Here is a 121,896-nt window from a genome sequence, read left to right as displayed (position 1 = left end):
AGTGATTAAATATTAACACCACCAACAAAAAACAGATGGACACCGTGTGCCTCAAGATGTGATAACCTTAAAAGGATACAATATCATCTATGCCAAGAATTTCTGGCCAAGAATGCATAATCTCAATCAACAGGAAACGTCAGATATGGAGGTTACATTCTACAAAAAATCAGTGTTATAAAAGACAAAGAAAGTGGAAATGTTCCATATTAAAAGCGGGTAAGGAACAAGACAATCAAATGCAATGCTAGACCCTAAACTGGATCTTGCACCGGAGGAAAAAAAAAAAAATGGTCGACTGACAAATTGGAATGTGGATATTAGCTTAATGTGCTGCATCAATGTAAATTTATGAAATTGTTAACTGTACTGTGTGTGCATAATGTATATGAAGCTATGTACATGGATATAGAAAAGGAAGGAAAGGGGGAGGGATGCAGGGAGGAAGGAAAGAAGGAAATGTTTTAAAATAGGTGAATCTGGGTAAAGGATAGGTGTTCTTGCATGATTTTTATATTTGCAATAATCTCCTCCTCCCCCCAGTAAAATTCAACATCAAATCAAAGGCATTCTTATCAGAAACTAAGTTTGAAATTATTGCCAAAAAAAAGTTTGTTTTTTTTTTGGTTTTGTTTGTTTTTAGAATCTAGTGGGAAAAGTAGACAACAGGGATGAGTAGAGAGCGAGTATCAGCAGAGAGATGGAAACTATGAGTCAAATGAAAATGCTAGAAATAAAAACAAAATATGAGAAATGAAGACTTACTTAAATACACTTATCACAGCTGAGGAAAACAAAATAAGCCTGAAAATAGGTCAATAGAAATTACTCAAACTGAAACAAAGAGGAAAAAAAAAAAGTGAATAAAAAAACATTAGAATCTGAGGAGGCATTGGAATCTGAACTAAACAGAAGGAAAGGACAGGACAAATTAATTAAGGGGCCTTACCATGTCCATAAGAACCCCTGATAGCACAATGGTTAAGTGCTTGGCTGCTAACTGAAAGGTCAGAGGTTCAAACCCATCAGCCATTTTGTGGGAGAAAGATGTAGCAGTCTGCTCCTGTAACGATTACAGCCTTGGAAACCCTATGGGGCAGTGTTCCTTTATCCCACAGGGTCGCTATGAGTTGGGATTGACTGGACAGCAGTGGGTTACAGGTTACTATGCCCTTTCAGCCCATTGGTGGTGCAAGTAGTTAAAGTGCTTGGCTGCTGCCTTAGGCTGGGTTCTCTAGAGAAGTAAAACCAGTAAAGTGTATAAATAGGGAGAGAGAGAGAGAGAGATTTATATCGAGGAAACGTGGTTGAAGAGACTGGAAAATCCCAAGTCCGTGAGTCTGACTGGAGGCTTCTCCTGGCTCACAGGCTGTGGAAACCAACGAACTCTAAGGTCAGCAGGCAAGACAGCAGGTAAGCTGCTCAGCTATAGTCCCAAGAACTAGAGGTCTGACAAACAGGAGCCAGCTGCAGGATCCGAGTAGAAAAAAGTCGACAAGACCTGCCAGAAAGTTCACCTATATTGGAAGCAGGCCACACATCCAAGGAAACTCCCTATCAACTGACTGGCTACTCACAGCAGATCCCATCACAAAGGTGATCACATTATATCAAATCTCATCATAGAATTGATCACATGATTATACAACTGCAAAACTACACCATAACTACCAAACCACTGAGAATCCTGGCTGTGCCAAGTTGCCAGGTCTTTGTCCTAAATAGTGTGGATGGGTTTGAGCCTTAACCATTGCCCCACTACGGCTCCTTGCATTACTTACTAAACCAAACCAAAACCAAACCTGTTGCCCTTGATTGACTCACAGCAACTGGACAGAACAGAGTACAATGGCCCCATACGGTTTCCAAGGATAGGCTGGTAGATTCACCTACAGACCTTTTAGTTAGCAGCTGAGCTCTTAACCACTGCTCCACCAAATCACCTCTCTAAACTTCCCTTTCTTCCTCTGTAAATGAGCATAGACGTACCAACCTTATAGGATGACTGCGAGTCTTCAAAAAATATAATACAGCGAAGCTCCTAGCTAAGGGTCTGGCACAGGGTAAGCAATTCATTACCTGTAGTTATAACAAGAAGAAAGACGGATGGCCACAGGAGAAAGTAAAAGTCAGCTTTTAGTAGTGAGTATTCTCTCTGTATAAAAGTAGTACTAAGGGAAATTAAATGAAAGGGTCACACTTCTAAAAAAATGGCATTTGAGAAATGATAGCCAACTGCATTTACTTTCCTCTGTATTGCACTATTACCTGACAGAGCCACTTTTGAACTGGACTGACAATATCAGAGAATCTTCCACACAGGAAGGAAAATCACTTCACAGAACAAAATAATTAGAGCAAATCAAAATAATCCCGGAGATAGATTTTATGTGGCCAGGTGTAGCGGTACTTCTTGCCACATCAGGTCTCGCTGGGCCAGAAGGGGCCAACTAGGACCAGAGCGCCCGGTCCTCACCGACCGCCCGCCCAGGGGCTGGGGTGAGCTGGACGCGACTACCGCGGGCGCTTTCGTTCAACCTTGAAGCTTTCACCGGAGGAGACTTCCCGGCAATTGTGCCGGGAGGGGCGGAGGAACAAAAGTGAAACAAAGAAAACAGGTAGAACCCCTTGGGACCAGGAAGGAGAGATGGGACTCTGGTTTGGCAGTAGCAGCTGGTACCAACTATTAGCAAATAATAGGGCTGTCTCACATGTATAAAGCACTTTATCGATAATAACAATAACTCCTGTCTATAAGACACTCGATTCGTGGTAACAATAAATAGCAATATCCCTACGCGTTGCATGCCAGCCTTCTGTCTCGGCATCCACGAAGTGCGTCTCAGCATCACCATTTGGTAAGAAGTCTGTGGCTCCGAGGGGTAAAGTTGTTTGAGCACAACACAGGGAGTCCAGACTGGACCCCGGACCTCCCAACTCCGGCGGAGCGGTAGCCACGACCTCGAGAGCCGCAGAGCCGCCTTCCCGGCTGGGGGGGACGCAGGGGCGGGGTGAGAGTGCAGGTGGCTGCGCCCCGCGAGGGGGCGGGCTGAGCCGGCAGGTCCCAGGGGTACCCGGGCCGCCCCGAGGACTTCACCCGCCCTGCGCGAGAAGCCTGCAGCGGTGCCGACAGCCCAGACGCTCCGCTGTCGGTCAGCCTCGCCGCGATCCGCCGGTCCCGCCGTCCTGCGCCTCCGCGCAGCCTGCCGCCGTCTACCCCGAGCCCGCCCCACCGCCGCGCTGCACGCCCGAGGTGCGCCCTCTGCCCTCACGGGGTCACCGGGCCCCGCCGCCATTATGCTGCCGGCCATTTACACCGTTTTGGCGGGGCTGCTGCTCCTGCCGCTGCTGGTGAACGTGTGCTGTCCGTACTTCTTCCAGGACGTGGGCTACTTCCTGCGGGTGGCCGGCGTGGCCCGGCGGGTGCGCAGCTACGGGCGGCGGCGGCCAGTGCGCACCATCCTACAGGTTTTCCTGGAGAAAGTGCGCCAGACGCCACACAAGCCTTTTCTGCTCTTCCGCGATGAGACGCTCACCTACGCGCAGGTGGACCGGCGCAGCAATCAGGTGGCACGGGCGCTGCGCGAACACCTCGGCCTGCGCCAGGGGGACTGCGTGGCGCTCTTTATGGGCAACGAGCCGGCCTACGTGTGGCTGTGGCTGGGTCTGGCCAAACTGGGCTGTCCCATGGCGTGTTTGAACTACAACATCCGCGCCAAGTCCCTGTTGCACTGCTTCCAGTGCTGCGGGGCGAAGGTGCTGCTGGCCTCGCCAGGTGAGCCCCGGGGACACGCCCTGCCCTGCACTGGGCATCAACAGCAGCATGATGTACGGAGGTCGATGAGGAACGTTCTGATCGGAACTGGGGGGGGGAGGGGGAGGGAGGGAGTGACAAAGTTTCCGTGAAACTCTCATTCATGATCTTTGTTGTTGTTGCTGTTAGGTGCTTTAAAATCGGTTCCGACTCATAGCGACTCCATGTACAACGGAACGAAACACTACCCGGTCCTGCGCCATCCTCACAATTGTCGTTATACTTGAGCCTATTGTTGCAGCTACTGTGTCAGTGCATCTCCTTGAGGGTTTTCCTTGCTGACCCTGTATCAAGCATGCTGTCCTTCTCCAAGGACTGATCCCTTCTGATAACATGTCCAAAGTACGTGAGACGAAGTCTTGCCATCCTTCCTTTTGGCTGTCTGTGGTGTATTCAATATTCTTCTTCTGTCTTCCTTATTCATTGCCCAGCTTTTGCATGCATATGGGGTGATTGAAAACACCCTGATCATTAGAACAATTGTTGAAGCTTATTCTGTGCCAGGCACTGTTAAGCACTATACATGCAGTATTGGTTTTTATTCTCATGACAGGCAGGATTTACTATCTGGCTTTTATAGATGAGGCCACTGAGGCCCAGGAGAGGAGAAGCTGCATGTCCCAAGTCACAGAGCTGGATGGAGGAGGTTAGAGGAGGGGGTGAAAGGGCTACCGACCTCCAGTCCAAACTCTTCACCAGTACTTACAGCATCACCGTTTAAAGGCAGAGGGTCTTGAGTGTAAAAGCCCGTGGATCCCAAGAGGTTGTTCTCACCTTTGCTGCTTGATTGTGTGACCTTGGGAAAATCACTTCACCTGTTCCTTGGTTGCCGCTTCTATAATAAGGTAGCCTTCACAGCTGCTTCCAGCTCTCAAGTGCAGTTAGCATCCCTGGCTTCTCACTGCAGAGAAGGTGACCCCACCTGATCCCCAAGGAGACTTTGGGAATCTGCTGCAGTGCTCCTGTGAGCTCCCAGTGCACTTCTAGTGATAGTGGGACTCCTTCAGGCCTACAGTTGCCTCCTGCCCTGCCACATTTCATCCGGGCTTGAAATGGTAACTTCTTGCTAAAGTGGTGATCCTGGCAAGGATCAATCGGAGAACCTGTTACCCACAGGCAGCTGGTTTTTCCTTCCCAGAGGGCTAGTTTTTGCACTTAAGTAAGGACCAGAGAGGTTGCCTCTTGCTCTCTTAGTAAGAGGAAGCCTAACCAGGTATGGCCTGAAAGACATGCATGATGAGATGGGGGCATAGGAAGTCAGGAAAGCTCACCTTTCTGGAATGCCTTTCTATGCCAAGCTCTGTGCTGGGTGCTTTTATTACCTTGGGAGATAATGTATCATTATCCCCCATTATACAGTTGACGAAACTGAGGCTTGAAATTCCAGCCTGGGTCTGTCCAACTCCAAAGCCCATGCTCTTTCCCTGCCTCATGCTGCCTTCCTCTACACAGATGTAGTGTTGGAGTTGGAAAAGATCAAGCATCCATCAGGTCCATGCCTTCACTTCATAGCTGGGGAAACTCAGGCAAGCTCAGCAGTTTGCCTGTAGTCACAGGAGGATGAGATGTCAGCTCACTTGTGGGAAACCAGGAAGCTTTCACACCTGTTTTATGGGACATTAAAAAAAAAAAAAAATGAAGGCTTTGTATAAAACTTTAAGAGGGGGTGAGGGAGAACAGTGTTAAAGGCAGCCAAATTATTTGATGCGGGGGTACTTCAATAAATGTGTTTTCAACTACCTAATAATTCCTGGTTGTCTGGGAAAAAAGAGAACCTCCCTACTTAGTAACTGGAAGACTCTCGTAAGCGGTTTACTTAATCTGCTGACTTCAAGAGAAATACTGGCGCAGTGACCTTTGTACCACCTCAGGAGATATTTAAATACCATTTGCCTCCATGTTTAGTGTCCCAGATGCCAGTGAGGCAGATCAGAGAGCTTGGAGTTTTATTGAAAAGGAAGCCCAGTTTTAAGTGACTGTAATACAGTTTCAAGAGTCCCTGGGTAGCACAAACAATTAACTCAGCTGCTAACCAAAAGGTTGGAGTTTTGAGTCTACCCAGAGGTACCTTGGAAGAGAGGTCTGGTGATCTACTCCAAAAAAAATCAGCCACTGAAAATTCTATGGAGCTCGGTTCTACTCTGCTGCACATGGAATTTCCACGAGTCAGAAACGGTTCCATGGCAAAAAAAACTCCATGCGTTTTTTGTTTGTTTGATTGGTTGGTTTTGAATAGAGTGTCAGTCTTTAATATAGAGTTATAATAGAGGCTGTAACAGAGTTCTGTAATATAGTCAGTCACCAGATACCTCCCTCCCCATCCAGGCAGTGGTCTTCTGCCATAGAACATTGTTTGGGTCAGTGTCCATGGAGAGTGTAATGAAATTCTGTATTCAAATCAAACCTGAACCAGACTCTCAGTGGACCCAAGGTACTCTCTGGCAGTAAACTGGCCTTTGACACAGGTCAGACCTTTGGAAACACTCAGTTTTCTCATCATTGGGATAGCGTTGTATAAACAATGCAGAATTACACTCTCACCTGAAAAGATACTGTAAAGGTGGTTGCGTGTTTAGGAAATGTGCCTATGTGTATTTTGTTGAATGGACAGATTCTTAGAATTCTTTGAAATTAGACTTGGAAGGGATCTTAGAGATTCTAATCTTATAATTCTCAAACTTTAATGAGTGTTATATTTGAATAAAAAAGTTCAGAAAAGAAACTATAATAAGCCTAAGACTCATCGGGGAAGCTTATTTTTAAAACCAGATTCCTGAGCTCCATACCCAAAAACATTGGTTCAGTAGAACTGTGCTGGGGCCCAGGATTGTATATTTTTGTAACAAGCCCACCCCCCTGCCCCACCCCCAGATGCTTTTGAAGCAGATGGCCTGAGAGCCAGGCTTTAAGAAACAACCAGTCTTGTTTCATCCAGTCATTTTATAGATGAACAAAGGTCAGAGATGTGATAGCCATTGCCGAGAGTCACGTGGCTAATTAGCAACAGAGATCTGGGACCAGAAGCCATGTGTTTTTCTCACCATCCAGGGCACCTTTTATTATATCACACCATCTGAACATTGGACATAAAGGCGAGAAACTTTAGAAACCATGGGGTGGTGACAGTTCAACGGAGCTTGATTCTGTACTTTGAATTTTAGTCTCAGGACGTGTGGGCTAGTAAGAGCTCTTGAGCTCCAACTCTGTCGGTTCTGGAGTATGTAATGGATATGTTACATGCCCTTAAGGAGCTCTGTAAATATTATTTCTCATGCCTAAGTTTTTAACAAAGTTTGAGATTATGTTCTTTATCAAGAAAATGAGCAAGAGATAGTCTGTATTCCTCTTTAAAGGCAGATCTATGTATTTTAACAAGTATTGAGCAGATAATAAGGTGGACAGCTCCTGCCAAAAATCAAGACGCTTTACCAAAACTTGTACCTAGATGACAAGTACAGAGAGTTGGGAATCCCAGAATCCCAATACAATTCTTTTCATTTTGTAGTAGTTCCCATACCTATTTGCCCAATTATAGCTTATCCTTTAATTATTTGGTGTTATTTCTTTTATTACTGTGTCAGATATTTTTATGTCTCCACATAGTGTGTCCCTATAGGGTCACTATGAGTTGGAATTGACTTGATGGCAATGAGTTTTATGGGACATAGTGTTTATAATGATCATGTTAATAGCTTCATGTGAATCTATCATTTTAACTCCCCTCATGTTAGACGTTTAAGTCGTTTCTAGTTTCTTGCTTGAAGAAAATACTACAGTGAACACCTTGTTTTGCTTTATTCTGTGAGGAAACATTTATCTGTGTGAGATAATGAGGTCAAATGTACGAATTTCTTTATGTTTTGATGTAGATACTGCTTTATTACTTTCCAAAAGTGTTTTGTCATCATGAGAAGTAAATAAGTACGTAAACCATTTAGAAATTTGCTGACACCTGCTGCATGAATTGAGGTTATAATAATAGCATGTTAGAGCCAAAGAGTCCTTCCAGAAAGCCCCACCTTCTGCTTTTGTGGATAAAGTAACTGCGGCCTGGAAAGTTGACATGATTTGTCCTGCGTCATGCAGAGAACAGCAGGGGAAGCCTGGGTCCTAGTCCTCCTAAGCCAGCGCTTTTTCCTCAGTACTGCCCTGAATCTCCTATACCCAACCAAAAAAACCAAACCCACTGCCGTCGAGTCTATTCCAACTCATAGTGACCCTTAGGACAGAGTAGGACTGCCCCACGGAGTTTCCAGGGAGCGTCTGGCAGATTTGAACTCCTGACCTCTTGGTTAGCGGCTGTAGCACTTAGCCACTGTGCCACCAGGGTTTCCGAATCTCCTGTACCACACCCTGTCTCAGTAGGTGTGTGATAACCAACGGCATGTGATTCACCTCTGTCTGCCCCAGTCTCTGTACTTCACCATCTTCGGCATGGGAGTAGGAGGCTGCAGAGAATGAATCAGCAAGAACCTTGCTTTGTTAGAGGAGGTATAAGTGCTATAGGAGCTCACAGGCATGAAACTTCACCCAGAAGGAGGGTCAGAGAGCCTTTTCTTGGCTACTACGTCTTAGCTGAAAATTTAATGACTGAAAAGTATTTAGGTGCAGAGCAAGTAGGTACCATATGCAGGAGTTCAGAGGAAATGGTATTGATTGATGCCTTTGAATTGCGGTGTTGGCGAAGAATATTGAACATACCATGAAATGCCAGAAGAATGAATAAATCCGTCTTGGAAGAAGTACAGACAGAATGCTCCTTAGAAGTGAGGACGGTGAGACTTCGACTCACTTACTTCGGTCATGTTATAAGGAAGAACCAGTCCTTGGAGAAGCATATCATGTTTGGTAAAGTAGAGGGCCAGCGAAAAAGAGGAAGACCCTCAGTGATGGATTGACAGAGTGGCTGCAACACCGGGCTCAAACAGCAACAATTGTGAGGATGGGGCAGAACTGGGCAGTGTTTCATTCTGTTGTACCTAGGGTCGCTATGAGTCAGCACCAACTTGACAGCACCTAACAGCAACACCCTTCCTGTAAGAAAGAACAGGATAAAAAAAAAAAAAAAAAATGCACAGGTAGGCAACTGCTCATTTGTGCAATAGAAATTAAAGAAAAATAAACTGAGCATGTTAACTACTGTGCCGCCAGGGCTCTTCTTCTGGAGTACAGAGATCAAAAACTCGGGGCATAAAAGGGACTTGTGAGCCTTGTTGACCTCTGACTGAGGGCAGTAGGAAGCTACTGGAGTGTTTGAAGCAGGGAGAAGCATTTCAGAAGGACCGCTCTGGGGAGTGGATTAGAGGGAAGTTGAGAAGTGGTTGCACAATCAATGCGAGAGATAATGTTGTTGTTAGGTGCCATCAAGCCAATTCCAGCTCTAAGCAACCCCATGTGCCAGAGCAGAACTGCCCCACAGGGTTTTCTGGGCTGTAATCTTTACAGAAGCAGGTGGCCAGGCCTTTCTCCTGCAGAGCCGCTGGGTGGGCTCAAACCACCAACCTTTCGGTTGGCAGCTGAGCACTTAACCATTGTGCCACTCGTGCTCCCTAAGAGATAATGGGGGCCTGAACTTGTAGGAGAGTCCTTCACTTACTCCATTTTCCAGCCCCATTCAGTGCAGTTGACTTAGAGAAGAGGATGTTGTTAGCTGCCATCATGTCTGCTCCAACTCCTGGTGACCTTATGTAAACAGAGCAAAATGTTGCCCAGTACTGCGTCATTCTCATAATCACCAGCAGGTTAAGAGTCCAGTGTTGCAGCTCTTGTGCTAATTCACAGAAGATTATAGAGAGAAATAAAGGCTTTCTTTGGGTATTTGAAATAAAAGCTGTCTTTAGGTCATACTGTTTCTGAAGCCATGAAGAGGACCCGTAGGTCAAGTTACAAAGGAGGCAGATTATCTTCACCGTAAGGCAGAATTCAGTTAGAACCCCGCAGCAGTGGTCTGAGCCCAGCATGGTTCATGCAGAGGATGAATGATTTCTGTCGGGGAAGTGTAAAGGAAATTCTTGAATGTAGATAACTTTTAAGATCCCTCCCACCTCTCCACTTTCATGATTTGTGTCTCTGCCCACAGTGGACCAACGGCCAGAGCTCTCTGGCATCACCAGCCTGTGAAAGACAAGCCCCCACCCATCCACCTCTTCCCTCCTTCGTTCTAGAACTACCCTTTGGCGGGATATTTGTCTGTGGGCTACGCCAACCCTCATAGGCATTTATGAACTGAGGTTCTCTATCACCCACGCAGTGTCAAATGGCTCTACTTTTCACCAAGCACGAAATACCTAAACATTCTAACTTTGGGAAAGTGTATATAAAAGAACATTTTAAATGCAAGCTGTCAGTGAAGAGGCTGCAGCAAATTGACAAACAAGAACTGTGTTCCAGTATAAAGTTTGATGCAGGGCTTTAAAACTTCTGAAGTTTAAATACTTTAAAATGTTTTAAACCCTGATGTATTCAGTTACTGGATTTAAAATTAAATGGATAAAATTACTTCTGTACAATTAAGGTAGTAGCAACTATATATCCAACAGTGCCTCAAGAGTGAAGTGATCTACAGGCCATCAGTAAGCTAAAGGGTTACACAGAAGAGGTAGACAGTTTAATAATGTGCTTTAATGCATTGTTTAAAAGTTTTTTAAATGATAAAATACAATTGATAGAGTTAAAACCCAAATTATCCCCACACATCAACAAATGGTGAAAACAGGACTGATCTTAAAGTGACGAGATGTGAATACAGAGCTCCGTACCAGCTTGTACAGCAAGTCGCTTAACCTCGCTGAGCCTTTCCTCATTTGCAGAAACAGGCTTATTGGGCTCTAATCACAGGGTGGTTGTGAAAATTATGTTAAACGCTGTGTGTAAAGCCACTATACAAACTGTTCTGTACAAATGAAAAATTTTTAATCTTTGATATTAGTAAGAATGAGAGGTGTAGTGGATACTGTGATGCACTGCCTAGATTCCTCCTTCAGGACTGAGCTACTCATCCCTAAACTGCTGGGAGTGTTGGAGCTGACAGCTATCAGCCGAGACCCTTTCCAGGACTTGCCCTTGACTGAAGCGAACTGCTTTGGCCAAGGTCAGGTACCACCACCCCCAATGTGCATCCAATAACTGGCTAATGCTGGGACATAAAGGCAAAGCCCACTTCCTTTAGTTAGGAACAACCCTGAAGGACCGTCTGAGCTCCAGACTTCCTGTAGGATCAGAGAACAGCTGAAGGAAGCTGCTGCCTTGACTGCATTACAGTTCAATTTGTCGCTTCATCCAATCTTGCTTCCCTTACAGCCTCACGGGTGCTGTTCTCAAGAGTACTCCTGCATGCAAATTTCATAGGAAGCCAACCTGTAACAAGTAGAATTATTTGAGCTTATATGTCTAGTTGGAATCCCTGGGTGGTACAGGTAGTTAATATGTTCAGCTGCTAACCAAAAAGTCAGTGGTTTGAGTCCACCCAGATGAGCCTCAGAAGAAAGGCCTGGTGATCTGCTTCTGAAAAGTCAGCCATTGACAACTCTCATGGGGTCACCATGAATCGGAGTTGACTCCATGACAACTGGTTTATATGTCTGGTTGGATGCCATTCTTAGGTAAGCAGACTTCACAATAAGAATTACAAAAAATTCATGTGTGAAGGAGAAAACATGTAGGCCTGGTCATGTATATAAAAGACTTAAGGAAGAAAAGACATTAAATACCAAATAAATGGCTGATTGGCAGCTTTCACGACTAGAATTTTTGTTCAGTTGTCAGTTTTCATGTCAGCATCTTTAGTTTAAAGGAAGAACGGCTGCCAAGGTGAGTTCTAATATGGTGAGCCACTGGAACCTCAAAGCCAATGCTTGGATGACAAATTCTACACCAACAGCCTGGAGGGGATGGAGGGAAACTGGGCTATGCGATGGCCTTCTCTTCCCATGAAATGACTTCTGTAAAAGAGCAGGAATCACAGACTAAATTCCTGTAGGGAACATGAATGAAGTAGAAGATGCCTGATGCTAAGTTGATTGAATTGTGGTCAAGTGTGACACCTACTTAGTTACAGTTCCCTTTGTTTTTATTATTAACCAAAACCCGTTGTCATCAAGTTGATTCCTACTCATAGTGACTGTATAGGGCAGAGTAGAGCTGCTCCATAGGGTTCCCAAGGCTGTTACCGTTAAGGAAGCAGACCGCCACACCGTTCTTCACAGAGTGGCTAGTGGGTTCCAGCTGCCAACCTTTTGGTTAGCAGCCAAGCACTTAAACATTGTGCCACCAGGGCTCCTGATTTTATTATTACTATGATTAATTTTTTTTTAATTTTAGAGCTATGACTGATACCTGAGTACATTTTCCTTTGAAATTTTACAGAAAAGGCTAAAGTCCCCTTTAATCCATCCCTTTTATCAAGTCAGCTATTGAATCCTATCAGTTCTACCTCAAAAAAAAAAATAATCTGTTGCCATCGAGTGGATTCCGACTCATAGTGACCCTATAGGACAGAGTAAAACTGCCCCATAGCGTTTCCAAGGAGCGGCTAGTGAGTTCAAACTGCCAGCCTTTTGGTTAGCAGCCGAGCTCTTCTGCCTCCCAAAAAAACCCAAAATCCAAACCCATTGCCATCGAGTTGATTCTGATTCATAACGACCTTATAGGACAGAGTAGAACCACCCCATACGGTTTCCAAGGAGTGCCTGGTGGATTTGAACTGCCAGCCTTGTGGTTAGCAGCTATAGTTCTTAACCAGGGTTTCCTCTACCTCCCAAACATCTCTTAAATACACCCACTTGTCTCCACCACTGTTACTACCCTAGTGCAGACAAGCTTCATCTACCAACTAGATATTCGTTAAACCCTCCTCACTGGTCTCCCTACCTCTGGTCTTGCTCCCTTGTATTAGTTTCCGAGGATTGCTGTAACAAAGAACTACTAACTGGATGGTTAAAACAACAGAGATTTCTTCTCAGCTCTGGAAACTAGAAATTTGAAATCAAGGTGTTGGCAGCGGAGGCTCTGGGGGAAATCTGTTCCACGCCTGTCACCTAATTCCTGGTAGTTTCCTGCAATCCTTGGCATTCTTTGGCTTATAGTGGCATTACTGCAGTCTCTGTCTTCACATGGCATTCTCCTCTGTGTGCATCCATGTCCAAATTTACCTCTTTATAAGGAAACCAGTTGTATTGGGCCACCCTAATTCAGTATAACCTCATCTTAACTCTATTTCCAAATAAGGTCAATAATCACAAGTTCCGGGTGGACATGAATTGTTCAACCCAGCACACCTATCCAATCCATTTACCTGATATAAGCCAGGCCCTCAGTGACCTGGTCCCTACCTTCTCTTAATTTTCTTCCCCTCCGATCCTGCATGCACATCAGCCAGCTTTCACTTTTTTTAGCTACTTTAGTGCCATGCTGTTTTGCCTCTGAGTCTTTGCATAAACTATTCCCTCGACCAAAAACAAACTCGGCCAGTCTCAGTTGATTCTCATCTCACCAACTCCTGTTCATATTTCAGTTTCGTTCATATTTCAGTTTAGTTCATATTGCAGTTTAGACAGTACTTCCTCTGCCTTGTCTTTGTCCCTTTCTCATGTGCTCCCCAAGCACCTCCTTCCCCTGTTGACACTTTATTTTAATCAATTTTTTGGTCTCCCCCATCCCCCATTTGATCAAGGCTATATGAATTCAGGGACAGTGTCTGTCTTGCTCTCTGTTGTATCCAGCGCCTGGAACTATGCCTTGTACATAGTGGGCACTCCTTAAGTAGGTGTTGAATAAATGTTGGAAAGAAGGAAGGGAGGGAAGAAAAGAGGGAGAGTGACAAGGAGGAAGGGAGACTTTTTAATTCTTAAGTTGTGGTAGTTATTTAATTTACCTCTGTGGTCCTTGTACAAAAGGCATACCCGTGTCATAGAAATTATTGTATTTTGCATGATATTTTTTTGAGGTTTATAATCTCCACACTATTTTAAGATCTGCACCCTTTAAATCAGCAACTATAGCCTATTCTTTTGTCTCTTCCACATTAACTAATAGAATACTTTGTGCGTATTCTTTCAACTGTAAACATATATTGAGCATTTACCTAAGGTTGGTAGTGCAAAGATGATTAAGTTATGATCCCCTAATATCAAAGATTAACTTATCTTGTAGGGGAGAAAAAGAATTGAACCATTGCCACACTGTGTAATATATATCCTGATGGAGGTATGTATGTGCAGAGTCCTATTGGATCCTAAGAAGGAAGCACCTAACTTTGTAGGGGAAGGGAAGACAACAGAAGAGAAGTGTCACCTAGGCTGATTTTTAAAGGATGAGCAGGAGTTTTCCAGATGAAAAGGGGGTGGAAGGACATTCCAAGAAGATGAAACAACCTGGAAAAATGCCATGAGACTTGAGAGTACGGGTACATTCAGGGACTTCACATAGATCAATGTGATCAGAAGAAAAGAGACGAGATAGAAGAGTCAGAGATATCATCAGAAAGGTCAGCAGGGATTAGACTGTGAAGTAGCTACTGAAGGATTTTAAACAAGGGGTAACAAGAACTCAGGCAGTAGTAAAGCTGATAAATTGGAAGTCGGGAGAGGTTAGAGGCAGTGAGATGGGACGGGAGGCTATTTTAAAAATCCAGGTAAGAGATAATGAGAGCCTGAAGCAAGGCAGTGGCAGGGGATTGGATGCTACCACTTCAGGTTTCTATAATATTGTGATAGTTAAGGTTGTGTGTCAACTTGGCTGGGCCATGATTCTCAGTGGTTTGTAAGTTATGATGTAGTTTGGCAGTCGTATGAAGATGTGATCACCTCCATGATGAGATCTGATATGATGTGATCACCTCCATGATAGGATCTGCTGTGAGTAGCCAATCAGTTAAAAGGGAGTTTCCTGGGGGTGTTGCCTGCATTCAATATAGGTGGACTTTATGGCAAGCCTTTTGCTTGCTCTGGATCCTGCAACTGGCTCTGATCATCTGACCTCCAGTTCTTGGGACTTGAGCTAGCAGCTTGACTGCCGAACTTGGTCAACAACCTCTGCAGGTTGGATCTTGAATTTGCAGCTACGTGAGTCAGCAGAAGCCTCCAGCCTGATCCACGGACTTGGGACTTTCCAACCTCTAAAGCTGTGTGAGCCATTTACTTGATATAAATACCTACCCCCCGCCATGTATATGTGTATATATATATGATTCACTGGTTTTGCTTCTCTAGAGAACCTAGCATAAGACATTTGGTACCAAGAGAAAAAAAATAGTAAGGATGAGTTTTCTAAATTGGTTCTCAATGCTTGTTAATCTTAAAGATGTTGATGACTCTGCTTCCAGTAGTAAAGCAGGCCCTGCTACTCCATGGTGTGACGTGGCAATACACACATGGCAAAGTATCATCACCAATAGATCAGGTATGTTTGGTACCTTTCTACAATTTTGTCATAATGAGAAATGTAATGAAACTGGTTGGTTGGTCCTACTTTCACTAGACAAAGTGGGGAAAGAAATAGATGAGCTCAGGGCTTCAGAGTCAAAGCTCAATTTCACAGCTTCCACTTGTGCCTTGAAAGAAAGCCTTATTTCTTGTAGTAACAGAGCTGGTATTGCCAAAAACCAAACCCAGTCTTACCATAAGAGTGGCTGAATTTACAGTGCCAATTGAATTCCCAACCTGGAGTGAGGGCCTTGTTTGGGAAGAAATGGAACCTGAAACTTGGGATGGGGACACATGGACAGATAATCAGGAAACTGAGGACACTGAGCCCCTAAATTCTGTTGAATCACTTCTGCCAGTGGAAGCAGCCCTCTCACTCCCATCTGAAGAAATTACTCCATCTTTGTCTGCTAAGCCACCCTCCCCAGTAAAGCCATTAGCCACTCCATCCCCATCTGATGAGATTAACCTGACTGTGTCTGAAGAGCCTTTGTCTGAGTCATTGCCTGGAGCATCTCCTGAGGTAGATGCCTTAAAAGACAAAGCTGAATGTTCTCAAAACACATCCCCATCACCCATTTTGGCTTCTAGACCTATAACTATACTTAAGTCCCAGCAAGCCTAAAAAGGTGAAGTACAAAGTGTGACCAAGGGATTGGTATGCTACACTCCAAAAGAATTGCTTAACTTTTTTAATATGTACAAAGAGAAACCTGGAGCATATGTGTGGGAATGGCTACTAAGGATGTGGGATAATAGTGGAAGGAACATAAAGATGGGTCAGTCTGAGTTTATTGATATGGACCCACTAAGCACAGATTCTTCATTCAGTGTTTCAGCTCAGGAGGTTAGTAAAGGATCTAATAGTTTATTTGGCTGAGTTGCTGAAGCATGGATTACATGGTGGTGGCCTACACTAAATCAAGTTGAAATAACAGACCTGCCTTGGTGTACTGTAGAAGAAGGTGTCCCTAAAGGCTTAGGAAAATTGGGATGTTAGAGTGGATTTATCAGGTTAGACCCACAGACCCCCACATAGAAGGCCAGAGGACACACCTTTTAGCACAATGGTGAAGAACAAATTTGTGAAGGGAGCCCCTTGAAAACTGCTGTGATTGCTATTTTATTTAAGTCAAGTTTGACAGTGGGGACTTCCCTGACTGAATTAAGACAGATAACTACAATGGGGCTGATTGGACCCCATGGTAGGAGGGACCAAGTGTCGGCACTCAATAAAGACAGGGTGGGTGTGGTTACCATAACGGACAGCAGAGTCTAAGCGGTAGTCAGAATAGTCTGACTCTTACGGACTTATGGTGTTCCTACTTAGCCGTGGTGTCCATGGGAGTGAAATAGATAGGAAATCTACTAAATATTAGTCTGTACAAACAGATCAATTCTAGTTCAAGTGAAAAGCAGTCTAACTGGAGTCACCAGAATAGAGACTGGCCCTTCAGTCATTACAGACCACACAACTCCTTGAATGAAGGGGAGGTTTTGATCCTCTTGAGGAAGGACTCCACTAAACTGTGGAAAACTTACATGGTTAGTCTATCTCCCAACCTTTCCCAAAGTGATCTGCAGCCTTTTACCTGAGCGACTGTTCATTGAGGAAAAGGAAATAATCAGACTTTTGGAGGATTGCTGGATACTGGCTCTGAACTGACCCTAGTTCCAATGGGACCTAAAACATCACTGTAGCACATCAGTCAGAGTGGGGGCATGTGGAGGTCAGGTTATAAATGGAGTCTTAGTTCATGTCCAGCTCACAGAAGGTCCAGTGGGTCCCCGAACCCATTCCGTAGTGATTTTCCCAAGTTCCAGAAACATAATTGGAATACATATACTCAGCAACTGGTGGAACCCCAACACTGGATCCCTGACAAGTGCAGTAAGATCTATTATGATAGGAAAACCCAAGTGGAAGCTATCAGAACTGCCCCAGCTAGGAAAATAGTAAACCCAAAGCAATACCACATTCCTGCAGGAATTGCAGAGATTACTACCATCATCAAGGGTGCAAGGGTGGTGATTTCCACTTCGTCCCCATTCAACTCACCTATTTGGCCTGTGCAGAAAACAGATGGATCTTGGAGAATGATAGTGAGTTATCGAAAACTTAACCAGGTGATGACTCCAATTGCAGCTAGATGTAGTTTTATTGCTTGAGCAAATTAATACATTTCCTGGTACCTGGTATGTAGCTATTGATCTGGCTAATGCCTTTTTCTTCATACCTGTTTTGAAGGACCACCAGAAGTGGGTTGCCTTTAGCTGATAAGGCCAGCAGTACACCTTCAGTGTCTTACCTCAGAGCTATATCAACGCTCCAGCCCTGTGTCATAATTTAGTCTGCAGGGACCATGATCACCTTTACCTTCCACAAAACTTGACACTGTTCCATTACATATTGTTGGCATTATGCTGATTGAACCTAGGAAGGAAGAAGTGTCAGTGACTCTGGACTTCTTGCTAAAACATTTGCTTGCTAAGTTGTAGGAAATTAATATGACAAAAATTTCTAGGGGGTCCAGTGGTGTGGGGCATGTCAAGATATTTCTTCTGAACTGAAGGATAAGTTATTGCATCTGGCCCCTCCCACAACTAAAAAGGAGGCACAACATCTAGTGGGCCTCTTTGGATTTTGGAGGCCACATATCCCTCACCTGGGTGTGCTACTTTGGCCTATTTATCAAGTGACTCAAAAAGCTGGTAGTTTTGAGTGCAGAGAAGCCTCTGCAACAGGTTTAGGCTGCCATGCAAGCTGCTCTGCCACTTGGGCCATGTAATCCAGGTGATCCAATGGTCCTTGAATTGGCAGTGGCAGATAGAGATGCTGTTTGGAGTGTTTGGCAGGTCCCTATTGGTGAATCACAGTGCAGACCCTTAGAATTTTGGAGCTAAAGCCCTGTCATCTTCTAGAGATAACTGTTCTCCTTTTGAGAAACAGCTTTTGGCTCATTACTGGGCCTTAGTAGAGACTGAATGCTTAACCGTGGGCCACCAAGTCACCATGTGGCCTGAGCTGCCCAATACGAACTGGTTGTTCTCTGACCATCAGAGCCAAAAAGTTGAACCTGCACAGCAGCACTCCATTAGTAAATGGGAGTGGTATATACAAGATCAGGCACAAGGAGGACCTGAAGACACAAGTAAGTTGCATGAGAAAGTGGCCCAAATGCCCATGGTCTCCACTCCTGTCATATTACCTTCCATCTCCCAGTCTTCGCCTAGTGCCTCATGGGGAGTTCCTTATGATCAGTTGACTGAGGAAGAGAAAACTTGTGCCTGCATTATATGGAGGCACCACTCAAAAGTGGACAGCGTTAGCACTATAGCCCCTTTCTGGGAACTCCCTGAAGGACAGTGGTGAAGGGAAATCCTCCCAATGGGTAGAACTTCGAGCAACGTACCTGGTTTTTCACCTTGCTTGGAAGGAGAAATGGCCATATGTGTGACTGTATACAGATTTATGGGTTGTGACCAGTGATTTGGCTGGATTGTCAGGGACGTAGAAGGACCACGATTGAAAAAATAAAGCAAGGAGGTATGGGGAGGAGGTATGTAGATAGACTTCTCTGAATGGGCCAAAGAAGTGAAGATATTTGTATTTCACATGAATTGTCACCAAAGGGTGACCTCAGCAGAGGAGGATTTTAACAATCAAGTGGATAGGGTGATTCGATTTGTGGAAATCAGTTATCCTCTTTCCCCTGTCATTCCTGTCATTGCCCAATGGGCTCATGAATAAAGTGGCCATGGTGGCAGGGGTGTAGGTCATGCATGGCCTCAGTACCATGGACTTCCACTCACCAAGGCTGAGTTGGCTACAGCTGCTGCTGAGTGCCCAGTATACCAGCATCAGAGACCATCACTGAGTCCCTGATATGGCGCCAATCCTCAAGGTGATCAGCCAGCAACCTGATGTCAGGATGATTACACTGGACTGCTTCTGTCATGGAAAGTGTAGCATTTTGTTCTACTGGGATAGACACTTACTCTGAATGTGGATTTGCCCTCCCTGAATGCAATACTTCTGCCAAAACTACCATCAGTGGACTTACAGAATGCCTTCTCCATTCTCCTGGTATCCTGAACATCATCACTTCAGATCAAAGGACTCACTTCACAGCAAATGAAGTGCAGCAATGGGCCTATGCTCATGAAATTCACTGGTCTTACCATGTTTCCCATCATCCTGAAGCAGCTGGCAATACCTTGTAAAGTGGGGGAAATGTTCTCCAGGAGGCTGTATATGTTCTAAATCAGCACCCAATATATGGTGCTGTTTCTTCCATAGGCGGGATTCATGGGTCCAGGATTCAAGCGGTAAAAATGGGAGTGGCACCACTATTACCCCTAGTGACCACTAGCAAACTTTTGCTTCCTGTTCCTGCAACACTGTGCTCTGCAGGTCAAGAGGTCTTAGTTCCAAAGGGAGGAATGCTCCCAGGTGGGAATGAAGGTTTGGATTACCCCACCAGGCAATGAAACATGACCAGCTGAGGTGCTTGCTGAGGGTAAAGGGAATACGGATTGGTTGGTGGAGAAATGGAGTTCTAAATACCAGTAATGACCACATGACCAGTTAGAAACGAGGACTATAGTTATTATGTGTGTTTCTTCCTTGTATGTGTGCATCAACTATTTTTTTTTCTTATAAAATAATAAGCTGTAAACAGAGCTAGTGCATTTTTGGTTGTACATGTGTTAGTTGTATCATGTTAGGTGCAAGTATGACTTTATAATTGTCTTTATTCAGAGATTATGTATGGTTTAAGGAGGTGTGTGCAGGTGCCAAGTTGACAAGGGGTGGACTGTGATTGTTAAGATTGTGTTTCTACTATCTTAGGTGAAGGGAAAGACAACACACAATCCAGGAGAGGTCAGCACAACTGGACTGAACCAAAAGCAAAGAAGTTTCCTGAATAAACTGAATGCTTCAAAGGCCACCATAGCATGGGTGGGGGTTTGGGGACCATGGTTTCAAGGGACATCTAAGTCAATTGGCATAATAAAATCTATTAAGAAAACATTCTGCATCCCACTTTGGAGAATGGCATCTGGGGTCTTAAACGCTAGCAAGCGGCCATCTAAGAGGCATCAATGGGTCTCAACCCACCTGGAGCAAAGGAGAATGAAGAACACCAAAGACAGAAGGTAATTATGAGCCCAAGAGACAGAAAGGGCCACATAAGCCAGAGACTACATCAGCCTGAGACCAAAAGAGCTAGATGGTGCCCGACTACAACCGATGACTGCCCTGACAGGGAACACAACAGAGAACCCGTGAGGGAGCAGGAGAGCAGTGGGATGCAGACCGCAAATTCTCGTAAAAAGACCAGACTTGGTGGTTTGACTGAGACTAGAAGGACCCTGGTGGTCATGGTCCCCAGACCTTCTGTTAGCCTAAGACAGGAACCATTCCCAAAGCCAACTCTTCAGACCTGGATTGGACTGGACAATGGGATAGAAAATGATGCTGGTGAAGAATGAGCTTTTTGGATCTAGTAGACACATGAGACTGGGCAGCTCCTGTCTGGACGGGAGATGAGAGGGCAGAGAGGGTCAGAAGCTGGCAGAATGGACAGGAAAAGGGAGAGTGGAGGGAAGGAGTGTGCTGTCTCATTAGGGGGAGAGCAGTTAGTATATAGTGGAGAGCAGTTAGTATATATAGCAAGGTGTATATAAATTTTTGTATGAAAGACTGACTTGATTTGTTAACTTTCACTTAAAGCACAATAAGAAAAAAAAAGATTTTATGTCTACTTGGCTGGGCCATGATTCTCAGTGGTTTGGCAGTTAAGCTGTGGTTTTGCAGTTAAACTGTAGTTTGGCAGTTGTATAATGATGTGATCTCTGTGATGAGATCTGATATAGTGTGATCACCCTCATGGTAGGGTCTGCTGTGCGTACGCAATCAATCGAAAGGGAGTTTCCGTGGGGGTGTGCTGTGTATCCGTGTAGGTAGACTTTGCTGCAAACTTCATGGGCTTTTGCTTGCTCTGGATCCTGCAGCTGGTTCCTTTTATCTGACCTCTGGTTTTTGGGACTTGAACTAGCAGCTTGTGTGCTGATCTTGGGATTCCTCAGCCTCCATGGTCTGAATCTTGGGTTCACCAGCCCCTGCAGCTACGAGTCAGGAGAAGACTCCAGCCTGACTCACAGACTTGGTACTTTCCAGCCTCTACAACCCCGTGAGCCATTTCCTTGGTATCAGTCTTTTTGTATACATATATATAGAGAGAGAAAGAGATGCTTCACTGGTTCTGCTTCTCCAGAGAATTCAGCTTAAGACAAGCAGTAATATTTGTTTGATAACCTTTCAGAAGTACAGGAGGGCTAGAAAGCAGCCAGTTCAGAATAGAGGAGTGGAGGAGGAAAATAGAGTTTCCTGGGGCAAAAAAAAAAAAAAAAAAGGAACCTGAATAATGTTAAGGGTTGAAAAAAGAATTGAGGCAAATAGTATATTAAAGAAAGGTAGCCAAGTTGAAACTCCACCAAAAACCAAAACTCGTTGCCGTGGCGTTGATTCCGACTCACAGCGACCCTATAGGACAGAGTAGAACTGCCTCATATGGTTTCCAAGGAGTGGCTGGTGAATTTTAATGGCTGACCCTTTGGTTAGCAGCCAAATTCTTAACCACTGCACCACTAGGCTCCGGGGTGGGGAACTGTTGAAGAAAGGAAATATGATCATAGCGTGTTATTTGGTTCTTCAGAATACTGTCAGTCCTGATTGTTGGGTTTTCAGTTTCTCAAGCCAGCCTGTAGACAAAGCTGGGAATACAGAGTTATAGTCTCAGAACAACTATTAGTCCAGAAAATGCAAAAGTAAAGTTGGAAGTAGACAGGGGGTGGCAATCAAAATTTACATGTCAAGAAGTTTATAATTTATCCACACTACCACAGGAAAAGCACTTTTGTTGTTGTTGTTAATAGAGAAAAAAAAAAGGTAGTTGCCAAAAGAAACAGCTAAAAGATTTGAAAATAGTTGCCTCTAGGTAGCAGCTGTGAGGAGCGATGGGGTAAGGGTCTGTTGATTTACATTACAAACCCTTTTGTACTTTTTATTTCTTTTTGATCATGTGCATGAGTCCTTTGGTTAATATGTTTTAAATTTTTTTAAATGCATCTATCCAGATGATATTTCTTGTCTTAATAGAGACATCATACACAAACATCTGAAAAACAAAGCATATAAGATGAATCAAGTATAGTGTCCCCAAGGTAATTCCCTGGGGTATTGAGTCACCTTCCTATTAAGAATAAGTATATTCACTTGAGTTATTACAATTCAACACCAGTAAGCTTAAAAACAGTCTTATCTCAGTTATCCATTTACTGTGCAAAAGGAAAAAATGTTTTCCATTCTCTATCCTCTAAATAACATGATACTTCTTCATGTTAGCAGAAAGGGGCCTGGGTAATCTAAGCCCATATGAAAATCCTTGACAGAAGCATTTTGGGGGTCATTGAAAAGGCATCAACTCAAAAAGCAGTATGATAAAGTGGGCCACGTATATGAGACATGATTGATTGCCTGATCTTTCTCTAATACCTTCTAGAGAATGTGTTGTACCCTCAGCTCCTGAGCGTCAGCCCGACATACCATGTAACTGTGTCCCTCCCAAGCCCACCACTTCTCCCCTGCCCACCCTCAATCATGGTCCACTAGATTAGGAATAAATACCTGACACATGTAAATAAACAAAAAAATTATTTTCATTTTATGATATAAGGACAAAAATTTCATGCAAACATTACATTTGGTTTGCATATTAACTGATCTAAATCAGTGCCTTTAAAATTTTTTGACATTCGGCCCAGAGTAAGAAATGCATTTGGGTTGACCCAGTACCCACATCCCTAAAATAAAACTTTTATAAAACAAGACACCTCTTACTATGTGTGATGTGCTGTGAAATTTTCTATTTGAATATGTTTTAGTTTTTTAAATACTGACCATTTTTAATGACTTTAACAACCCACTAATGTATTGTGACCCAGAATTTTAAAAACATTGCTCTAAATTAATCAGTCTTTTTTTTCCCTCAGACCATAGAATGTGCTTATGAAGTTTAGAGCTCATATCTGAGGTCAGCTGAAACTTCTTAATGGGACTATTTCTTACTGATGTGTAAAAAAATATTTATTATATAAAGTTGGCTTCTGTCATCTTTGTTAGTTAGCAAGTCTCCCTTCTTTTTCATTTCTTTATTCTTAAGTTTTTTGTTTTTTTTTTTTAATCACTGGTCCTGTGAGGCATATATTCAGAACAGTTAGTTACATTCTGTAGTATCTTTGAGGTGTGTACCAGCTATGTATATGTTCAGTATGTATACTTCTTGGCTCGTATCCACATATCCATTTGTTTGTGCTTTCCACAAGAAGTACAGATTTCAAACAACCGTCTGCTATGCTTGTGAAACCATCAAAACCCAATGTTCTCCAAATCTTGTAATCTTGTGATATCTTTCAAATGTAGCAAATCCCATTTTAAAAATGCCTAATTATAAGCATTGTTGTCACATCCACACATGAGAGCAAGAACTACTATGCTGAGAACAAAAAGACCGTGAAGCTTGTTGTGCTAACGGAACCCTGAAGGACTAATTCAGTTTGTTGTCTTGTTCAATTAAGAACTACAAGCGGCTGTTGAAGAGGTGCTGCCAACCCTGACAAAGGATGACGTGTCCATCTATTACGTGAGCAGAGCTTCCAACACGGACGGGATTGACTCCTTCCTGGACAAAGTGGATGAAGCGTCAGCTGAGCCTATCCCGGAGTCCTGGAGGTCTAAAGTCAGCTTTTCCACTCCCGCCTTATACATTTATACCTCCGGAACCACAGGTAAAAATAAAGGATTCTCAAATAAATGGACCAATTCTGAAGGAGTTAAATGTTGGATTCGATTTTCAAGCGCTCTCATTCTTTGGTGAAACTTGTCAGATAACTAATACTTTGGCGGATTTAGCTCTTTGCGTGTGGGTACTGATCTTATTTCATAGCATATAATCCCATTTGGGTTTCTCCAAGCTATGTGTATTTTCCACCTAGTTGGCACAGAACAGATAAATTAACCAAGAACTCCAAAAAATAAGGTAATGGATGAAATCTGACACTGAATTATTAGAATTTTTGTTAGCATTCTTGTTGGAATTTTTGTTAGAATTTTTTTAGAATGCTTATAATTTAGAGTTTCTTGTTAGAATTTTATTGCTAGAGTTGTTAGAATTTTTAAAATAATTGTTATAGTTTGACTATATTATATCCAGAGCCTATATATACAATGTATAAACGGAACACCAGAGAAGACTATAGGACAATATCTTTCTTCCCATGCACACTGACTTGGAGCTGCCTGGTACTATGGATGTGGGATGGTTCTAGTGCAAGACGTAAAATACTGTATTTCATCAAATCTGCGATGCCTTCAACTGTAAGCTGCTCCATTACTTTATGAGCCACTAAGAAAGAAAAAACACTGCCAATTAAATATCAATTTGTCCATTTTAAGACACACCCACATTTCAGAATTATTAAGTGTGAAACAGTGCACATCTTAGAATTATTGAAATTTGGTAAATGGCATTAAAAGCCTCCCAACATGGTTGGATCTGGAATAGGCAGTGTTAAGGGTAAAATGTGCCAGGCACTACACTAGGAGCTTTATTGCATGTGTTTAGACCATTCTCCCACTGCTACTTGAGATGGGTACAGTTCTTATTCTCGTTCTACAGATTCCTGGACTGATGATTACAGAGGTTCAGGAACTTTCCAAAATAAGAAGTAGAAACATCAGGATTTATCTTGGTAGGCAGACTTCACAGGTCATGCAGTTGACCACTCTGCCATAATACCTCTTAGTTCATTCATTTAGCAATTATTTATTGTCTGCCTACTCTAGGCCAGGGAAAATGTTACCAAAATATAATAATATGTGGCCTGAGGAGACAGGAAACCAACCCCAACATAATGAGTTGCCATCGAGCCAACTCTGACTTATGACAGTTCCCTGTGTGTCACAGCAGAGTTGTGCTCCACAGGGTTTTCAGTGCCTGATTTTTCAGAAGTAGATCACCAGCCCTTTCTTCCACGGTGCCTCTGGGTGGATTCGAACCTCCAACCATGGGTTAGCAGCCAAGCGCATTAATCATTTGCACCACCCAGGAACTCCAGCCCCAACATATTATTATCAATATCAGGAAATTGAATATATGAGTCTTTTATCTCTTCTGATTAAAATTTTAATTTAACATAAGCAGGTAATATATGAATGCATTTTCTTTGTAAAATAATCAAACACTGTGGGTAAGATTAAAGGTCCTTCGAGCCCTTTATCTCAACACCGGCTGACAAGTACTGTCTCCTTCACCTCCAGGCTGATCTCCCAGTTTCTAGCCCTAAGTGCAATGTAGATGTCAACTTCTTTTCATACAGTCACTTTGCTAAATGTTTTCTTTAAGTAAATTGAGGAGTTGGGGCGGGGCGGGGGGCAAGGAATGATACGTTAAAGCTGATTCCCAAACCATAAACTGTAATTTTTTTTTTGTCGAAAGTAGTTTATTGCCATGCCTACCGAATGGCAGGATGACATAAATCAAAGTGCTTCCACTACATACAGACACTGCCTTAGTATATTGGACCTTCACCCCCAGTTCTGAATGTTGTTAGGTGCCATCGAGTTGGTTCCAACTCACAGCGACCCTATGCACAACAGAATGAAACACTGCCCAGTCCTGCGCCATCCTTGCAGTCATTGTTATGCTTGAGCTCATTGTTGCAGCCACTGTGTCAGTCCCCCTCATTGAGGGTCTTCCTCTTTTCCACTGACCCTGTACTTTGCCAAGCATGATGTCCTTCTCCAGGGACTGATCCCTCCTCACAACATGTCCAAAGTATGTAAGACGCAGTCTCACTATCCTTGCTTCTAAGGAGCATTCTGGTTGCACTTCTTCCAAGACAGATTTGTTCGTTCTTTTGGCAGTCCCTGGTATATTCAATATTCTTCGCCAACACCACAATACAAAGGCGTCAGTTCTTCTTCGGTCTTCCTTGTTCATTGTCCAGCTTTCACATGCATATGATGCAATTGAAAATACCTGTGCCTGGGTCAGGCACACCTTAGTCTTCAAGGTGACATCTATGCTTTTTAACACTTTAAGGAGGTCCTTTGTAGCAGATTTACCCAATGCAATGCGTCGTTTGATTTCTTGACTGCTGCCTCCATGGCTGTTGAAAAGGGTGGTAAAATTGAAATTGGAGACTTTGATTTGTGAAATAATTGAGATAAAACGAACCCTTGGCTAGGGTGGGAATTTCTAGTCTTAATACTGAATAAACAAGTGTAGAATTTATTCATAATCTCTGGTTTGATAGTCAAATGTTAAACCCATTTTAGAAAGAAAAAGAGAATAGACCCTCCCTAATTTAATCCCATAATTCATAATTTATATTTAATTGGAAGACAATTGGGTTGATGTTTATTTTAATTTATTCCTTATCTCTAAATAAAATATTTGCTACATTACTCTTATAAAATTAATGAAAAGAACTCATTTAAGTAATTCGAGAACAAAATGTTTTCCCTGTTCTTCAAAGACAGTCATTAGAACAATGTGCTAATCTGTGGATTGGAAAATAAAATTCTACTTACCTCCTCAAGTTGTTAGGAGGATTAAATGCAATATTTGAAAATACCTTTCAAAGTGCTAAAATTCAGAGCAGGAATTCAGTAGCCATTCATTCCTTTCACTCCCTTTCTCTTCAGAGTACTGCTATAATAATCATCTGACTCAGGAGTCAGTAAACTATGGGCTGTGGGCCAAATACAGCCCTCAGCTTGATTTTGTAAATAAAGTTTAATTAGAACACAGCAATGCTCATTTACTTATGTATGTCCGTGCCTGCTTTCACACTACACCAGCAGAGTTGAATGGTTGCAAAGCCTAAAGCATTTACTGTCTGGTCCTCTACAGAAAAAAATTGCTGACCCCTGGTCTTATTGATCTGGAAGCTCCGCTCTACGATTGTCTAAACCCAGGGTGATGAATCTTCCTAAACTAAGTTTCTCTACCAGACTGTGTGTCTGTGAATGGCCAGTCTTGGCTCATTCATGACTTATCTCGTATCTTTGCAAAGGTCTCCCGAAAGCAGCAGTGATCAGTCATTACCGCATATGGTATGGAACCGGCCTTGCTGTTGCAAGTGGGATTAGGAAAGATGATGTCATCTATACAGCTCTGCCCTTGTACCACAGTGCCGCACTTATGGTTGGATTGCATGGATGTATCCTGAAAGGTAAGCTTTTTCTTTCAACAAGAACTGGAGGTCTGTACACGTGTATACATTCACATCTGCTAATAAGGAAAAGTAATATAAACTTTGGCTATCTTCCTGTATATTTATCCACATTCGTTTCTCAAGACCTAACTCAAATCCCACGTATTCCGGAATGTCTTTCTCAGCTCCTGCCCCAAGCAGAATTAATTGACACATACACCACTCCCTTAGGGCCTCATCTGAACCCCTTACTGCGTGCTGCCTTATGTTAGAGAGAATTTTGTGCCTTCCCTCCCCTAGATTGGAAGGTCCTATAGGACAAAACGATGTCTTATTCATTTTTGGGTGGCATATAGTAGGTACTCGTAACTTGTTTGTGAATATAATTCACTTTTTGATTTCTATCTTTCAAAGATGGCAAATTAAATATAGTTGGGGGGATTTTTGTAGCATTACTTTATTGAATGCCTTCTCTGTTTGTAGGTGCTACTCTTGCATTACGGACCAAATTTTCAGCCAGCCAGTTTTGGGATGATTGCAGAAAATACAATGTCACTGTCATTCAGTATATTGGTGAACTCCTTCGGTATTTATGCAGCTCACCCCAGGTAATGCTCCCCATGTTTCAATATCTTGTTGAAATGGATAAGGTGGAAATTCACTTTGGGTTATGCTAGGCTTCACCTGATTTATATGTATCAGTTTTCAGTTTAGACCAAAATTGTTTTTCTTGATAAAGTGCTTGATGCCATACCTGCCTTACAAAAATAAAAAAACTCCAAACTCACTGCCGTCAATTTGATTCTGACTCATAGCGACCCCATAGGACAGAGTAGAACTGCCCCATAGGGGTTCCAAGGAGCACCTAGTAGATTTGAACAACTGACTCTTTGGTTAGCAGACATAGCTCTTAACCGCTATGCCTCCAGGGTTTCCCACCTGCCTTATAATAGATGGTAGTTGCTGTTATTCTCAGCCTCTTTACCGATTTTCACATCTTCCCTTCTACCTTCTCTGCCTATCAAAAGCCTGTCAAAGTTTTGTTCAGGTGATACCTCATATATTAAACCTATTTGGGTCGCTCCAACAAAAGTCATTAGTCCCTTCCCCTACATCATTTTATTTATACCTCTCTGTGGCCCTTGTCCCATTGTAAGTGTTTGGTTTCATGTCTCTCATCCTTCCTGGGCTATAAAATCTTTGAGGGTAGGGACAACATCTTATCTTCTTTCTCTCTCTTTTACAAAGGCATGAAGTAAATTTTACTTAATGTTATTTAATGAATAAATATCTGTGAGGTCTTGAAACCAACCGAGTCTTTAATTAAGTTTGGATCAGATGCCTCAAGGTAACGTAGGGCCTTGTTTGCAGACATCCAGATATTTTGATGGGGTCGTTAGCATGAGCTTCTCCTTAGAGATCTGATGACCTGCCTTGGGACTAGATCAGCTTTCTCACCAGTATCAATGCTGACATTTTGGATCCGTTAATTCTTGGCTGTATGAGCTTGTCCTGTGCATTGTAGGGTGTTCAGCAGCATCCTTGGCCTCTACCCATGAGATACCAGTAGTACGCCTACCCAGTTGTGACAATCGAAATGTCTCCAGACATTGCCAAATGTCACTGCAGGCAGAATTTCCCCCAGCTGAGAACCACTGGACTAGATAATGCAGTAAACGCACCAGATCTTAATTGGTTGAATCCATCTAATCAATGTAAAAAAACAGACTCAAAAAATCACAAATTGATAAATCGGTGTTTAGAAGCACCTGTTAACGCTCACGTTGGGCATCCCTGGGTGGTACAAATGGTTAAGCATTTAGCTGCTAACCAAAAGCTTGGAGGTTCAAGTCCATTCCAAGGCACTTTAGAAGAAAGGCCTGGCAATCGACTTCTGAACCTTATGGAGCACAGTTGTACTATTGACACACGAGGGGTCGCCATGAGTTGGAATCGACTCCATGGCAACTGTTTTTTTTTTTTTTTCCAATGTTCAATTTACGGTACCAGCTGCTGTGTGGCATAGAAAGAAGTATAATATGCTTTTCCCTGGTTATCTGTCTACATGGTTCACTCACTTCATTCAGTCAGTACCTAGTTGTCACCTCATCAGAGAGGCACCTCCTACTAATTATCAAACGCATCACTCCACCCCATATTATCTGTATCATTACTGCCATTCATGGCTCTTACCACTCCTGACATTGTCTAGGTCTGTCTGTTATAGGCTGTCTCCCTCGTTAAATGAAGGCTCCATTTGAGCAGGGGCTTTTTTTCACTGCCACATCCCCAGCCCCAAGATCCGTATCTGCTGCATTGTAAGTGCTCAACAAATTTTGCTGAATGAACAAACCTCTAAATTCTTGCCTCTGAAAAATGTGTAATTAAACTGAAGGAGGTAACGTTTGTACTTGGCATATATTATTCTGATTTTTTTGGCAGACACCACAAATTCCTGACCAAGGGTCATAATTAACTGTGAGCTGGGTTGAAACCTTTTCCACAGCAATTCCTGTTGATACCATTATTGAATTTTCTTCACATTAGTGTCCCACCTGGTCCTCAAGATTGCATGCCTCTCTATTAAATCCCAGAAATCCATATGGGGCTCTTCTGTTTGGCTTTTCTTCTCTCCCTGAACGACACCCTCTTGTCAGTTAGAAATCTCCTGGGGAGTGCATGTTGTTTCTGTTAGTTCTAATGCGAGCCACCTTTGGACTTGAGGAAGACAAACATGTTTGTGTGTAGCTCTCTTCAGGGCTCACATGCTCTCTTACAGCCTCACACATTACACATCCACCTGTTCTCTTAGTGTTCTCACAGAAAAATATGGGAAAACATAGGCAAGTTCAGTGTTTTACATCTTCAAAATATTTTATGGTGTTAAAAATAAAATCTTGTGTTAATTCAAAAGAATATCACAATATTTGATTGCTCTATGATTTAATAGACAGTTTGCAAAGTGGGGCAATGTTCTCTTCCTGCAAAAGAAAACCACTTCCAGAGAATAAAGATTTCACAGAAATTCACATAACTTTTCCTCAGTGAATACAAGTTCCATGGTGATGAAGTGCTTAGTGGTTACTGAGTTAACATTAAAAAGTAACTCCTGAAATTTGACTGTTTACTCATTTGTAGTTACGAGATCTCTTGAAATTAAAATTAAGGAAGCTTACAGTCTTTTTCATTAAATCATGATGGAATGGGTTTGTTATTGAGCGTTCTCTTTGAGCTGGAAAAAAAAAGTTTAACCATGTATCTTAGTCATCTAGTGCTGCTATAACAGAAATACCACAAGTGAACGGCTTTAACAAACAGAAATTTTTTCTCTCACAGTCTAGTAGGCTAGAAGTCTGAATTCAGGGCACCAGCTCCAGGGAGGTCTTTCTCTGTCAGGTCTGGGAGAAGGTCCTTCTCATCAATCTTCCCCTGGTCTAGGAGCTTCTCAACACAGGGACTCCAGGTCCAAAGGACACACTCTGCTCCTGGCGCAGCTTTCTTGGTGGTAAGAGGTCTTCTTCTTCTCTGCTCAATTCTCTCCTTTATATCTTAAAAGAGATTGATTGAACATACAGCCTAATCCTGTAGATTGAGTCCTGTCTCATTAACATAACTGCCTCTAATCCTGCCTCATTAACATTATACAGGTAGGATTTACAACACATAGGAACTGAGATCACAGAATGGTGGACAATCACACAATACCGAGAATCATGGCCTAGCCAAGTTGACACATGTTTTGGGGGGGGACACAATTCAACCTATAACACCATACTTCAGAGTTGACTAGTAATCTGGGGTGAAAAAAAGGCCAGCAAAGCTGCAGACAAGACTAGTTTTGGGTCAAGTAACTTTAGGCTTATGAGTAAGAAAAAGACCTCTTGACATCAGAGTAAAATGTTTGTGCTTAACAAAATGTTTTTTTCATGAAGATTTGGTATAGAACTCATGGATGACTCCTAATCTAGAAGTAGATTTAAAGTCCCTGTTTGCTGTTGCTTCCCTCCACTCTTGAGTTCTGGTTTGTCTGGAGAATACTTATAAGAATTGTAAGGAATGATCAAAGTTACTTTAAAAAATCTTCAGTTAAAGGGTTTAAAAAGCAGAGAGAGCCCAGATTATATGGATTTAAAGGGAGCCTAAAGAAAGATTTATGAAAAGGACTTCCAAACAGAAGTGGATAAAAACTAGGACTGATAGTGGAAGACTCTGGGTCAATGTAATTAGGAACTTTCTATCCGTTTCTCAGCCTAGAAGAATAGGCTGTCTCTGGAGGAGCTAACACCACCACCATTCTCCAAGCACTGGATATCAGGGAAACGATTTCCACCGTACTTGAGCACCTAAAGCAAATAATACCCACTTTACAGACAGCATAGCTCATCAGCAAAATCTAGGGCCAGTGTTGGGAAAGCAGAGGCTGCTACTCTTCTCCTCCCATCTTTTTAACCGTATTCAGGATCTCCTATAGCATAGCAGAGGTCTATGGAGGGATACTCCCAGTCACCCTTAGACCAGTGGTTCAGATGTGGCTCAGTGGATTTAAGATAGTAGTTAAGAGCATGACCTTTGGAGTCAGCAGACCTGAATCCTGATGCTACCACTTGAGCAACATAGTTAACTTCTCTAAGTCTCAGTTTCCCGTCAGCCAACAGGGGAAAAATAGTACCTACCACATAGGAGGAAACCCTGGTGGTGTAGTGGTTAAGTGCTACGGCTGCTAACCAAAAAGTCGGCAGCTCGAATCTACCAGGTGCTCCTTGGAAACTCTACGAGGCAGTTCTACTCTGTCCCATAGGGTCACCATGAGTCAGAATCGACTCGATGGCAGTGGGTTTGGGTTTTGTACCATATAGGACGACTGTGAGATAATATATGTAAAGAGCACCTTGCATTTAGTAAATGTTCGACAGATGGTAGCTATTATTATTTTCAGTGCCCAACAGTGTGTAGCTCAGAATAGCTCAATATGTATTTGTTGAATGAATCAATAAAAATTCTGCCCCACATACACAAGGTAAGAAATAAAAGAAGAAATTCAAATTAGTCAGTTAAGCATGTTGATCTAAGGTGAATAGAGGTTGGATAGAGAAGCTATTGACTGAAAATCGTTTTTACAGGATTATGGTTTAACATCCCTTATCTGTGTTATCTGTCTTCATTGGTATATTTGGGCCTTAGCTTCCAGAGCACCACTTACAGTGAAAGGCCAGCTCCTTGGTCAATGCCCGTCTGGTTTATTTTGTGTGGTGTGCAGTTGACAGCTCCCATGCTGTTTGTGTGGTTGCCTAGTAAAGCAATGTAATTTAAGGAAATTATTTATTGAAACAGGATATTGCTAAAACTGCTTGTTTCTCCACTCCAATGAGCAACTGTAGTTACAACAAAGGGTCTAAAAGAAGCTTTATGCCACCTGTTGGAAATGTGACCCAGGTGAGAGGAGAAGGAGGAAGAAAAAGGAACCAGAAGAGAGTTCCAGGGACCACACACAGAGGTCATATAATATTTAGAAGGGGAAATAAGATAGCTCAGAACCCTTAAACAGCTGAATAGACTCAGCTTACCTCCCTAGAGATGTCTGCCTTCCTTGCAAAAGTCGATAACCTCTGCGGCCTCTTCCAGCTTATAATTTCTATCTTCACATGACCTTCATACACACAGAAAAGAGAAGGGAGGGCTATACAGCAGCACAGAGTGGAGCGTGACCAATTTGATCTGTGGGGCCAGGAAAGTGGGTAGGAGAGCAGAATCAAAGAAGGTTTGCCAGAGAAGGTGAATTTTCAAGGGAGCAGAGACATTTTCCAGGGAAAGAAGGGCTATGGTTAGCTGGAACATCTTGTGCCAAGCACTGGAATGAAGAACCTGGTGTATAAGAAACTGCAAACAGTGTGACAGGAAATAAAACTGATTAGCAGGCTGGGGCCAGGTGAGACTTATGCTGAGGCTTAAATGTGAAAATGGCAAAGCAGCACTGAAGAGGTGTTTGAGGAAGAGTGAGCTGGGAGACAGCTTTCCTAGAATACATAAATACAGACCTATGTGATTTCAGAGAGCACGCTTTTCCTTAATTAAAAAAAAATAATACTGACACACGCATAGTTTAAGAATCAAATAGTCCTGAAAGGCTTTTGAATGAAGAATGCTGTTGATGCCACTTATCTGTCCCTACCCGTTCTCCCAGCTTACCACCCAGAGGCTGACACTTTTAACTCTTAGAGCAGTTTCTTATCTGAACTCAGTATTTTTAAATTAAATGCTTATACTCTGTCTTAGTTATCTAGTGCTACTACAGTGGAAATACTACAAGTGGATGGCTTTAACAAACAGAAATTTATTCTCTTACAGCTCAGGAGGCTAGAAGTCCAATTTCAGGGTGCCAGTTCTGGGGGAAGGCTTTCTCCCTCTTTCGACTCTGGGGAATGTCCTTGTCATCAATTTTCCCCTCTAACAGCTTCTCAGCATAGGGACCCCGAGTCCAAAGGATGAACTCTGCTCCCAACTCTTCTTTCTAGGTGGTGGGAGGTCCCTCTCCTCTCTGCTCAACCTCACTTTTATATCTCAAAAGAGATTGACTCATGTTACAATCTAATCCTGTAGACTGAGTCCTCCCTTGTTAACATAACTGTCTCTAATCCTGCTTCATTAACATTATAGAGGTTAGGGTTTATAACACATAGGATAATCATATAAGATCACAATATGGTAGATAATCACACAATACTGGGAATCATGGCATAGCCAAGTTGACACATGTTTTGGGGGAAAACATAATTCAATCCATGACATTCCACCCTTTGCCCCCGCCGCCAAATTCATGTCCTTGCCACATGTAAAACACTTATATCCCATCATATCATCCCAAAAGTCTTATATCAACTCCTAAGTCCAGATTTCATCCAGGGGCAAAATTCCTCTTCATCTGTGAAATCTAGAATACATGTTATCTGCTTCCAAAGTACGGTGGTGGAACAGGCGTAAGGTAGGCATTTCCTTACAAATGGGAGAAATTGAAGAGAAGGAAGGGATAAGAGGCACTAGGCAAGTCAGCAGAACACGTTACATTAGCCCTCGAGGCTTGAAAATAATCCTCTGTTCACTGAGACCGTTTAGGCAATGACCCTGCCCTCCAAACTCTGGATGTTGGCCACACTTTCAGAATTCTGGGTGGAGGCCCCTCAACCCTGGGCTTCAGCTCCACATTCCAGGCCCGCTGGTACAGCAACTCTGCTCCCTCAGATTTGGGCAGCCCCATTCTTGTAGTCTGTCTGATTGACGACTCTACTCACTTGACCCCCAGCAGGCCCCATTCTTCTGCCCTTTGGACATGGCAGCCCTGCCTCCTCAGCTTTGGGCAGTGGATCTGGCCCCACCCCACTGGCACTTGTGAATGGCAGCCCCACACTCTGGAACTGACTTGCTGAAGATCTGACTTTGAAAACTAGGAGGTCGTGGCCCAACCCTTTGAGATGAGACAGCTCTGCTTCCCGTGTTCCTTGTCTCTTCAGCTTCTGCTTCCCGGTTCCTTGACCTCTAGGCCACCTTGGGCCCTTGGGCCAGCCCAGCACCTGCCTTGCTTGGGCAAGTGTTCCATAGCTCTTTAGCTCCACTGATAAGTGCCTGGAGGCACCCCACTCTGCCAGTAAACCTCGGCAAGAAGGCACTCAGCCCTCTTGCTCTGTGGGTTACAAGCCTAGCTCCACCGATAACTGCCTGGAGGCACCCCACTCCACCAGGAAGCCTCCTGCCCAAAGGCACCCAGCACTCTCACTCTGTGGGTCAGCTCTTGCGCCGTCATGTGCCAGTTTCCTGGTTCTGTTGCTGCCATTTCTCTGCTGCTGCTTCTTGCCATCTGAGCCATCTCTGATGTTACAGTTTTCCTCACTTCCTTCTGAGTCTTCACCAGAATTGTCTTTGATGTCCATAGTTCCACCAACAGTCTCTTCAAGGAAATCTAGGCTTTTACTGTTAGACACTTTAAAACTCTTCCAGCCCCTACCCATTACTCAATTCCAAAACTGCTCCCACATTTTACGTATCTGTTAGAGCAGCACCCTACTCTCAGCACCAAATTCTGTCTTAGATATGTGGTGTTGCTATTACAGAAATACCACAAGTAGATGGCTTTAATAGTTTATTCTGTCACCATTCAGGAGGCTAGAAGTCTAAATTCAGGGTACCAACTCTAGGGGAAAGCTTTCTCTGTCTGTTGGCTCTGGGGGAAGATCCTTGTCATCAATATTCCCCCAGTCTAGGAGCTTCTCAGCACAGAGACCTCAGGTCCAAAGGATCTGCTCTGCTCCCGGCTCTTCTTTCTAGGTAGCAGGAGATCCCCCTCCTGTCTGCTCCATTATTCCTTTTATATCTCAAAAGAGATTGACTCAAGATATAACCCAATCTGTAGATCGAGTCCTGCCGCATTAATATTATAGAGGTTAGGATTTACAACACGTAGGATAATCACATCAGATAACAATGTGGTGAACAACCACACAATACGTGGAATCATGGTCTAACCAAGTTGACACATATTTTTAGGGGGACACAGTTCAATACATGACATACTGCTCTCTTGATTTATCAATTTTAGACATTATTGATTTCCTATTGTGCTAGATGGAGATTAAGCTCTTTGTTTCTCTCTCCCATCTTTCCAACATCACAATTTGTGATATTTAGTGCTCGCGTTATCTTGCCCTTAATACAGCACTGGTGAGCCAAGTAATATGCTATGAACAAACTCTTGAACACAGTTTTGTTTTTCCTGGAATTAATCACTTCCCTGTTCATTTTATTAGTTTCCATAGTTTCTATTTTTAAGTCTTATCGCACCTTCCAACAGCCTCGAAGTAAAATTTTCCTCAAGGTGAAATCTATCATAGGATATAATTTCCTTTTTTTCTCTTATTTTTCCTCTTATTCTTCTGCACCAATCTGGACTAGTTGCTCTTTCGGCCCAGGGATTCCTTTGCCTTTCTTTCCTGTATCTTGTGTCTTCCTCTTGTTTTACTCTCTTATTTGGATGGAGCACTTCCTCTAGTAACTTCCTGAAGGTGGGTAAATAGGAGGTAAGTTTTCTGAGACTTTGAATTTCTGAAACTATTCTTGTTGTATACTTGATTGATAATTTGGCTGGATATAGAATTTTAGGTGGGCAATAATTTTCAGTTAGAATTTTTAAGGTACCACTCCTTTGTCTTCTAGCTCCTAGTGTTGCTGTTAGTAATTCAGGTCATTTTTATAGAATCTTGCCTTTATCCTTAGTAGTCTGAAATTTCATCATGGTGTCCCCCACCCCCCTCCATTGCATCTGGCATTCGGTGGACCCTTTCAATCTGGAAATTCAGGTCCTTCAGTCCTAGAAAGTTTTCTTGTATTATTTCTTTAATGATTTCTTCCTCTCCATTTTCTCTATTCTTTTTCCTGATTTCCAGTCAATTAGATGTTAAACCTTTTGGATGGATCCTCTAATTTCCTTATCTAGTCTCCCCACATGGCCATCACTTGATCTTTTTGTCTAACTCTCTAAAATTTCTCAGCTTGATCTTCTAACCTTTCTATGAATATTTTAAAATTTTACTCATATTTTTATTTTTCAGAAGGCCTTATTCCCTTGATTTTTTATAACACCCTATTATTGTTTCATGGCTACAATTATTTTCTCTTATATCTATGAGGATATTAATTCTAGTTTTTCAGAAGTTTTCTCCTCCATGAATTGATGCTGTTTTCATCTTTTCTTTTGATGATATTTTCTGTTAGAGGCTTTCCTCAGGTGTCTGAAGATCCCTGATGTCTGTTCATATTTAAAAGTAAGGCAACAAAAAGATGTTTTAGAGTTGTATGTGGGGAGGCCTAATTATCTGGTGAGCTGCTCTGTTGGGTGATGGCGCAGTGAGCGAAAATCTAGTTCCTATAGGAATTTTCTGGGAAAGCTTAGTCCTTCCTAAGAATGACCCTCCTCCAATCTCCTGCCTGCAAGCATAAACCTGGCTACTGGAGTTTTGGGAACTGTGCAGGCAAAGGGACCTGGGAGTCTCCCAGGTCAGTATGTAGGCATTTGCTCAATCTCTATTTTTGGTGCCTCACCCTGCCCTCCTCTGCTTTTGGGGTCCTTGAGTCCAAAGATTTTCTAGGTCTTTCAGAGAATAAACCTCCTATTTAATTCAGGGGTAGGGAGGGGAGTGGCAGGTTTGCTACTACTCACACTGACTTTAAACCAATCCTCTATTTTCAAGCCTGATACCTCACCTAACCCTTAGTTGTATTTGGCACCTCCAATCTCTCAGCCTTCATTTTGGGGCCCTGTTGTGCTACCTGTGTGATCTTGGGCAAATTATTTTAAGCTTTCCATGACTCCATGCCTTCAATTGTAATATGAGCAAATACTTTATTCCCTATCAAATTTGGGTGGAGTTCTTTTGAAACCTAAGTAACATAATACAGGCCAAGTGCCTGAAACACAGCATAAGTGAAAGTTTTCTCTTACTCTAATTACCTGGTGCACTACATTCCCCTCTGGGCACCTGACCTCTCACCCTTCATCAGTCATTAAATCTCTGTGGATTTAAGTCTCCCAGGTGTGTTTGTGTGCTACACCTTAGCTATAAATGAACAAAACCTTTGATCCTTATTAAAGAAAAAGCAGGTGACCTTTGGCCTAAAAAGCAGTTCCTTTGAGGAGTGGCTTTGGAGATGGGGAAAAACTTTTTCTCTTATGGGAAGGGAAAAACCAAGTAGTACTCTCAGCCACTGGGGGACGAAAGCTTAGGTGAGGACTTGACACCTAAGAAGGCTCCAGGATCTCCCAGTTTGTGTTCACAAATATTTTTAGCCTACGGCCTTAATCCCTTCTGCTGGTGTAATAAGATCCCTCGCTTGTGTGATGAAAACTGAGCCCAGGCTGTTGTGAGTACTGGCCCAGCTACCTGCCGCCCACAGGCGACAGTTGCACCTGTGAGGCTGTCCAGCTTCCTGCACATCGAGGACACTTGCAGCCACCTGGACCTGAAGTCCTGTCCTTGTGCAGATGTCTCAGTCATTAACTGTTGAATGGAGAAGTTGAGGATTTCCTGGTGGAGGTCATTTCGTTTACTGCAGGGATTACGCTATATGCAAAGCACAGGTTTAGGCACTGTGGATGATGTAGAGATATATTGGGCCTCAAAGGAGTTTATAATTCAGTAGGGGAGAAAGATATTCAACACTAATTAGACAAGGGAATGAGCTATGTAAGAGAATGGGAGAAGGGCTGATTGTGGGCTGCGTGTAGAATAAGTGTTTCCACATCAGAGTGCTAGTTTGGAGCTATTCACGCAGGTCTGCAAGCAGGTAAGCTTCTAGGTTGTCGTACTTTTAAGTGATAAGTATTCTTCAGGTATTCGTGATATTTTATTCTTGGAGTGACAGTGAGGTATGGCAGTGTGGGAGGTGCAGGTGGTCTCTGAAAAGCTGACAATTTTTGGTGAGGAGTATAATGTCTTATGGACAGGATTACCCTGTATTCATTATCCAAATGGGAATACTTTTGAGAGTGAAGGGAGTGTTATTAATAATCACATCAGGACAATAGGTATAAACCAGGACTGGTTCTGGCAAACGAGCCATATGGTCACCCTGCTGACAGGTACTTGGTAATTATAAAAGGGAATAGATTCAGGGATCTGTGGACCTAGGGAGCTGATTAAGAGAATAGGTTCCCACTCACTGGAATGTCTTGAACTCATGCTGGTTAAGCACTCTACTACTAGCCGAAAGGTTGGCAGTTTGAACCCATCCAGAGATACCTTGGAAGATAGCCCTGGCGATCTGCTTCCGAAAGGTCGCAGCTTTGAAAACCTTATGGAGCAGTCTACTCTAACCCACATGGAGTCACCATGAGTTGGAATCAACTTGACGTCAACTAACAACAGCAGGACACATGCAGGGTCAAAAAGTTTCTCAGGTGATACTCCTGAACACCATGGTTAAGAAACACTGGGGCCTCTGGTCTCTCTTTACACATTTCCTCCTCAGACTCTCCCGGGGGGTCAGTTTTCAGCAGTGACCAGTATCTCTCTACTTGTCCATTTAGGACTCCCAAAAGAGCTTTACCAACTAAGTGTTGATCAAAGAGCTACTTACAAATGAAACACATATATATGCTGTGTCCCTGGCCCCATAGTTCCTCCCATGTGGCAACCAATTCAAGGTTGTTTTGTTTTGTTTTTTAATTGTATTTTGTATCTCCCTTCCCCTTTTCTGAGAACTGCTGGTCTCTCACTTTGAACAATTCTTTCCAAAGAGGAGCTCATTCCAAAATTTCTTCACAGTGATTTCATAGTATAGGAAATAATGTAGAAAATGCTCTCTACAACATTTGCTCATTTAAGCAAATTGCTGTTTGTCTTGGCTTCCTAGTGCTTCTGTAACAGAAATACCCTAAGTAGGTGGCTTTAAAGAACAAAAATTTATTTTCTCACAGTTCTGGAGGCTAAAAGTCCGAAATCAGGGCCTCAGCCATATCAATTCCTTCCTTGTCTGTAGGCCCAGACATTCCTTGGTTCCTGGCAGTCCTCATGTGGCAGCTGTCTTTTCCCATGTGTGCATGTATGGAAGCTCCCAGAGTAGGACAAATGGTTCGGCACTCAACTACTGGTCAAAAAGTTGGCAGTTCCGACCCACCAAGAGGCACCTCAGAAGCCAAGCCTAGCGATCTGCTTCCAAAAGGTCAGAGCAGTGAAAACCCTATGGAGCAGCTCTACTCTAACGCACATGGGGTTCCCATGAGTCAGAATTGACTCGACAGAAATTAACAGCAACAACAGATGAAAGAAAGAATATGTGAAGAACTAAACCACTTTGGCATAAGTGTGTGTGTCTGTATTTATGCTTCTCTTTATATAATTTATATAATTCAGAAGTAATTTGGGTTAGGATCCACCCTATGCTGGTATGACTTCAACTGATTGACTACATTGTATTGGATTATGTAAGATCATTATATTACATTACATTACAATCACAGGTATATTTTGAGGGGACACACTTTAATTCATAAACTGTTGATCAAAAAATTAACATTTGATGACAAAATTAACATTTGATGTGAGAAGAGAGTCCTAGGTACCTAGTACCTTTATTCCATTCCATTCTGTTTTTTGCAAGAATGAAAGTCATAGACTAACAGAATTTGCAAGCTAAAATTGTACTTACTTATCTGTCACTCCCACCATGCTATAATCTCCTTGAGGATATAAATTGCTTTATTAACATAAAGTATCATTAACGCTAGGTTTAGACATACTTGTAGGGACGTCATAAATGTAATGGTAAAATGAAAAGCAACCTGGTCCTAGCCTCACCTTCATTGCTGACACAAGCTTTCCTTTCAGTCCTTACACTCAAAACAGCTCTTCCTTTGTGAGTTTTATTTATAGCAAAGTGTATTCTTCTCAGGCCATCTGAAGCAACTGGGAACCAGTTTCCACCCTCTCTTCCCCTTCCTATCTCCTTGGGACAGTTTTATTGTCTTGATTTGGCCTTTGACATATCTTGTGACCTCTGAGTCCATCTGTTAAATGAGGGAATGATCAAGATTCCCTCTGGGCCTTCCAGGTCCTAACATTATTGCCCTTTAACGACTTTGTAGAAAATGGTTCTCTCTCTCATTGGACTATGTCCTCAGTTTTCTTCGTTGTTGTCAAGTGAAAACACTTGCTTCGGTATAAGAGATGCTACACAGAATCCTACTGGTTATAGGTTGTATCAGGTCTTTCCTACATACCCCCTCCTTTCTGGAAATTCAAGGAAACTATTAACACATAATTCCAACTTTAGATTGGGTATGGATTAAATGTTGACATCACCTAGTTCTATCTGATTGCCTCATCTTGTCCCTTAAAAACCAAAATGGGAAAATCTGAATATTAAATTAGAGTTCTAGCTGTCAGACGACACTGCGTGTGTGTGGGAGGGAGTTGCGGGTGTTGAGTATATGTGTGGTGGGCAGGGTCAAGGTGGTGGAGTAGTCAGACACTTCCGGTTATCCCTCTTAAAACAAAGACCCAAAAAACAAGTGAAACGATTATATATATGACAGGCTAGGAGCCCTGAACATCAAAGGCAAAGTTAGGAAACCTGACCGGGGGAGGGAGAGATGGTTCAGAAGTGGCCAGGAGTTGCCAGACCTGACTTGGCAGGGCCTGGCGCCCCTCAGGCACGATCCCCTGGTACAACCGTGGTGGAGCTGGCAGTAGCGTTTGGGATGTGGTTTTCTCAGGGTGAGACAGTGAACCGCACCACCTGCTCACACCTCCGGAATCTGAGAATAACAACGCTCAAAAGATAAGTGCTTGTGTCTAATTTACTGCCACCCCAGCCCCCAAGTCAGCTTTAGTGGCAGTTGATTTCCCTGGACCTGAGATAGGTCCTGTTGCATGCCGTAAGCCATTCTCCTGGCCTTGGAGAAGAATAAATTCACAATTGGGGAAAAGATAATCTGTCAACTCCACTAAGCTGGGGAGCTCAGGACAGAAGTGGCACCTGTCCAGGCACAAACAGTCCACAGACTTTGAATGCTTTTCACCCCTCTGCGGACCTGTGTGGGCCCATGTCAGGAGCTTGGGCCCTTGTTGGCAGACTGCAATGGTGTATGTGCCTGAGATCTGACTTCAGCTGTTTCAGCTGTGCAGTGGAGAGGCGGGTTTTTGACATCTGATACTGCTCTGCTATTAAACAGGGCCCTCACCTACCCACATCAGGGCCCTGAGGACTGATGGTTCCACCCACATCACCTAGCCACCCACTACAGGGGTCCAAGGATAAGTGTTGCCTCCCAGTCCTTACAGCCAAAAGCACTGGTTGCCAGTGGTCCAACTGCAGAATCCAACCACCTGTGTGCTCTAGGGAACAGGGACATGCTCTCCTTGAAGACATTTGGGACAGTTGTCAATCCCCTGCCTTGCTCAGAGCGTGACCACCTGCTGCAACCAGATACCTGTGCCTATACCAACCACCCCTACCCCTCTAAGACTGTAGGACAGAGCCTGCACCACACACTTGGTGGCCAACTACCTGGACATCTGAGCTGAATCCACACAAGAAAAGTGAATGGACTCCTAGGCTCATATACCTGGTAGGAGCTCTAACAATCTGGTGACGGGACGTTAGAGCTTCAAAGGCACAAATAAGCTACCTCACTCAAGCAGCCTATTTGAGCATATCAAAACAAAACAAAGCAAAAAGCTAAGATACAGTAAGCAAAGATAAAATAATACAGTAATTTATAGATGGCTCGGAGACAACAGTCAATATCAAATCACATACAGAAGCAGGCCATGAGTGCTTCAACAAGCTCCCAAAACAAAGAATCAAGGAATCTTCTGGATGAAGATATTTTCCTGGAATTACCAGAGGTCGAATACAAAAGATTAATATACAGAACTCATCAAGAGATCAGGAAGGAGATCAGGCAAAATGCAGAACAAGCCAAGGAACACACAGATAAAGCAGTTGAGGAAATTAAGAAGGTTATTCAAGAGCATAATGACAAATTTAATAGGCTGAACGAATTCATAGAGAGACAGCAATCAGAAATTCAGAAGATTAACAAAATTACAGAATTAGGCAACTCAATAGAAAGAGGAGCAGAATTGAGGAAATGGAAGGTGGAATTAGTGACATTGAAGATGAAACACGCGGCACCAATATATTCAAAGAAAAATCAGATAAAAGAATTTTTAAAATGAAGAAACCCTAAGAATCATGTGGACGCTAGAGAGAGAAATAAACCTACGAATGATTGGAGTCCCAGAACAGGGAGGGAGAACAGAAAATACAGAGAGAATTGTTAAAGATTTGTTGGCAGAAAACTTCCCTGATATCATGAAAGATGAGAAGATATCTATCCAAGATGCTCATTGAACCCCACATAAGGTAGATCCCAAAAGAAAGCCACCAAGACATATTATAACCAAACTTGCCAAAACCAAAGATAAAGAGAGAATTTTAAGAGTGGCTACAGATAAATTAAGTCACCTACAAAGGAGAGTCAATAAGAATAACCTCAGACGACTCTGCAGAAACCATGCAGGCAAGAAGGCAATGGGATGACATATGTAAACCGTCGAAGGAAAAAAAATTGCCAGCCAAGAACCATATATCCAGCAAAACTGTCTCTCAAATATGAAGGTGAAATTAGGACATTTCCAGATAAACAGAAGTTTTAGGGAATTTGCAGAAACCTAACCAAAACTACAAGAATCCTGAAGGGAGTCCTCTGGTTAGAAAATCAATAACATCAAATGTGTGTGTGGCTGTCAGAAAAGGCTTGCACTAAGGTGAATTTGTATCCAAAGCAATATGGAAAAATATAAAGGTAATTATTGTTGTTATTGTTAGGCACTATCACGTCAGTTCTGACTCATAGCGACTCTATATACAACAGAATGAAACACTGCCCGGCTCCATGTCCTCTTCTGAATCCAGCTTGAACTTCTGGCAATTCTTTGTCTATGTACTGGTGCTAGCATTTTTGAATGATCTTCAGCAAAATTTTCTTGCATATGATATTAATGATATTGTTCGATGATTTCCACATTCTGTTGGATCACCTTTCTTTGGAATGGGTACAAATATGGATCTTTCCTAGTTGGTGAGCCAGGTCACTGCCTTCCAAATTTCTTGGCATTGATGAGTGAGCACTTCCAGAGCTGCATCCATTTGTTGAAACATCTCAATTGGTGTTCCCTCAATTCCTGGAGCCTTGTTTTTCTCATTTCCCTTCAGTGCAGCTTGGACTTCTTCCTTCAATACCATTGGTTCTTGATCATATGCTACCTCCTGAAATGGTTGAATGTCAACCAATTATTAATATAAGAGTACATCTGTATATTTTCAATGTGATCTCTTTCTTCTCCCCCTACCACAGAAACCAAATGATCGTGATCATAAAGTGAGGCTGGCAATGGGAAATGGCTTGCGAGCAGATGTTTGGAGAGAATTTGTCAAGCGATTTGGGGACATTCATATTTATGAGTTCTATGCTGCCACCGAAGGGAACATTGGATTTCTGAATTATACAAGAAAAGTCGGTGCTGTTGGCAGAGTAAACTACCTACAGAGAGTAAGTGCATTGAAAAATGAGAGGATTTGGTAGTATCACAGAGAAGTTTTGCTCATTCTCTGTGACGATGACTTCAGAAAGTTAGAATCCTACAATATAAAAATCCTTAATTTCTGTTAATCACAGCCCATTATGCCTTTGCTATCTGCAACTTACGTGAAGTCTTCTTGATGCCATTAATACTTGTATATAATTTTTTAAAAATTATTATGTTCCTTAAGAAGCCCTGTAGTGCAGTGGTTAAGCATTCAGCTGCTAACTGAAAGGCCAGCAGTTTGAATCCGCCAGCCACTCACAGTGGAAAGATGTGGTACTCTGCATCTGTACAGATCACATCCTTGGAAGCCCTATGGGGCAGCTCTACTCTGTCCTCTAGGGTCACTATGAGTCAGAATCGACTCAATGGCAATTGACTGGGTTTTATGTTCCTTAGGCCTCCGTTTCATCATCTGAAGGTTACTGTGCACTGTGAAATGTCACATTTCCCTTTAGTGGTCCTGCACATCAGAATCACCTGGTAGCTTTTTATATACACAGGTTCAGAGCCCTACCCCTTGAGCTTTGAATTCAGTTGTCCTAGGGTGCTGGCTTTTTTAAAAAGCTGTGTACCAGGGTTAAGAACCACTGTCCTAGACCTTCAAGAGACCTGGGATGCATCCCAGTTCCAGAATCTGGTGAACATCTATCTTCGCCTAATAATTCCATAAGGAAGAGATTTCTTATTTTTAAGCCAGTTCACATAGCAGTGTCTTCACCCTCCCACTCATTTTATGGCCTGGAATCTCTGTACAATCTGTTTGCCTTTTTAGTGTTTGCACAGTCAGTCTTCTAGATGACCAACTATTCTGCAGAATTCCAGGAATATTCAGGGAATGCTGAGACTCCATTGGCTTGAGCAGTTACTGCCATCATCATGCCTCTGGGCAGCCCATCCTGCCTGACCACACAGCAGCCAGCCCTGCCAGAGCCCCCAGGCTAACCTGCGTCTCCATGGACTGACCGGCAAAATGCAGAAGACAGTTGTCCATGTGCATAAGAGCTGTGGTTCTGGAGGTCAAATCCCAGCAGCACCTTATACTAGCTAAGTGACCTTGGACACTTGGGCCTTAGTTTCACCATCTATAAGGCAGAGGTGAAAAGAGAAAACATAGAGCCAGTGTCTGGCCCAGACCAGCCATTAATAGGGAAAAGCGTTATTGAAAGGATTGAGTAATTGTTACTTATAATGATTATTATCATTCCATTTCTTATGTTTTGGCCTGACCTCAAAACATTACTGAGTTCAAGGAGCCTCTCCAATAATGACTACCAAAGCTGAGCTACTCAGGTCCCTTCACTGTCCTCCAGACCTGCATTGTCTAATAAGGTAGCTCCTCCCTGCATGTGGCTATTTAATTTTAAATTATGTAAGTAAAATTTTAAATTAGGCTCTATTCCCATCAAGTCCCTGGGTGATACAAATGGTTAGCAAGCCTGGCTCCTAACTGAAAGATTGAAAGTTCCAAAGAGTCAGCCATTGAAAACCCTATGGAGCACAGTTCTACTCTGACACACACGGGGCCACCGTGACTCAGCATCAGTTGGTTTGGGTTATACTTGCACTGGCTACATTTCAAGTGCTCAATAGCCACATATGGCTGTTGTTAAACTGACAGGCACGTGGGAGAATACGGCTAGTGGCTACCACACCGAGCAGTGCAGACGTAAAACATTTCCATCATCACAGAAAAGCCTGTGGAGCAGACTAAGAATGGATTTTTACTCCCCAGGGGACCCACTGCTAAGAGGGTCAGCCTTTTATAGTTAATCAATGTCCAACTTGAACTAGCCCAAATCTTAGAGACTAACTAGTTTAGAAAGAGGGAGCGCAAAACCTGAGATCTCCTAGCACGCAGAGAATTTAAAATTTTCTACTTGGCCTAATAGCATGTAAAACTGAGGCATGGGATATCCATCTGCAAAAAAGTGAAACAAGACCCATACTTCACTCCATGCACAAAAACTAACTCCAAATGGATCAAAGACCTAAATATAAAATCTACAGTGGTAAAGATCATGGAAGAAAAAATAAGGACAACGCTAGGAGCCCTGATACTTGGCATAAACAGTATACAAAACATTACCAGCAATGCAGAAGAGAAACTAGATAACTGGCAGCTCCTAAAAATCAAACACCTATGCTCATCCAAAGACTTCACCAAAAGAGTAAAAAGATTACCTACAGACTGGGAAAAAGTTTTTAGCTATGACATTTCCGATCAGCACCGGATCTCTAAAATCTACGTGATACTGCAAAAACTCAACTACAAAAAGACAAACAACCCAATTAAGAGATGGGCAAAGGATATGAACAGGCACTTCACTAAAGAAGACATTCAGGCAGCAAACAGATACTTGAGGAAACGCTCACGATCATTAGCCATTAGAGAAATGCAAATTAAAGCTACAATGAGATTCCATCTCACTCCAACAAGCCTGGCATTAATCCAAAAAGCACAAAGTAATGTTGGAGAGGTTGTGGAGAGACTGGAACACTTAAACACTGCTGATGGGAATGTAAAATTTTATAACCACCTTGGAAATCGATATGGAGCTTGCTTAAAAAGCTAGAAGTAGAACTACCATACGATCCCACAATCCCACTCCTTGGAATATATCCTAGAGGAATAAGAGCCTTTACACGAACAGATATATGCACACCAATGTTCATTGCAGCACTGTTTACAATAGCAAAAAGATGGAAGCAACCAAGGTGCCCATCATTGGATGAATGGACAGATTATGGTATATTCACAGAGTGGAATATGCATCGATGAAGAACGATGATGAATCCATGAAACATTTCATAACATGGAGGAATCTGGAAGGCATTACGCTGAGTGAAATTAGTCAGTTGCAAAAGGACAAATATTGTACAAGGCCACTGTTATAAGAACTTGAGAAATAGTTTAAATACAAAAGAAAATATTCTTTGTTGGTTACAAGAGAGGGGAGGAAGGGAGGGAGAGGGGTTTTCGCTAATTAGATAGTAGATAAGAACGATTTTAGGTGAAGGGAAAAACAACACACAATACAGGAGAGGTCAGCACAACTGGATTAAACCAAAAGCAAAGAAGTCTCCTGAATAAACTGAACACTTCGAAGGCCAGCATAGGAGGGGTGGTTGTTTGGGGACCATGGTTTCAGGGGACATCTAAGTCAATTGGCATAATAAAATCTATTAAGATACCATTCTGCATCCTACTTTGGAGAGTGATGTCTGGGGTCCTAAATGCCAGCAAGCAGCCATCCAAGATGCATCAATTGGTCTCAACCCAACCGAAGCAAAGGAGAATGAAGAACACCAAAGACACAAGGTAATTATAAGCCCAAGAGACAGAAAGGGCCATATAAACCAGAAACTACATCAGCCTGAGACCAGAAGAACCGGATGGTGCCTGGCTACAACCGATGACTGCCCTGACAGGGAATACAACAGAGAACCCGTGAGGGAGCAGGAGAGCAGTGGGATGCAGACTGCAAATTCTTGTAAAAAGACCAGACTTGGTTTGACTGAGACAAGAAGGACCCTGGTGGTCATGGTCCCCAGACCTTCTGTTAGCCCAAGACAGGAACCATTCCCAAAGCCAACTCTTCAGACCGGGATTGGACTGGACAATGGGACAGAAAATGATACTGGTGAAGAGTAAGCTCCTTAGATCAAGTAGCCACATGAGACTATGTTGGCATTTCCTGTCTGGAGGGGAAATGGGAGGGCGGAGGGGATCAGAAGCTGGCCAAATGGACACGAAAAGAGAGAGTGGAGAGAAGGATTGTACTGTCTCATTACGGGGAGAGCAATTAGGAGTATATAGCAAAGTGTGTATAAATTTTTGTATGAGAGGCTGACTTAATTTGTAAACTTGCACTTAAAGCACACACACACACACACACACACAAAAAAAAAAAAAACAGGCATGGTACAGGCTGTCTGAGACTATTGCTACTATTGACCCTTAAAAAGATGAGTTACAAAGAAACTTTTGGTATAAACCAAAGCTGAGGACCTTATAAGCTGGTGCTGTGTATTAGTAGTTATTCGCTTTCTCATCCATTCATTGCCTTGTTCTATTGTTAGATTTTCTACTTTAAACAAGACCATGTTTTTATTTGTTTGATTTCTTTTTTAATTTTTAGAAAAGAAGAATATACCCCTGCAATTGATGTTGAAAGAAGCAGTAGTTACTACCCAGAACTTTTTGACATTCTTGCAAATTAACAAGTTCTATATTTGTTGGTTATGAATGCTGCTTGTTTTTTAATTATCAGCTAATATGGTTAATGAGCCCTGATGGCACAAAGGTTAAGCACTCCGCTGTGAACCAAAAGGCTGGCAGTTCAAACCCAGCAGCCTTTCTTCGGGAGAAAAGACCTGGTGATTAGTTCTTGTAAAGACTACAGTTTAGGAAGCCTTTTTTACAGGGCAGTTCTGCTCCATCCTATAAGGTTGCGATGAGTCAGAATCAACTCGACAGCACACAACAATGATTGATTAGCTTACCACATAGACTTCAATATAAATTTGAAATGGACACAGTAATCATGACTAATTATTGAATACAATTACTGTCATATTTGCATTTTTCAATAGGGAAAGTACTATACTTATTGTTTGTACTGAATTAATTAAATTTAAATTAATTATAGTATAAACTAAATATAATGGAGTTTAATAATTTTACAGTCTTGGGAATAAAATAATTACACCACTGATCCTTAAATATATTAAAGATAAAAGTGATGGACAAATTCAGCAATGGTTAATGGTGATGGTTGAACAACGTGATGCACGTAATTAATATCACTGAACTGTACATGTGAAGATTGTAGAAATGGCCAATGTTTTGATACCTATATATTTCACACAATTAAAAAATCTTTTCAGCAGAATATCAAGGAAATCTATGTATCTGTCAATCATCTATCATCTCTATCTCTCTATCATCTATCTGTACATATGTATGTAGGAAACCCTGGTGGCATTAAGTACTACAGCTGCTGACCAAAATTTCTGCAGTTTGAATATGTATGTACGTATATATGTATGTATATGAGAACATGCCCCTGGAAATAAACCAAAAAACCAAACCCACTGCCGTCGAGTCAATTCCGACTCATAGCGGCTTTATAGGACAGAGTAGAACTTCCCCGTAGATTTTCCAAGGAGCGCCTGGTGAATTCGAACCACTGACCTTTATGGTTAGCAGCCATAGCACTAAACCACCATGCCACCAGGGTTTCCCCCTGGAAATAAGTATCATATAAATATAAATGTAAATGTAAATATAAATAATAAATATAAATATAAATATGAGGCTATACAAGAGTTTAAAAACCTATTTCTTATATGCTCACTGGAAAACATGTATGAGACTATTCCTAGCAACTTTATGATAATCCCAAACTAGAAATAATCCAAATGCCCATTAACAGGAGAATAAACAAATAAATGGTAGTATATTCATAAAAAGAAAAGCTGCATGGCAATAAAAAATAACAAACCAGTGGTACACACACCAACATAAATATCACCAGCACTCTTTAGGATGATGTTTTATATCTGTACCTGGGTGGTAGTTGCATGGCCCTGGTGGTGCAGTGGTTAAGCACTTAGTTGCTAACTGAAAGGTTGGCAGTTCAAACTCACCAGCCACTCTGTGATAGAAAGAGTGGCAGTCCACTCCTGTAAATCAGAGCAGTTCTACTCTGTCCTACTGTGTTGCTATGAGTTGGAATCAACTCATTGGCAACCGATTTGGTTTTGTTTTAGATGTATGTAAAAATTCATCAAGTTGTGCACTTAAGATTGGTGTACTTTATGTACCTAGTTGTATGTATTTATATATGACAATAAAAAATGACAATTTGCACTCAAAATCATATATTTTAATTTTGATAGAAAATTATAACTTACGAGCTGATTAAATATGATGTGGAGAAAGATGAGCCTGTCCGAGATGGAAATGGATATTGCATCAAAGTTCCCAAAGGTACAGTGGACTTTTAAATTAACCTGTGCCTTTTTTTTTCTTACTGTGGCTTTTAAGGGCTAACATACCGTTGCTAAAATGAACACATGGTAAATTTATCAGAATTGGAAAAAAGAGCTTTAGTTAAAGAAATGCCAAAAGGTGTCAGTTTACCCCTACATGTAACATAATTATAATTTTAATTACAATGAACAACTTCTTGCTTTTGAGGTAAGCGTTTTGTAAAAAGGATTTTTTAATTATGCTTATAAAACTGTAATTTTAGGTGATCTTTACTTTTAAACTCAAAGTGCTCCGTGTTTTTCTAATTATGTGCATAAATAATTATTCAGTAAAAGATTAGCATTGGAAGAATTACAAACATGGGGCCGTATAGAATAATGTACCGTGTGTGTGTTTAATATGTATATGTGTTTAACGTATATGCATAGTCAATACATACATGTACGTGTGTGGAAAATGACACTTCCTGCAGCCAGCTTATTGCCAGTGGGTTGTATGGCATCTCTTTTAAGAGAAGATTGACGAAATTTGCTTACTGCCAGCACATAAAATCACAATTTATTTTCTTCTGTCTTAGGTGAAGTCGGACTCCTAGTTTGTGGCATCACAGAACTTACACCATTTAGTGGTTATGTTGGAGGAAAGACTCAGACAGAGAAAAAAAAACTGAAAGATGTCTTTAAGAAAGGAGACCTCTTTTTCAACAGTGGAGATCTCCTGGTGATTGACCATGAAAATTTCATCTACTTCCATGATAGAGTTGGAGATACTTTCCGGTTGGTTTCTCTGAATGGTTGTTGTTTGTTGTTGTTAGCTGCCATCGAGTCAGTCCCAACTCATGGGGACCCCATGCAAATGGGACAAACATTGCCCAGTCCATTGCTATCCCTATGATCAGTTGCAGATTGGACGGTCGTGATACATAGGGCTTTCACTGGCAGATCTTCAGAAGCTGATTGTCAGTCAGGGCTTTCTCCCAGTCCGCCTTAGTCTGGAAGCACCACTGAAACCCGATCACCATCACAGCAATACGTAAGCCTCCGCTGACAGACAGGTGCTGTCTACGTATGTGGTGCATTGGCTGCGAATCAAACCCAGGTCTCCTGCAAAGGAGAGCAAGGTTTCTATCCCTGGGCTCCCACTGCCCCCTTTTTCTGAATTGTTGCTGTTGTTATTTACCAGTGAGTCAGTGCCAGCTCATCGTTGACCCCGTGTGTGCAGAGTAGAGCTGCTTCGTAGGGCTTTCCAGGCTGTGACCTTTCAGAAGCAGGTCACCAAGCTTTACTTCCAAGGCAACTCTGGGTCGGTTTGAACCACCAAATTTTCAGTTAATAGTCTAGCACTTAACCATTTGCACTACTCATGGACCCCTTTTTTCTCTTAGTGAGTCAGAAATAAACACATGCTTCGTCTGGCTTAGGTTCAAAATTGAAACTGCGTTCCAGTTTGGAATTAAAATGATGTTATATAAATTATAATTATATAATTATAATGCTTCATTTTCCTGTACCTCTTTAAGGTATCAGTTCAGTCTCCTCTATTTCCGGAGAATAGGGAGTGAAATTCATGCACGGTAGCTGTGCAGTGTACAGTTAGCTTCTTTCTGGCTCAGCACCTACAAATGCAAATAAGGCAGGAACGCTGTGTCTGGTTTTTGGCATCTAAAAGCCTAGTCCATCCAACGTCTCTCGCGTACTCTCCGTTCTTAGTGGTCACTCTTACGACAGCCAGACACGCTCATGCTGTCTCCAGTCGTGGGACTTCTCTTCAGATCACATTGAGTGCAAATTGATGTGGAGCTGATCTGGTTGGAGTTGGGAGGGGTTCAGAGTCCCACCCCCTCCGCTCCCCTCCAGTCCACCCTCCACCCCCAACCAGGTGGCTTCCCACCACAGAGCTCCCAGGTCAGAACAATGACATTTGAAAGTCATTGTAATAGACCATGAAATTAATTTGCCACAACAGCACAGCCTTCCAGCCTCATGACACTTTTAATTGTTTAACTGGCTTCCTTCCAGTGTAATCTCCCTAAGGACAGGCCCTGTATCTGGCTCATTCACGCCCTCCCCCAGCTTAGTGTAGGGGCTGCACACAAAATTATCTGTTGCAGGCTGGCAGACAGGCAGGGAGGGAAGGATGGACCAAGGGAGGGAAGTTGCTTGACCGTGTAGAAGGAGCATGGAGTATAAACGAGAGCTGAGCTCCTAGCTCACGTCACCTCTGTATTATCAAGGCAGGTAAACCTTCTTGATCTCAGTACTTTTACCTATGAAATGGGGATACCTCAGTGTTTTTCCATCTCTAATATCCCATATATCATTGTTTATGCCACTTTTATGTTATTAAAAAATACTTATGGGAGATTAAAGGAATTTTTTTTTAATGTAAAATAAATTTTAACTTTTTATGAAGCAAAAACAACACCCGGCTGGATGTTAACATTATATCTTTCTGTGATTAAATCATGATTGTATTTCTCTCTTGTTAAAAATTTTTTGTTGCCACAAGACCCTGGGATTTTATTAAATAGAAGTTCACTACTTGAATTAAATAGCAACTGGTTAGTGGATGAGAAAAGTGAGCAGCATAAACACAACGAAAGAGATTTATTTCTGATTTCTGGTGCCTTCATTAGGCCAAGGCTGTATTTTAACATCAGAACATCATTCTGTGTATTATCTTCCACGTGGTGAGATTGAAATATCACATTTCATTATCTAGGTCTGTCTTTGCCCGGGAGTCCCTGGGTGGTGCAGATTGTTAAGTGCTAGACTACTAACTGAAAGGGTGGTGGTTCACACCCACCCAGAGGTGCCTCAGAAGAAAGGCCCGGTGACCTACTTCTGAAAGGTCGTAGCCATGACACCCTGTGGAGTGCAGTTCTACTTTGAAACGTGTGGGGTCACCTTGAGTTGCAGTCCACTCAGCAGCAACTGGAATGCGTTTGCCTTTTATTCTACAGTGATCTCTCTCCCATGACTAAGCTGGTGGTTTAGGGGGCCCCAGTGAGGAAGACGAGACCAGCCTCCCTGCCGGAGTCAGAAGGAATCACCTGCTCTCTGTCAGTGCATCCTAGGCGAGAAAGCAAGAGTGACCTCTGCTAACCATTGTCTTTTCTTCCAGGTGGAAAGGGGAAAATGTGGCCACCACTGAAGTTGCTGACATAGTTGGACTGGTTGATTTTGTCCAAGAAGTGAATGTTTATGGAGTGCCTGTGCCAGGTATGCACAAGTTAGGATCAATCTATGCCTAAACCAGTACAGTAACTGAAGATAATTTTAACCCCAGAGCAGAATTTGTCATTTCTTTCTCCTGCCAGCTGGAGAATAAAACAACTTTTCCAACCACCAGAGAGTAAGGAGCTTATGTCTGCTTATGTTCCATTATGAAAGCCAGGTCAGTACATCTGAACCAGGCCCTTCTTGGTGGCTCTGCTTGCCAGCAGTTCTTGGGCTCTCAGGAAAACTGAGTCTCTTCCTGACGCAGGGTCCCTGGCTACGTGTGGCACACCTTGAGAAAGGATGCATCATTCTTGACAGCTGGGTAATGGTATCTTGGCCTCTGAATCAGGAGGCACAAATAAGAGCGAGTGCAGTTTCTGGGACAAAAACTGAGAAGAGGTAATTATGCCCAGGTCCCCAATCCCAGTCCACTCCACTAAGTGTCAAAATCAAGGCTTATTCTTTTGTCACCAAGGCGTGGTCTGCATATCTGTTTCTGCCAAGGTCTGAGTTTGAGTCCTGGTTGCAGCACTCGCTAGCTATTTGACTTTAGGCAAATCACTAAAAAGAGGGAATATTGTCAAGAGCTAATTCATTTTAATTACATGAATACTAAACATATATTTATAAACTATAAACGTGAGGGTTGTCATGAGAAGAAATCACCTTATTTATAAATGCCAGAGAGGATCGGAGAAGTAGATAAGAGCTCAGGCTGCCAACCAAAAAGTCGGCAGTTCGAATCCATCAGCCACTGCTTGGAAACCCTATGGGGCAGTTTCACTCTGTCCTGTAGGGTCGCTGTGACTTGGAATCGTCTCAACAGCACACAATAACAACAACAGGGGTATTATTATTCCCCCAGAACTCAATATTTGGGGTTCTCACCTATATTACTAGTGAAAATCCAGAAGTCCCTTTTCCTGAGCTGTGACAGTTTCATATGACTTTGTGCTGACTTTAGTTTTTTTTTTTAAAGAATACTGTCTTCTCTTCTCTGTGCGACAGTGACAAGATAGATAGTGTAACAGCGTCTCGGATCACAGAGTATGAGGGGATGCCCAACAGTTCTTATGTTGGTCCAGAGGAGAATGCATGGAGACATTCAGCTGAGTTAGCACATTTCCAAGTCATGGATGCCAGTCCTTGCACCATACTGGGCCCTCGCAGGTCCCTCTCAGGCCTCCCAGGAATGTTGGATACACGTCTAAATCCTGAATTTTAGAAGGGTCACAGCACAAGAGTGTGTGTGAGTATATGAGAAGGACAGAGGCTTTGGAAAAGTGGAATGGCAGAACCTAGAGATCTAATCAGTACTCCTCAAAGTGGGGCCACGGACTGGCAGCATCACCTGGGAACTTACTAAAAATGCATTTTCTTAGGACTGCTCCAGACCTACGGAACCAGGATCTCTGGGACGGGGCCTGGAAAGCTGTTTTGACAAAGTCTCCAGTGATCCTTCTTCTTGGTCTTTCTGTTATTGATTTCTAGTTTTATAGCATTATGATCAGAGAAGATGCTTTGTATTATTTCAGTGTTTTTTAATTTATTGGGGCTTGCTTTATGGCCTAAAATATGATCTATTCTGGAGAATGATCCATGTGCTTTTGAGAAGACTGTATACTGTGCTGCTCTTGGGTGGTGGTTCTGTATATGTCTGTGAGGTCAAGGTGGCTGATGGTGTTGCTAAGATCTTCTGATTCTTCACTGAGTTTCTTTCTAGTTGCTCTGTCCATCATCAAAAGTGCTGTGTTAAAGTCCTCTACTAATATTGTAGAACTGTCTATTTCTCTTTTCATTTCTTTTAGAGTTTGTTTTCCATATTTTGGAGCTCTGTCATTGGGTGTGTAAATATTTATTATGGTTGTGTCCTCTTGATACAGTGACCCCTTTAATCATTATATAGTGCCGTTCTTTGTCTCTTATAATGGAGTTTGACATAATGTCTATTTTATCAGAGATTATTATTGACACTTCTGCTCTCTTTTGCTTACTGATTGCTTGATATATTTGCTCCATTCTTTGAATTTTTTTTTAATTTTTTTATTGTACTTTAGATGAAGGTTTACGGGACAAACTCGTTTTTCATTAAACAGTTAGTACACATATTGTTTTATGACATTGGTTAACAACCCCACGACATGTCTACACTCTCCCTTCTCAACCTTGGGTTCCCTATTACCAGCTTTCCTGTTCCCTCCTGCCTTCTAGTCCTTGCCCCTGGACTGGTGTGCCCCTTTAGTCTGGTTTTGTTTTATGTGCCTGTCCAATCTTTGGCTGAAGGGTGAACCTCAGGAGTGACTTCATTACTGAGCTGAAAGGGTGTCCAGGGGCCATACTTTCAGGGCTTCTTCAGCCTCTGTCAGGCCAGCAAGTGTGGTCTTTCTAAGTTAGGATTTTGATCTACATTTTTCTTCAGCTCTGTCCAGGATCCTCTGTTGTGGTCCTTGTCAGAGCAGTCAGTGGTGGTAGCCGGGCACCATCTATTTGTACTGGACTCAGTGTGGTGGAGGCTGTGGTTCCATTCTTTGATTTTTAACCTGTTTATGTCTTTGTGCCTAAGGCATGTCTCTTGTAGGCTACATATTGATGGGTCTTTTTTTTTTTTTCTTAATCCAACTTGCCACTCTCTGTCTCTTGATTGGTATGTTTAAGCCATTTACATTCAGTGTGATTATCGATAGGTAATCTACTGCTGCCTTTTTTTTTTTTTTTTTTTTGGTTTTAACAGTTTCTTTGTTCTGCTTAATTTTCTGTGCTGAGTACTTTCGTCTATGGATTTTCTTTTCATATCCTTCATTGTTGTTGATTTTGTGTTTACTGAGTCTTTTTGGTTTTCTTCTTTATTTTGGTGAGTAGATTTATTTATTTTCTTTGTGGTTAATCTGAAGCGTACCTTTATCTTCCTAAATTTAAAATACTCTGTCATATCCTGATATCGCCTTGACTTCCTCTCCATATGGAAGTTCTGTAGCAACACGATTTATTCCCCCTTTTGGTTTTGAAGTTGTCGTCATTCACAAATTGACATCTCTGGTTCCCTGTGTTCAGTTTTGCAGATTTATTTCACATTTGAGAATTCTTTATCTGAGTTGGTATCTGGGTGATGCTGTTGAGTGTTTTAATCTCAGGTTGTTATCTGATGTCATTGGTTTTCTGTCAGAAGCACTCCCTTTAACATTTCTTGTCAGATTGGTTTGGTTTTTAAAAAGTCTCTTAGTATCTGCTTAGAATGTCCTAGTTTCACCATCATATTTGAAAGACAGTTTCGCTGGATATATAATTTTTGGTTGGCAGTTCTTTCTTTCATGGTTTTATATGTGTCATCCCACTGTCTTCTTGCCTGCATGGTTTCTGCCAAGAAATTAGCACTTAGTCTTATTGGTACCCCTTTATAGGTGATATTTTACTTTTCACATGCTGTTCTCAGTATTTTTTCTTTGTCTTTGGTTTTGGAAAGCTTGGTGACTTTCTTTTGGGGTCTATCCTTTATGGGGTGCATTGAGCTTCTGGAATGGAAACCTTTTCATCTTTTATGGTATTAGGGATATTTTCTGTCAATAAATCTTCAAAAATTCTCTCTATGCTTCCCCCCCTTCTGAAATTTCAGTTACGTGTAAATTCTTCCTCTTTATAGTGTTCCATAGAACTCTTAGGCTTTCTTCATTTTTCCTCATTCTTTTTTTTTCTGATTGCTCCTCAGATTAGTATCAAAGGATTTATCCTCTATTTCACTGATTCTTTCTTCCACTGATCCAGTTCTACTTCTATGTCCTTCCATTGAATTATCTGATATTTTACAGTTAATCTTCTAGATTTCTAGGTGTTGTTTTTGTATGGTTTCTAATTGTCTATTTTGTTCTTGTATTGTTTTCCTGAATTCTTCTTGGGTTTTGCCTGTGTTTTCCTTGATCTCTTTGAGGATCCTATATATGTCTTTTGAATTCCTTACCAGATAATTCTATTATCATTTCTTCCTCAGGAAGTTTTTCTGCTCCTTTATTTTGCTCACTTGTTTGAGCCATCTTATCCTGTTTTTCATATGATTTATTATTGTCTTGCTGTCTCCAAGGCATGAAGATGTTATTTATTTATTTGTTATATGTTTATTTGTTTTGTCCTGATTTTTTGTTTTGTCTTGCTATATCAGGCTGGGCAGTGCAGGCATGCTCTACTGATCACTCGTTTGGTGGCACGGGAGCACTCATCACCTATCTCTGGGTAGGCAGGACAGCAATGGACAGGGTGAGCACATGTTGCTGTTCACTGGGCATGCTGGGTGGCTGAAAGTGGGCTGGTTGGGTGCATGCCACTGTCTGTCATCAGTCCAGCAGCACGAAAGCATGTGATGGCACTCATTGGGTGGGCAGGGTGACAGGTGGGGGGATGTGGCAGGCAACCGGCAGCACAAGAGCACTTGGTACTGCTCACCAAGTTGCCAGGGGAACGTGGACAGGGCAGGGTGGAAGAGAAAGGGGGGCTTGTACCATGGTCCCTGGATAGGCAGGGTGGCAGAGTTGGGAGCCATTCATGCCACTAATCACCAGGAGGACAGGCGGAGGGAGAACATGCTCCTCTGGTCACCAGGCATGGGTACCTGGGCACTTCCTGTTGGCTGCAGCCAGCAGTTGGAACCTGGCCTCGACCAAGTGTGAGGAGGGAGGGGGCTGCCCATGGTCTGGTCAGGTGGGGAACCTCCTGCTGACACTCCGTGGATCTATTACTCCATGTGTGCCACCCACCCTAATGGCCAGGGAGTGCTGCTGGTGAGTGGTCCTTTCTGAATCCTGGCTCTGTCAGGATGCCTGGAGCTCTCGCCCTCCTTCCTGTACTTTTCCTTCTTAGACCTGGTTTGTGTTCTGCTCACTTTGCTTCTCTCCAGGTATGTCTACACAGTTTCTCTCTCCTGTTGGGGATTCTATGAAGTTGCCTTCCTGTGCTCCTCACCCGGGATCGTTGCTGGCTTTGTCTCTGCCCTGCAAGGGCACCTCCACTCTGTATCTCTTCTCATTCACTGTTTTCATTCAGTTTCTTTTTCCAGTTGGTGTTTGATCTAATTCTGTGTCCTTCCATTTGATGCTTGGGGATCCAGGACTTTCATCTGTATCTGTCTTACTTGGTTTATCAGGTCTTTGCTGTAGAGGGACGGCAAGGTGTGTCTGACTAAGCCACCATCTGGAGCTATCCTTTTCTTCAGTGATTCTTAAAAACACTAAAGTCTGATTGGGGTGATGAAAATGTTCTGGAATTAGATGGTGGTGATGGTTGCACAACTTCATGAATGTAGTAAAGTTACTGAATTCTAGATTTTTAAATGGTTAAAATGATGAATTTTATATATATTTTAGCACAATTTAAAAAAAAAAAAAAAGGCGAAGTCTGAGAAACACTGAAGACCAGTGGTTCCAAAAATCTGGCCAATCATCAGAATCATCCAGGAAACTTTTTAAAGCTCAGATATAATAGGTCAGAATTTCTGGCATTTGAACTCAGAAACTGCATGTCTTTTTTTTAATTCTCAAGTCCGACAACCATCAGGGTTTGGGAAGCACTGATACAGAACCAAGAAGAGGCAGCTAATGCCCTTTAAGTGATTAGAAGTCAGCCAAGTAGAACAAGGAATAGGTGTGCTCCGTGTTGCTCCAGAGATCAGAAATAAAACCAGTGAATGGGTTGAAATAACCAGGAAGCAACTTTTAGCCTGAGAACTTTCCTGTGATGAGAGGGGCCAAAAAGAGAATGGTATCTCCTGAGGTAGGGAATGCCCCACTACCTGGGGCTTATAAAGACAGGCTGTATGTCTATCCAGGATCCTGTGAGAGTTCTTGCATCTGTATACAGCTGGAGATGAACTCTCAAGTCCCTCTCTGTGCTCCGATTCTGTGATTGTCAATGCCAAGCTTCTTGGTGTCTGGCCTCCCATCCACAAAGACCATTCTAGAAATGTGGCAGGTCTACCTAGGGTTTTCTAGGCTGTAATCTTTATGGGAGTAGATCATCAGGTCTTTTCTCCCACAGAGCTGCTGGATGGGTTCGAATCACCAACCTTTCAGTTAGCAGCTGAGCACTTACCCATTGTACCACTGGGACTCCTTTTATAACTACCTATCAGGGACTGCATCTCTGAAGAACATCTGGCCAAAGCTGATCTTTAGACCTAGCCTACAGCTGCTATAGACCAGAACCTTCCCCCCAGAGCTGAACTAGCCCCAAACCAAATTCTGGGAGTTGGGACAAAGTCTCAGACCCAGCAGGCTCATGGTCTCTCAGTCAGGTGTTGCCACTGCCAGAGCAAGAAGAAGGGAGCCAGTTGACACAAAAGATTTCTGTTGCATCAAGTTCTTGCCTTAACTCTAAATCGTTTAATAAACTATTATTTATTAAAAAAAATAAAAGGAGCTTATTGGAGACACTGGAGATTCCTGAGACAGGTGCCTATGGGACAGCTGCCAGGGACCCCTACAGGAAGAGGATCTGGTGCCCTCCCTCTTTCCCTCAGATAAGAGGCAAACCACAGGCGTGTGTATCTCCTTTCTTTTCATTTTTCCTTTTGTTTTTTTGCCTTCTTTAGAGCCATTGGTAAACATACAATCACCATGGGAAAGATTTCCAAAGCTGAGGCCCAGATGACAAAGGCTGGCTCCTTCTCCCTCTCTGATCACAGCTAAGTAGTTCAGGGTAGTGGAGCTGGACTCCCACTGGGTCTTTTGGATCAGGTATAAGATACATTAATACCTAATTATCACTGTCCTCTCAAGGAAACAACAGTAATTGTTCTAAACACCTTTCCACCTATCCTGCCTGATGGGGAAGAAAGAACAGTTATTAGGATATGTTTTCTCTGTGGAGAGCACAACCTCTTGGGACTAATGGGCATCAACATGAAGGCACAAAACAGCTCACCCTTGCATCTCGCCTTCACCTTCTCTCCCTCAGCTTCTCTGAAATGGAGGAAGGCAAAGCTATTAGGAATCTTGATTAAATAAGTCTCAAAGGCTGACATGGCAGCCTAAAGAATAGCCTGAGCTCAGTTATTCATGACGGTAGAGCAAGGACTATTTACTGGAGTCAAAAAACTTCACGTAGCCACCAGTTTGACCTGTTTCCCACTCCAGATGAAGGATGATGGTTACAAGCGCAGGATCTGGAGCCAGCCTGTTGTTGTTGTTGTGCACCATCCAGTCAATTCTGACTCACAGCAACCCTATAGGACAGAATAGGACTGCCCCATAGAGTTTCCTAGCCTATAATCTTTACAGGAGCAGATTGCTGGGTCATTCTCCTGAGGACATGCATTCAATTTCTGACCTTGCCAAGTATTCACCATGTGCCCTTGAACAAGTCTCAACATCTTTAAGCCTCAATTTCACCTGTAAAATTAAGATAACATTTGTACCTCTTCATAGGATTGTTGTTGAGGATTAAATGACATAGTCTATAAAAGACACTTAGTATGGGCCTGGCATATAATTAAAAATTCAGTCAATGTATACCTATTATTAGTAGTATATTCGCTTTAGAAAAAATTCAATATATATTTGAAATAAAAATTCCACCCATCCAAAAGCAACCGATGCCATAACATTGTGTAAGTTGAGTTCTTTGAACTAGCAAATCATCATAAATAAATAGAAAATAGCTCATTTTTTTCTCACTTTAATTCTAGGTCATGAGGGTCGAGTTGGCATGGCCTCGATCAAGATGAAGGAGAACCATGAATTTGATGGAAAGAAACTCTTCAAACACATTGCTGATTACCTGCCTACTTACGCAAGACCACGGTTTATAAGAATACAGGTGAGACCTCTTATTCAATCACCCTTCCTCTTTCAGGGCCTTATCTCTGGAAGAACAACTGCCCTCCTACCATGGTAACCACAGTAGCCACATTTTCACTTCCTTTTCCAGGCAGCTCAGAAAGAAGTGTCATGGATCAATAAGAAAGAAGAAGTAATCAGAAAATACAGCTAGCAGAAACCCAATCCTAATACCTTTCTCCCTAAAAAGACAGGCCAGTTCATTCAGCAACAGTATTCGCAAATAGCTCACTAAGTCTGTGTTTGATGAGGTGTGACAGACATCTAAAATAGAAATAGTCTGATCCTGCTACTTGTTCCCAGTTTTAAAGAATGGAGAAATCCGCTGAAGTCCTACACCTTTCTATGGTGTGAAATTTAATTGAACATCATTAGTCAGAACTACCGAAGGCTTAACTATCATCACTGGGGATATTTTTCCTCTCAAACATTAACCTTCCCACTTTCAGACTTTGAGTTTAACACTCCCACTTTCAGACTTTGAGTTTAACACCCCCACTTTCAGACTTTGAGTTTAACACCCCCACTTTCAGACTTTGAGTTTAACACCCCCACTTTCAGACTTTGAGTTTAACACCCCCACTTTCAGACTTTGAGTTTAACACCCCCACTTTCAGACTTTGAGTTTAACACTCCCACTTTCAGACTTTGTGCTCTGTGATTCTGTGTCTGAAGACTTGAGGAAAGAAGTGCGAGGAAACCAGATACTGCTGAGATTATAGGGTTATTTCTGTTGACACTCATAAAGATTCTGCATTTGCTTTGCAACTAGACGGCAGAGAGACATGAAATATCCTCAGATCATCTCCTATTAGTTGAAGGAAAAACCAGTTTTAAATCAGTGTCTGTGTGTAGGTGATCCTCACCTCCACTATTAATTAGGGTATTTCAGTAATAACACGAGCCACCCCTCCACTAGAAAATATACTCACACAAATATTTCACTGTTGGCAACCCTTCACTCCCTACAGATTTTAAAGCTTTAAAAAAAAAAAATGAAAAATGCCTCCCCAAAGAGCCCCCTAGTGGAGATTCTGAAAACAGGCTATACCAGAATCATACAAAACTTGTTTTCAGGGCTGTCAAATGAATCAGAAGGAGCCCTGGTGGCACAGTGGCTAATCACTTGGCTGATAACCAAAAGGTGAGCAGTTTGAACCCACCAGCTGCTCCATGGGAGAAAAGATCTGGGAATCTTCTCCTGTAAAGATATAGATTATAGCCTGTGGGGTGGCTCCAGGGTCGCTATGAGTTGGAATGGTCTCAACAGCACACAACAACAACAATAAATGAGCCAAAGATGCCAATGAGTTGTCATTCCCACTGCCCCACTCTTACCCCTCACCCTGTACCCTAATTGGTTTGCAAAATACTACAACCGTGTGGATTGTTGGCTGTTTTTCAGGACACCATTGAGATCACTGGAACTTTCAAACATCGCAAAGTGACCCTTGTGGAGGAAGGCTTTAACCCTGCAGTCATCAAAGATGCCTTGTATTTCTTGGATGACCAAGCAAAAATGTATGTGCCTATGACTGAGGACATTTATAACACCATAAATGATAAAACTCTAAGACTCTGAATATTCCTGAGAGAACAATTCATAATATCCCTAGAAAGAAGCTGAATGTGCCTAGTACAGCTACCTGATATAATCAAAGTTGATCGAAGATTGCCAGGTGCAATTTTTCTTAGGAAGTTATGCCTCCTGATAAAGGGAGATTTTTTAGTTTTTAGTTACATCTGAGCCTTTTTTGATTGAAAAGATTTCAAGATAATTACTGTTCAGTTTGCATCTACTGCTTGTATTTGCCCACTGAACTCATTGGACGGAGGGTGTTGTTTTTTTATATATATATATATATATATATATAATAAAATAGATGAACCCCAGCATATGAGATGGCGTGGTCTCTCGTGTTCTTTCCTGACTTTAAATGCAAACCCTGTGGCAACCCCTTGACTGTGACAGCCTTATTTGTAACTTTTCACAAGTGTCCCACTCACAGTGGTTATGGTATTCTAGATGAAAATGAGGGGAGCAGTGGATCACCAGTGGCCAGCTCAGTGGAAATTCAACTCCAGTATAAGGAGACAAACTCTCCCACCGTGAGCATCCTGGGTACCATGTGCAAACAGCATTATCCAACAGCTGATGATGCCACCTATAGTCCTTGAAGGAGCCTAAGCCTGTAGCACCAGAGTTCTATGCATGAAAAAATGTTCAGCAAGTAGTTTTTAGCTACATCAAGGGTTCAACACTCATGTGCCTTCAGGATTTCATAGAAAATGTGGATGAGAGAAGCAGGTCACAAATGAATACAGCAAACTTGGGGACAGCCACCATTCAGCTTCTGTCAGCTGATTGTTGGGGGAATACAGGTCAGGTCCCCCACGTGTCTGTCAGTTTGTCATACTGTGGGGGCTTGCGTGTTGCGGTGATGCTGGAAGCTATGCAACTGGTATTCAGATACCAGCAGGGTCACCCATGGACAGGTTTCAGCTGAGCTTCCAGACTAAGACAGACTAGGAAGAAGGACCCGACAGTCTACTTCTGAAAAGCATCAGCCAGTGAAAACCTTATGAATAGCAGTGGAACATTGTCTAATATAGTGCTGGAATATAGGTTGGAAGGCACTCAAAAGATGACTGGGGAAGAGCCTCCTCCTCAGAGTCGACCTTGATGACGTGGATGGAGTAAAGCTTTCGGGACCTTCATTTGCTGATGTGGCACAACTCAAAATGAGAAGAAACTGCTCCAAACATTCATTGATAATTGGAACCTGGAATGTACGAAGTATGAATCTAGGAAAATTGGAAATCCTTAGAAATGAAATGGAATGCATAAACATCGATATCCTAGGCATTAGTGAGCAGAAATGGACTGGTATTGGCCATTTTGAATCAGACAATCATATAGTCTACTATGCTGGGAATGACAACTCGAAGAGGAATGGTGTTGCATTCATCGTCAAAAAGAACATTTCAAGATGTATCCTGAACTACTGTGCTGTCAGTGATAGAATAATATCCATATGGCTACAAGAAAGACCAGTTAATACGACTATTATTCAAATTTACGCACCAACCACTAAGGCCAAAGATGAAGAAAGAAGATTTTTATCAGCTGCTGCAGTCTGAAATTGTTTGAACATGCAATCAAGATACATTGATAATTACTGGCGATTTTAATGCAAAAGTTGGAAAAAAGAAGAAGGATCAGTAGTTGGAAAATATGGCCTTGGTGATAGAAACAATGCCGGAGATCGAATGATAGAATTTCGCAAGACCAACGACTTTTTCATTGCAAATACCTTCTTTCACCAACATAAAAGGCAACTATACACATGGACCTCACCAGATGGAACACACAGAAATCAAATTGACTACATCTGTGGAAAGAGACCATGGAAAAGCTCAATATCATCAGTCAGAAGAAGGACAGGAGCCAAGTGTGGAACAGACCATAAATTGCTTGTATGCAAGTTCAAGCTGAAACTGAAGAAAATTAGAGCAAGTCCCCGAGAGCCAAAATATGACCTTGAGTATATCCCACCTGAATTTAGAGACCATCTGAAGGATAGATTTGACGCATTGAACACTAGTGACCAAAGACCAGACGAGTTGTGCAAGGACATCATCCAGGAAGAAAGCAAGAGGTCACTCAAAAGACAAGAAAGAAAGGACCAAGATGGATGTCAGAGGAGACTCTGAAACTTGCTCTTGAGCATCGAGCAGTTAAAGCAAAAGGAAGAATTGATGAAGTAAAAAAACTGAAGATTTCAAATGGTGTCTCGAGAAGACAAAGGAAAGTATTATAATGACGTGTGCAAAGAGCTGGAGATGGAAAACCAAAAGGGAAGAACATGCCTGGCGTTTCTCAAGCTGAAAGAACTGAAGAAAAAATTCAATCCTCAAGTTGCAATAGTGAAAGGTTCCATGGGGAAAATATTAAACGACACAGGAAGCATCAAAAGAAGATGGAAGGAATACACAGAGTCATTATACCAAAAAGAATTAGTCGATATTCAACCGTTTCAAGAGGTAGCATATGATCAGGAACCGATGGTACTGAAGGAAGACGTCCAAGCTGCTCTGAAGGCATTGGTGAAAAACAAGGCTCCAGGAATTGATGGAATATCAATTGAGATGTTTCAAAAAACAGATGCTGCGCTGGAGGTGCTCTCTCGTCTATGCCAAGAAATATGGAAGACAGCTTCCTGGCCAATGGACTGGAAGCGATCCATATTTATGCCTGTTCCCAAGAAAGGCGATCCAACCAAATGTGGAAATTATAGAACAATATCATTAATATGACACACAAGCAAAATTTTCCTAAAGATTATTCAAAAACAGCTGCAGCAATGTATCGACAGGGAACTGCCAGAAATTCAGGCCGGTTTCAGAAGAGGACGTGGAACCAGGGATATCATTGCTGATGTCAGGTGGATCCTGGCTGAAAGCAGAGATTACCAGAAGGATGTTTACCTGTGTTTTATTGACTATGCAAAGGCATTCGACTGTGTGGATCATAACAAACTATGGGTAACATTGCGAAGAATGGGAATTCCAGAACACTTAATTGTGCTCATGAGGAAGCTTTACATAAATCAAGAGGCAGTAGTTCGGACAGAACAAGGGAATACTGATTGGTTTAAAGTCAGGAAGGGTGTGCCTCAGGGTTGTATTCTTTCACCATACCTATTCAATCTGTATGCTGAACAAATAATCCGAGAAGCTGGACTGTATGAAGAAGAACGGAGCATCAGGATAGAAGGAAGACTCGTTAACAACCTGCGTTATGCAGATGACACAACCTTGCTTGCCGAAAGTGAACAGGACTTGAAGCACTTACTGATGAAGATCAAAGACCACAAGCTTCAGTATGGACTGCACCAGAACATAAAGAAAACAAAAATCCTCACAACTGGACCAATGAGCAACATCATGATAAACAGAGAAAAGTTTGAAGTTGTCAAGGGTTTCATTTTACTTGGCTCCACAATCAACAGCCGTGGAAGCAGCAGTCAAGAAATCAAAAGACGCACCGCATTGGGCAAATCTGCTGCAAAAGACCTCTTCAAAGTGTTGAAGAACAAAGATGTCACCCTGAAGACTAAGGTGCACCTGACCCAAGCCATGGTATTTTCAATTCCATCTTATGCATGTGAAAGCTGGACAATGAATAAGGAAGACCGAAGAAGGGTTGACGCCTTTGAATTGTGGTGTTGGCGAAGAATATTGAATATACCATGGACTGCCAAAAGAACGAACAAATCTGTCTTGGAAGAAGTACAACCAGAATGCTCCTTAGAGGCAAGGATGGTGAGACTGCATCTTACATACTTTGGACACGTTGTGAGGAGGGATCAGTCCCTGGAGAAGAACATCATGCTTGGCAGAGTACAGGGTCAGCGGAAAAGAGGAAGACCCTCAACTAGATGGATTGACACAGTGGCCGCAACAACGAGCTCAAACGTAACAATGATTGTAAGGATGGCTCAGGACCGGGCAGTGTTTCATTCTGTTGTGCATAGGGTCACTGTGAGTCAGAACCGACTCGAGGGCACCTAACAACAACAACAACAGGTCAGGTACTACCAGATCTTCTGATTATTCAGAAAACAAATCTAGATATTTATGTGAATCTCTCAGTGTTTTAAGTGTCAATTCTCAACATGTGTAAAGACTGCATGAAGGCTAAACAAAACACCCCAGATCTCTGGGGAGCAAACCCCAGTCCTGCGTGGCTGTGGGCAGTGCCACGCACTCCTCTGATCTGAGCTAGTTTCATGTCACAGCCATTCTTCTGCCTGCAGGAGCCTGTTCAAGGACCTGGACTCTTGGGCGTGGTGCAGGAGGGTATGAGAACTCCTGAGGCAGATCTTTCAGACAGGGCTTTTCTCCTGACACTTAGCAGCCTTCCTTCCTGTGTACAGTTCTTTTTACCTTTGCATGTGTCAGCTGCAAATAGAGTTCCCAGGAGCAGCACAGAGTCCCTGGTGGCAGCACTCAAGACATGTTCCTCACCTAGAGCTTGTCCTAGGTCACTGGACAAAGTCCACATCCAAAAAGGGTGACTCAAGTTCACCCCAGCCCTGGTGCCCGTTCTGTCTCCCTAGAAGTAGCAGAGTTTCTTTCCTGAGAGGACTTCCTCAGTTATCAGGGGCTGTGTTGACCAGTTCTCCCCAGTGTAGTCCCCCATAAGGCCCAGGAAACACATCCAGGGGTCCTCAAAAGCATATCATAAAAGAGTCACCACTCCCACCCCCAAAATGGGACTAGAATTCTTTTTAAACTCTCCTCATGCTTTCCATTGACTCCAAAAAAGAAAAAAATAATAACCAGAATCCCTGCTCCCACTCATTGTGTCCAAAAATAAACATTCTCTGAGGGCTTGATTGTCACAACACACTTGAAGATGGCCTAAGGAAAACTCTGGCATCTCTGCTGTTTTGTGAATTTGGCCAGCAATGTAGAATTACTGTTGTTTGGGGGTTAGTACTGGGAATTTGCAAAATTATATCTACCCTTACTTTATTGATCTGCAGTGAGAATTTCAACCCAAGTGACAAGATAGCACAGCCTTTGAGAGTATCCTGTTGTGCAATTGTTTTACTTGGAATCTTGGCAAAGACAGAGTGTAAGCAGTGGTTATGTTAAAGCAATGGGGTCATTCTGTGTCACAAGAGACATGTTTCCAGGTGAGGGGTCAACTCTTGCACCATGAGCTAGATCTCTAGGTGTTCCATCACTCAAAGACTGCTGAGCCCTGAGCATCTTTGACTCATGTTTTAGAACTTCCAGTTGGAAACTCAAAAACCTACATCTTCAATTCTTCCATGCTCCTCCTCCAGCCTGATGGCTGCCTCAGTCTCCGGCTTCCCTAGTCTTCTCTGATTCTGGTCAGCAACCACAGCTCCATGTGACACAGAGAGGCACCGTGGTACAAGTGTATTAGCACAATATCCTCAACTTTTGGGTGTGAAAATGTGTGAGTGTGTGCATGTGCAAACAAAATAAGCTGTCACCTGTGGCAGCTGATCAGCTTTAAAGACTGATTTCTTCTTTTAAAAGGGTCTGAAATTGTGTCCATAGAAATATCTGTACAAATCATCTTCTTTATTTGAAAGTTCAGAGGGATATTCAAAAAGTGTGAACTGGTATCTGTGGAAATCGTTCTATTTCAAATGTGCTGCTCAGAAACAGGCGATCAGTTTATAGATGGGGTGCTAAAGGCACCAAGTTAATTCAGGGACAAAACTAGAAAACTTCAGCAGCGGGAATGGGAGCCACAGAGAATCGGCATGAAAATGGATAGGTTAGCCGAGTGCAGTGACCCCTCCTAAGAAATGATGTATTAAATGTGTTGCTCGTTCATACTTCCACTCCACAACATTTAGCGGGTGCCCGCTGTGGACAAAGAGATGTGCTCAGCACTTGTGTGATGGAGTTTTCCAAGCCTCTTTCTAGGAAGTCAGCTCTCACCTCTAAGGAAAGCTGATCGACAGGCCCATAGAAGGAATGCCATAGTCCTCTCCATGTGTCTTAACTTTCCTGCAATAACTGTTCTGTCATTACAATTCGTGGGGCTGTATGAAATCTGGAGAGTCAGCCAACAAGAAAGGCAGTGTCACTCAGCATCAGCCCCGCACTATTCAAGGGGAGGTGGACTGCCTGGCCAACACAGGTCTTTAAAGAGCTGCTTGGTCGCTGACTCCCTGGAGTACACAGAGCATCATAGTATAGTAGTGATGATACCGCTCATGAATATCGTCAATTTCCCTTTGCTCGGATTTCATGTTTCCGTGAAACTGTAAATTCCACGAGAGCAGACTGTGTCTGTCTTCCTTATCATTATATCCCTAGTGCGTAGAACATACCCAACAAAACCCCTTGCTGTCAAATGGATTCCGACTCATAGCGACCGTATAGGACGGTGTAGAACTACTCTATGGGGTTTCCAAGGAGCAGCTGGTGGACTCGAACTGCTGACCTTTTGGTTAGCAGCCGCGCTCTTAACCACTGTGCCATCAGGGCTCCCCTGGAGCATAACTGCTGACCTTTTGGTTAGCAGCCGCGCTCTTAACCACTGTGCCATCAGGGCTCCCCTGGAGCATAGTAGGCAATAATTATTTGTTGCCTATTCATGAAGCAACCCTGATAACATCAGGTTCCCCCTGCAAGTTCTTCTGTAGGGAGAAAAGAAAAAAAAAAAAAAAGAGCTACATAGATGACCTGAATCTTCTGGTTCACCTAGAGCAGTGGTTGTCAGACTGTAGCAATAAGAATCACTGGAAGCCTTTTTAACACAGAGTGCTGGGTTCCATTCTCCAGAGTTGAAATTAGAGTTTGAATTTACACTTCTAACAAATTCCTGGGTGATGCTGATGCTGTTGGGTGGGCGGCAGGCAGGATGGGCAGAAGGCACATTCTGAGAACCACTGACAGAGAAAAAGCACCCTGAGTTACCATTATGTGTGCCTTACTAGTGCAGCGTGGTTCCTCGGAGCCAGATCACCTCCTAACTGCCCTTCGGATCTCAGATCTATAGTGGCTCAGAGCCCAGGCTCAAGAAAGGCCTGGCAGGAAGCAGAAAGGCAGCTTCCCTTACTTGGTCATCTTTAATCTGCAGTTGTTCTTAGAAATTCATGTTAATTAGCCACTTATACTTATTTACCAAATGGAGTCCCTGTTTCAATTTACTGTGGCAAAACCAAGAGCAATCCTAGAGGTATCTAGACAAACCTCTTTATCTGATAGAAGAAAAAACTGAGGCCCAGTTTGGGGGGGGGAGGATTGAATGACTTGTGTAAAGTCACAAAGCTAATTAAGCACCTGACTACTAGTCATAAAAGTTGGCAGTTCGAACCCACCCAGAGGCACCTCAGAAGACAGGCCTGGTGGTCTGCTTCTGAAAGGTCACAGGCTTGAAAACCCTATGGAGCAGTTTACTCTGCACACGAGGGGCCTCCATGAGTCAGAATCAACTCCAGCAAATAACAACTACCACCACCACCCATTCTGAGTAGCAAGGGACTCTAGACCAGTAGTCCCAAATGTTGCTGCAACTTAGAATCACTTGGGGAGCTTTTAAAAGTCCTGGCCATTTCCTATGCCAATTAAGTCAGAATTTCTGGGGCTGCTAGACAAGCATTGGTATCTTTTTTTAAAGACCCCCAGGTAATTCTAGTGTGCAGCAAAGTTTGGGAACCACTGGCAGAGAACAAGGGGCAACATGAAGCTTCAACCTCTTCATAAAATCAGTTTCAGAGCCACTCTCTGTAAAAGTGCCACCTGAATGGAAAGAAAGTTATTTTATAGCCTATGAACTAACCAAGGTCAAGCTGCCTGTGAGCACAGCTATTGTTCGACTACAGGGTCCGGAAGAAAAGGGAAAATGCACAAGCTCCTAAACCAGAGGGGAAATATAAATGTACTAGAGAACTCGAGAGGGGCCTGCTGCGCTGTGTGGTGTGGTGACGGCAGCATGGGCTCTGAAGATAAGGAGACCTGGGTTGGCCCACTTACCAGCTGTGTGACCGGGAGCCTCAGTTTCCTTATTTATAAACTGTAAGCCACAGTCACTGACTCATAATAGATGCTTATGAATATAAGCTCCCTGCCTTCTTCATACAGATACCCAAACTCATTTTATCACAGTTAATCCAAACACTCAGAATTCTGGAAAGCAGAATCCAGAAGGTCTATGCAGTTAGGTTCCAGGACATGCCCTGTGTCACAGATTGAATCATGTCCCCAAAAAGGTATGCTGAAGTCCTAATCCTTGGTACCTGTGAAAGTGACCTTGTTTGGACATAGGGTCTTTGAAGATGTTATTATTTAACATGAGGTCATCCTGGAGTAGGGTGGGCCTAATTCAATTGGAGTGGTATCTTTATAAAAGAGATGTGGAGAGACAGAGGGAAGACAGCCATGTGATGATGGAGTTTTACGGTCACTGCGAGACGAATTCCTGGGGATACCAGAAGGCAGAGAAAATAGGCGAGGCTCCTCCCCTAGATCATGGCCCTGCTGACCCTCTGAATTCAGACTCCCCACCTCCAGAACTATGAGACAATAAATTTCTGTTCTTATAAGCCACTGGATTTGTGGTCCTTTGATACAGCCCTAAGAAACTCTATACCCTCCATTTAGGTTAATTAATGCTTCAGGGGTTAATTAAGTCACACAAGGATATGCTCTTTTTCAGAGACAAGCACAATTTATTTGTACATTGTATTTAATGTCACAAGCTGAACCACAGAAGCTTCCTGTCAGTACACTCACTACCTTCAGCTCTTTTTCTGACCAGCCTTCTGGAACCTTCTGGACATGCTAGGTTAAACCCTTCATTTGTAGCCTATAGTGGGCTATGAATCCCCCGGAAAATCTGATAAAAATTATGAAATCTCTTCCAAGAAAAATGCACACACACATAGCACATAAATTTGGCACACAATTTTGAGGGGTTCACAGCCTCCCTGGCTCAAACCATGGCCTGCAGAGGGCAGCAGGGCAGCTGGAACCCACACTGAGAGCTGCATTCAGGGAAGCTGGGGACACTGTAGAACTTAATTAATTTTTTGAAGGCACTTTTCTTCAGCATCATCATCTCTTCTGGAAACCTGGAGAAAATTCTAACCCGGGAGGAGCCTCCATTCTTCATGGAGCCATCTGAGGGCAGGGGCTTCTGAGCACTCACGGGCACACTGTTGCAACTGAGGGAACGCACCGTCTTCTTCTTGTTCTGCACAGACAAGTAACTGAACAGGAAAGAGGATAGCTTGTGCTTGGTGACTTCGGGGGCTTCTGCTGAAAAGCAGTCATCAAGTGGGTCCAGCAGAGTTTCAAGATAGCGGCTGTCTTCCCTTCTCATAGGACTGGCTTTCCCATGTTGAGGCTGCGTGATGATCTTCCCAGCCTGGGCTGGGTCATCTCCTGTCCCACCGACAGAATGAAGGGGCATCCCACTCACCATGGCTCCAGTTTGTGGGATGAGGTTCCTAACACGAGGGCTAGGTTGAGAAGTACAGTGCTGACTGAGGATGAGGGTAGCAGCATCTCGAATGATGTTCCAGTCTCTCAGTATGTCATCCCTGGTGGTAAACTGGGATGTCACAGTGAAACGGATGATCAGCTTGTCCTGGATGGTGGCTGGGATGAGGAAGAGACGGCCAGATCTAGCAATTTCCTTTAACACACTTTCTGTGAGACAATTAGGACCCTGTTTGAAGGACAAAGAGAAGTGAAGTCTGTGTCACATCTCCTGTAAGCATCTCCAGGAGCCCAGGATTTATATTTTCAAGAAGCCCAACAACCACCAACTCTGTGACACTGAATAACATCATTCATAGGAGGCCATGGAAGATGTAATTACCTTCAGACGAAAAACCACCAGGCCAAGGTGCCTCTTGGCAGGAATTTCAAAGAAAGGGTCATTTCTGACCAAAGATTCAAAATATTTAGCCATTTCAGTACCCTGGAATTGTAAGTATAGAGAGAACTGAGATTAGTAATCAGACAAGGGGCAAACTGAGCATCAGTGTTCACACTACTCAATGGGTTTAAACCAGTGGCTTCATTGAACCATAGGGATCTGAGTGAGCTCTTCCTGTCCATCTTCTCCATTTGATTTGGCCGTCTTGGAATACCAAGATGGAAAACCTCCAATGGCTCACGATTTCTTGTCGCATCAGATCCACCTCATGAAGTTGTGTCTCAGGGCCTTCTTTTGGCTCACCCCAAAACCAGAAGGCATGCATTTTGTAATCCGGGCAATCTGACCTCAAATCCCAGCTTCAAAGCTCCTTGACTGGACACAGGGGCAAGCAAGGGCCAAAACCCACCCTGTGCTCTGTGTTCTCAGCCAGGTGCTCCAAGTGGGCTGTGCCTGCCCAGAGGAAGAGACATCTGTTTCTAAGGTACACAAAGGTGCCATATGGGCTACTGACAGCCCTGTCCCCATTCCATGTCTTCATGTTTCCCTTGTCTCTCAAACCTTTCCACATCTTGTGGCTCCAATGCCTTCCCATCTCCTTTTTCCTGACATTCCACAAAAACCATGTTTTTTACATATCACCCCACATATACTACGGAAAAGGCTTTGCTCCATATTAATTTTTCATTAAAGTTTATGCCATCTTTTAAAGTTTCCCATGTCTTTTTTTAATCTAAGATTATTATCTAAACAAGGATAAGAATTACCTTTTCTTCCTTTTTAAAAAATTTCCCTGAGCACCCAGAAGGATCTCAATAAAATAGAATAATTGCTCTCAACTGTTTTTCATACCTATTACTATATTTCTAGGGGTCCCTGGGTGGTGCAAACGGCTAACGCACTTGGCTGTTAACTGAAAGGTTAGAGGTTCAAGTCCACCCAGAGACGCCTCAAAAGAAAAGCCTGGAGAGCTACTTCTGAAAAATCAGCCATCAGCTCTACAGGGCACAGTTCTACTCGGCAGCAGAGTCAACTCACAGCAACTGTTTTCTGTTTGTTTTGTGTTTTTTGCTATATTTCAAGAAAAGGCAAGGGATTTAGCTAACGACGTCTGAGGATGATGAAATAAGATGCTACAAACTTCATTCAGAACCCCCTTCTTTCTCCGCTACATGGTCTGTTTAAACGTCTCTAATCACTGCCCCAAGAAATTTTCATTTTTAAGTCCTAAGACTCTCTCTGAGAAAGTAATTTTCTTAATGTTTTCTGGCTGTTTTATACTTTTTCAATTCATTTTCTAATTCTATCATGATTCCCCTCTTTATCTCCATCCCTCCAGGCCCATTTCCACCCACCTGCCCTGTCAACTTTGATGTTTTTCTGAGCGTATTTTCTTAAATATGCATGAGACTCATTAAGAAGACATCTTAGGTACAGGCCTAGAACCAGTCTAGCTAAGGGCAATAAAACTGACTCTTTTGAGCAACGAAAGCGATTCAGAAATCATCTTTGTTCATCCTTTCCTTTTTCTCAGAGGGGCCAAGGGAAAGTGATTTGTCCAAGACACAAGTGGCAGAATGCAGGTCGCCTGGTTGCCAAGCAGATTCTCCTCCCACCATGCTCTGCTGCGTCCCACAACACATGCTATTTGCAATAACATAGAAGCAGAGGCCGGGTAGAAGGGAAACGGAATTCAGACAGGACCTCTACCACTAAAAAAACATGGCTGCATGGGTGATGAAGGGAGTGCTACTGCCAGTGCCCTGCATCATTCTAGGTCAAAGGTCAACAAACTACAGCCCACAGGCCAAATCTGACCTGCCATCCGCTTTTGTAAATAAAGTTTTATTGGAACACAGTCATGCCGATTTGTTTACAAATCATCTATGGCCACTATTGTGCTACAACAGCAAAGCTGAGTAGTTACAGCAGAGACTATATGCCCCACAAAGCCAAAAATAGTTACTCTCTGGCCTTTTACAGAATAAGTTTGCCAGTCCTTACTGTGGATGATAGGAGATAATGGTGACAATGGCAACTCTGACAGTGATGATGGTTATGATAACAAGTGAAAATGGTTATGATAACACCTGAAGACGGTTATGATAGCAGAGGAGGTGAAGGCAAAGAAGAAGAAGCACTCATTGAGTGCTTAACTAAGAAGTAGACCTTATGCTAAGGGCTTTATATGCATTACCTCATTGAATCCTCCCCTTCAACTTTTGAGAACAGTACTATCATGTTTCTATTTTACAGATTAGGAAACCAAACACATAAATGTTAAGTAATTTGTTCAAGGTCACCAGATAGTATGGGGGGAGAACTAAAAATCCAACCCAGAGTCTGTTCTCTAAAGCACAACTCTATAACAGAGAAATATAAAACTCAGTCTTACATAAACTTCAAGAGCTCAGTATAATAGAAGGTAGCTCAGGATTGTGGGAAAAGAATTTAGAATTGGGAAGCTAGGGGCAAAGTCTCAGGCCTTTCACTCTTGAGCAGGGCAATCGCTATCTCTGAACCTTGCCTGTAAAATGGGGCTGATCATAATGACCACCCCAACCATGATTGTAAGTATCAATTTAAAGCACTATGCAATTAAGAATAATGATGATTACCGTTGCGTTTAAAGGAAAAAAAAAATAACTCCCATGAAATAACTTAGTTTTAATTCCACTCCTTACTATGGTGGGACCGTGGATACATTAGCCTCCCGAACTGTTTTGTAAGCGTGTTTGAGTAGATGACCCTATGAATGCCAAGGAAGCAGAGGCCAGGACAGATAGAATAGTCAGGAAAGTTTCTCGAAGAAGTGGAGCTTACTCCATGAACATTTGGAGAGGCAGAGGGAGAATTTTAGGAAGGGAACCACACAGGTCTTGTGCAGAGGCAGGTGAAGTATGGGGTTTGAACAGGTCATCAAGAAGCCCAAGCTAACTGGACCCTACTGAAGCTCAGGTGGTGATGATATTTTAGGTGCTATTGAGTTGATTTTAAACTCATAGAGATCCTATGTGACAGAGTAGAACTGCCCCACAAGGCTTTCTAGGCTATGATCTTTACAGGAAGAGATGGGTCTTTCTCCCACAGAGCCACTGAGTGGATTTGAACAGCCAGCCTTTCAGTTAGCAGCTGAGTGCTTAACCGTTGAGCCATCATGGCTCCTTGAAGTTAAAGTAGAGGCTGATAATCAGGCCAGTGAAAGCCAGGCCCAGGAGTGTGGGCCTAATGAGGTGGGTAATGGGAAGCTGATGGGAATTCATGCTGTGGCTAGCAAGAGGCAATGTTTGGGAAGATTAGCAAGGACAAGGACCTGCACACTGAAGATCCAGTCCTGCGTTGTAAGCAAAAGAATGTTCCTTATTACTTGTAACCTCTACCACCTCATTTGCCTCCCACTACCCTAAAGTCTTGAACTGAACTTATGGCTCCCACATCTGAGGATATAGAGAGAGCACAAATTGACTCAAGTCCATCAGTTTGCTGGGTGACAGCCCACGCATGGGTAAAAACTCAGTGAACACCTTGATGTTGGTTATAAATGTGAAATTACCAACCAACAGTAAAGCTGGCCGTGGTTACTGCTTCAAACATTTCATTTTGTTGTGTGCTTGTTTAATGAAGCAAGAATTCCTTCAAGGAAAGGTAGGAGGGGAAAGACAGGCGTAGTCATAAAGGAGAGTGCCTTTGGGCTGACCCTGACCAGGTTGTTAACTGCTGCTTCTATCAGTGGCCTGGTCTTCCACATAGGCTCGTGTAAAAGTGGAAGAAGAATACTGCTGGCTGAAGTTCTTGTATTAAGTCCCACCTCTCCCAGGAAGAGTGCAGAGCCAGGACTGTGCTTGCCTCCTTTACCTCTGTGTCCCATTCCTAGCACAATCATTTTTTTTTAATAATTTGTATTGTGCTTTAAGTGAAAGTTTACAATTCAAGTCAGTCTCTCACACAAAAACTTATGTACACCTTGCTACATACTCCCAATTGCTCTCCCCCTAATGAGACAGTCCGCTGCCTCCCTCCACTCTCTCTTTTCATGTCCATTTTGCCAGCTTCTAACCCCCTCTACCTTCTCATCTTCCCTCCAGGCAGGAGATGCCAACATAGTCTCAAATGCCCACCTGATTCGAGAAGCTCCCTCCTCACCAGCAACCCTCTCCAACCCATTGTCTAGTCCAATCCCTGTCTGAAGAGTTGGCTTTGGGAATGGTTCCTGTCCTGGGACAACAGAAGGTCTGGGGGCCATGACCACCAAGGCCCTTCTTGTCTCAGTCAGACCATTAAGTCTGGTCTTTTTATGAGAATTTGGGGTCTGCATCCCACTGCTCTCCTGCTCCCTCAGGGGTTCTCTGTTGTGTTCCCTGTCAGGGCAGTCATCAGTTGTAACTGGGCACCATCTAGTTCTTCTGGTCTCAGGCTGATGTAACATTATGTTGTTTTTTGTTGAATTGAATTAAAATAAATTGTACCAAATAAATAGGCCTTCAATAAATACTTCTTAACAAAATGCAGGGATGCTTGTTCCAGACTTGGCAGGTCTAGAGACAGGATAGACCCATGTTTCAGGCATGGCTATAATTAAAAAAAAAAGTTGCAGTCAAGTCTATTCCAGCTTACGTTGACGCCAGACCCAGAGTAGAACTGTGCTTAATAGGATTTTCAGTTAATGACTTTCAGAAGTACCTCACCAAGCATTTCTTCTGAGGCACTGGTGGGTGGACCCGAACCTCCAACCTCTGAGCTAGAAGCTGAGCACATTAACCATTTGCACTACCCAGGGATTCCGATGGCTGTAATAGTGACTAAACTTTTCAGACAGCCATGAAAATTGGGATAATTCTTAAAAACATGTGATTCTAGCCTGGCCACATACGCTACCCTTTGACTACTTTCTCTCTCTCTGTAAATCAGGCTCTCAGGCCATCAGTCCCCAGTGCTCAATGGCAACAGAAGAAATGATGAGGCACTCAGGGAGGACAGACACCAGACAGCCCTTGGTGTCACGTTCCTCTATCTAACAAAGAGAAGGCCACTTGAATAATCAAGCCCCAGGAGCCCAAGAACAGGCCCAGACACCTGAGCCATATGCTCCCTTGGGCAGGTCTGTGAAGCAGAGACCAGACTTCCACCCCATTAGAAAACAGAGCAACATGCAGACTCAGCCCCATGGTCTGCACGTTACATACGTGTCTGACGTGTGCCTGAAGGCTCTTCACACCGAAGGAGCGAATCACGAACCAGAGTTTAATAGAGCGAAACCGCCGGCTCAGAGGGATCTGCCAGTGCTGGTAACAAAGGAACACAATGCATACAGTTACAGACAAGGTGCCCTGATCCTTCATGTGCTCCTGGATATGATCAGTTGCTTGTCCAATCCTCCAGGGATGGATGGTGTCACACCATGATTCTTGAAGCTGTTGCTAAGGAGGAACCCAAGGCAAGTTACCCAAAGGCTACCCATTGTATGACCAAATCACTGAAGCGGGTGGCCAACACAGCCTTGTCAAAGAACAGGACAAGTGGGGAACAGTCTATAGCCCTGCAGCAAGGGAAGAACACTTCACTTTAAATGTTGCTTTAAACATTTTTCCCAGCCTTGAAATTCAAGGTAGGCCTGTAATTTTCACTTTAGAAGAACCTACGTTCCTTGAATAGCAGAAAATAAAGTTCTATTTTTATACCCCCTCAAAATGTAAAGTGGTTAAGAGCTCAGATGCAGGACCCTTCAGACTTGGGATTCTCCTCCAGCTCTACCACTTACTAGCTCTGTGACCCTGGGCAGTGGAGCTTCAGTGGCGCTTCTGTGAGCCAGGAGAGCAAACAGTATTCCCCAGGGAAGTGGTGCGAGGGTAACAGATGTAAAGAGCTTATGAGTGAGGTGTCAGTAATTTTCGGCTACTCAGATGATAAAAATGTGAGCTGTAAATCACAGTAGTATTTCTGTCTGTACCACCCACTTGTCAGTTTGTCATACTATGGTGGTTTGTATGTTGCTATAATGCTGGAAGCAATGCCACCATTGTTTCACATACCAGCTGGGTCACCCACGGTAGACAGGTTTCAGTGGAGCTTATAGACTAAGACAGGCTAGGAAAAAGTCCTGATAATCCACTTCAAAAAAATCAGCCAATGAAAACCCTGTGGAATACAAAAGAATATTGTCCAATATAATGCTGGCAGATGAGTCACGTAGGCTGAAAGGCACTACACGATAGCCACGATAAAGGACTCAAACGTGCCAACAATCATGAAGATGGCACAGAACTAGGCAGTGTTTTGCTCTGTTGCACATAAGGTTGCCATGACTTGGAGCCAACTCAATGGCAACTAACAATAATTTCTGTCTAGAGCCAAGGTGGTCATTATTTAATCCCACTGCCTTGTCCTGACTTTTGTTTGTCTGTGACATCCGTGTGCCCTTAGGAGGTGTCACTCTAGCTTTCAGATTTCAAATGAGCATCTGAATCTCTGCTTCTGACCTAGGCACTGTGACACTAACATTGACCCTTTGTTCAAGTGACCAAATGCAACACAGCTTAAAGTTCAAGGCTGCAGTCACCATAGACCTGAAAGATTTCAAATCGATTTCTCAGATCTGAAAATAAAGCAAAGGGCTTGGAAAATATTTACGGTTATTCTGTTGTGTAATGTGGTTTCCAAAGACCTCACTCTTGAATGTAAGAAAGGTTCTACTAGTTTCTGCTGACTGCAAATAAATATTTGCCCCATTGAATATTTTTCTGTCTGTCCACAGAATTGCCAAATCCTCACAGGTTCCTCACCTTCATCCTTCACCTCTAGTTTCCCTGACCTAGGCACAGTTAGGACATTGCCCCTTTGTTGATTGATAACGTTTCTCCCTCATAAAAATACCAAGCCTTTGAGGCCCAGCTTGAGGACTTTGGTTTGCCCGCAGAGGGCACCAAAACCTGGAAACGGAACAAAATCCCCATCATTGGGAGAAATGTCAACTCTACCTCTCGTCAGATGGACACTGGAAGGAGTAGACACACCAAAAATGAGTTGAATTTAATTTTTTATCACACATCTTGAAGACAGGCAGTACTGTAAAATCTCCAAACTAACGGGGGCAAACTACAAGAGGATCTTGAGATACTTGCTGCTGTGAGTGAACAAAAAGAGTAATATGAAATTCAAAATGGGTAAGGGGAAGATAACCCTCTTAAGTTATGATGATCCAAATACACTTACAGGAGAGTGAGCATCATTTAACACTCAGAAAAAAAAATAGGGTTGTCTTCAAAGATATCTAATTCTTGAGCTGCTGTGGAGATTTTATTATTATTATTAAAAATTGCTGAAAACCCATCAGAAAGGGTTGTTGTTGTTGTTGTTAGGTATGGTTGAGTTGGTTCCAAGTCACAGCAACTCTGTGTACAACAGAATGACTCACTGCTTGGTCCTACGCCATCCTCACAATCTTCACTATGCTTGAGCCCATTGTTGCAGCCACTGTGTCAATCCACCTCATTGAGGGTCTTCCTCCTTTTTGATGACCCTCTACTTTACCAAGCATGATCCCTGTCTTCATTATCTAGTGCTGCTATAACAGGAATACCACAAGTGGTTGACTTTAACAAAGAGAAATTTATTTTCTCACAGTCTAGTTTTTTTTTTTTTTTTTAGTATGCTACAAGCCTAATTCAGGGTGTCAGCTCCAGGAGAAGGCTTTCTCTCTCTCTTGGCTCTGGAGGAAGGTCCATCTCATCAGTCTTCCCCTGGATGAGGAGCTTCTCTGTGCAGGAACCCTGGGTCCAAAGGACTCACTCTTCTCCTGGCACTGCTTTCTTGATAGTATGTGGTCCCCCATATCTCTGTTTGTTTCTCTCTTTTATATCTCAAAAGATATTGGCTAAAGACACAATTCAATCTTATAGATTGAGCCCTGCCTCATTAACATAGCTGCCACCTATTCCACCTCATTAACATCATAGAGGTAGGATTTACAACTCATAGGAAAATCACATCAGATGACAAAATGGTGGACAATCACACAGTACTGGGAATAATGGCCTAGCCAAACTGATACACATATTTTGGGGGGACACAATTCAACCCATGACAATATACTTCTCCAGAGACTGATCCCCCCGATAACACGTCCAAAGTTTATGAGATGTAGTCTCATCATTCTTGCTTTTAAGGAGCATTCTAGCTATATTTCTTCCAAGACAGACTTGTTAGTTCTTTTGGCAGTCCATGGTAAGGGTAGTGGCAATGGGAGAACAATTGTATTTCTATCTTTATCCACCTATGGAGGGTCCTCACCCACCATTGCAAATTTACTATCTGCAATTCCAATCAAAAATCTAAAGGAAACTTGAACTGGTCTGAGGAAGAATAACCAATATAATCAAGAAGTGATGGCGTGATTATTGAAGGACTAAATAAGCAAGAAAGATAAGACAAGTTGGCCAAGGAGATAAGACAAAACCTTCTCTCCACAAAGAATGACTCCCCTAGTACCAGGCATTGCTTTCATTGCTTCACTGTATTAATTCATTGAATCCTCTCAACAAACCTCAGAACCTGACACTATTATTATTACCCTCATTTTACAGATGAGGAAACCTAGACACAGCATGTAAGTAATTTGCCCAAGGCCACACAAATTAGTAAAGGGAGGAACCAGGATTCGAACCCAAGTCAGTCGACTTTAGCACCTACATGTTTAACCATTTTGCTGTAACAAATCTCTGCAGCTTAAAAATAGAGCTTTTTAGGAACATCAGGGCTACCATTGATTGAGCATTTACCATGCTCCCAGTATTGTGCTAAGTGATCTACGTGTACGTTTCCATTTACTACTTACAATATCTTGTCAAATCAGGGCCACCATGCCCATTTTACAGATGAGGAGGTCAAGGCTCAGAGAGGTCCAATAAATTCCCCAAAGGCCCACAAAAGCCAAACGAAACTCTTTGCCATTGAGTCGATTGCAACTCATAGCGACCCTATAAGACAGAGTAGAACTGCCCCGTAGGGTCTGCAAGGAGCTGCTGAAGAATTCAAACTGCCGACCTTTTGGTTAGCAGCCAAACACTTAACCACTGCACCACCAGGGTTCTTCCAAACCAAGCTTGCTGCACTCTACCCTGCTGCCTCCCATTGGCCATGTTCTATGTGACATATTTGTTTATATTCCTGTCTTCTCTACAATTAAAAGAAGAACTCATCTTCAAACTGAGTAAATCTGGAGAACTTGTTTCCCTAGGTGATAGTACAGACTGAGAACGTGGACAGGTTCAAGTGAGTTTAGATGAAGCTAGTTGGGAAGGCCGGGAAGGTTAGAGGCTCCCAGAACCTCAGGAATGTTACCCATGCCCCACCCTGACAAAAAGCATCCCAGTGTGCCTATATCAGGGCAAGAAATGAAAGCAATTTAAGCATGGGGCCGCTATACCAACCCAAGGAAATTCTCCACCCCTTCTTGCCTCTGGGCAGTAAACAGAAAAGATTAGCCAAGATGGAGGCAGAAGGAAATTGGTTCACTAGGGTAAGGAGATTTCAACGGTAAATAAAAATGCAGTAGATATTCAGGAAACATGAATGGTGCCAGACCCATTCTGACTCAAATGTTGGTCTAATTTTCTGAGGTTTTAACTTTCTGGGCTTCATTCTAAATGCTTAGGCACAACTTGAAATAAAGGGTATATGGTAGCAATATTATGGGATGGGCTCATAGCATACAGTGTTCCAATGGAAGCTGACATGCAGGAGAGCCTTGGTGGGCAGATGCAGCCAGTCTCAGACCTGGGGGCCTGCCAGCTGTCCATTCCCTGGCCACTCACCATGAAGTCAGTGGCCGCACCTGAGTTGGCATGCCTGAGGTAGATGGGGTTCACGCTGAAGGTCTGCTGCAGCTTGTACTTGTCCTTGACCCTGTGGGATTCCAAAGGGGCATTAGTGGCTGAAGCCTTTTCAGGGGAAGTAAGGCTTTCCTGCATGCTTGGAGTTTGGCTGCATGCTCACCAGAACCCAGTGCAGTCAAAGTGCACCATCATCCACTTGGAAGGATTAAAGGTGAAGGAATCGGCATACTCGATACCCTTCAGAAAGCCCCGGAACTCAGGGCACAGGAAGGCAGTGCCCGCATAGGCAGCATCGATGTGGAGCCACAGCCCCTCCCTGGCACCTGAGGAGACAAAGGTCACATGGCTGAAGGGTTTGGGGTGCAACCAGCCAGCTGAAAGGCTTCTCTGCAAAGGCTAGTGTACTGCAAAGATGAGTGCTCAGAACGAATGGCCTACCAAGCTTTCCCTGGCCTTTTTCCTCTTACCAGGCAGAGGACAATGTTAGTACATCTAGTACAAAGTCAGAAATGGAACATCTCCCTTGCTAGTGGGTATCTTCTTAAGGGATTTTAAATAGTCCCTTTGGGTTTCCTCTCCTCCTTTATCTCCCCCACCACCCCCTCCACCATAATTTCTCCAACCCTTCCCTTTTCCTAAGTGGCACATTGTTTAAATCCCTCAGCTGCTAACTAAAAGGTCGGCCGTTCGAACCCATCAACCGCTCTTTGGGAGAAAGATATGGCAGACTGCTTCCATAAGGATTTACAGCTTTGAAAACCCTGTGGTTTCTTAAGGGTTGCTATGAATTGGAATTGGTGTGACAGCAGTGGGTGGGTTCTTTTCTTAACCTAGAATAGAAAATATTTCATGTGGCCTCATTCATGCTGTGTTTTGGATAGAAACTTCTTGAAGTGGATTTTGGCATAAAAGTGGGAAGGTGAGAACGTTGGGGGCAGGAGTACCTCTCCCACTGTTGCCTTCTAGATGGGATACAAGGTAAGGCAGTTCTAACCCTTGGTCAGACCACCAGGAAAGGCAGTAACTTGGGCTGGCTGGGAGAAGACCCTCGTGATCTTCAGTGCCTCTTCCCATGCTCTCCACAGTGATCAAAGAGAAGCCAGAATAACTGCGCCAAGCTGGCTTCAGGTTCTTGCTCTAGGGAAATGCATTACTTGACTTCCTCAGCAGACAGGGCAGATACTTACAGATAGGGCCCAACTCTGACAGGCAGTCAAATGCACAGACTCCTGTGGTCCCTAGAGTTGCGCAGACCTGGGGGAAATAAAAGCACGTTAACGTGGGAAGGTCACCTCAGATTACACATGTGGCTTGAAAACAAGACCTGACCACAGATATTACCTACTCCACCCATACCACTACAGCAGTGCATATTTCACACTATTTTTTAATATACTTGTGTATTTGTAATAAAAATTTCATGAAACTATACATATTCTGGGCTACACGAATGCACTCTGATATTTTATATTCTCTCTCTCTCTCTCTTTTAATGCTGGTTACGACCCAAAATGTATTTCACAACACACCAGTGAATGTTGTTGCTGTTAAGTGCTATTGAGTCGATTTCAACTCGTTGTTACTTCATGTACAACAGAATGAAACACTGCCTGGTCCTGCACCATTCTTACAGTAGTTGTTTTGCTTGAGCCCATTGTTGTAGCCACTGTGTCAATCCATTTCATTGAGGATCTTCCTCTTTTTCACTGACGTTCTACTCTACCAAGCATGATGTCCTTCTCCAGGGACTGATCCCTCCTGATAACATGTCCAAAGCATGTGGGTCATAGTCTCATCATCCTTCTTCTAAAAAGCATTGTGGTTGTACTTCTTCCAAGTTAGATTTGTTAGTTATTTTGGCAGTCCATAGTATATTCAATATTCTTCACCAACACCACAATTCAAAGGTATCAATTCTTCAGTCCTCCTTATTCATTGCCCAGCTTTCACATGTATATGAGGCAATTGAAAATACCATGTCTTGGGTCAGGTATACCTTAGTCTTCAAGGTGACATCTTTGCTTTTTAACACTTTAAAGAGATCTTTTGTAGCAGATTCGCCTAATGCAATGTGTCTCTTGATTTCTTGTCTGCTGCTTCCATAGTTGTTGATTGTGGATCCAAGTAAAATGAAGTCTTTGACAATCTTTTCTCCATTCATCATAATGTTGCTTATTGGTCCAGTCATGAGAATTTTTGTTTTCTTTGTATCAAGGTGTAATCCATACTGAAGGCTGTGGTCTTTGATCTTCATCAATAAGTGCTTCAAGACCTCTTCATTTTCAGTGAGCAAGTTTGTGTCATCCGTATAATGCAGGTTGTTAATGAGCCTTCCTCCAATCCTGATGCCCATTCTTCTTCATATAGTCCAGGTTCTCGGATTATTTGCTCAGCATACAGTTTGAATAAGCATGGTGAAAGGATACAACCCTGACTCACATCTTTCCTGACTTTAAACCATGCAGCATAGCCTGGTTTTGTTTGAACAACTCCCTTTTGATCTATATACAGGTTCCTCATATTTTTTTTTTTTTCATAAGCACAATTCAGTATTCTGGTATTCCCCTTCTTCGCAATGTTATCCAATGAATAGAAGCTCGGAATTTTAAAACATTGTATTTGAGGACTTTCCTGGTTTTGTTTACAGCAAGTTACTCACCTGAATTCTGCCAAAACTCCTTTCTCTTCTCCAAGTTCTATCACTCTAAGCTTACGAATATATCTCAACTTACGAAGACAGGCACCAAGCCCCGATCTTTATCCTCCTCAATGGCTTTCTGTAGAGTGTCACCTCGGAGGGAGAAGTTGTCATCCACAGGTAGAAATCTCATCTTCACAAGAGAAATCAAACCAGCCTTTTCCACTGAGGAGTGGGCCTAGAAGGACAATAGAAACCTATTAACAAAGAATTGTCCTGAGGTGAGCACTCAGAAACTGCTGACTCGTAGCACTTAGGGAACCAAAAACAAACGTTTGAACTTTGCCTTCCCCTATAGTTACTGGAGGAGCCTTTGGGTGGAGCTAACTGTTAGCACGCTCAGACGTTAATAGAAAGGTTGGAGGTTCAAGTCCACCCAGAAGTGTCTTGAAGAAAGCCTTGGTGATCTACTTCCAAAAAATCAGCCATTGAAAACCCTATGGGGCGCAGTTTTACTCTGACAAAACAGGGTCACCATGCGTTGAAATCTACTTGACAACAACTGGGTTTATTGTTGTTTTTATGTAACTGCTGGAGACAAACTTCAAGGCTCAAACTGTCCTGAACCCCAGCATAATCATGTCTAGAAGAAAACTACGCAAGGACCAAAGACTCCAGGAGCCAGGGGCTCACGAAGTCAAGTGCTGACCTGAGGTTTGTCCTGTGTTGGGCACTCACCTGGTCAGAAGTGTAGGCAATGAGTCGGGCATTCAGGGAGGAGTCATCAGCATGAGGCTCAGATATTTTCATGTCTAGGATTTTGTTTTTCCTTGCAGTCAGCAATGCTATCAAGGTTGATTCACTGACTGTGCTCTGTAATGGAAGCAGGATCAGCAATGGCAGCCTCTCTGTTTTCTTTTACCAAAGTATCCCAGGTGTTTCAGAGGTATGTGAGTGTACTGCGTACTAAAAAGTACACAGATATGCCTAAAGGGCTATCCCTACTCCGTACAGGTATATCTAGTCTGCATTCCACATTCACAATACTCTATGCATTCCTGGGACAACTCTAATTTTCCAGGGAAGTAATGAAAGCAAATTTTTATGTAATATCAACACCTCTAACAGAAAGGCCACAGAGACCAAAAAGAGAATGACCAATTGCTGACAGATATAAGATTGTTCCCCATGAGAAACTCATTTAAAAGAAAGAATTCTCAATTTATAAGGCATGAAAATGGAGTTTTTTGGGAATTTGGCCCTAGTTTTGTTGCTGTTGGCACTTCTGACCTCAGGCTATGACTGCTTCTGCTGATAACACTTTTTCATCCATAAGCTAGAGAGTATTCCTTTAACTGCCTCCTGAGGTGGGAGTATAGGTTATTCAAACAAGGGTTGGACCCTGAAGGTCCACAACATGCAATAATTTGTGTTTTTTATGAGGTTCAGATTTTAATCTTGTTGTAAGGCTGGTGTGAGAGGGTGAGTCACTTAGTAAGTGGGTCCAGTAAACATGGCTGTTTTCGTTTAATAGAAAAGATCACTTAATCCTCACATCCACTATTGGAGGAAAATATTATTATTACTGTCCCTATTTTACAGATACTAAAACCAGGAAAATTATACATCACAGTGGAATTCAAGAATTTGGGGGTTCACAAAAGTCTCAGAACCAAGCCCTCACTAATGTCAAGGGTTTATAGATACAAAAGCATCTAGCAAGATGCACAATCTACAGAAGGCACCCAGCGAGCTACACTATGCTGCATTACTCTTGACAAAAAAGAAAAAAATTTTTTTTGAATAACCGTAGTTTAACAGATATTCAAAAGTTTGGGTCATAGGATAAGATTAATTGAGTTATGTTGTTAACGTCTCCCACCGCTGAGGCTCTCCTGAGTCTAGAAGGGAGGGAAGAAAGTCCTCTACTTGCCTTTTCTTTTCCTGTCTTACCATGAGATGTAAAATGGGACAGGTGAGGGGAGTTGTCAGATTACAAACTAAGAAATCCGAGTCAAGTAATACCAGAAATGTGATAATGCATTGGCACTTTTACTCTTTTTTGAAGAAAAGAGAAAGGAAGAGACGTGGTGGTGGTGGCAGTAGTATAAAGGCAGCAGAGGTCGGGGTGATAATGGCAGCAGTGGTGGAAGTGGGAGAGGTGGTGGCTATGGAGATGGTGGTGTTGGTAGCTGTGGTATCCATCATGGTAGTGATGGTGGTGATAATGGCGATGGTGGTGGCAGTGATGGTAGAGATGTGAGTGATATGGGGAAACTTCATGCCAAACAGGAGACTTGCCCAAGGAAGAGTTTGGCTACTTAAACCCTATGTCATGACCTGGTCAAATTTTCCCAATGGAGGCACCTGCAAAACGCCACCTCCCTGGCTGCTGGGGTGGTGGTGCAGGAAGTGCTCTGGGAGTCCCAGCATTTTCGCCAGCCAGTCCATGACATTCATCTCCAGCTCTGTGCACACAGGGCTGGAAGCCTGAAAGAGGGAAAGGAACGTCATCAGGACATCCCCAGGGCCACCAAAATACCCCCTCCATTCCCAGAGATATATCTGTCTCTGCCCTAGTCCTCCCCAGCCCTAACGATATCAATGGGATCCTATCATCTTCCAGAAGAAGGGGTCAAGGTCAAGATCTGTGTCCCACTACCCCTGCGTTCCCTGCCAAACCAAAAAAGGAAAAATAATTTGGGCCTTTGGATTCATGCCACACTCACTGAGCTGGATTCCTTTATAACTAAAGGCTGTATAGAAAAATCGCCCTAGAAATGGTTGGCTTGGATTTGGCTCCCCAAGTGCCTAAAATTTCTAGCTGAGAAGCACTCTAAAGCCTGGGGATTGGGGGGAGGGGTTAGGACTAAGAACAAAGTACTCCTTCCTGGAAAAGATAGTAACCTCCCCCCTCACACACACACTCAATGATAGTTATACTTGAAATAAAATTATGTCCTAGGAGACTATTGGCACAATTTAAAATTGATTGGTGCTTATGGGGTTATTAAGGAAAGTCTGACAGCATATCTTTAATCCTTCAAAGGCAAGAATATGGATGGAGTTGGGATCAACCAGGCATGGAGGTGCATTAGTTAGGGTCCCAGGCTTTGGCAACAGACAGATCTCAGTTCAAATCTCATCCCTGTGTCTAGGTACTGTGTGTGTGATCTTGGGGAAATAAGTTACTTAAGTCTCAGTCTCCTCAGCTGAAAAATGGGGAAATGCTCTCAATTCTCTAGAGTTAAAGAGATTAGATGAAATCATTTATATGAAGTGTAAGCTCAAAAATGTAACCACTATTAAAACCAAACCAAATTCAAAAGAATTGTTAAAAGGGATCCTTCAGTTAAAGAACAAACAATATCAGACAACAACCTGAATCTAAGACACAGGACAGCATCACCCAAATACCAATCTAGATAATGAACTCTCAAGGATAAAACAAAACTAAAAAATTTACAACACAGCACTGGAGACATCAATCCGTAAATGGCAACATCAGAGTAATAAAAGAGGAAAAAAATGGTGTTAGTATAGAACATTCAAATGGAGAGGAAGTCAAGGTGGTATCAGGTAATAAAAGACTTGTTTAAACTTAGGAAGATAGAAGTAAATTTCAAGGTAACCACAAAGAAAATTAATAAACCCTTTCATCAAAATAAAGAGGAAAAACATAAACACAAAATCTACAAAATGACACCAATAAACTCACACCTATCAATAATCACACTGAATGTAAATGGCCTAAATGCACCCATAAAGAGACAGAAAGTGACAGAATGGATTAAAAAAACAAGACACATGAATATGCTGTCTACAAGAGACATCCCTTACAAAGTCATAAATATATTAAAAATCAAAGGATGGAAAAAAATGTATCAAGCAAACAACAACCAAAAAAGAGCAGAAGTGGCAATACTAGTATCAGATAAAATAGAGTTTAAAACAAAATCTACCATAAAAGACAAGATGGACATTACATAACAATTAAAGGGACAATCCATCATTAGGACATAACAATAATGAATATCTGTGCACCCAAGGACAAGGCTCCGAACTATACAAAAGGAACTCTAACAGCTCTGAAAAGAGAAATAGACAATTCCACCATAGTAGTAGGAGACTTTAACACACCACACTCGGTAAAGGACAGAACATCTAGAAAGAAACTCAACAAAGATACAGAAGATGTAAAGGCCACAGTCAACCTCATAAGCATATATAGAACACCCCACCCAATAGCAGCAAATAATACCTTTTTTTTAATATACCGACAGCACTGGGTCTGGGATACTAATGTACATGGAACACTCTCCAGAATAGACCACATATTAGGCCTCAAAGCAACCTTCAACAAAATCCAAAACACTGAGATAATACAAAGCATCTTCTCTGATCACAATGCCATAAAAGTAGAAATTAATAACAGGAAGAGCAAGGGAAAAATAGCAAATACATGGAAACTGAATATCACCTTGCTTAAAAACTACTGGGTAATAGAAAAAATAAAAAATAGAATTGAAAAATTCCTAGAATCAAACGAGAATGAAAACACATCATACTAAAACCTTCAGGACACAGTAAAGGTAGTGCTCAGAGGTCAATTTATAGCAACAGATGCACATATCAAAAAAGAAGAAAGGGACAATATCAAAACATTATCTTTACAACTCAAACAAATAGAAAGAGAACAGCAAAAGAAGCCACAGCCACCAGAAGAAAAGAAATAATAAAGATCAGAGCAGAAATAAATGAAATAGAGAATAGAAAACAATAAAAAGAATAAAAACAAAAAAAAATTTTTTGAAAGGATCAACACAGCCAACAAACCATTGGCCAAACAGACAGAAGAAATGAAATGGGGGACATTACAACAGACCCAAATGAAATAAAAAGAATCATAACAGAATACTCCAAAACTGTACTCTGATAAATTTGAAAACATAAAGAAAATGGACAACTTTCTAGAAACACATGACCTATCCGAACTGAGGTAGAAAATCTGAACAGACTTATAACAAGAGAAGGGATTGAAAAGGTAATAAAAAAAATTCTCGACAAAAAAAAGTCCTGACCCAGATGCCTTCACTGGAAAATTCTACCAAACATTCAGAGAAAAGCTCACATCAGTACTACTCAAACTATTTCAGAACACAGAAAAGGAAAGGATACTTCCTAATTTATTCTATGAAGCCAGAATAACCCTGATACCAAAACCAGGAAAAGATGACACAAAAACATAAATTTACAGACAAATTTCTCTCATGAATATAGATGCAAAAATTTTCAACAAAATTCTAGCCAATAGATTTCAGCATATTAAAAAATAATACACCACGACAAAAAAAAAAAAAAAAAACTCTTTTTTTATGCAAGGATGGTTCAACTTTAGAAAACCAATCAACGTCATCCACCACATGCATAAGACAAAAGAATCACATGATCATCTCAATCGACACAGAAAAGGCATTCGATAAAGTCCATCACCCATTCCTGATAAAAACCCTCAATAAAATAGGAATAGAAGGGAAATTACTCAACACAAAAAAGGGCATCTATATAAAACAAATAGCCAACATTATTCTCAATGGAGAGAGGATGAAAACATTCCCCCTGAGAACAGGAAGAAGACAAGGTCACCCTGTCTTACATTGTTCTAGAATTACTAACTAGAGCAATACAGCAATAAAAACAATTAAGAGTCACCCAAATTGGTAAATGTCTTAGGCTATATAAAAATTTTTTTTTTTTTTTAGTACTGTTATAACAGAAATACCTCAAGTGGATGGCTTTAACAAAGAGAAATTTATTTTCTCACAGTCTACTAGGCTAGAAGTTCAAATCCAGGGTGTTAGCTCCAGGTTGAAGGCTTTCTCTGTCAGCTCTGGAGGAAAGTCCTTCTCATCAATCTTCCCTTAGACTAAGAGCTTCTCCACGCAGGAACCCCAGGTCCAAAGGACATGCTCTGCTCCCAGCACTGCTTCTTTGTGGTATAAGGTCCTTCTTGCTATCTGCTCACTTCTCTCTTTTATATCTCAGAAGAGATTGGCTCAGAAGCAGGACCAAGATGGCAGAGTAGTCAGATGCTTCTGGTGAACTCTTTTACAACAAAGACCCCCCCAAAACAAGTGAAATGATTATATTTATGACAAGCAAGGAGCCCTGAACATCAAAAGCAAAGATAGAAAATGGACTGAGCAGCAGGGAGAGGGAGAGATGGTTCAGAAGCAGAGAGGAGTTGCTGGACCTGAGTTGCTGAGAACCTTCAGGCTGCAGTGGGCTGCTGGTAGTGTTCAGCTGCAGTTCACTCAGGGAGAAACGGCCAGCCACACAGCCTACTCACACCTCCAGAACCAGAGAATAATGGCGCTCTCGGCAAAAGCTAAGTACTTGTATATATTTTACCACACCACTAGCCCCCAAGCTGGCTTCAGTGGCTGTCGACTTCCCTGGGCCTGAGATACGTCCTGCTGTGTGCTCTGAGCCATTCTCCTGGCCTTGGAGAAGGAATAAATTCACAATTGAGAGAAAAGATAATCTGCCAGCTCCTCTAACCTGGGGAGATCAGGACAGAAACAGCTCCTGTCCAGGCATAAACAGTGTACGGACTTTGAATAACCTTCCCCCCTCCCCCCCACATGGATCTGTGTGGTCCTATTTGAAGAGACTAGGCTCTTGTTGGCAGACTGCAACTGTTCCAGCTGTGCAGTGGAGAGACGGGTGTTAGATGTTTGACACTGCTTTGCCTATTGAACAGGGTCCTCACATACCCACATCAGGGGTCTGAGAAGTGGTGGCTCCACTTAAGTCACCCAGCCTCCCGCAAGAGGGATCCAAGGATAACTGGTAGCTCCCAGTCCTCACAACCAAAATAATTGGGTGCACATGGTCCATCTGCAGAACCCACCCACCTGTGCACTCTAGGGAACAGGTACACTCTTTCCTCACAGACACACAGGGGATGGATGTCAGCCCCCTGCCTTGTTCAGAGCATGACCTTCTGCTGCAACCAGATACCAGTACCTACACCAATCACCCCTACCCTTCTAAGACTGTAGGACACAGCCAGTATCACACACTTGATGACCAACTACCTGGACACCAGAGCTGAATCCATACAAGAAAAGTGAATGGACTCCTGGGCTCATATACCTGATAACAGTTCTAGCCATCTGGTGACAGGATGTTAGAGCTTCAAAGGTGAAAATAATCAAGCTAGCTCACTCGAGCAACCTATTTGGGCATATCAAAACAAAAAAAAAGCAAGAAGCTGGGATACAGTAAGCAAACAAAAAATAAACTAACACAAGAACTTATAGATGGCTCAGAGAAAACAGTCAACATCAAGTCACATAAAGAAACTGACCATGATCGCTTCAACAGGTCCTCCAAACAAAGAATGAAGGGTTCTTATTGGATGCAGGTCCTTTCCTGGAATTACCGGATGCAGAATACAAAAGATTGATGTACAGAACTCTTCAAGACATCAGGAACGAGATCAGGAAGATCAGAAAATACACAAAAAAGCCAAGGAACACACAAATAAAGCAGTTGAAGAAATTAAAAAGGTTATTCAAGAACATAATGAAAAATTTCATAAGCTGCAAGAATCCACGGAGAGACAGCAATCAGAAATTCAGAAGATTAACAATAAAATTACAGAATTAAACAACTCAATAGGAAGTAAAAGAAGCAGAATTGAGCAAGTGGAAGGCAGAACTGATGAGGTTGAAGATAAAGCACTTGACACCAATATATTTGAAGAAAAATCAGATAAAAGAATTTTTAAAAAATGAAGAAACCCTAAGAATTACGTGGGACTCTATCAAGAGAGTAGTTGGAGTACCAGAACAGGGAGGGATAACAGAAAATATAGAGAGAATTATTGAAGATTTGTTGGCAGAAAACTTCCCTGATATCGTGAAAGATGAGAAGGTATCTATCCAGGATGCTCATCAAACTCCATATAAGGTAGAACTTAAAAGAAAGTCAACAAGACATATTATAATCAAACTTGCCAAAACCAAACATAAAGAGAGAATTTTAAGAGCAGCTAGGGATAAACGAAAAGTCACCTACAAAGGAGAGTCAATAAGAATGCACTCAGACTACTCAGAAGAAACCATGCGGGCAGGAAGGCAATTGGAAGACTTATATAAAGTAAAAAAAAGTACTGAAGAAAAAAAAATTGCCAGCAAAGAATCTTATATCCAGCAAAACTGTCTCTCAAATATGCAGGTGAAATTAGGACATTTCAAGATAAACAGAAGTTTAGGGAATTTGTAAAAACCAAACCAAAACTACAAGAAATAATAATGGGAGCTCTCTGGTTAGAAAATCAATAATATCAGATATCAACCCAAGACTAGAACACTGGGCAGAGCAATCAGATGTCAACCCAGATAGGGAAATCACAAAAATAAATCGAGACGAAGACGCTCAAAACAGGGAAACAGTGGTGTCAATTATGGAAAAGAAGACAACATGAAAACAATAAAGAGGGGCTAAGAAATGTAGTCATAAATCTTTCATATGGAGAGGAAGACAAGGAGATATAAAGAAATAAAAGTTAGTTTTAAACTTAGAAAAATTGGCATAAATATTAAGGTAACCATAAAGGAGACTGACAATCCTACTAATCAAAAAAAAAAAAAAAAAACTCAGCAGAAACAATATCAACAACAACGAATAAGAGGAAAAGACAATATATTAAGTGGGAGAAAGAAACTGTCAACAAAGCACAAAAAAAGACATCAAAATGACAGCACTAAACTCATACCTATCCATAATTATGCTGAATATAAATGGACTAAATACACCAACAAAGAGACAGAGAATGGCAGAGTGGAGTATAAAAACACGATCCGTCTATATACTGCCTACAAGAAACCCACCTTAGACTTAGAGATACAAACAAGCTAAAACTCAAAGGATGGAAAAAATATATCAAGCAAACAATAATCAAAAAAGAGTAGGAGTGGTAATATTAATTTCTGACAAAATAGACTTTAAAGTTAAATCACCACAAAGGATAAGGAAGGACACTATATAGTGATTAAAGGGACAATACCAGGAGGATATGACTATATTAAATATTTATGCACCCAATGACAGGGCTGCAAGATACATAAAACAAACTCTAAAAGCACCGAAAAGTGAGATAGACAGCATCACAATTATAGTAGGAGACATCCACACAACACTTTTGGTGAAGGACAGAACATCCAAAAAGATCAAGAGAGACATGGAAGATCTAAATGCCACAATCAAACAACTTGACCTCATAGATATATACAGAACACTCTACCCAACAGCAGTCAAGAATACTTTCTTTTCTAGTGCACATGGAACATTCTCTAGGATAGACCACGTATTAGGTCATAAAGCAAGCCTTAGAGAATCCAAAACATCGAAATATTACAAAGCACCTTCTCTGACCATAAGGCCATAAAGGTAGAAATCAATAAAAGAAAAAGCAGGGAATAATAATGAAACACTTGGAAACTGAACAAGACTCTGCTCAAAAAAGACTGGGTTATAGAAGACATCAAGGATTTCATGAAGAAATTCATACAATCCAATGAGAATTTAAAACACTGCCTATCGAACCTTTGGGACACTGCGAAAGCAGTGATTAGAGGTCAATTTATATCAATAAATGCAAGCATACAAAGAGAAGAAATGGCCAAAATCAAAGAATTATCCCTACGACTTGAACAAATAGAAAGAGAGCGACAAAAGGAACCCTCAGGCACCAGAAGACAGCACATAATAAAAATTAGAACAGAATTAAATGAAATAGAGAACAGAAAAACCAATTCGAAGAGTTAAAAAGACCAAAAGCTGGTTTTTTGAAAAAATTAACAAAATTGATAAACCAATGGCCAAGCTGACAAAAGAAAAACAGGAGAGGAAGTAAATAACCCAAATAAGAAATCAGATGGGTGATATTACAACCAGACCAAACTGAAATTTAAAAAATCATATAAAATTACTACAAAAAACTGCACTCTAACAAATTTGAAAACCTAGAAAAAATGAATTTCTAGAAACACATTACATACCTAAACTAACACAAACAGAGGTAGAACAGCTAAATAGACCCATAAGAAAAGAAGAGATTGAAAAGGTAATTAAAAAATTCTGAACAATAAAAAGCCCTGGCCTGGACGGCTTCGCTGCAGAGTTCTACCAAACTTTCAGAGTAAACACCGCTACTACTACAGGTATCTCAGAGCATAGAAAAGGATGGAACACTCCCAAACTTATTCTATGAAGCCAGCATATCCCTGATACCCAAGCCAGGTAAAGACACTCCCAAAAAAGAAAATTACAGACCTATATCCCTCATGAACTTAGATGCAAAAAACCTCAACAAAATTCTAGCCAATAGAATTCAACAACATATCAAAAAAATAATTCCAAGTGGGATTCATAGCAGGTATGCAGGGATGGTTTAACAGTAGAAAAACAATTAATGTAATCCATCATATAAGTAAAAGACAAGAACCACATGATCTTATCAATTGACACAGAAAAGCATTTGACAAAGTTCAACACCCATTCATGATAAAAACTCTCAGCAAAATAGGAATAGAAGGAAAATTCCTCAGCATAATAAAGGGCATTTATACAAAGCCAATAGCCAACATCAGCCTAAATGGAGAGAGTCTGAAAGCTTTCCCTTTGAGATCGGGAACCAGACAAGGATGCCCTTTGTCACCACTCTTATTCAACATTGTGCTGGAGGTCCTAGCGAGAGCAATTAGTCTAGATAAAGAAATAAAGAGCATCGAGATCGGTGAAGAAGAAGTAAAAGTATCTCCATTTGCAGATGACATGATCTTATACACAGAAATTCCTAAAGAATCCTCAAGAAAACAACTGAAACTAATAGAAGAGTTCAGGAGAGTATCGGGATACAAGACAAACTTACAAAAATAAGTTGGATTCCTCTACATCAACAAAAAGAACGTCGAAGAGAAAATCACCAAATCAGCACCAATTACAATAGCCCCCAAGAAGATAAAATACTTAGATATAAATCTTACCAGAGACATAAAAGACCTATACAAAGAAAACTACAAGAATCTACTGCAAGAAACCAAAAGAGACCTATGGAAGTGGAAAAACATACCTTGCTCAAGGATGGAAGACTTAACGTTGTAAAAATGTCTATTCTACAAAAAGCCATCTATAGATACAATGCAATTCCGATCCAAATTCCAACATTTTTTAATGAGATGGAGAAACAAATCAACAATTTCATATGAAAGGGAAAGAGGCCCCCGATAAGTAGAGCATAACTGAAAAAGAAGAACAAAGTAGGGGGCCTCACTCTACCTGATTTTAGAACCTATTACACCGCCACAGTAGTCAAAACAGCCTGATACTGATACAACAACAGATACATAGACAAATGGAACAGAATTGAGAATCCAGACATAAATCCATCCACATATGAGCAGCTGATATTAGACAAATGCCCAAAGTCAGTTAAATGGGGAAAAGACAGTGTCGTTAACAAATGGTGGTGGTATAACTGGATATCCATCTGCAGAAAAATGAAACAAGCCCATACGTCACACCATGCACAAAAACTAACTCAAAATGGATCAAAGATCTAAATATAAAATCTAAAATGATAAAGATGATGGAAGAAAAAATAGGGAGCAGGCTGGGAGCCCTAATACATGGCATAAACAGTATACAAAACATTACTAACAATGCAGAAGAGAAACTAGATAACTGGGAGCTCCTAAAAATCATACACCTATGCTCATCCAAAGACTTCACCAAAACAGTAAAAAGATTACCTATAGACTGGGAAAAAGTTTTTAGCTACAACACTTCGAATCAGAGCCTGGTCTCTAAAATCTACATGATACTGCAAAAACCAAACTACAAAAACACAAACAATGCAATTAAAAAATGGGCAAAAAGATATGAACAGCACTTCACTAAAGAAGACATTCAGGTAGCTAACAGAAAAAAAAAAAAAAGGATACATGAGGAAACGCTCATGATCATTAGCCATTAGAGAAATGCAAACCAAAACTACAATGAGATTCCATCTCACTCCAACAAGGCTGGCATTAATCCAAAAAACACAAAATAATAAATGTTGGAGAGGATGTGGAGGGTCTGGAACACTTACACACTACTGGTAGGAACATAAAATGGTACAACCACCTTGGAAATTGATTTGGCACTTCTTTAAAAAGCTAGAAATAGAACTTCCATACAATCCAGCAATCCCACTCCTTGCAATATATCCTAGAGAAATAAGAGCCTTTACACAAACAGATATATGCACACCCATGTTCATTGCAGCTTTGTTTACAACAGCAAAGATGGAAACAACAAAGGAGTCCATCAACAGATGAATGGATAAATAAATTAGGGTATATTCACACAATGGAACATTACCCATAGATAAAGAACAATGATGAATCCGTGAGACCGTTCGTAACATGGAGGAATCGGGAAGGCATTATGCTGAGTGAAATTAAAGGACAAATATTGTATGAGACCACTATTATAAGAACTCGAAAAACAGTTTAAATAGAGAAGAAAATATTCTTTGATGGTTACAAGTGGGAAGAGACGGAATGAGAGGGGTTTTCACTAATTAGATAGTAGATAAGAACTATTTTAGGTGAAGGGAAAGACAACACACAATACAGACTAAAAGACTAGGTCAGCACAACTGGACTAAACCAAAGGCAAACAAATTTTCTGAATAAACTGAATGCTTCAAATGCCAGCATAGCAGGGGCGGGGGTTTGGGGATCATGGTTCCCGGGGATATCTAAGTCAATTGGCATAATAAAATCTATTAAGAAAGCATTCTGCATCCCACTTTGGTGAGTGGCGTCTGGGGTCTTAAACACTAGCAAGCAGCCATCTAACCCACCCAAACCCAATGTAGCAGCCATCTAAGATGCATCAATCGGTCTCAACCCACCTGGAGCAAAGGAAAATGAAGAACACCAAAGACACAAGGTAATTAGGAGCCCAAGAGACAGAAAGGGCCACAGAGACTACATCAGCCTGAGACCAGAAGAACTAGATGGTGACCAGACACAACCGATGACTGCCCTGACAGGGAACACAACAGAGAACCTCTGAGGGAGCAGGAGAGCAGTGGGATGCAGACCCCGAATTCTTGTAAAAAGACCAGACTTAATGGTCTGACTGAGACTAGAAGGATCCCGGAGGTCATGGTCTCCAGACCTTCTGTTATCCCAAGACTGGAACCATTCCCAAAGTCAACTCATCAGACAGGGACTGGACTTGACTGTGGGTTAGAAAATGATGCTGGTGAACAGTGAGCTTCTTGGATCAAATAGGGACATGAGAATATGTGGGCAGCTCCTGTTTGGAGGGGAGATAAGAGGGCAGAGGGGGTCAGAAGCTGGCCAAATGGACACAAAAATAGAGAGTGGAGGGAAGAAGTGTGCTGTCTCATTAGAGGGAGAGCAACTAGGAGTACATAGCAAGGCGTATATAAGCTTTTGTATGAGAGACTGACTTGGTTTGTAAACTTTCAATTAAAGCACAATAAAAATTTAAAAAATAAAAATAAATGCAAAATTTTGAAAAAAAAAAGAGAATGGCTCAAGACACAACCTAATCTTGTAGATTGAGTCCTGCCTCATTAACATAACTGCCACCTATCCCATCTCATTAGCGTCATAGAGGTAAGATTTACAGCATATAGGAAAATCACATCAGATGACAAAATGGTGGACAATCACACAATAGTGGGAATCATGGCCTAGCCAAATGGATACACATTTTTTGAGGACACAATTCAATCCATGACATTCCACCCTTGGGCCCCCCAAAATTCATGTCTTTGTCACTTGTAAAACATATTCACCCCACCATATCATAGCAAAAGTCTTAACTCTAAATCTAAAATACAAAGATTCCTCTTCTATGAAATCTAGAATACAAGTTATCTGCTTCCAAAGGTACAATGGCAGAACAGGCACAAGCTAGACATTTCTATTACAAATGGGAGAAACCAGAGAGGTAAATGGAATAGCTGGCACCAAGCAAGTCAGCAGAACACGTTACATTAGCCTTCAAGGCTTTGAAAATAATCCTCTGTTCTCTGAGACAATTTACAAAATGGCCTTGCCTTCCATACTCTAGGTATTGGCTGCACTCTCTGAATTCTGAGTGGAGGCCTCTTGGCCCTGGGCTTCAGCCCTGTCTTCTAGGCCCACTGGGATGGCAACTCTGCTCCCTCAGCTTTAGAGGCACTATTCTCCTGGTCCATCTGTGTGGCGACTCCACCCTTAGAAACTCCAGAGGCCATGGCTCCACCCTTTGAAACCCCAGAGGTCATGGCCATACCCTTTGAGACTGTGGCAGCTCAGCTTCCTGTGTTTCTTGTCTCTTTAGCTTCTTCTGCTTCTTGGATTTTTGGCCTCGTGGCCCCTTGGGCCTTTCTGCCCATGTCTGCCCTGCTGGGGCAACTGTTTCAAAGCTCTTTAACTCCACCGATAAGTGCCTGGAGGGACCCCACTCCACCAGTAAACTTTGTTGGGAAGGCACTCAGCTCTCTTATTCCATGGGTCAGCAAGTCTAGCTCTACTGATAAGTGTCCAGAGGCACCCCACTCTGGCAGGAAGCCTCTTTCACATAGGCATTCAGTTCTCTCACTCTGTAGGTCAGCTCCAGCCTGCACTGTGGCGTGCTGGTCTCTTGGTTCTCCTGCTGTCAGTCCTCAGTTTCTGTTGGTTCTCTGCTGCAACTGACCCTCTGCTGTGGCCAGTCCTCTGTTTCGGCCAGTCTTCAGCTGCAGTTTCTTACCATCCATGCCTTCTCCAGTGTTAACAGTTCTCCCCACTTCCTTCTGAGTCGTATAACCATTCACCGTTTCCAAACTACTTCCACATATTAGGTATCTGTTAGAGCAGCACCCCACTATTGGTACCAAATTCTGTCTTAGTTATCTAGTGCTGTTATAACAGAAATACCACAAGTGGATGGCTTTAACAAAGAGAAATTTATTTTCTCACAGCCTAGTAGGCTAGAAGTCCAAATTAGAGGAAAGCTTTCTCGCTCTGTCAGCCCTGGAAGAAGGCCCTTCTCGTCAATCTTTCCCTGAACTAGGAGCTTCTCTGCACTGGAACCCCGGGTTCAAAGGATGCACTCTTCTCCCAGCAGTGCTTTCTTGGTGGTATGAGGTCCCCCTCTCTCTCTGCTCATTTCTCTCTTTTATATCTCAAAACAGATTGGCTCAAGACACAATCCAATCTTGTAGGTTGAGCCCTGCCTCATTAGCATAACTGCCACCTATCCCACCTCATTATCATCATAGAGCTAAGACTCACAACATATAGGAAAATCACATCAGATGACAAAATCGTGGACAATCACATAATAGGGGGAATCATGACCTAACCAAATTGATCCACATATTTTGGGGGACACAATTCAATCCATGACAGTAAGGAAGAAGTCAAACCATCCCTATTTGTGGTTGAGATGATGCTATACATTGAGAAGCCAGAAGACTCCACAAGAAAACTACCGGAACTAATAGAAAGATTCAGCAGAGTAGCAAGGCACAAGATACCTTGTCAAGTCAATTCCAGCTCGTAAGGACCCTATAGAATAGAATAGAACTTCCCCATAGGGTTTCCAAGATGCAGCTGGTAGATTTGAACTGCTGACCATTTGGTTAGCAGCCAAGTTCTTAATCACTGTTTCACCAGGTCTCCAATACACCAATAATGAGAAATATGAAAAGCAAATCAGAAAATCAATACCATTTATAATATCTCCTTAAAAAAATAAAATACTTAGGAATAAATCTAACCAAAGATGTAAAAGGCCTATACAAAGAAAACTGCAGAACACTACTGCAAGAAACCAAAAAAGACTTACATACGTGGAAAAACATACCATGTTCATGGATAGGTAGACTCAGCATCGTGAAAATGAAAATTGCACCCACAGCAATCTACAAATACAATGACTTACAGATCCAAATAACAACAGCAATCTTTAACAAAATGGAAAAACTAAACATTAGCTTTATATGGAAAGGAAAGAGGTCCTGTGTAAGTAAAGCACTATTGAAGAAGAACAAAGTAGGAGGCCTCGCACTACCTGACCTAAGAATCTAGTACACAGCTACAGTAGTCAAAACAGTCAGGTACTGGTACAACTACAGAGACATTGGCCAACGGAACAGAAGCAAGAACCCGATTGTAAATCCATCCACTCTTGGTCACTTGATCTTCAACAAAGCCCCAAAGTTCATTATATAGGAAAAAGACAGTCTTTTTAACAAATGGTGTTGGCAAACTGAATGTTCATCTGTAAAAAAAGAAACAGGACTCATACCTCATATCATACACAAAAACTACTTCGAAATGGATCAAAGACCTAAATATAAACCCGAAAACTATGAAGACCATAGAAGAAAAAATAGGGTCGACACTAGAAGCCCTTATACATGGCATAAATAGGGATACAAACCATAACTAACAATGCACAATCACCAGAAGATAAACTAGATAACTGGGATCTTCTAAAAACATACTTATGCTCATCAAAAGACTTCACCAAAAGAGTAAAAAGAGAAACTACAGACTGGGAAAAAATTTGGGGCTATGGCAAACCCAACAAAGGTCTAATCTCTAAAATCTATAGGAAAATCCAACACCTCTACAACAAAAAGAGAAATAATTTAAAAAATAGGCAAAACATATGAACAGACACTGCACCCAAGAAGACATTCAGGCAGTTAAACACAAGAGGAAATGCTCGCAATCACTAGCCATTTAAAAAAAAAAAAAAAAATCAAAACTTCAATGAGATACCATTGCACTCCAACGTTAGTGGCACAAATCAAAAAAACTGAAAATAACAAATGTTGGAGAGGCTGTGGGGTGGGAATGCAAAATGGTACAACCATATTGGAAAATGATATGGCTCTTCCTTAAAAAGCTAGAAATAGAAATACCATATGATCCAACAACTTCACTTCTAGAGAAATAAGTGCTGTCACACGAATAGATATACACACACCAATGTTCATTGTAGCATTATTCACAATAGCGAAAAGATGGAGACAATCTAAGTGCTCATCAAGAGATGAGTGGATAAACAAACTAGGGTACATACACACAACAGGACACTATGCAATAATAAAGAACAATGGTAAATCTGTGGAACGTCTCACAGCGTGAATGAATCTGGAGGGCGTTATGCTTAATGAAATAAGTCAGTAACAAAAGGACAAATACTGTTTGAGACCACTATTATGAAAACTCATGAAAAGTTTCCACACAGAAATTAACAACCTTTGATGGTTATGAGGGAGGGGTAGGGTGGTGAAAGAAAAACATTAACTAAAAAATAGTAAATGGTAACTTTGGTAAAGGGTAATACAGTACACAATACTGGTGAAGTCAGCCTTACTTGACCATGGCAAGATCATGGAAGCTTCCTAGATACATCCAGACTCCCTGAGGGACTGAATTACTAGGCCGATGGCTGAGGACCATGGTCTCAGGGGATATCTAGCTCAACTGGCATAACAGTGTATAAAGAAAATGTTCTACACCCTACTTTGGTGAGTAGTGTCTGGGGTCTTAAAAGCTTGTAAGCAACCATCTAAGATACTCTACTGATCCCACCCCTTCTGGAGCAAGGGAGAATGAAGAAAACCAAAGTCACAAAGGAAAAATTAGTCCAAAGGACTAATGGACCACCGCTATCACAGCCTCCACCAGACTGAGTCCGGTACAACTAGATGGTGCTCAGCTGCCACCACCAACTGCTCTGACAGGGATCACAGTAGAGGGTCCTGGACAGGGCTGGAGAAAAATATAAAACAAAATTCTAACTCACGCACACACACACACACAAAAACAGACTTACTGGTCTAACAGAAACTGGAGAAACCCCAAGAGTATGGCCCTCAGACACCCTTTTAATTCAGTACTGAGTCACTCCTGAGGTTCACCTTTCAGCCAAAGATTGAACAGGCCCATAAAACAAACAATAATACAAGTAACTCAACCACGTATAGGAGACTAATGAGCACACCAGCCCAGGAGCAAGGACGAGAAGGCAGGAGGGGACAGGAGAGCTGGACAAATAGAAATGGGGAGCCCAAGGTCAAGAAGTGGAGAGCGTTGACACACTTTGGGATTGGCAATCAATGTCACAAAACAATGTGTATTAATTGTTTAATGAGAAACTAATTTGTTCTGTAAACCTTTATCTAAAGCACTATTTCAAAAATTAAAAAAAAAAAAAGTAGCCATTATTAATATTTAACTTGGAGCACTGTTCAGAGACTGGGACAAAATATGTCTGCCCCAGGATGCCACTTCCTGCTGTGTCCCCCACTGCCGTTGGTTATGGCCATTACTACTCACCCAGGTGAACCCCAAGCAGTTGATGGCATCAGCCAGCATGTCTCCCAGCAGGGATGGCCAAGAAGTGAGGGCTGGGAAGTAGGCGTGCATGTGGGGGCTCTGCCAGTGCACCACCTGGAGGCAGAATATGCACACAGTGGGCACCAGGAGCCATTTCTGGGAGTGGTCCCTCTTCCAGAGATCCTCCCCAACAAGTGACACAACTCCCAAAATCAGACATGTTCATTGGTGTTCTCGCCACCCATGTTTCTGATATTCTAAGCTAGTAGCATACGCAAAAATCAGAAGGGAATGTGCAAAATGAAAATTGTTACAGTAATTAGGGCTGTGGGATTCCGAGTAGTCTTCACTTTAGTCTTCAGTGCTTACCCTCCTCCACCGCATTGCCCCCACCCAGTGATAAAAAGGAGAAGGAGACTAGGAGCTCCAAAAGAGCAGGTGTTTGTCTCAAGCAGTTTCTTGCAAAACCATTTTTTGTTATATGAAGCACCCAGCTCCTATAGAGGGTCCCAGTGATGATGAAGAGAGGAGAGGAGAGGGCTACCATCCAGGCTATCCCTGAGCCCACAAGAAAAAAACTAGATGCAATGCTGCCCAGCCCTGCGCCATGGCCGTGATCGACTGTGGACCAGACCGTTGTGATCCACGGGACGTGCATTGGTAGATTTTCAGCAGTAGAGCACCAGGCCTTTCTTCCTAGTCTGTGTTGGTCTGGAAGCTCAGCTGTTCAGCATTTTAGCAACAATCAAGCCTCTGCTGACAGACAGGTGGCGGCTGTGCGTGAGGTGCATGGACAGGAAATCAGACCCAGGTCTCCTGCATGGAAGGTGAGAAGTCTACCAATTATCAAGCCGCAAAAATGAGTGAAGTTAACAGCAACAACAAAGAATGAAGTACCGATATATGCTACAGTGTGGATAAGCCTCGAAAACATTAAACTAAGTAAAAGAAGCAGACACGAAAGGTCACATATTGTATGATTCCATTTATGTGACATGTCAGGTTAGGTCAATCTATGGAGACAGAAAGCAGACTGGCGGTTACCAGGGGCAGTGGGGAGGAAGGAATAGGGAGCAATTGCATTAACAGTTACAGGGTTTCTTTTAGGGATGAAAATGTTTTGAATTAAATAGAAATGGTGGTTGGTACAACATTGTGAATGTCCTAAATGCCACCGAACTGTTCACTTTAAAATGGTTAACTTTATGTTATGTGCATTCTACTACCTCAAATAAAAAAAAAAATGGATGTAAAGAGGAACTGGACAGACAGTGCTACCACAACAGGCCTCTGAAGCATCCTCGATGGCTCATTGCCTCATTGATTATCTAATCTCACCTCATCTCACTGTTCTGCAAGCATGTCATATTCATTTCTGTGTTTGTGCCTTTGAGCAATGCTGTGTCCCCTGACAGGAAGGCACTCCCACACAGATGTGTCCATCCAAAGCCTGTTAATTTTTAGAGTTACTAAATATTACTTTCTTCCATGAACCCTTCCCTAGCTCCTCTAGACCTCCTCCCTCTTGGCCCACAGATCACTCTCATTCTAGGTGTGTCAACCTGCTGAGAACTTGTTTGAAAACATCTCAGTGCATCATCTGGGTCATTTAATGGGCACACATTCTTATAACGCTTCAAGAGCAAGGACTGTGTCCTGGACAGTATGTTATAATGGGAGGAGCATAAGATTTGAAGCTCAAAGTCACAGGTCCCAATTCAACCTCTGCCTTAAGCAGTCGTGTGACCTTGCAGATTTACTGTAAAGCTTCCAGGTCCCAATTTATACAGATCTGTTTCAAGATTATACTTTTTTTTTTTTTTTCCTGAAAAGGAGTTCCAAAATTTGCATGTCCTTCAGGCCCCATTAAACCAGGATCCTCCCCTGTACACTTTTAGAGCTCAGTTTCTCATCATGAAATAAATCCTGTTGCCCGGGGTTGTTGTATGGGACAGCAGGGGCAGAAAATTTGTAAACTATATGGCAATAATGTTAATGCGGTCCCTGGGTGGTGCAATGGTTAACATACTCGGCTGCTAACTGAAAGGTTGGAGATTTGAGTCCACCTAATGGAGCCTCGGCAGAAAGGCCTGGAGATCTACTTCCAAAAAATCAGCCACTGAAAACTGTATAGTGCAGATCAACTCTGACACACACAAGGTCTCGATGAGTCAGAGTCGACCTTACGGCACCTGGTTTTAATGTTAATGGTACCCTCATGATGTGGTGATAGACACGCTCCATATCCTGACTGGGCTCTTAGGTAACCAAACCTTCTCCCCGATTTTCACCACACAGAAGGTTTCATGTTGTTGTTGTTAGGCGCTGTTGAGTCGATTTTCCACTCATAGCAACCCAATGTGCCAGTGTAGAACTGCCCTATTGGGTTTTCTGGGCTGCAATCCTAATGGGAGCAGATTGCCAGGTCTTTTCTCCTGCAGAGCCTCTAATTGGGTTCAAACCACCAACCTCAGTGCTTAGCCATTGTGCTACCAAGGATCATTGAAAGTATCATAGGTAATAACAATATCTTCCACTTTACATGCTGTATATTACTTAATTCTCACAGCACCCCCATGTAGTAGGCTTACCATTATCCCAGTTTTACAGATGAGGATTAGAGCTGGCAGAGAAAGGCAGCATGCCTGTGGTCACACACACCCCATAAGGGATAGACGACAGAGCCCAGTCAGGAATCCAGGCCTGTCTGACTCCAGAATCCAAGCACATCAGCGGAATGGCATTCTCCCCCTGGGCTGCCCACTCTCCTTCATGAAGAGTAAATAAGGCTTTTCTAACCAGGGTTGGGATTAAAGGAGAAAGAGAGTTTTTCTCCCCTTAGTGCTTAGGAGGTGGCAGGAAGGGAACAATGCATCCAGTTTTCAATGAGGGTGCTGACCAAAGCTGAGAAAGGAAAGGGTCAACGGATTTCAGGCAACTCCCAGAGACTGGGCCAGCCTGGGAGATGAGAGGAAAGATCGGGCCTTCCTTATCGTGGTGTTTAGTGACAGTATTTTGGAAACCCCAGAGAAGGGCTCCAATCTCCTGACCCTATCAAGAGGCAATTGTCTGTTCTTGTAAGATAAATAGGATAAGAGGCGTCCTTATCGAAAACAGGCAGGCCTCTGTGTCCAGAAACGAGCCTGTTTGACCACACCTCCAGCAACTGCTGGAATTTCTCTCAATCAAATTAATCAGCTCATTGCCCCATCTTTTGACAGTTGCTTTCAGTCTTGCTACCGGATTACAGTTAGCCCCTCAGCAGATTACACTTCACAGAATGGGATCCATGAGATAATCTTATCTGGGAGTTGGTCTCCTTGGTAAAGATTTACTGATAAAGAAATTTTCAAAAGGTGCTTGTGAGATAGGCTGAATGGTCAAAGAGCAATTAATATGTGGCTTTGTGCAAACTTGCCATCACTTTATTGCTGTGGTCTCTGAGCTTGAATAACTTTTCACCCCTGCCACATCTGAGTCCAAAGCTCTTTGGGGATGATGGGGGTGCATCTCAAATCAGCCTCAGGAAGAGCCTTTGGAAGCATGCAGTTCAGAACACAAACACCCTCAAGCAGGGAGTGGAGGGACACAGCTGAAAGGGTGCCTCGGTTCACCACAGGCTCAGTCTGGGTGCACTGTCACTCGCCGGTAAAGGTAGTGAAGTATAGGAGAATGAGCTGACACTTTGGAGTGAGGCTAGCCTAAATTAAAATCCTGAATCTGCCAAGTACTAACTCTGTGGCTATGGGCAAGACACTTAATTTCTCTGAGCCTCAGATTCCTCATCTGTGAAACAGAGATTCTAGGGTCACTGTGGAGTCCCTGGGCAGTTCACCCAGAGATGCCTTGGGGAAAAAAAAGCCTGGCAAACTACTTCAGAAAAATCAGCCATTGAAAACTTCATGGTGACACACATAGGTGGCGAGGAGTTGAAGTCAGCTTGACAGCTACTGGACTGGATCAGACTGGAAAGTCACTGTGAAGATTAAATGAGCTTGTATCTAAAGTGATCATACAGTGCCTGGACCATGGCATGGAGCTCAATGAAAGTGAGGAAGCCTGTTGTATGTTTAATATGAGCATCCTGGCACAGCTCCTCATCCCTGGTGACCAGGAGCATCGTCACAACCCAAAGGGAGTTTCTCAATCCAGACAGCTCCAGCTCTAGCCCCATGTACCAGTCAGCTTCCCTGTTCCCATCTGTTCTCTAGCCCAGGGCCCCAGCCAGCACCAGGCTGCACCCCTGGACATGGAGAGTACTGATGGATCAGCGAAAGGCCCTTCTTACCCCTGAAAAGCAGCTCAGTCACAAGGTCTCCCCCTGGTAAGGAAGGACAAGGTTCTGACCCCACAGAAGAGAAAGGAGGGGGCCACAGTCAGCCTCTTGGGCCTCCCAGCCCAACAACCAGGGTGCTCTCAGGGGGCCATGTTCTCAGCCTCCTCCCTTCCCTTTGGCATGGTCTCAGATGTTCTGTAGAAGAGGCCCTGGCTCTGGCCTTTGGGCCCTTGGGGCCTATCTCTAGCCTTTTGTCTCTGGCCATGCAATTATACTTTCACCTCAGACCCAATTTTCACTTCTTGGCCCATCCCACTAGAATCCCACACTTTAGTCAGACGCCAGCTTGGTGCCCTGGGATGCAGTCCTTATTCCATTTTGGGTCCCCACCCAATACTGCAGGCCAGCCCCAGCATCAGAAACCTAATTCCAGTCAAAGCCCTGGGCCTACACATGCTCAGCAAATGGACTTGAATGTTTTGGGGCCAAGTAGCAGAAACATGCATTGTCATCCCAGGCTGATCCAAGGCAGGCCTTCCTTCAGGGTTAGCACCCACCTCCCTGTACCCCCAAATCCAGAATCCCCCTGTGGTCACCGTTTCTCACCCCAGGCATGATGATCCGCTCAATGTCCGCAAAGATGCTGTCCCAGCCATCAGGTTCCTCAGGAGCGTTCTCAGGAAGCTGGGTTCGCAGGTAGCCAGGCTGCACATCTGGGGTGACCTGCCTTTCCCGCACAGTGCTCAGGTACTGGCAGATGTAATCCACCATCTCCTTTCCTAGAAGGAAGGCAGCAAAGCCAGGCTTATGACCTCTGACTCGGTCTGATCAATTCTTGCCTTATCGCCCTCGGGTCTGAGACAAGAGACATGGCAAAGGAGATAGATTCACAGGCCAGCAGGAGAATCAGATCTCAGGCATAGACCTTGTCTCCAGAATGAAACAATGAGTGAGAGACTGAATGAATGATGGAGAGAGCATGTGAGTGAACAAATGAACAAATTATGGAGGGAGTGTGTGAGGGAAGTTTTCCAAAGCAGAAAACTCTAGCACCAAAGAAAAATATTTCTTTTTCCTTTCCCTTCATTTATTCATATTAATCTTGATCATTTCTCCTACATTTCTTCTCAAAAAACACAGTCTGTTAATTTATTATCTCACAGGTTCAGTAGAAATTTGGTGGCTCTTTCTATCCAAAAACAACTATTTTACATACACACACACACACACGCACACACACACACACCCTGTACTCTTTGTTAGCACAAATGGCAAATTTCCATGCCCAGTCCGATAAAGGATGAAAAATCTATCTGATCACCATTCCCACTGGATCAGTAATTCCTCATCTTTTTTGGGCCTGTGGACATCTTTGAGAACCCAGTTAAAACTATAGACTTACAGTCACAAAAGGACAAATATTGTATGGTCCCACCTATATGAATGCCTAAAATAGGTAGTGTACAGAGACCAAAGTTTATTAGTGGTTATCGGGGGCGGGTGGGAGGAAGGGGAAGAGGTGACTCGTTACTTAGGGGAAACTGAGCTCCTGTTAAGGGTGATAGAAACATTTGGAAAGGGATAGGAGTAATGTTAAACAAAGGAGTCCTGGTGGCACAATGGTTAAGCACTAGGCTGGTAATTGAAGGTCAGCAATGGGAACCCACAAGCCGCTCACGGGGAGAAAGCTGCTTCTGTGATGATTAACTCAAACTCAGTACCGTCTTGGAAACCCTATGGGGTAGTTCTAATCTGTCCTAGAGGATTGCTATGAGTCGGAATCGACTCTACGACAACAGGTTTTAGTTTTTGGTAATGATAAACAACACGACGAAGGTAATTAATGTTACTGAATCGTACATGTAAAAGATCTTGAAAGGGGAAATATTTGTTACATATATATTTACCACACCAAAAAAACCTGCAGACTTACACACACATGCGCACACACACAACCTTGTGTGTAATTTCCGAGGTTCGTGGAATTCCTAAAGCATTACCATAGGCTCAGATTAAGAAACTCTGACATCTTGGATAAATGAGGAACCATGTCTTAATTACTTTTTTATCCACCTATCCCCACCCCCACCTCCACCAACACCTCAGTGCTTAGACATATTTTAGATGATCAAAGAACTTTATCAAATGAATAAAAAAGAAAAATAGCCAAAGTCAAATACTCCGGAAAAAAAAAAAAAACTCCGAAGCCACTGCAAATTCTTTTTTCTCTTTCATTCCTCCAGAAGTCTGTCTTCTGTGCCTGCCTCTCTCTCTTGTTCTTTCTGCATGTCCCTCTCGTGTTCTCTGTCTCTTCACTCTCTCTCATTGATTCTCTGCCTTTCTGTGTGTATGTGTTGTGTCTCTGTTTCTCTTGATATTCACAATCCTTCCTTAGCATCCCCTAGGCTTTTCTCTCCCTGCGAAGAGAGAGGGAGACAGAGAAGATAGAACCCAACTTCTTCTCTCTTCACCAGCTCATACAGAGTTCTTATGAGTAGGACCAGCCCTAGACCGAAACTGTGAAGGAGACAAAGAGAGATTTCTGCAAACTTCTCTTTTCTTTCTGCTCTCCTCCTCCCATCCCACGGCCCAGTGCCTCTGCCAGCAGCCCCCACCACAGATCTGAGAGCCTGGGACTTAGCCCTCCACTTGTCCAGGGACGGCATCAAATGTATTTGTGTTCCACTCCCAGGATGAGTTTCCACAAGAACCTGCTCTCAGCTAAATGTGCCTTGGGAAAGCAATGGAATAATCTAACACATACTGAAGTACAAAGGCTGAATTGCAACTTGCTGGGTTATCTGTGGGTGGAGGAGAAACAGGAAAAGTTGGATTTTACATGGGACAACACCTTACAGCCAAAACATTTCAAACAATATGAACGACTAATGGGGGTGATGACATAAAAAATTATGGACGGAACAGTCAAGATTCTCTCCCCTCTGAGGAGAGCCATGCCTGAAAGCTGAGTATGCGTTTGGTTTTGCTCATCGCACAGATTTGATACATAATGCCAACCAAACTCAACTCAGGCCTTTCCTTCTGAGAAGTCGCTGGATGGGTTCCAACCCTCAACTTTTAGGTTAGCAGCCGATGGCAAGCCTCTTGCACCATCCAGACTCCTTAATACATTATGTTGTTGTTGTTAGGTGCCATTGAGTCGATTTCAATTCATAATGATACCATGTGAGAGAGTAGAACTACCACTTAGGGTTTCCTAGGCTGTAATCTTTATAGGAGCGGATTGCCAGGTCTTTTTCCTGCAGTCACTGAGTGAGTTCGAAGCCAACCTTTCAGTTAGCAGCTGAGCGCTTAATCATTGCACCACCAGAGATCCTTATTGATACATAATAGGTACTTACTAAATATTTATGGAATGGATGACTAAATGAAAGAACTAGGACTGTGAGATCAATACTATTGATATACTCACAGAGAAAAATGAATGTTAGGAAAGAAAAGAGATTTTGCAATGATTACAGAATACTTAGTGGATTCTTTTTTCTCTTTTACAATATGAATAGTTTCTTTTTCCCCACCTAGTGGACCAAGACTATAAATCATCAGCCTTGTGAGAAAGTAAATCATCAGCCTTGTGAGAAAGTAGTGAGGAAAAATGTGATACAGCCGTGTGGACACGTATGAGAGTGAGGATATGAGAGAATGAAAGACAGGCTGAGAAAAGTTATAAACTTTGATCCTGCGTTCCTGGAAAATGTTGCTGAACCAACTCTAATTCTTCAATTAGAATTGACAGCCATTGTAATCTTGCCAGTCAAATGGTACCCCAAAATCTTAGAGCCGCCCACCATAGCAGTTTCTGCAGGAGATGGGGGAGCACCCACCGCTCACCTCTCTTTCTGTACTCCTCCGGCTCCATCATCTCTCCCTCGGCTCAGGCTCTTTCTCAAAGATGGGACACGCAGGAGGAGGAAAGCAGTGAAGCAGCCCAGCCTCCTGCCTGCTTTTCCTGTGCACTTCCTGGGACCAGTGTGGGTCCTTTATTTAAAGGATTCACTGACGTCTTCCTTCTTTGGCCTTAGCTCCTCCCTTGAAAGGCCCTTCCTCTAGGTTCAATTAATTCCACCTCTTCTCCCCCCACTCCTTGCTGGGGGCAGTGACCAGAACTTCAGCTTGTCAAGAGGTTCAGGATAAAAAGCACTTCTAAACTAAACAGTGCACTTAGCAACCCTGGCCTGCAGGCAGCCCCCAGGTGAAGTGGTACAAGAATCTTCAGTTCTTTCTGCTCCTGAATTCAGACAATGGGGTCCTAGCCCAGAACACACCCCAGCGGTTCAGAATGAGTAGTATCATTCTCACCATTGCTTCCCTATCAGCAGTGAGGAAGGAGAAACAGATCCTTATAGCTGTGCTCCCTTGCTGGCCAGGCTGCACTCAGGCATATGCAGATGTTAATCTCTAACACAATCGATTTTATTTTCATTAATACTTTCAATTTGTTGTAGAAAGATGAGAAAACACAGATAAACAAAAAGAATAAAAAATAAAACATCACCGAGAATTAATCAGTTTTAACATTTAAAGATGTGTGTGTGTGTGTGCACGTGCGCGCTTATGGAAAAAGCCACACAGAAACTACTGCAGGGAGGGGAAACACTACTTCACTTTGAGTACAGACTTTGAGAATAGACTTTATTTTTCCAGGTCTTCATCTTTTTTGTCCTCTTGGTGGCACTGGACAGTTACTACTTCCTCATCCTTGAGGCACAGTGTCTCTTGCTCCCATGACAGCGTCTCCTGGTTTTCCTTCTACCTCTCTGGCTGCTTTTCCTTCCCTATCCAGTCCTTAAATGGTAGCTTGCTTCAGGGCATTGTCCTCCTCTCATCTCTCTTCTTAGGTGGCCTGATTCATCTCTATGCCTTTAAGTGTCACCTCTGTGATATCCATATAGGCATAAGCCACTTATTAAATTTATACCATCAGACTCTGGCTGTCTTCTGAGTTCCAAAACATTATATCTGTAAGAGCAAAATTAAATTTCTCACAGATTTCAGGCTTGCTGGGACCTCTGAGAGCAATAGTCCAAGAATCATTGATTTGCCCTAACCCTAGGACTCAAAATCGCAAATATTTTCTATAACCAAATCACATAGAACTTTGTCTTGGATGGTCAACTAGTAAAATATTTCAGATAAAAGAAGCAGTTCTTTCTCACAAAAAAATTATCTTTTAAAGGCTGTCTTAGTTATCTAGTGCTGCTATCTATAATAAAAATACCACAAGTGAGTGACTTTAACAAACAGAAATTAATTTTCTCACAGTTTAGGAGGCTGGAAGTCCAAATTTAGGGCCCCAGCTCTAGGGAAAAATCTTTCTCTCATCAATTCTAGGGGAAGATCCTTGTCTCTTCAGCTTGTTTCCTGGTTGCTTGAAGACCCATGTGTCTTGGATGGATCTTACCCCCTTTATCTCTCTGAACAGCTGTTTAACCTCCTTTTATATCTCGAAAGAGATTGACTCAAGATACAACCTATACTAATGCTGTCTCATTAACATAACAAAAACTACCCATTCCCAAGTGGGTTATAACCACAAGCATGGAGGTTAGGATTTACAACACCTGTTTCGGAGGGGCATAACTTTAATCCATAACAATGGTGTAAAAGGATTCCCCTTGATCAAACATGAGTTGTTTTCCCAAGAGAGATATATAATTTCTTGTTCTGTACATAGTTATTTAAAACCTACATCTGTGATGACTTTGATTACAAAAAAAAAACTATGCAAAACCTTTCTTCGGGGGCATTCTCAACTTTGAGTGGAGAGTGTTTCTCTGGTCTGCAAATTGTGATACTAAACTTCAATCATTTTCTTAAAATTAAACTCAATTTTCTATTAATTTTGACAGAAACTTAGTGTCAGAAATTGGATTTGAAGACATCTTTCCTCCAGCCCTGAATCATCAGCTGGTTCTTTCCAGACTCTTTGGAATCACTGATAAGTCCTCTTGAATTCTGAGCTCCATGCCTTTGTGTTGATACCCTTTGAAACTGATTGAAGTTATAAGAGAGACTGAGCCTATAGGAAGCTGGCAATGATAAAGGAGACTGGGTCTCTAGGAAGCCAGCAAGGTACAAAGTGAAACTAGGTTTCACTTGGTTGATTTGTAGGACTCTCAGAGCTTTTCTGCTGTAGGCGTTTTAGCTCTAAATCCCATAACATTCAACCAAAGGAAAAATGGGGGTCCTTAAAATCTAAAAGTGTTGGGCTTGGAACCCCCGCCCCCTTCTGGGACCCTGGTTGGGTATACAAACAAGAAGTATGGGCCACTTACTTGCTTGTTTATTAAAAAGTTTTTATTTAAAAAAAATGGGGTAATTATACTAAAGATAATTTGAATTTTCAGTGGCCAAAATGGGGAGTTTTCTCTTTGGGAAAAATAGCTTACTTAGGAGGAAAACTGAAAATCTTATCAATAATTAATCAAAACCAATGGAATGTGTACTTTGATTGGTATGCTAAAACTCAAAAAAGGCAAAATGAGAGTCCAATTGCATCTCTCAAAGAATCCTTACAGAAAGCTAATGAGAAACTTAAAATGCTGGAAAATAGGGTCTGTCTTTCTGAATCTTTGCCTGATTATGCTCCTCTACTGCCTATAGCTCCTTCTCTTTATCCTTCACTATCTAGTTGCTCTGATATTCATAAAGACTCTGAATTTTTTATCCAAATTCCCTTTCTGAAAGGGAAAAGCTATACCACAAATTCCTTTTAGGGTGAGACCTAGTGAAATGGCAGGAATGTCTACTCAAGTCACTTATATCCCCTCAACCAACCCTGAATTAAGACTGCCATAAAAGAATTTTCTCAGCCCCGTGATAACCCACAAAAATTTTATGAAGAATTTAGCATTTTAATTAAAACATGTGATCCAGGGCTCTCTGATTTACGACAATTTTTATACATACTTTTGGGAGCAAGGGAAGCAAGAAAATGGATAGTACAAGCAAAATGGGAAACACTGGAAGACGATGTTAAAGATCCTACCACCTCATCCAGTCAGGATGCATCTGAAAGTGCTTGCCCAGTTGGTAAAAACTTGTTAGATGCATCCTGACTGGATGTTAGGTGCTATTCCCCAAGTCTTTCCAAAAAAACCTGACTCGTCTCTCTTTCAAGCTTATAAGCTTGAAAGCTTATAAGGATGAGACAATATGAGACTTTACAGAACTCCTAAGTGTGTTATTTGAAAAACATCCTGGTTTAGATGTGACTATCCCTGGAACGACAAGGGCCTTAACTGCCCTATTTATTAATAGACTAAAACCTGAATTAAGTACCTTAGTGAAAAAACATAAATTAGAATGGGAAGCAGCCTCTTTAGATGAAATTCTTAAATTAGCTGAACATTTTGAGGAAACACTTGAAGCTGATAAAGGGAAGAAAAGTTAATGATACTGCAGTTGCAGCAACCGCAAGGACGTAAAAGATATTCTTGTGATAGATCTTTTTCTTATAAGCCTTTGCCCTGCCCTCCTATGTCTCAGTCACAAAAAAATCCCTTAAAGAAAAATCAATGTCTACAGTGAAAGCAATATGGACACTGGAAAAGGAATTGTCCTAAATTCTTACAAAAATTAAATCAATCTAAACAAAAACCAACCGAACCCTCCATGAAAGATATTTTCTGCGGACCTAATGACTGATGTTGCTCAGGGGAACTAAATACTGCCTTTCCTCCCTTAATTCCTTTAAATTCTAAAGCAGAAACACAAATAACTATTAATGGGGAAACTTGTGAAGGTTTGGTAGACAATGGTGCAACTATTTCAACTTTAAACATCAATCTGTTCCACAGAGTAATACAATAGTTTCAGTGGTGGGAATTGCAAATACAGTTCAGAAAATACGTTACTCTGAACCGGTAACAATGAAATTATGACCTTTAAGTGACCCCTTTAACTGACCAACATTCCTTTTTGCTTTGTAAAACTACCACAATAAATTTAATTGGGAGAGACATTTTATCAAAATTAAGGTGAGATGATGTTAGAAATTCCCAATTCTTTACAACTTGAATTATTTTGTTTAGTACAGAATGGAATAGAATCTCATTCTCTGATCATAAATGATAAAATTAAATCATATTTATCAAAATTGCCAGATAAATTATGGGCCAAGAGTTCTATAGATGTAGGGTACATTCGCAGTCCAGAACAAATTAAAGTTCAGACTGATCCTACTAAACCCTTGCCTAGGATTCCTCAATAGCCACTCAAACTAGAGGATAATGAATGTTTGAGACAATAGTGGACAATTCTATTAGGAAAGGACTAGTTGTACCTTGTACTAGTCGTTGCAACACTTCTGTGCTGCCAGTAAGAAAAACAAAATGGTAGAGGATGGAGATTTGTACGAGATCTTAGGGCCACCAACAAAATTGTTATTCCTAGATTTCCAGTAGTTCCAAATCCCATATTTTACTTTCTAGAGTTCCCCTAGATTCTAAAAGGTTTACAGTAATAGATTTATGTTCTGCCTTTTTTTTTTTTTAGCATACCTGTAGACAAAGCTAGCCAATATTTTTTTGCATTTTCATGGGAAAATTTACAATACACTTCCACCGTTATGCCTTAGGGTTTTACTGAAGCACCCTCTTTATTTCTCCCAAACTTTACATCAAGATCTTAGTATTCTAGATTTTTCTTAAGACTCAACTTTAATTCAGTATGTGGATGACTTTTATATTCCAACACTGAATGAAACACCTTGAAGGATTCAATTTATTTGTTGAAGCAGTTGGCAAAAAAAGGGCATAGGTTTCAAAGGAGAAATTGCAATTTGTACAGGAATCTGTTGCTTACTTAGGACATAATTTATCTAAGAATGGAATAAGCTCTTATACATTGCTAGTGGGAATGGAAAATGTACAACTACTATGGAAAATGGTATGGTGCTTCCTCAGAAAGCTAGAAATAGAAATATCATATGATCTAGCAATCCCACTCCTAGGTACACACCCTAAAGAAATAAGAGCTGTGATTTGAATAGACATATGCACACCCATGTTCATTGCAGCATTATTCACAATAGCAAAAAGATGGAAACAACTCAAGAGCCCATCAACAGATGAATAGATCAACAAACTGTGGTACATACACACAAAGGAATAAAAAATAATGATGATAAAAAATAATGACAAATCCACAAAATAACAACCTGAACGAATTTGGAGGATATTATGCTGGATAAAATAAGTCAATCACAAAAGAACAAACATTGCATGAGACCACTTTTATAAATTAACAACAAAAAAATTTACATGCAGAAAAAAGAGAAGAAACAGTCTTTGGTGGTTACCAGGGATGGGAGAAGGAGGGAGGGAAAATTGCCAAATAGATAGAAGAGATGTGCTAAAATTGGTGAAGGGAAAGGCAATACACAATACACAAAATCAGCACAACATGACCAAAGCAAGAGAGGACACTGAGAGGAACACAAGAATAAAGGGCACCTACGGTAACTACTATAGCATAGATAATCCTGCAACAATAGTATTAACAAGCAATAATTTACAAATGGATACTTGGGTAGATAGATATTCCGAGAGGTATGGGAGAGTGTAAGGGAGCATATCCACTGACAGATACAGGTTTGGTTGTGGATATTTCTACATACATGACTGTAAGTTCTCCTCATATATTAATACAGACAATAGAGCATTCAAGGGGCACAGTTAGGGAAACCTCATAGACATAACCAAACACCTCACGGAATCAGGTTCCTAGGCTCGAAGGTAAAGAACTAGAGACTTGGGGGACACCTACTTCAATTAGAACAAGATAGTTCATAAAGGCAATGTTCTGCATCCTACTTTGGTGAGTAGCATCTGGGGTCTTAAAGCTTGTGAGTGGCCATCTAAGTTACAAATATTGGTTGTAGGAGAGTGAAGAAAACCATAGACTTAAGGGAGCAATTAGTCTAAAGGACTAACTGACCACATGACCTACATAACCACGAGACCAGAAGAACTAGATGATGCCCAGCTACCACTACCAACCACTCCGATTGTGATCACAGTAGAGGGCCCCAGACAGAGCAGGAGAAAAATGCAGAACAAAACACCAAATTCACAAAAAAATACCATACTTACTGATCTGACAGAGACTGGAGGAGCCCCCAAGACTGTGGTCTTTCTGACTTGGAACTGAAGCCATTCCGGGAGACCACCTCCCAGCCAAACAATAGACAAACCCAAAAACTAAACAATAACACCCGAGAGGAATGTGCTTCTTAGAACAATCAATTATACAAGATCAAAAGGGCAATATTTGATCAAAAGTAAAGATAAGAAGACAGGAAATTGTGAAAAATCAGGATGAAAGGAAATGGGAAACCCAAGGTGGAAATGAGAAGAATGCTGACATATTGTGAGGAATGAAATCAAGGCCCTGAAACACTATGGACAAAGTGTTTGAAAAGTATTGTCAGGCTCGATACTGAATTTTTCTTTGATAGCTGTCTTAGTTACCTACTGCTGCTACAACAGAAATACCACACGTGGATGGCTTTAACAAATAAATTTATTTCTTCACAGTAAAGTAGGCTTAAACTCTAAATTCAGGGAGTCAGCCCTAGGAGAAGGCTTTCTTTCTCTGTCGCCCTCTCATCAATCTCCCCCAAGACTAGGAGCTTCTCCACTCTGGGACCCCAGGTCCAAAGGACACCCTCTGGTCCTGGTACTGCTTTCTTATTGGTATAAGGTCCCCCCGTCTCTCTGCTCTCTTCTTTCTTTTATATCACAATAGCTTGCTCAAGACACAATCCAGTCTTGTAGAGTGAGTCCTGCCTCACTAAAACAACTGGCTTTTATCCTCTCTCATTAACATCATAGAGGCATGATTTACAACATATAGGAAAATCACACAATGCCAGGAATCATGGCCCAGTCAAATTGATGCACACATTTTTTGGGGAATGTAATTCAATCCACGATATTCCACCCTTTGGCCCCCCCAAAATCACATCCTTGCAGCATGCAAAACATGTTCACCCCACCAGGCAAAGAACCACAACTAGCTGAGGTGCTTGCTGAGGGCAAAGGGAATTTGGAATGGTTAATGGAAGAAGGTAGTTCTAAATACTAGCTATGGCCACGTGACCAGTTGCAGAAATCAGGATTGTAATTGTTACGAGTATTTCTGCTTTGTATGTGTGCATCAAATATTTTTGTTTTCTTCACTTATAAAATATAAGATGTAAATGGGCCAGTGTGTTTTCAGTTGTACGTGTGTTGGTTGTATCATGTTAGGCACAAGTATGACATCATAATTGTCTTTATTCAGAGATTATGTGTGGTTTAAGGAGATGTGTACAGATGCCAAGTTGACAAGGGGTGGACTGTGATAGTTAAGATTTTGTGTCAACTTGGCTGGGCAATGATTCTCAGTGTTTATATGTGATCATTTCCATGATGGGATCTGCTGTGAGTAGCCAATCAGTTGAAAGGGAGTTTCCTTGGGGGTGTGGCCTGCATCGAAATATAAGCAGATGTTCTGGGTTTTGCTCACTCTGGATTCTGTGGCTGTCTCTTGTTCATCTGACCTACAGTTACTGGGACATGAGCTATCAGCTTGCCTGCCAGTCTTGGGATTTGTCAATCTTCACAACCTGTGAGCAAGAGCCCTGCTCTCCAACCTGCCGATCTTGAGTTCACCCTGCTGCTGCATGAATAAGGAGAAGCCTCTACTCTGATCCATGGGCTTGGGATGTTTCAGGCTCTACAATCACATGAGCTGTTACCTTGATATAAATCTCTCTCTCTCTCTCTCTCTATATATATATATATATATATTTATACTCTTTACTGGTTTTGCTTCTTTGGAGAACCCTGCCTAAGACAATAACTTCACTTTATATCTAACTAAAAATTCTGTCTCTCTCTCTCTATATATTTATACTCTTTACTGGTTTTGTTTCTCTGGAGAACCCTGCCTAAGACAATAACTTCACTTTATATCTAACTAAAAATTCTGTTCATGAAACATTGCCTTGGAATGAAACATCTGAATAACCCTTTGTAGACCTAAAGAGTCACTTAAGTAATGCACCTGCCTTGGGTCTTCCAAATTACGAGAAACCGTTCTACGTTTTAGTACAGGAAAAAGGTGGACAAGTTCTAGGATTGTTATCTCAGGAACACGGAAGAAATTGGAGGCCTATTGCTTATTATAGTCCGAAATTAGATTCAGTAGCTCAAGCCTATTCGAATTGTCTAAAAACTATAGTAGTGGCTGTTTTGATTGTAGAAACTTCCTCCGGTTTAGTCTTACACAACCCATTGATTTTACAAGTCCCTCATGTAGTAGAGGAACTATCAAAAAATTCTCAGACTCAGCATTTGTCAGCAGCAAGAACAACTGTTGATGTTGCCTACTTGAAACTTCATAAGATTTATTTTCTTGGTTTGGAAAGATGGGGACCCCGTTTCATGGCATTTTTCAGATAATTGGCTGGTACTTTTATTAGTATTTTTGCTGTACCTCCTAGTTTGTTGTGTAGTCCCTGGGGTCTTAAGAGTTTGCAAGCATCCATGTAAGATGAAACAATTGGTCTCTGTTCATCTGGCACAACAAAAGAATAGAGAAGATCTTGATTCAAAAGAAGAATTAGACGATATGTCTAAACAGTCATATGAAACATCATGAGATCAGAGCGAGATGGTGCCCGATTACACATATTGAACTTTTTGATCAAAGATTCTATAGCAGAATCCTGACCAAAAGGAGAGAATGTAAGAACAAAACTAAATTTCTCATAAATTTCAGACTTGTTGGAACCTTTGAGAGCAATAGTCCATGAATCATTACCCTGATTTGCCTTAACCCTAGGACTCAAAATCACAAAAATTTTTCATAACCAAATCTCACAGAATCTTGTCTTGGATGGTTGATTAGCAAAATATTTCAGATAGAAGAAGTAGTTCTTTCTCATAATAATTTAATGGCATAAAAGGGTTCTTCTTGATCAAACATGAATTTTTCTCCCAAGAGAGATATGTAACTTCTTGTTTTATACCTAGTATTTATAACCTACATCTGCACTGACTTGCATTATAAAAATCTATGCAAAATCCTCTCTTGGGGGCATTCTTAACTTTGAGTGGACAGTGCTTCTCCAGTTTGCAAATTGTGATAAGAATAAACTTCAATCATTTTTTAAAAAATTTAACTGTATCTTCTATTAATTTTGACATATCCAACTGCCTACCTGGAAAATCCCCTTGTATGTCTTTTCTATTCTGTTGTGCCTCGGTGCCCCTCCCCCAACTCCCCAACCTGTGTATTCTAAGGCCATAATTCCTGAAAGCAGTTGGGTCATCTACAGAGGCAATTACAATGAGGCTGGGCACCAGAATTCATCTCTCCAGGATCCCCTTGAATTCCTTTTCCTGGATGGATGAAGACTCTAGACAAAAAGCCATATCTGGAAGCTCACTCAGAGGGAATTTGGCAAAATCTGGAGACACTTTTGTTTGTCATAACTGAGAAGGAGGGTGCAGAGGCTAGGGATGCTGCTAAACATCCTACAATGCACTGGATAGAATTATCCGGGCTCCAACATCTCTCCTTTGGCTCAGGC

The 121,896-nt window shown here is 42.2% G+C and overlaps 2 protein-coding genes across 2 annotated transcripts; one reads left to right on the top strand and one right to left on the bottom strand.

Moving 5' to 3' along the window:
* The first annotated feature begins 3,223 nt into the window (after positions 1-3,223).
* Positions 3,224-63,523, top strand: SLC27A2 (solute carrier family 27 member 2). Its single transcript, XM_049898690.1, has 10 exons — positions 3,224-3,775; positions 23,878-24,087; positions 27,379-27,537; positions 28,003-28,127; positions 44,426-44,620; positions 50,559-50,649; positions 51,230-51,428; positions 53,776-53,873; positions 61,540-61,670; positions 63,096-63,523. Exons 1-10 carry the CDS (start codon positions 3,298-3,300, stop codon positions 63,270-63,272), a joined length of 1,863 nt encoding a protein of 620 aa, XP_049754647.1. The 5' UTR covers positions 3,224-3,297; the 3' UTR covers positions 63,273-63,523.
* An 8,423-nt stretch (positions 63,524-71,946) lies between these two features.
* Positions 71,947-112,251, bottom strand: HDC (histidine decarboxylase). Its single transcript, XM_049898041.1, has 12 exons — positions 112,146-112,251; positions 108,900-109,072; positions 104,018-104,131; positions 87,966-88,088; positions 86,337-86,471; positions 85,693-85,836; positions 84,148-84,214; positions 83,121-83,283; positions 82,940-83,030; positions 78,314-78,412; positions 73,071-73,172; positions 71,947-72,917 (listed from the first exon to the last, which is right to left on the bottom strand). The coding sequence occupies exons 1-12, from the start codon at positions 112,174-112,176 to the stop codon at positions 72,180-72,182; spliced, it is 1,980 nt and encodes a 659-aa protein (XP_049753998.1). The 5' UTR covers positions 112,177-112,251; the 3' UTR covers positions 71,947-72,179.
* Between the last annotated feature and the right edge of the window lie 9,645 nt (positions 112,252-121,896).

Source organism: Elephas maximus, chromosome 10, assembly GCF_024166365.1.
Source record: "Elephas maximus indicus isolate mEleMax1 chromosome 10, mEleMax1 primary haplotype, whole genome shotgun sequence".
Classification (NCBI taxonomy): Eukaryota; Metazoa; Chordata; class Mammalia; order Proboscidea; family Elephantidae; genus Elephas; species Elephas maximus.
This window is presented reverse-complemented; position numbering and strand designations above follow the sequence as displayed.

Coding starts and splice junctions, on each gene's coding strand:
- HDC (XM_049898041.1), bottom strand. CDS start 112,176: ATGATGGAGCCGGAGGAGTACAGAAAGAGAG. Junction 86,472..87,965: donor AGGGAGGTGGCGTTTTGCAG/GTGCCTCCATTG, acceptor CTTCCATTACAG/AGCACAGTCAGTGAATCAAC. Junction 73,173..78,313: donor TTCAGGCACACGTCAGACAC/GTATGTAACGTG, acceptor TTACAATTCCAG/GGTACTGAAATGGCTAAATA.
- SLC27A2 (XM_049898690.1), top strand. CDS start 3,298: ATGCTGCCGGCCATTTACACCGTTTTGGCGGGGCTGCTGCTCCTGCCG. Junction 44,621..50,558: donor GAGTAAACTACCTACAGAGA/GTAAGTGCATTG, acceptor TAATTTTGATAG/AAAATTATAACTTACGAGCT. Junction 50,650..51,229: donor TTGCATCAAAGTTCCCAAAG/GTACAGTGGACT, acceptor CTTCTGTCTTAG/GTGAAGTCGGACTCCTAGTT.